This window comes from Lacerta agilis, chromosome 10 (assembly GCF_009819535.1).
Source record: "Lacerta agilis isolate rLacAgi1 chromosome 10, rLacAgi1.pri, whole genome shotgun sequence".
NCBI classification, from domain to species: Eukaryota; Metazoa; Chordata; class Lepidosauria; order Squamata; family Lacertidae; genus Lacerta; species Lacerta agilis.
The window spans coordinates 22,081,548-22,225,726 of record NC_046321.1 but is presented as its reverse complement, the minus strand read 5'-3'; the positions used below and the strand labels follow the sequence as shown (position 1 = coordinate 22,225,726).

Here is a 144,179-nt window from a genome sequence, read left to right as displayed (position 1 = left end):
TGCCTATAAATGCAAACTCAATCAAATTTCTCTCCTTCCCTTGATGGGAGTTGCATCCCAGGAACATTGGGACGGGCACAGATTTACCTGCACCAAGCCACTGACATATGAATGGAACCTATATGCATTCTATCTCTACAGACGGCCATGGTATTCAAACTTTTTACCAGTGTTCAAGCATTAAGCGCCTGGGAACGCTGAGTCATTGCAATCGACATAATAGTTTCTGGACTGAATGTCCAGGAGACTGAAGTTCTCTGTTTGTTCACAGAGCAAGTCTAGCTGCATGGGCTGCGGGCAACGCCAGTGCAAACTTCTACCCACCATTCCACCAATGGGCCTTAACCCTGACACAGAGGGGCAATCTCTAGGGGCAAGATGGCAGTTCATTCTACATGCTGATTTTGTTCTTTAACTTCTCTGCCAACAAAGCCAACAAGTGTACTAATTAATTAGTGCTTATTTTGTTGGTAGGGGTTTGGGGGGTTTTTTGGAGGGGAAAGGGCTGCGACGTTGACATAGGTCCATTGTCCACTAGACGGAATCCTGCAGTTGGGGGTGTATCACCTTATGGCTGCCAGCTATAAAATTAATGTTCCATGTAAGGTCAGGTCCAGTAGTTACTGCTTGGGTGGAAGTTCTCCAAGGAAAACAAGCTGCTCAGGAAATGCTTATTCAGTTGACCTTACTTTGCCATCTGAGTCAGTCCATGCTCAGGGTTAGAGAAAGGCCATCATTTGGCTGACAAAGAGACATCCTAGCCACTGGAGAGAGAGAGAAAAATCCAGTACTGTGGTTTTTCAAGTGTACAAGTAAGGCTACCTTTAGGAAAGCTGAATTTTATATTTTCCCTCTGCATGCCTGACATTGCAAATGGGACACAGTACTCTTTCTTCTGGTTCCTTTATTGTAGCCTTTTCCTCCCCATTTTCTGCCCCATGCCACTTATAAAAACATCCATGGAAATATCACTGATCTGCACTCCCCGCCTCCCCGTCCCATGTCATAAAATTCAGCTCCCAAATATAATTTTTTTGCTAGGGTAGACAGAGATCCTGAAAATGATTGTATCTGGTGTCAAAACGAAGAGAGACGGAATTCTACCTACTAATTAAGCACACGGGACAATCTGCTCCCATTCTACTGATAAAGCTGGTCTTGGCAGGAACCACATTCTGATAACACTGAGAATATGAGATGGCACTAAGCCCTTGAGGATGTGAGGGTTTCAGCACACATTTCTTTTTGCCAGGCATCATAGGTTGTTAATATATAGCTTCTAAATCATTACCCACCCAGAGGTCTTGGGATAAGGTGGGCTAGAAATAAAAATTGATCTTCTGTTAGAGGGCTCTTGCAATCAGATCTCAGGTGGCACCACAGCAAATTTTATGGTGCTCTGTGTTTTCTTTCAAAAAAGTAACATTAATGCATGGAGGTGTTTTTTGTAAAATAATAATACAGTGGTACCTCCAGTTGTGAATGGGATCCGTTCCAGAGGTCCGGCCACATCCCAAGGAATTCACAACTGGAGGACCATTTCTGTGCAAGCGTGCGGTGCGGTTTAGTGCTTCTGCGCATGTGCACACAGCGAAACCCAGAAAAACACTTCCAGATTTGCTGCGTTCGCATCCCGAAGTTTACGTATCCAGAGGGATACGTAAGCAGAGGTAAAGGTAAAGGGACCCCTGACCATTAGGTCCAGTTGCGGACGACTCTGGGGTTGCGGCACTCATCTCGCTTTACTGGCCAAGGGAGCCCGGTGTACAGCTTCTGGGTCATGTGGCCAGCATGACTAAGCCACTTCTGGTGAACCAGAGCAGCACACGGAAATGCCGTTTACCTTCCCACCGGAGCGGTACCTATTTATCTACTTGCACTTTGATGTGCTTTTGAACTGCTAGGTTGGCAGGAGCAGGGACCGAACAAGGGGAGCTCACCCCGTCACAGGGATTTGAACCGCCGACCTGATCGGCAAGCCCTAGGCTCTGTGGTTTAAACCACAGCACCACCCGTGTCCCAAGCAGAGGTACGACTGTAATAATAATAAATCCTTTTTAAAAAAAAACTGGCACTCCCCTCCCCACCCATTTTTAGTGCCCCCTGACAAGGATTGCTGAAAATGGGGGGTTACCTTTTCAGAGATGTAAAAATGTTGATAAAACTCAGTCTCACATATTAACTATATATTCATTGAAGCGCTTTGCAAAGTTTAAAGCTACAACAGAAAATATGGCCTAACAATTAAGGTATGGCTTAGATTTAATACCTGTCAGGTTTTGCCACTGATTTCTTCAGAGACGTTGGACTGGTTCAGATAGGGTTTAGGAGAATACCCTCCCCTTGTGTTTGCTTGCTCCCCCTCCTCCTCCTGCTTCCTCCTGTGGTATGACCTTAAGGAAGAGTTCAAAAGCTTTCCCTTCTGTTTTAGATTAACCATAGATATAGTGACCGAATCCTAGCAAACGGTGGTAAATCTTAACTTTAGTGAGTTGAAATAAGCCAAACCATAGTTTATGAAGCTGTCTTGTTTCAACTAACCATAGTTAATATTAGCAACAGTTAAGGTATCAGATGACACACTAAACTGCAATTCATCTAATAAAACAACTTCTGGTGCCATTCTTATGATTGCAGCAGAGGAAGGGAAAGGAGGGAATAACATCCGAGCCCAAGGCTCGTTGATGTATGTTCTCCTTGTGCCAATCATACAGTTCATTCTATGCTACCTGTAACCTATACAGTGACAATAATGTTACCTAAGTCATGATGTAGCATAACTTCCATGAGAATTCTGACACAAGAAATGTTGTGGAGGTCTTGTGGGCAGCCTCACTTCTGCTATGAAAGGTGGAAAGGCTGTAAAAAGAAAGAAAGAAAGAAAATGTAATTTTGTGCAATATTCTTATTTACATTTGTATACCACCCTTCATCCATAGACCTCAGGGCAGTTCACGACATAAAAAATACAATATAAAAACACGAAATGCATAATAAAAACAAAAACAAACCAATAACCACCACCCCCACAACCTATTTAAAAGGGCATCAGGTGTTAATCAGCCAAAGGCCTAGTTGAAGGACATTTTTGCCTGGCGCCTAAAGGTGTATAACGAAGGTTCCAGCTGAACCTTCCTGTGGACAGCATTCCACAAACAGGGAGCCACTGCATAAAAAGGCCTGTTCTTGTGTTGCCACCCTCTGAATCTGTCGTGGAGGAGGCACATGAAGAACCGCCTCAGATTTTGATCTCAGGGTCCAGGTAGGTTCACATGAAGTTGCATTGAATTGTATTTTCTCAGTTTCATTGTTATACCTATTGCACTCTGTCTGCTAAGGGACTGTTTAAAATATTAAGCAGCATATAAATATATTAAATAAAAAAACAAACCAATTGCTTTGCTGTAACCATGGAAGGGGAGCCTGTGGCTCTCTAGTGTTGTTGTACTCCAGCTACCATCAACCCTGTCCATTGGCCATGCTGGTGCAGGATAATGACAGTTAGCATCCCACAACATCTAGAGGGCAACGGAATTCCAATCTCTGGTGTAAACTCCTTTTAAAAAATCCGAGAAATTCACCTGCTCCCCCAAACCTCCTGAACACTCTCCCTCTTCATTGGGGGGTGAAGCAGAGGCATAGGAAGGGGTGTGTGGTGGGTGCGGTCCACCCCAGGTGTCATGACTGAGGGGGGTGACAAAATGGCAGGCGAGTGAGCAGCCCTCCTCAGCCGTGGCGAGGCACAACTGTCTGACCCAGCTGCGGAGATCAGGAGGAGAGTGAGCAGCAGCTTCCCTGTACCCTGTCGCACCTTGAAATGTGGCTTGTGGGAGGGCACCCTCCGTGCCCCGCGCCCCTCGGGAGCACACCCGCCCTGGGCAGCACGGGCATATGCTCCTCCATTAAAGGGGGAGAAAGATCATCTCAACACTAGATACTTAGCAGTAAAGATTCACAACACCCCAGTAGTAGACTGAACTGTGGACCCTAGGAATTTGGGTGGAGTTAACACCTTTGATTACTTCACTGCATGTTTAGATCCTGAAGGGATGGGTTTTGCTGGACTGCAAATTCTATCCTTTTTGTCCACTGGTCATGCTGGCTAAGGCTGATTGGAGTTGTAGTTCAATACATCCAGAGGGCTCATTGGCTACCTGTGGTGTAGGCAATATAATGATAGATATAATGTCAGGCCAGATCTAAGACAGTTTCTATGTCCCCATATTATTCTCATACTAGAGACTAAGACAGTAGTATCTTGTTTAAGGCTACCTGGTAAGACACAAGAGTTGAAGCAGAGACTACCTATTCCATGGTTCAACCTCTTAGCCTCCATGGCATTGAAAGGCTTGATTTATATGTAAACCTATACACAACTAAAGAGAGATGAATATTACTTACACACACACACACACACACACAGAGAGAGAGAGAGAGAGAGAGAGAGAGAGAGAGAGAGAGAGAGAGAGATGAGAAAATTATCCAAAGATACAACAGGCAGGGTGAACCAAAGAAAGATGTAAAATGCAGAAGGAAAACTTGGCCATGAGCAGCTAGGTGATAAAGGACAAGTCATATTTCACTGAGTAAAGCAATCTCAAACTGGTTGCCAAGTAGCACAAGACGTTTCCAAGTTGTCTCTCTCTTCTCTCTTTGAACAGCATTCCATTTTGCTGCTAAAGCAAGCTGTTTGGTCGCCCAAATTCCATGGCATGGTGAAATTTTGGCTTTCCAAACTCACAATAAGATGCCTGACAACCAGTATAAAGCTTTGTGTCTGAGCCTGTTGGCCCCTGGGGCCCAAACAGCTGGAAAATTACCTGAAATCTTATGTCTTTTTCAGAAGGAACCACAGGTATTCAAGACAGGATTTTGACATTTGTGCTTTTTGTTATTTCCCCTCTAATAATCATGCTACAGATCTATAACTGATGCACTAGATTTGACCCAGCAGGGGTGCATGGCTAGCAAGCATGCAAATAATTAACAAGTCTGGGTTTTAAAAAAAGGAATTAAAAATAAAGCTGGTATATAAAATGGATCCTGGGATCCAAAGTAGGATAAGAGGGAATGCTCAACTAATCTGTTCAGAATAGCAAGCTGTCTCTTGCTCTCCTCTCATTTAACTCAGAAATAGTCATTGAATTAAACTCAGAAATTATCTTCTCTCATAACACAGCTCTCCAACCCTCAGGAGTAACTCAATTTTATGAGCTTGGAAAAATGAACTCCCCATCAGCCTCTCACATACTCTAAAACACACCCTTGCTTTCTCTTCCTTGGTGATCAGTGGGGTAAATAGTGGCACAATTGTGGGACAAGGAGAGGAAGGAGATTTGTCCTCTCTTCTTCTCATGTGATGGTTTGGCAATAGCACAATTTCAGAAGCCTGCAGACATTTGCCATAACAAAGAGGCTGAGCAATAAGGAGCAACCCTTTCTCTCTTCCTGTCCCTATTCTGCTATGAATTGTCATGTATGAGAAACAAGGAGGGCTTTGGGAGACAGTGAAGGGCTGGTGTGGAAGGGAACTTGGGGATTCTTCTCTAACTCAGATTTTGATCCTAGCTGGGGAAGGATCGAAGCAAGAATTAAAAGCTCACCCCGCATTTGAGGCTGACTTTTACAAACTCTGGGTTTTTAACGGAGCCTGGCTCGGGAGAACTTTGCAAGCAACTCTGTAGATTTCACCTGACTGTGACAAATTATAACAGCTGGTTCTCTTTTCCTAGTATTTTGCATGTGATCAAGATAAATAGAACACTTTTAAAATAACCAGTTGTAGGAAGGTGCCTTCACGTGTTTTGCTTTTGTGTTCTGCCTCTTATCTCAAGAACTTAAGCAACATACTCAACTTTTACACTATGTTGTCCTCAGAACAACCATGGGAGGTACATTAGGCAGGGAAATGGTTCAAGGTCACCAGTGAACTTGAAGGCCTGTGCTCAACATTCTCTCCACTCTACCAGGAAACACCAACTTCATCAAGAGGTGTGGGGAGAGATGATCCCAGCCAAGTTATTCACAAACCAGAGCTTCTGCCCTCCCACTGATCACCCAGATGTAGCAGTTTAGCTAGGGAAAATTCATTCCACTAAGAAAGATGCCTGCCAGGTTAGAAACATTGCTTTCTAAAGATGACGTCTTACCATTCCATTTCTAGAAGAAGATAATAATTTTCTCACAAATCTATAAAGGAAATAACACATTTTTTATCATTAATTTGTTTTTTCAAGGTCTTGTTACCATTTCCCCATAAAAATAACATCTCTTGCTCCACCCATGATGAATCCTATTGACCAATCTGGGGAAACGGTGGAAAGTCAGCAACATAATATGTAGTTACTTGTAAGAAAGGGGACAATAGTCCTTTGGAAAGTGGGTCAGAAGCAAATTAATGAATACTTGATTCATTCATTCACCAGACCTAGTGTAAATCTAAAAGCAACCATAGAAGTTTTCATTTTTACAAAATGAAATGCATTTTTCCAGTTACAAAAGTCATCTGTGTGCTTAAAGCAAATCTTCTGAGGCACTGCTGGCTTTAAAAATGAAAATCACAACTTGGAGTTAAAGACTTGGCACTGAGCAGGAAGAATGATCTAACACATGCTTCCTTGAACAGAAAAAGGAATTTCATAAAAGAACTGGGCAGATTTTGGTTTCTCTGATATTCAGCACTCGGCACTGCCTGAATCCATCCATGACGTCATTTGACTGTTGGCTTTCTTGTCAACAAGACCATAAAAATCTCTAACAATTATGACTGACCTCCTCCAAACTTTGATATTTTGATTCTGTATTCAAACCCATTGAAAGTGGCTAATATAATGACCCCAGTTTTTATGTTGCTCAGACGAACACACTTCCTTACTTAACATCCTTGAAACTCCTCATTGGGTTGGTCCCCGTTCCCAGCATCAAGGTACCTCCTCTATACCCATGATGCAATAGACATCAGTATTTGAGGAACAGAAGGATCCATTGTGTCTTGTATGAGATATTTTATTGCCTAAAGCAAAGGACAAGATGGGGCTCACTACCCCATTCAACATACTGAAGCTAACTCTATTGTCAGTTGAATCTTACTTCAGTACTTGTAATGGGATGACATCCTCCACTATACCCTAGGCCAGGCCTGTCCAAAGTCCGTCTCGGGGGGCCTTAATCTGGCCTGCCGGTTGGTTTAATCCGGCCCCCGTGGCAGTTTACTTCCTGGGGTAAAGAAACCTCAGCAACTTCAATCCCAAAAAGAGCTCAACAACTTCAACCCTAAAAAAAGGTCAACAACTTTGGTCGGCCCTTATGGCACTTCACTTCATCAAATGTGGCCCTCTTTGAAAAAAGTTTGAACACCACTGCACTAGGCCATGGGTTAAGGAGGCAATGGCATGTTGTGCAGCATACACAGCTCTGCCCTCTAACAAATGGGAATGGCCAGAGGGCTGCCCCTGCTGCCCTTCATCACCTGCGGAGGTCAGGTGTACATGGAAATATTCATGCTTACAGTTGCTTTCATAGGTACCTGAACCCCTCCTTCGTCTAAAGATTATCCACATGTATGCTGCTTGAAACAATGCAGGGTATGTTTGTTTGTTTGTTTGTTTTGCTTTTGACCATATAAAGTTTCAGAAAAGAAAGAAAAGTGGGTCTTGTTTATGCTGGAACTGATGACCCTTTAAGAATACTGAATCAGTAGGACTCTTGAGTTTGTCAGCATGTCCCAAAGCCTGACTGAGCAAGAATTCCGGTAACAAGAGCCACCATTACACTTTTCCAGTAGTATCCAGGAAGAAGAAAGTTTATATGGAGGAATTTGAACCTTGCAGAGAAGAAAGGGGAAAAAACCCCAGCAAGAGGCAATGTTGTGGTCATATAGGCTTGCATTTATCGCTGCTTTTTCTCAACCATTTCTCAATTATCTTGTTCAAATAATCTTCTTGAGGCAGTGTTGGTGGTCACTTTTCAAATCTGAAAGTAAGGTGGAGTAATAGGTGTAGTAGGGACCTCAGTACAAGTACTTGGAGTGTGTACATGTGTGCATGTCATGGCAGAAATATATGAATTATAATGACAATTTTCTGTGAGGGGTAGCTGCTGAGCGACAAGATTTAAAGACTGTGTGTCGGGTGAAAATAGTTAAAAGGTACGAGAAGGGGACTGAGTTACTTAAGGTTAGAATCCTTAACCATAGTTTGTTGTGCTGAGTGTGTCATCCATGCCTTATTAAGTGTCATGGATCAGTGCTGCCCTTGCAGCTACTTGGAGCTTGAAACAATATCTCATGTTCTCCTACTGTAGACGTTATCAAAGGGTTAGAGAACACATAATGTGTCACCTTCTTAGGAGGCGGTCTTAGAGACTCTTTTGAGTGCCTTCCTTGAGGAATCCAATAAATCTGTTACTGAACAGGTAGCAATGTCTCCAAATGCTGTGGTATTTCTTAGACCTGCTATGATGGTTAGCTCCTAGTTTTGTCGCCCTAAATAATAATGGGTTCCACTGAGGCTGTGATTTTTGTACTGGTTCATATTTTCTACTTTGTTTAATGGTCGGTCAGCCGTAATAAACATTTGATTGATTGATAGTGTCATGTTGGCAAAAGTTACTTAAAGAAGCACTTGGCAAGCTCAGCCCTGGTTCTTGGCATGACTACCCCCCCCCTTCACTTTTTTCACAGGACCTTAAATACCAAGACAGCCTTGACTTGCTTTACTTTCTGGCATATTCTATTATGTAATCAGCCAAAACCTTTGCACATGATCTCCTCTATTTGTCCTGATATTATTAATGGCTTTGCAATATTTGACCAGGGGTAGCAAGAGTCATTCAGACATATCATACAGTCAACCAAGACCACACAGTCTCTTAATTAAAACCTTTTGCTCAACATGTTTAAGTATATAAGGCAACTTACATAGCAACTGCAATCCAGAGCCTGGTTAACATGGGCTTCACGAGCTGTGAAATATATAATGTACAGTAGATTGTGTCCTGCCTCTGGGCCTTTTTCACACCTTACAATTTTTAATATAAATTTATATTACATGCTAAGATGTAATATCATGAACTGTGAACGTTTGAAAATATATGTTTTGTTTGGAGACATCCATTAGAGAGATTATCCAAGGTTCTTTGAATAGTCACATGGTAAGAAATCTGATTTTATTGCCATGTTGTGTGTGAAATGGCCGGCCTGGATACCAGGCTTTACAATACATCTGTGTCTGCTGGTACTTCACTGTGTTAAAAGAGTTGGACAGTGGCTCCTCTGTGAGGGTTTACTGAAGACATATAAAGGAACAGGAATGAAGTGCTTGTGGTATGATTTAGAATTTTCTGCATTTACTTTAAGTAAACTAACAAAGGTCCCATCTGCACTATACTTCTAAATCAGTATCATCACCTCAAACAATCATGACTTCCTCCAATGAATCCTGAAAACTGTAGTTTGTTAAGGGTGCTGAGGAGACCCCTATTTCCTTCACAGAGACACAATTCCCAGAGCTCCCTGGGAATTGGAATTTGTTGTTAAGCCACTCTGGGAATTGTAACTGAAGGAGAACCAGCATGGTTTCTTGCAAGGTCAAGTCCTGTCTCATTAACCTATTAGAGTTCTTTGAGAGTGTCAACAAGCATATTGATAGAGGTGTTCCTGTAGACTTTCAATGATATTTTGACAAAGTGCCTCACCAAAGACTTCTGAGAAAGCTTAGCAGTCATGGAAAAAGAGGTGAGATCCTTTTGTGGATCAGGGACTGGTTAAGTAACAGGAAGCAGAGAGTGGGAATAATTGGATAATTCTCCTGACAGAGGGGTGAAAAAAGTGGAGTCACTTTTTAACTTGTTCAAAAACTATCTTAGGGCTGAGCAGTGATATAGCCAAGTTTGCTGATGATACCAAATTGTTCAGGATGGTTAAAGCAAAATGTGACTGCAAGCAGCTGCAAAAAGATTTCTCCATACTGCGTGAATGGACAGTAAAATGGCAAATATATACAATTCCCTGTAAGCAAGTGTAAAGTGATGCCCATTGGGCCCAAAGCCCTAATTTCACAAATACACTCATGGAGTCTGAACTGACAGTGTCTTGCCAGGAACAAGACCCTATGGCCATGCTGGGTAGCTCAGTTAAGACATTGACTGAGTGCGCGTCAGCTGTGAAAAAAGTGAATTCTATGCTAGAGGTCATTAGGAAAGAAATTGAAAATAAAACTGCCAATATCATAATACCTTGATACAAATCTAGCAATGACAAACCTAGGCAGCATCTTAAAAAGCAAAGACATCACCTTGCCGACAAAGGTCCATATAGTTCAAGCTATGGTTTTCCCAGTAGTGATGTATGGAAGTGAGAGCTGGACCATCAAGAAGACTGATCGCCGAAGAATTGATGCTTTTGAATTATGGTGCTGGAGGAGACTCTTGAGAGTCCCATGGACTGCAAAAAGATCAAACCTATCCATTCTGAAGGAAATCAGCCCTGAATGCTCACTAGAAGGACAGATCCTGAAGTTGAGGCTCCAGTACTTTGACCAGCTCATGAGAAGAGAAGACTCCCTAGAAAAGACTCTGATGTTGGGAAAGATGGAGGGCACAAGGAGAAGGGGATGACAGAGGATGAGATGGTTGGACAGTATTCTCAAAGCTACTAACATGAGTTTGGCCAAACTGCGAGAGGCAGTGAAGGATAGGCGTGCCTGGCGTGCTCTGGTCCATGGGGTCATGAAGAGTCGGACATGACTGAACAACTGAACAACAACAACAAATGGTGCAACTGCACTTGGAATACTGTGTTCATTTTTGGCTACCTCACATCTCCTCAGAAAGGATATTGTACAGTTGGAAAAGGTTCGGAAAAAGGGGCAACCAAATGATCAAGGGGATGGACCGATTCCCCTATGTTGGGAAGGTTACAACCTTTGGAGATTTCTAGTTTAGAATAAAGGCAAGTAAGGAGGGACATGACAGAAGTGCATGGTTAGGAGAAAGTGGACCGATATTTTCCTAACTTTCATGTTAACACGAAAGTTGTGCTCATTCAATGAAGCAGGAGATTCAGGACAGAGAAAAGGAAATACTTCTTCATGCATCAAGCAATTGTTTTATGAAACTCACTGCCACAAGATTTGGTGACGGAGAATATCCTGATGGCTGTAAAATGGGATCGGACAGATAACATGGAGAATAAGGCTGCTAGTGATTACTGGTCACAATGGCTATATGTAGCCTTGAGGTTCATAGACCGTTTGCACCAAAGTATCAGCTGCTGGCAGCCTTGCTTATGGCCTTTCCGGAGGCATTTGGTTGGCCACTGCAGGAATCAGGATGCTGAAGTAGCCATGCTGCAGGTCTGTTTCACAAAGGCTTTTGTTATGTCCTAATTATGTCCCAGAAACTTCCCCTTGCTTTTCTGGCTTTCAGCAGGCCCACAAGCATCTCATACTCAGCAGGGTCCCACCCCTCCCACCCCCACCCTCAGCTGCAAGCTATTTTGTAGAAGCTAACTCACTTCATCCTAACTAAGAAGGCATCGATGTTCCCCTCACCCCTTAGCTCTTTCGTCACATCTCTGCTGGACTGGCTTCAAGCATTATTTTGAGGGCATTTTCCCACATGTGCATCATGCCAGTGAGATTTATTGTTATTCATTATCCTGACATTTATTCTTTTCACATAAAGGCTTCCTTATTTTGTTGTTTGTTGGTTTGTTTGTGTGATTGGGCAACTGTGTCCACTGCTTCGGCCCCTGGAGGTTAATGGAAAGCTAATTGTTGCATCTATTTTATTTTCAGTTTTGCATGGTCAAAATTATTACCCTCTCAAATGCCCTTTAAATCGAGTTATAACATCTCACTTCTGCATCCCTTAAATTGCTGAATTATGATTCAACAGGCTTCATAGAAGAGCCTGATTCCTCACCCCCCTTTACATATTTCAAGTTTTATGTTTCTTTCCATTAAAGTTTCCAACCTTTCTCAGACGTATTTAGTTTGGCAAAAGGAGTAATGGTGAGTCATGGAAAAGATTTGAGAATGAGCTACTGAAAATGTATCTAATTTCTCTTTGTGTAATTTAGGAGCAGGCAATGGATAAGTGGGTAGAATCACAAAGTAACAAGTGATTGTTGGGGTTTTTTTCAGTCTTCAACCCTACTTAAATTTGATGGCCCAAATGTAGCCTTTCAAAACTCTCTAGGCTAGTGCTTCATTTTCTCTCAATTAGATAGCGTGTGTATGTTCTTTAAACACCAAGAGATTAAATTCTCTTGTTTTTGATAGGGGTGATGTTGCCACTGCTTAAGACGAATCTCAAACTCTGCAATTCAGGGTTACATCAGTGCCATTGCTTGGAGTAGGTCCCACTGTGTTCAGAGAGGCTTTCTTCTGAGTATACATGCATAGCATGGGGCTGCACAGTGTCAGTCCTAAGCACACTTTGGAAATCAGTGGGATTCCCTTCTGAGTAAACATAGTAAAGAGGTTTCTATCTCTTGTGATCAGAATGACAGAACCTCTGCAGAATTCCTCAGTCCAATCCAATGTATTTTGGGGTGTCCAGAAATGAAGCTCAACTTTTTTGTAAGCCCAACAATTTTTGGCAGTTCTAGGGTGCAATCACTGTCTAGTCACCTCATTTAAAGAAAAAATGAGGGGAAAGAAGCCCCAGGCTTGTCCGTTGTCTGTTGCTTGTCTGCCAATTAGCCCTAAAGCCTCTCTTCCTACAACACTCATTGGGTTGTCTCACTGCAAGAAGTGAAGTTACAGGGAACCAGGCAGAGGGTCTTCTCGGCAGTGGCACCCTCCCTGTGGAACACCCTCCCATCAGATGTCAAGGAGATAAAGAACAACACAACTTTTAGAAAACATCTGAAGGCAGCCCTGTTTGTTGTTGTTGTTGTTCAGTCATTCAGTCATGTCCAACTCTTTGTGACCCCATGGACCAGAGCACGCCAGGCACCCCTATGCTCCACTGACTCCGGCAGTTTGGCCAAACTCATGCCAGTTGCTTCGAGAACACTGTCCAACCATCTCATCCTCTGTCATCCCCTTCTCCTTGTGCCCTCCATCTTTCCCAACATCAGGGTCTTTTCTAGGGAGTCTTCTCTTCTCATGAGGTGGCCAAAGTACTGGAGCCTCAACTTCAGGATCTGCCCTTCCAGTGAGCACTCAGGGCTGATTTCTTTAAGGATGGATAGGTTTGATCTTCTTGCAGTCCATGGGACTCTCAAGAGTCTCCTCCAGCACCATAATTCAAAAGCATCAATTCTTCGGCGATCAGCCTTCTTTATGGTCCAGCTCTCACTTCCGTACATTACTACTGGGAAAACCATAGTTTTTAAAGTCTGAAAGCAGTTCAGGGTGGCTGGGGAAACCCAGCCAGATGGGTAGGGTATGAATAATAAAATTATTATTATTATTATTATTATTTATTTACTACTACTACTACTACTACTACTACCACTACCACTACTCAGGATTCAGCCGTAAACATGTTTTCTTAGTTCAGTTTTCATCAGTGGATTGATATTTACTTATTTATGCCTATTTCTAAGCTGCCCTTCAAGGAACATTTTTACAATAAATAAATAAAAATTAAAACATCAGAAACATGTTTTGTCATGATTGCTGTCTTTGTCTAATGCAGAGGTGAAAAACCCCATAACGGCCCCATATGTTGTTGGACCCCTGCACCCCATTAGTTTCTACCATCATAGCCAATGATTAGAGAGAATGAGAATCTGGCAACATCTGGAGGTTGCATTTTCCCCTTCCCTGGTCTACAGTAATGTCGTATTGAAAATATTTTATATTGACTTATGCGGCAATCCTATAGACCAAAAGTCATTTTATTGTCATATTATATGGCTCTTCCCCCAACCCCAATGCTCTTCAGGACAACAACCTCTCTACAACACAAAATGGCCACAGCACCTTCACACAACTACAGTTTCTTAAGATTCCTTTGGGAAACCTAAACTTGTTCAAACCTGATTTAGGATAGTAATATAGATATGATCCAAGTAACAATAATAGGCCCTACATCTGGGGTCACCAAACTTACCTGGCCTCGGGCCGGTACCTCCAGCACCAATTGCACGGAGGGCCAGAGGGTGGGGGAGTGCGCTCCCACACACTATTTCCGGCGCACTTTTGGGTCAACGGAGCCCCGGAAATAGCTTGTGCGCATGCGAACAGGCCTCTGCAGACCCGGAAGTGCACCGGAAATGAGACTTGCGCATGCACACAAGCTATTTCCGGCGCTCCACCGACCTGAAGGTGGGCAGCCGCGCTGTGTCGGTAAGGGCGGGTGGCGGTGGGTGGCGGTGCTGTGGGCCGGATAATGGAGTCTCTCGGGCCGCATCCGGCCCGCGGGCCTTAGTTTGGGGAAGCCTGTCCTACATAAAGAGTGCTGTTGTGGTCATGTCCTGCTCAAAGGCTTCCCACAGGCCACTGTGAGAATAGGATTCAGGGCTCTTCTTGAATGAAAGCAAGTGAGTTCATCACTATGTGGAAGACAGACAGCTGACTGAAGTAAACAAAAAGCTGGTTGAGGATAATGTTTCGCTGAAGCTTAAGCCAAGTCAAGAGTGCAAAGTCTGACTGCTGCCTTTCCGTTTTACTTTTTCCTTTGAGGTAATATACAACTGCTCCAAGGATAACCCCACTGCCTGACCTCCTCTGAACTGGAAACTGGAAATGCTAATTGCTGTGGTTGCACTTATTTAGTTCCATCTTGCCATTTTGTAATAGTTATGTTCTTCAAAAATGACAGAAAGGGAGAAAATGAGAGAGATTTGTGTCAGCAATGAGTAAATAAGTACGCAGTCCCTTTACTTTACATACCTTTGCAATTCATAACTCATTGGGGCCATTATGGACCTAGTTTGTTCTTTTATCACTAAAGTATCTTATCACTAAAGTCCTCACTGGTACCCTAGACTTTCAGTTAGAGTAATGAAATCTCATGCCACATGTATTGATATATATTATCTGTGTTCCCTGGCTGGGTCTTATATACCTTTGATGAAGTGCTGTGATTGGACACTGAGTTAATTGTAATCCTATGCTCCATTGTGGTGTAGGGTCAGAGAAGAAGTAAATAGGGGGAGAGGCTGGAGAAACCTTTTGTGAGGAAAGGTTACAAAAGACGGCTGGGGGGGGGGGTAAAGCAGGGCATGATAGAGATACCCAGTGTGGAGAAACTGGATAGAGAATTTTTCTCTGTCTCTCATAATGCTAGACTGTGGAGTCACCCAATGAAGAACAGACAAAAGACTTATTCTCATGGTGCATGGTTAAACTAAAGAATTTGCTGCCACAATATGCAATGATGAGCCACCAACTTAGATGGCTTAAAGGGGGAATTAGAATAAATCACAAAGGATAAAGCTATCAGTAGATACTAGCCATGATGTCTGTATGTTACTGTATATCCAGCACCTAGTTGGCAGCTATGGGGAACAGGAAGCTGAACTAGGTAGGTCTTTGGTCTGATCCAGCAGGCCTCTAATGTTATCTCCTGAGAAACTTCATTTTCCACAGGAGACTTTTAACTTACACCACCTTTGTTACAGGTATAATGTTATACCACCATCAGGGATAGAACCAACTACTAAGCAAACATGAACACCTGTGTTGAGAACAACACCCATTCCACCCCTTCAAATGCACTTAGCTCTGCTAAATTTTTATCCTTTTACTGCAGGACACCCACTGCCGATGTTTCCACAAGTGTTAGCCATCACTGCAAAGGGCTCGCAACACTGGTGCATTTTTCCCCATAGGGAAACAGCTGGTGCAAGGAAGTTTAGGAGCAATTCTATCATAGATGGATATCCTGTGCCAGGTCCTGCTAATTTTGTGTTTTTTTGTACATAACTGTACAAAATAAATGCTCTTTTAGTCTTTAGCTATGCAGTGTGGCATTATTTTACTGTTGTTCTATTATTATTTATTACTCTATATTAAATTTGTAAACTGCTCTATACCCGTAGATCTCAGGGTGGTTTAGAACATATAATATGTTGCAGTAATGTAACTTAAAGGTTACTGGAGCACAGACACCAGTAGTTAGGCTTTCACTGTCCAGAGAAAGGCACAGCTGGGCCACCAGCTGAAGTTGATGGAAGGCACTCCACGCCACTGAGGCCACCTGAGCCCCAAGTGACAGCAAAGTATCAATGAGTGCCCCCAAGCTACGTACCCACTCCTTCAGAGGGAGTGTGACCCCATCAAGAGCAGGCAACCTCCCAGCCATCTGGTCTGGGGAACCACCCACTAACAGTGCCTCGGTCTTATCTGGATTGAGCTTCAGTTTGTTGGCTCTCATCCAGTCCATTATTGAGGCAAGATGATGGTTCAGCACATCCACTGCCTCCCATGCAGGTGTACTGTACAGGAGAAAGAAGCAGAGCTGTGTGTCATCAGCAAATATCTGACAACATACTCCTAACCGCTGGATAACCCCACTCAGCAGTGTCATGTAGATGTTAAACAGCATGGGGGATAAAATCGAACCCTGAGAACCCCACATCAAAAGCTCCATGGGGCTGAAAACACTCCCCAAGCAACAGCCCTGGGGAAAGTCCACCCAAGTAGGACTGGAACCACCGCAAAGCGATGCCACCCACTCAGATTGCAGCTCCAGAAGGATACTATGGTTCATGGTATCAAAAGCTGCTAAGAGGGCGAGGAGAATTAACAGGGATCTCAACAGAGGTCATTATACAGGGTGACCAAAGCAGTTTCTGTGCCAAACGATTGTAAATAACTGGTTCAAATAATATTTTGGTGAAAATCATAGTGCCATTTTTCTGCTGTGTGGTGTGTGGCTTTTTTTATTTATTTCCGAAAGCTCTGATTATTGCTTCCACGAAATGGCTGTACATTTCTCCTGTTACTAAAGTCCTGATGAACAAACAAGGGCAATACCGGAGAGTTTTATGTGTTTGATTCAAATGCATGTCTTCCCAAAGATCATCTATGATTCAAAACAGATGAATCTTAAAGATGTCAGAACAGATTTAAATTTTAAAATAAATCTAATTTGATGGCACTATTAGCAATCAAGTAGTAGACAACAGATTCTTATTTCAAATCATTCTTTTTTTAGATTATGACACAAGCAGAGGCCACCCAGTTTAAATAAAAACAGGGGGTGTAATTCCCAAAAATGCAACTATAGGTCAGATATCTCAAAGATGTTAGAGAGGCAAGGTTACTGGACAACAGAAGATTAGCAAATTAGAAGCAAAAATAAAATAAAAAACCATCTATTCCATACTGTTAGTCTTGTAGAGGTAAATAAACATTTGACAATTTTTTTAAACTAATAGTTGAGCTTCATATTATGCAGGCTACAGTCAAACTTTGAAACTGTATGACTCATTCTATACAGGTAGCAATGGGGGAGAAATTCAATTCAGTTTGCATTTAAAGGCAAAACTACTTAATTCTCACTTTCTGTAACAATATGAAAACCAAAACACAGTCATCCTTTGAACTTTGCACTGCTCTGAATTTTGTGATGCAGTTCTCCAATCAAAGTTCTCCATCCAAAAATATAAATAAAAATGCATAGGTTGGAGAGAATATACATAAAATGCATATAGCATACAAAAATGCACTATATTAGGGAAATTGTTTTCGTGTGTGTGTGTGTGTGTGAAAACTGCATACAAAAAGGTATTTATTAGCAAAAATTCACACTAATATACTGACAAATTTTCATGATTTAATTTTTTTCCCATCCCACAAATTGCTGCAGAAAAATGTGAAGAACCAGATCTTAGATTAGAAAAATGGGAAACTGAGAGGATCAAAGTTGATTCTTGATCCATCCCTATATACAAGTAGAAATTAAAAGTCAGAAACTTGCTGATGGAGAGGAACATAGAGTGGACAGCTCAAAGGTCTGACAATGTTAATGATGAGGGCAAGATCAGATCTACACGAAGTCAGAATCTACACAGCTACCAAATAGGGATCAGTGCAAGGCACATGTGCCATGGTTAAGAGAAAAGAAAATGGGCTGAAAAGGAGGATAACCCATTCGACTGTTCTATACAAAACTTCCAAGGAAACTGAAAGCTTATGAGTGTCACCCTACTGAGCCAATATGATGCCACTGGCCTCGTCCAATAAAAGCTTTCATTGGATGGAACATTAGTTGAAGTGTATATTCTCCAAACATTAGTACAGTCATACTCGGAAGTCGAACAGAATCCGTCCCAAAGTCCGTTCGACTACTGAAACATTTGACTTCCAAAGGGTGACTTCTGCAGCCAATCAGAAGCTGCAGAAGCCTCGTTGGACGTTTGGCTTCCCAAAGAACATTTGAAAACTGAAAAAGTCATTTCCTGTTTTTGATCGTTCAGGAGCTGGAACGTTCGATTCCCAAGACGTTCGGGAGCTGAGGTACGACTGTACCTCAAATGAGCTAGCATAGCTTAGGGCTGCTTTATGATTTGTCTAGAACTGGCAGTTCACTCAGTTGGTCAGATTTTTGAAGACAATTGTAGATTATTATATTATTGTCAAGTTAGTTCACATTTCTGTTTTTCTGCCACCAGAAATTGACGTTCCCCTAGATCTTTTAACACTTTTTGAGGCCCAGAATCCAAATATGTATTGCACCCTTTTGATTACTTCACTGCATGCACCCTTAGCTTTTCAAAATTTGACTGCTCCTCAGTATTATCCAGGCTAGCTGTTTTAAGCAGATACTGTAGCTTTATTGCTAGCTACGGAATCATCAGCAATTGTCCTACTTGAACTTCAAGATACACCAGTCAATTAAAAAAGAGAGAGAGAGAGAAAGGGCTGAACTAAAGATTTGACATCCTGTCACACAGAACATCCTAATACACTTAGAATGAATCTTCTAACAATAATATGAGAGGCATTCAATGAAAACTAATAATTCATGACATGAGTTAAAAATAATGGTGGCTGAAACTGAAGGGAAATATAGTCTGCATTTGCATTTTAAAAATTAACAAAGGTTACTCAGGGTTCCAAGTGCTGGCTTTTCCTAGAAATTTAGATATTCCTCTTTAAAAAAAACACCCACAAATTGGGATACAAAGTACACAAATAACAGGAAACTGTAAGAACAATCAAAACCCATTCAACTACACTTAATGCAAGTCTTCTGGCATAACGCATGTTTTATAAGTTGATTATTATCTTCTTCAATGAACATTAAAAATACCAGGTAAGGAGCTCTGCCATTGTGGTAAATTGTCTTTTGTCCTCATGACTTGGAGAAGCAAGAGTAGGTATACCGGTAATTTGATTGGCTGATGCTAGCAACAGATGCTATTTTAGTGCCAGAGAGCAAAGTTAAATGCAGACATACCATTTTGCAAGCACAAGATCACTCTGATAAGTGATTTGCAGGCTTGTATGCATGGAGAACATAAGAGGAAGTCCAGCATATTTGAGTTGTGTGCATATTCTCAGTTTCCTATGGGGAATAAAAATGCATACTGAATTTCTAGAAGAAAGAAATTTCTTGGACTCGCACTTAGAGACGCTGCCAAAGAAGGATGTGCCATGTGCTGCTACCTGCCCTTTTGACTTTTGGCATGTCCAGAGTGCACCCCTGGAATTGAATACACATGTCTCAGTAATGTAACTTGCTTCTCTTAAGAGCATATACTAAGAACATAAGAACATAGAAACATAAGACAAGCTCAACTGGATCAGACCAAAGGCTTACCTAGTGCAATATCCTGTTCCTCACAGAGGCCAACCAAATGCCTCTAGGAAGACTGTGAAATTGCCCCATGCCTCTCCCACTGTTGTCCCCAGTGGCTGAAATTCAGGGGCTTTAGATTTAACTCTGCAAAAAAAGAAAAGAAAACAGTTTGTGGGGGAGCAAGTTATGCACCTTTTGTTTTAAATGATATTCAGACGCAAGAATCGCTTTTAGAATTTGTCCCAACTGTAAAAGGTAGCCTTTCAATTTGTCCAGAGGGATTAAAAAGATGTAAAATTATATTCCTTACTGGATCAATGGTCTAAGCATATGCCCTTAAGCCAGTGTGTCAGTGGTTTGAAAACTGAAACGATTCCAGTATACAAGAGGCAATTGGGGGGGGGGGAATGTGTGGGTAGAGAGTTGGAGTCACATAATACTAAATCAAGAAAGTAACTACTAACATTCCCACTGAAATTACATTTTTGAACATGGCTTTCCTGCATCATATGAGTACAATGTCAAAAGATGAAACAGTGTCAAATGACAGCTTTGCCAGAAAAAAAATTATCCATTGGTGTACTGTCCAGGCCAGCACTATGTGTAAGGAATATCTTATATGAAACTTATTATACCAGCCTACCTTAGAATTCTGTAATAGAATCTACTGAGGGAGCAGATCATTGCCCAGCTTTCATGTAGACAGTGAGAAATCTACTCAGTGACCCCAGTTCACTGAAATTTCAGGAAAACAACAATGCAGGTTTGGAAGGGCCATGCTTGAGCATAAAAAGAAATATATTGAATGCGTTTAAAGATACAAAATTCCTAGAACTGTTGGAAAGACTCTTGCATGTGAACTCTGCCATCCAAGTTGCTCAATAGTATGACTCCGGTCGAGGAGGCTGACATCAGACTCTTGTGTAACCCATGAGCACAGCAATGCCAGTTTTGCAAACGCATTCCGTAATTTTAAAATCTCACCATGTTATATATAGTTCAAGGTAGTTTTCCGAAGTATGAACTCACTTGTGTGCAGAATTACTTCCTCTTTTGTTTCAAAGGAAATAGGCAATATAAAGAACACAGTCAGGGGCAATAGAGCTTCCACAAAAAGAGTTCCATCTCTTCGCAGAAGACCTGGCAATCCAGTGGAGGCTGATGCTCCTGGAAGGGGAGGAGATTTTTCTCCAATTCCTCCTTCTGCTTCCCATGCCATTCTGGAGAGTCTTCCACTCCCCCAAAGTAAATGATAGCAGGATGCATTGGGAAAGGAAATCAATGGCTATCACTTGCCTCTTTCCACAAGCAAAAGGTTCTGTGAGTTGGAACTCTGCTTCTGGAATCTCAGAAACCATCCCGTTATATTTGTGGCAAGCAGACTCTTTTTTTGCTCAGAGGAATAATTTCATTTCTTTCAGGTGAATCAGTATAGCAGGCAGAGTTCCATAGTAGGATTCCAAGTCTCTTTCCCTGGAGTGCTTCATGGCTAAAAGTTGTTGCTTTCAATTTGATTATACATTGTACTTGTGATAGCATAGTATTTCAGAAATTGGCATGTGTTTTGTATTCTGCTCATTTCTGCCACTTACTTTATTACTTAGATACACTTCATACATAACATGACTGCCCAATTTCTCCCATGGTGAAGGAGTAGGAATATGCCCCTCTCCTCCCATAGTCACTTCCTCACATAGTGTATGACACAATGGCTGCATGTACATCATATTCAACCTCACTTTCCTTGCAACCCCAACATGTTTTAGAAAATCCCCATAAGTCGGGTTCTTCCCTGTGATTCTCTATAACCACTAGGGATGGAGGAGAAATCAATTCACACTTTCTGGAAAAAAAATACACAAACAGAAGCACATCCATCCTTCAAAATCTGCACTTCTCTGAATTTTGCAAAGCAGCTCTCTAGCCAGTAAAACTGCACATATTAGGGTAACTTGTGCATAAAAGTACGTGTGTTAGTGAAAATAACATAGAAAAATGTGTTATATATAAGAATATTGCTTTGCAAAAAAAGTGTATGTTAGGCACAATTGCACACAAGCATATATGTTAGGAAAAATTCACACTAAAATCCTTATGAAATTTTATTTATATATAACTCTAACTACACACACACACACACACACACACACACACACACACACACACACACACATATATATATATATATATATATATATATATATATATATATATATATATATATATATATAACAAAGTGGTTACAAATGTGGAGAACTGAACATAAATCTGGAAAAATTAGAAACAAAAACTGAAAGATTCATCTATCCCTAATTACCACACAAGTGATTTGGGAGAGCTCCCAAAACAATGTTTTTGGGGTCAAACTCAAAGCTGGAGACAATTTTCTAGGGGGTGATGCAAGCAGCAAGATACAAAGACAGATATATTTTTCACTCCTGTTGAAAAATTAAATTTCTGACTTCCAAATTAGAGTGCTTTCTGAATAAAGGCACAGCTCATTACCTCAGCCAAATTTGAGTGGCACAATGATGCCAGGTGGTCCTGAGAGTTTGGCTGAGGCACAGGCCTTAAGTGACTAAGCACGTGATGAACAGAATAGTTCAAAAGTATTGTATAGAGGTGTTTGCTAGTGGTGGTAACTAAGGAAGGGCCTGTGGGGGACTAGAAAGCCAGTGTGGTGCAGTGGATAAGAACGGGAGACTCGTAATCTGGTGAACCGGGTTCGCGTCTCCGCTCCTCCACATGCAGCTGCTGGGTGACCTTGGGCTAGTCACACTTCTCTCAAGTCTCTCAGCCCCACTCACCTCACAGAGTGTTTGTTGTGGGGGAGGAAGGGAAAGGAGAATGTTAGCTGCTTTGAGACTCCTTCGGGTAGTGATAAAGCGGGATATCAGATCCAAATTCTTCTTCTTCTTCTTCTTCTTCTTCAGAAAAATATGGGATGTGCTCCAAATAGATTTTAACATGATGTTGCGACCTCAGTTGCTTCTCCTATATTAGAATGAAAGTGCCATATCACTGCTACTAAATCTTCAGCCAGCACAATGTCTGACATGGAAGCCTACAATCTGAACTCAAAAATTAAGAATGTCTATTCTATTAAATGACTTCTATAATTATTGCCAGCTTCAACACTAAAATGATAGCAATAGGTTTGTATGCCTGAAATGCTGTGTTTTTTTTACAGCAAATCAGTTTGGATGATATTCTAGATCTTTGCCAGATGTGACAAAGGAACACTGAAGCCCAAAGCTTGCTTATCCTTAAATCACCCCTCTCACTCCTTTCCCCCTCACACACACACACACACAAACTCCCCAAAGTGGGGAGAGAGAAAGATTTGAATTCTGATCATTCAAGATAAATATTAATTTTTAAAGCTCTGCTGACCCTTATTACATTAAAATCAGTATGAGTAGATTTTAAAATGCTGGCGCTAAGAACATAAAACCTTTCCTAAGTCCCGATTATCAGCACAAAAGACCTAATGTAGTGACGTCACCTTGGAAAGAAGGCAAGGATAATCTCCTGCTCATTGCCACATTATTGAGGAACTGCGAGTATTTCTGATGAATACACCTCTCGGCTCATACATATGCTTAATTAGGATTGACTTGGAACACTGCACGGTGCACAGATGGAACAAGTTACGGATTGTATAAGCGGCAATGTCTCTGGTTTTCAGCGTGGTTAAGTGTCTTGTCTTCCTACTGTACTGCAACACTTTCCAAGCATTTTTGAATATTTAACAAGTCTCCAGTGGTGATTTCCTCCAGAACCAGATGTCGGCTTTGCAACTTTCTGCAGTATAAAGTTGACGGGAAAGGGTGGGGGGGAGGAAAGGAGGGAAAGAGGCACAGATCTGAGACTGCAATCCTAATCACACTTGCTAACGAGAAGCGCCACTAAATTGCATGGGGAATTACTTCCAAGCAAAAGTGCACAGGTTTACACCACCAGTGCTAAGTAAGAATATGCTGATTCCTAGTGTCACATTATTTATTTGTTGTAATTAAATATACAGGTATACTAATAAGCTGTATTGTGGTTTGTTACACCTGCATATTCAAGGTGCAGATGGGATTCCAGATTGCACTACTCTTCCTGATCGCATGCCAACCACAACATTTTGTTTGCTCCTTATCAGCATTCTTTAGCCAACCTTTAATTGCTGGAAATTCTTTAAAAAGATGAAAAGGTGGTGGGAAAGCCTTCCAAAGATTGCAATTTATTTTTAATGGCCTGCTGTCTGACTGCTAGAGGGATAAACAACATTACACAGAATGCAGCAGCCAACAGCTCCATTTCCAGAAAGTTATTAATAATTGTGAAGAGATCCAGTGAGGTGCAGCAGAAACTAGGCTCAGACAGTTGGCATGGGGGGGGGAGAGGAATAGTGGTGATGGCAAATGCTTAAAACCTTTACTTTGTTTTGGCAAAAGTGCTCATCTCTCTATATCTACTTGCAAGTTGGGAAATGCGGGAAAATATTTGTTTACTTATTCAAGAATTATAGATGCATTAGCCACAATACTGAATCAGGAATGTGCCCTGTGGCTCATAGGGCTGTCATCTGAGCGCAAGGCTCCCTTTCAGCTTCTAGGGGTACCAATGGGAAACCCAGGTCAATGGCACGAGGTGCGAACTGGATAAAGTTTTATTTTATCTGGGTAGCATCAAACTTCTCTAGTCTAGCAGCTCTAGTGTGTTTGTGGAGTTTTCCATGTTTGTGTGTATTAATTTATATCAAGGATGGGCAGGGACATTCTAAGGAGTTGGTTAGGTTGGCCCCCACCAAGGGTGCAGGCCCAGGGAGGCACAAAAATTGTGCCTCTGGCTCAGAGTGGCTAGTAGCCCACTTGTCTGCCCATCTGTATGCTCCCCTGAGCACTCCTACACTGCTCTGGGCAGCCAGATTAAGCATGCAGGCTGCTCTGGGAACCTTGACAGAGGGTTTGGGTCAACGCAGCAGCCCCGCAGGGCCCCCTCCCCAGTTGGCTGGTGGCACTTTTAGAAATGTGAGCACAGTGCTCAGGGAAGAAAAATGAGAGACCGGGCAAGAGTTGCAGGAAGAAGAAGGGAGAGAGGGGGCAGAAAGGAAGGCAGTAAATGGAGGGAGGCAGGCAGGCAGATGGAAGAGGAGGAGGAGGGGCAGAGTGGAGCAGACCCTGATGACCATGGAGGAAGTCACTGGAGGAGCACAAAAGGCGACAAAGAGCAAACTTTTTCCGTTTTTGGTCCATAGTCTATCTGAGCTTTGGAGGGGCCGATACGTCTCCTTGTCAAGAGTACAGGGGAGCCTAGGTACACCTCTGAGAGAAGCGAACATGTAACCCTCCAGATATTGTTGGACTACATCTCCCATCATCCCTTACCATTGGGTCACGCTGGCTTGAGCCAATGGGAGTTGGAGTTCACCAACTTCTGCGGTGCCACAGGTTCTCCACCCCTGATCTTTTCCTTATTCTCTTCCATGAGCCTGGGAATGTTACATGGATGCCAGGGTGGTTCACAATTAAATGAGTGGATTATTCCAGGGCATAATTATCAGGGCAGCCCCTCCATGGAGAAGTTCTAAGAGCACATCAGAGTCCTCCAGGATTTGGATCATGACTTCATTAGAAGTTATAATTTATAATGAGTATGGATGTTGGCCAAACTGCGGGAGGCAGTGAAAGATAGGTGTGCTTGGCGTGCTCTGGTCCATGGGGTCACAAAGAGTCAGACACGACTGAACGACTGAACAATAACAACATGGATGTTACATCTACTTATTCTCATGAGGCCTCTCCTTTGTTTCCGACTTAGCTAAAGCTTCAGAGTCCTGCTGTGTGTCATGCTAAACACAGATGCAATATGTTCAAGGTTCAATCGCTGGCTTTTCCAGGTAGAGTTGAGAAAGACTCCTGACTGAAATCCTGGAAAGTCACTGGCCAGTTTCATCTTTCAGAAAAAGCAGGTACACGAGGCACCAGTCAGGACTGGGGTCACAGGGAGGTTGGCTTAACTGTTTCCTGTACTCAGTTTTACCCACTGAAAATCCCCACCACGTGTTATTTTTTCCAAATGTGCTGTTAGAATAATTTGTAGTTCACCCCCTCAATTTGTATTAGCATCACAAAATGTAATATGGGAAGTGGCCCTGACTGTGACATCTGTCATGGTATCATCCTGAGAGATGCCCAAAAGATAAAATATGTGTTCAGGTGTTCATCTGAACATGTGTGAGCTAAAACTGGGGGTGGGGGACAGGGGTATGCATACAAGCTCCACACCCCAGCATCCTGGTACTCCACTCTCAGTCCCCAGCAACAACTCCCATCAGCCCCAGACAGTATTTCCATACTTTTGCGCAAAATATTTGGGCTGGTGAAGGCTGACAGTTAAGGAAGTGGTGCATTTCTAAATAACCTATTCAACTGTCCCCAAAAACCCTTTTTGTGCTTGTATTTGAAGGATGCCATTGAAACCCCAAACTGTCTTATCTCACAGGAATGGCAGGTGCTCCACACTTCCACAGATCGAATCCTTCCACTTTAAGGATGACAGGGCTACTGGGCAAAAAAAATAAATGACTCCAAACAGTCAAGAACAACACGGCTAGTGACCTCTTCTCTAAACAGTGCAGTGAAAAGCTGTGACAGAATAATGTGGGCACAGCCAGGAAGGTGCCAAGACTGATTACACAATAATCCTATCATTATACATGTATGAACTTTATTCCCTTTCTTCATTCTGCAATACTTGTAGAGCTGTTATCACCATAAACCAGAGGTGGAAAGTCTGTGACCCTCAAGGGCTTGTTGGACTTCCAGCAGCCCACATGGCTCAGCCTACATGGTCAATGTCTCAGGAAGATGGGAGCTGGGATTGATGGGAGTCCAACAACCCCTGGGATAGGCAACGCTTAACGAGATGGCATCTTCCCCATCTTTCACACCTTTCTGCTTTCTGATCCATGGATCCATACTGATCAAATCAGTTACTAGACCAGGGAGCAATAACTGCTCCCTCAGCACACTGTCACAGGTTGTAGCAATATTGCAAGCCATTAAAGGGCATGCTGATATATTACAGTTAGCAAACAATACTGTTACATGATCATACATGTACATCAGGGATGGAGAACCTATGACTCTCCAGGGGTGGTTGGGCAACAGCTCCCATCATCCTCAGCCAGCTGATGGTCACAGGTGATGGGTGTTCGTATGTATGTATGTATTATTATTATTATTATTATTATTATTATTATTATTATTATTATCATCATTAGGGTGCCCTCCACCCTAAGGTCCTACAGTGAGTTACAGCATTAAAACACAATATTAAAACAATTTACAATCATAAAAATGTAGCCCAACACCTGGAGGGCCACAGGTTCCCCACTCCTGATAAACATAATGCACAGTAGTGACATAGGGCATACCAGGAGTAAAATGGGGGCGGAACAAGGCATTGTTCACCTATTCATGTTACAAATTGGTTTTTAACCAATAGGGACATGACTATGTCTGTGCAGACCTACACAATATAGTTGAAATATAACAACTTACAGACAGTACAGTAAGCTGGATGCTCCACTCCATTACTCATTAGTCATGGAACCACAGTGCAAGTCAATCCTTACTGTGTCACTGCTATGCAAATCTTTCAGAGTTAGAAATTATAAGGAGCTGCTGTTTTATTATTGAGGCTCCTTACATATTAACCCACCTATAATGTCATCGGGCGGGTATAGATGCAGCCAGCCCTCTGCTTGGACCATCTACATCTGTTTCGAAATGGACACACTGCAATGAGCTTTTATTGTTGGCATAAATCCAGCTTCCCACCAAGCACTTCCCCAGAGCAAAAAATATGCAATATGTCTAGATTGCAGACTATGTAGAAACAAATAAGAACTCAGTCTCCACTGAGTAAAATGTTATGTGTATACAACCTGAGTCAGACCATTGGTCCTCCATCTTGCCATCTACACTGAGTGGCAGTGCACTTTGGGATTTCAATTGAAGGCCTTCCTGGGGATGCCAAGGATTGAACTTGAGACCTTCTGCATGCAATGCAGATGATCTACCACTGAGTCACAGTCCCTCACCTCAAAGACTGAAAAACTTTGGGGGAAAACATCACACAATCAGATTTCACCCCTGCCCCAGTGGGAACACAAAGTATATTCACTATGTAGGTAAATTCTAAAACAAAGGTTTTGCACTTTCAAATAAATATAGGGATGTTTCAACCAGGCAAAGAAAATTTTGCGTGGAAACATTATTCTTTTCTAGATCTAGCTTCAGCATGATCCAGCTTTTCTATAATTTATGATGTTTGTTTAATCCAGAGTTTGAATCCAATGAAACAAAGGAAAGAACAGTTGCCAATTAAAAAAATAATAAAGTACTGCTGAGAAACATCTTTAAATGTTCTTAGCATTCATGTCAAACTCTCAGAAAACTTGGACTGGAAATAGTGCAAGAAAGGAATTACTATGATTACTTTAGAAGCCTAACTGTAAGGGGAAACTGAATTTATTGAACATTAAAAAGACTAACAACTGAAAGACCAACAAATACAAATGTGGAAAAGTCTCAAGAGTTTTTCCATGTTAGAAGTGGAGGAAGAAGGGGGGAAATTATTTTTCTTTTCCAATTAAAAGTTTATTAACTTATTAGAGAATGTATGAGAATACTGCAGCCAGGATTCAATGTCTTGCACCACTAGTTCCATGCACTCGGTGGGACTTGGGGGCTGTGTTCTTCAAACAACATCCCACTATGCCACATGGTAAATCACTTTGGAAACAGAAAGAACTTTCTAAAAAAAATAATCAAAATTCAACTGAGCATACCCAAACGTTTTGGATTTCTGAGAGAGAGAGAGAGAGAGAGAGAGAGAGAGAGAGAGAGAGAGAGAGAGAGAGTTGTAAGATGTTTCCATCAGTAGAGAAATCAGTGTGGGTTGCCCTGAAATACTACCCAGTCAGCATCTCAATCTTGAGAGTTGATAGCCTGATGTTTTTGCAATGCTACTACACCACTGGTGTCTGGACAGCTATAGCACCAAAAAAAATCGGACAAAAACAACAACCAGAACTTTTGTAACATAAAAAGTTACAGGATTTCAGTAGGAAGTTACAGCGTTTGTACTAGTTGGAAATGAAGTAGTGTCACTTCCCAAAAACTATTGAGGTGCAAACAGTATTGAATGAAGGGTTCGTATGTGACTGTCTTATGAGCATAAATCACAATGAATGCAACAACAGGATGGATTAAATTACGCAATTGATTTTCTCTGGATTGCACAGATTGTCCTCATACAAAAAGCAAACTGAGTTGTCAATGATTTAACTGATGAGCAGCCTATGAGTCTCACACACGCACACAATAAAATGAAATAACGGAAGCATAGATTGATGGCTCTTTTATTGCACTGCACTGTAATATATAAGAAATGGATTTACCCCTTGGGAATTGTAGTCCAAAGTGTGAACCGCCCTTCGATCTGATGATGATGAGCAGTATAGAAATTAATTAATTAATAATAAAGAAAACTGGGCCAGCCCTAACATTAGGCAAGGTGGGGCAGCCTATCTCAGAAAAAATGATTGTCTGGGGCATTGTAACAACAAATGGTCAACACTCCCACAAACTATTTCCTGTTATCCCAAACGAATGTCCATTGCCCTCTTTCCTCCTCCATTTTCAGTAACAGTATATTATGTTCCCAAATAGCTTGAATTAAATTCTTGCTCCATTAACAATGTTCTTCACAACACCTTCATTTTCCCCGACAAACTTTTTTCTAGACTTGCTCCTGTGCCTCACCATTAGGAAGTGGAAGAAAAATATGTTTTTCTTCTTTACCACTCATTTCAAAATGCAACAAAGGTCTGCAGTGCATTTGATAGTATTTCTCTGAAATTACTGCAGTCAGTGGAATTATCGAGGTGTCGGTGACACAAAAATATTTGTCAAGTAACGATTAGAGATGTTCAGAGTGTGCTGAATTCTTTATTGACTGTGGTATTTGGCATAGAATTTAGATACTGGGAAAATATCAGCCTTTGATATTTAAAAAGGCAGGTCTTTATACAGGATGGTGATTAAGGTGTACTGAAAAAATATTCAGGCACTAGCATCAACAAAGGCTTCAGTGTCATTGTTGAGATGGGAAATAAATTTATTTACTGCTAATGTGGATTTATAGCCCACTTAAGGGTTGAACAAAACTTGTTGAATAAAAGCATTGTATGCTGATTTCTGCTGATGTTGAACTTTGATGCATCTCCAGGGGAAGGGAATTCCAAGACTGTTGAGAATAAGTTACAGGTGGGTAGCCGTGTTGGTCTGCCATAGTCAAAACAAAATCGAAAATTCTTTCTAGTAGCACCTTAGAGACCAACTGAGTTTGTTCCTGGTATGAGCTTTCGTGTGCATGCACACTTCTTCAGATACACTGAAACAGAAGTCACCAGATCCTTAAATATAGTGGGGGAGTGGGGAGGGGTATTACTCAGAAGGGTGGTGGGAATGGGTGATAGGCTGATAAGTGTGGAAAACCTGTTGACGACTCTAAACGGCTGCAATTAGTCTTGCAGGGAAAGGCAAGGGGTGAGATGGCTAAAGATGGCTTTGTTATGTATAATGAGATAAGAATCCAATGTCTTTGTTCAAACCAGGTTTCTCCATGGTTTTAAGTTTGGTGATTAGTTGCAATTCAGCCACTTCTCTTTCCAGTCTATTTCTGAAATTTCTTTGTATTAAGACAGCTACTTTGAGATCTTTTATAGAATGTCCTGGGAGATTGAAGTGTTCTCCTACTGGTTTCTCTGTCTTGTGATTCCTGATATCAGATTTATGTCCATTTATCCTTTGGCGTAGGGTTTGGCCTGTTTGTCCAATATAGAGAGCTGAAGGGCACTGTTGGCATTTGATTGCATACACAATGTTGGAAGATGAGCAATTAAATAGTCCTGAGATGGTGTGTTTGATGTTGTTGGGACCAGTAATGGTGTTATCCGGGTTTATGTGGCAGCAAAGTTGGCATCTGGGTTTATTGCAGGCTCTGGTACCAGTGTCCATGTTGAGTCCTGTTTTTGTATTATTGTGGGTGAGGAGCTGTTTGAGATTGGGTGGCTGTTTGTATGCGATGAAGGGTCTTCCTCCCAGAGCTTGAGAAAGAGAACTGTCATTGTCTAGGAGAGGTTGTAGATCTCTGATGATGCGTTGTACTGTTTTAACTTGGGAGCTGTATGTGATGACTAGTGGTGTTCTGTTATTTTCTTTTTTGGGTCTGTCTTGCAGCAAGTTCTCTCTGGGTATCAGTCTGGCTCCTTTTTAGAACTAAAATATCCACCTGATGAAGTTAAACAACAGATCGACAGAGCCAGACTGATACCCAGAGAGAACTTGCTGCAAGACAGACCCAAAAAAGAAAATAACAGAACACCACTAGTCATCACATACAGCTCCCAAGTTAAAACAGTACAACGCATCATCAGAGATCTACAACCTCTCCTAGACAATGACAGTTCTCTTTCTCAAGCTCTGGGAGGAAGACCCTTCATCGCATACAAACAGCCACCCAATCTCAAACAGCTCCTCACCCACAATAATACAAAAACAGGACTCAACATGGACACTGGTACCAGAGCCTGCAATAAACCCAGATGCCAACTTTGCTGCCACATAAACCCGGATAACACCATTACTGGTCCCAACAACATCAAACACACCATCTCAGGACTATTTAATTGCTCATCTTCCAACATTGTGTATGCAATCAAATGCCAACAGTGCCCTTCAGCTCTCTATATTGGACAAACAGGCCAAACCCTACGCCAAAGGATAAATGGACATAAATCTGATATCAGGAATCACAAGACAGAGAAACCAGTAGGAGAACACTTCAATCTCCCAGGACATTCTATAAAAGATCTCAAAGTAGCTGTCTTAATACAAAGAAATTTCAGAAATAGACTGGAAAGAGAAGTGGCTGAATTGCAACTAATCACCAAACTTAAAACCATGGAGAAACCTGGTTTGAACAAAGACATTGGATTCTTATCTCATTATACATAACAAAGCCATCTTTAGCCATCTCACCCCTTGCCTTTCCCTGCAAGACTAATTGCAGCCGTTTAGAGTCGTCAACAGGTTTTCCACACTTATCAGCCTATCACCCATTCCCACCACCCTTCTGAGTAATACCCCTCCCCACTCCCCCACTATATTTAAGGATCTGGTGACTTCTGTTTCAGTGTATCTGAAGAAGTGTGCATGCACACGAAAGCTCATACCAGGAACAAACTCAGTTGGTCTCTAAGGTGCTACTAGAAAGAATTTTCGATTTTGTTGAGAATAAGATATCAAGAATACCCAACAGTTCAATACTATGCAGAATTCTTACTGAATTCAACAGGATGCTTGAGGAATTCGTTTCCTGTGAATTCTGATAGCAGCTGGTCTGATCTTCATATCCCAGAATAATATGTGAATCAGAATGCAATTATCCTTGAAATTTGTGAATTAGTACATTGAAATATACTAAGGCACTCAGCTTTAAAAAATCCATAAGAAATAAAATTCTCAAATGAAAGCCAAACAGGGACAGAACAGACTTAGTAGTTAGCAATTCAGTTCAATTTGCGTATCACTTCAGAGTGTGATTTACAGGGGCAACATACAAATATACAATAAAAATCCATTAAAACAAGACAAATATACTAAAAGTGGCCAGATGCAAAAGTCACACAGACCAGAAATAGATCAGTCTGTCCCTACTCCAAAGTAGAGGTGTATACAGCCTCTGTGTCCTTGCAGTCCTGATTTGGTTTTTGGATGGTTTTAAATGACTCGTTTATATGTATCAGAGCCCTATGGTACTTTGGGTGAGTGCTCACAAAAGGCTCCAGTTGTCAGGAGGCAGACTGAGGAGAGGTGTGAGAGAGTGACAGGAAACAGAAAAGGAAGAATACCGCAAATGCCACAAAATGTTTGGCATTTGTTGTTCCTTACTGTTCATTTCTGAACCAAAAACACGACGACTGGCTTCACCAGCTTCTAATTATCTTATCACAGTCCTTAATAAATCTGGCAATTCCCTTTTTGTGTCCAACGCAGCATTTTTCTTGCCAAAGTACCATATTTGTTTTCTGGCAACCTTCGGCTTTCCAGCCATGGAATCTGACCTAGGCTTGTAAACTCTGATGAGCTGGCAACACACTCGCACTCTAGAGCATTATATTGGTCTAAAGCAATGCATCATATCAGCTCCCACTCTCTTGTTGGCCTTCATCTCCAAAGAATCCTGAACACTATAAAAAAAAATTCCGCCTCAGATCCCAGATCAATACTGCCTATAGGTTCTGCTCTTCACACCAGCGCAGCTGGCTCCAGAAACTACTGTACTGAGGACAGAGGCCATATCCTGCGCTATTTAGACTTAATAGCTTCCCAACAGCAGCAGCCTTAGAAAGAGGGCATAGTGCAGCGCAACTATGTGTGAGAGTAAACACTTTCCAAAGTACAGAGTTTACAGCAAGATTGGGAGAAAGAGAGATGAAAAAAATAAAACAAAGATTAAGCAATTTGGGAAAGGGAAAAAAAAACTGCTACTGGAAGCAGATTCCTCGAAGAGGAAAGTCTATTGCCCTGTTTGATTGTGAGACATGTCTAGCAACCGAATTAAAAATTAACACAACCTGTTGATTTTATAACCTATTCTTCCGTAATGCGTGCAAAGATGTCGGCAAGGCTTTCTGTGAAAGACCAGGGTCATTGAGGTGCTCCAAGTTGGGTACCAGCCTCAAACAAATATTAGAAAAGCCCCCTATATTCATTCATGAGATTTATGCCCTGCTTCCCAGACAAAGCTCCCACACTTCACTGTCAGGATTCTCCCATTACCACAAATCACCAAGAACAGCCATCTCCAACTTGGTGAGCTCCATATGTTATTGGACAACAACTCCCATCAACCCTGACTATTGAGTCTGCTGCCTGGGTGGAAGGGAGTTGTGGTTCAAAGCATCTGGAGGACCCTGGCTTAGGATGGGCCGACTATGGGGATGTGGTGGTCCCAGAGGACCACCAATGAACAATTATTGAGAATTATGCTTGCCACTACCTGGAGCTTGATTCCATGTCCTCCTAGAAATGCTAGGAAACAGGAAACATATGGGCCATAGATAATTTCATTCACATTGTTAATTGTAAGTAGCAGAGGACTTGGTGGTGAAGCTTGATATCCCTTGGCATTCTGAAAGAGAATTAACTATTCAAGGCTGTAATCCAATACTCACTTATTTGGGAGTAACCCCACCAAACTTAATGGGACTTATCTCTGAGTAGTGTATAGGATTGTGCTGTAAACAACTTTAAAATGTGTACCCCACATTTCTTTCTGGGGGTGGAAGGAGTCACAGCTGCTAAATGAGAGGCAACTAAAAACTACCACCACAAAGGTCAAAACTGTGGTGTATGAATAAGCAGCAGGTACAGCAGCAACTGAGAATACAATGCAGCAGTGTCAAGAAAAGAAATCAACAACTAACCAAAGGAGGCAGGGAGTACTACAGACCCCCTGTTTTTCAAAAGCCAAGTCATGGATCCCCTACTTTTGAAAATGTTTATACTGTACCTCTATGGTAGTTTTTATGTGAATGGTGCCATGGATCCCCTGGGTGGGCTACATGGAACCCCTGGGGTACGCGGACCACCAATTGGGAACTCACCAACCTCATTCTGCCTTCATCCAGCCCTCACCTGCCTGCCTTCTTATTACATCTACTCCAGCCGTGGCACTGTTCAGTGTCCTTGCATACATTCAGCAAGGATGAAGATGGGGACAAAACTAGAATGGGGTTTTGCTCTGCTGGTCATTGGCTCTGGCTTCACTTATCATTGGCTCTCTGACTCCACATACTGTTGGTCTTCCTGCCTTCCACCCTTCCAGTCCCAGTGAGCATCAGCCACCACTAAAACCAATACAGTTGTACCTTGGATCCTGAACATCTTGCACTCGGATGTTTTGGCTCCCAAAGGCCGCAAACCCAGAAGTGAGTGTTCCAGTTTGCGAACGTTCTTTGGAACCCGAACATCCAATGTAGCTTCTGTGGCTTCCAGTTGTGTGCAGGTTCAACAACCAATGTACAACTGTTGTAGTAAACCAAAACAGAGCCCTTAGCAGAAAAGGCAGCAATAAGGGAACCTTCAGGTGACTGCTGAAAGCTTGCCCCAAAAGAGTATTTGACAGTGCAAGCCTATACACTTCCATTGAGTTCAGTGGGGCTTACCCCCAGGTCTGTGGGGTAGAGAATTGCAGCCTTAGCATTCTGATAAATACTTTATATTCTCCTTGCAAACTCAGCATACATGCTCTCTTGTGATAACTCTCTTAGGATTTATGAGAACAAAATGTTTCACAATAAGTTTTATTTTTAAAAAAATCAGTGTTTAATGCAAATAGGTTTATTCAACATGTAAACATATGCTACATTTGGCAAAGAGCAACTGTTGCAAACACACTTGTTTTACAACTGTTATTGCTAAAAATTTAAATGCAAGTTGAAAACAAAGCCCTCAGGAGGTAAAATCCAGAGTTGGTTTTTTTTTTTAAAAAAAAAAATAAAATTAAATGAGACAGAAGTGCTTCATCAAGAGTTTGCATCTTTGTTGGTGACATGACAAGTAGGGAATTTTTGTTCAAAGCAAGATATAAAGTAGACAAGCAGATCTTGCAACAAAGCGTTGCTGGGCAAAGCATTCCTCTTTCCAGGATACTACAATCTATGTCCCAGGAAAGAAGGAACTATGTTGCCTGCTGGGCTGAATCCTGAACTCCTCCGCCCCCAGCCAGTTACTTTGGAAGGCACCTGACAACACCATATCATTGGGTGGCCCATTTTTTATTTTATACTGTGGCTGTAAGGGAAGTTCCTAGCTGATCCAAGTGGGCTGAGCGGCAGCAACTTCCAGTTCTGCTTGGTTGAACTCTATTCCAGAGTTCGCAACTGGAAACTCCAGACTGTAGCTGATCCCAGCTGGCCCTACTATTAGACAGAGTGAGTCGCCCACCTCAGGCGGTGGATGCTGGAGGGCAGGAAGGAACAGGAATACCTGAGAGCCACACGGCCCTAGCTTACACCTGCAAAACTAGCCTGTTGCCCTCAGCTGCAGTGGAGAACTCTGCCTCTTTTCAGAGTGTGGTAGTATCCTGTCCTTTACCTTACCCAGCAACATACCTTGGATTGGCCCTGTCTCAGAAGAGATGGTTTAGAAGAAACCACGGTCAAAACTGTCAAACAAAAATACATTATTCTGACACTCTGACAATTCTCTTAAATTCGACTAGTATGCTCCAGCGAACAATTTGAGCATAATGGCTATATTGTTTCAAAGGCAGCTGAATCACACTTACTAATAATTGCCTATGGGTACTCTTTGGGGTTTGCTTCTGAGTAAAACTACGAAGCACGTGTCTGCAAAGATGATGAACATCTTGGTTTACTGATGCTCCATCAGAGATGCAATGCAGGAGTTTCCATTTCTGCTGTTAATGCCTTGAGTTTGATCTATAAATCTGAACAGCAGGAAACGTAGTCTGCAGAAGGAAATGGCCAGGAGGTACAAAAGTCAATACAGCATGTTGCAAACGTTCTCAAAACACTGGCTAGTCAGCATGCTGTAAGACACACAAAGGCAATGGCCAAGCAGTCGTTTGTTGCACCAGCAGTTAGCATGGATACTGGAAAAGCAATGTCCCAGGACCTCTGTAATTCTGCTCTTTGTACTAGCACACATACTGGTTGTAGGTAATGGACCACCACTTCAAGGACTCAGTGTGCTAGAACCACCACCCCTATGTGCATTATTAATACAGTGGCACCTTGGTTTACAGACACTTTAGGTTACAGACGCTTCAGGTTACAGACCCTGCTAACCCAGAAACAGTACCTCGAGTTAAGAACTTTGCTTCAGGATGAGAACAGAAATCGTGCTTTGGCGGTGCGGCAGCAGCGGGAGAGCCCATTAGTTTAAGTGGTACCTCAGGTTAAGAACAGTTTCAGGTTAAGAATGGACTTCCAGAACGAATTAAGTTCTTAACCAGAGGTACCACCGTATCCGCATTAATAATCAGCAAATGTCAGGCTTCTTCTGCCCACTAAGCTGTAAATGCAAATTCTTTGATGAATACTGATGCTCAATTTTAAGTAGTGCAATCAAGGCCAGATTAATTATTATCCTAAGTACAGTTATACCTCGGGTTAAGGCTGCTTCAGGTTGTGCAATTTCAGGTTACGCACTGCGCCGAACCCGGAAGTACTGGAATGGGTTACTTCCGGGTTTCAGCACTCACGCATGCGCAAAAGCACTAAATTGTGCTTTGTGCGTGCGCAGAAGCGCCGAATTGTGACCCGCACACGCGCAAATGTAGCGCTGCAGGTTGCAAACGTGCCTCCTGCATGGATCACATTCGCAACCCGAGCATCCACTGTACCCTGTTTTTCTGTGTATAACAACAACCGCAACAACAACAAAAATGGGGGGGGTTGCCCCCAAAGTTGTTGAGCTTTTTTTGGGGGGGAGATTGCCCAGAGTTGGAGAGCTGGGGGGGGGGCATCACCGCCAGTCACTACACAGCCTACTGCCACCTATCGCCCATCCCACCTCTTCTATCTCTGTATAAGACGACCTGCAATTTTTGCCTATTATTTCTAAGGAAATAATATCGTCTTATACCCGGAAACATACAGTATACTGCAGAACAGGGATCCAGCAGTGTTGGCTGTTTGGTGACTGTATCTATCCTGCTCCCTGCAAATGGCCTGTTTTCCTCTGCCACTATGTCAATTATGTTCTTTAGAAATACAGCTAATTAAATGGAATGATCCATTCAAGATAACGCGTTTTCTGTGGCTTCTGAAAGCAAATTATCGGAATTATTTATTCATTTATTTTTGCAACCTGGCACCGGAGAGTGGTGGTGTGACAATGGCTAGCTCTAAATAGAGAGCCCTGCTGGCTATTACAAGTCCCATGGGCTTTTCATTACTAATTACTTGGACAAAAAAAGAGTGCGAAATGTCACTAACAGCACAAATCCCTGCACGTTTACTTGAAAGTGGTTCCCATTGTGTTCAATGGGCCATACTCCCAAGTAAGTGTGCATAGGTTTGCAGCCAAAGTCTTTTCAAGATGTGATTTGAGCAAGGTTTTTTAAAAGAACACACTGCTCCTATTTATGGCAACTTAATCTAGGGCACAGGCTAATGATGTAATATACTGAGATGTGGTCTTTGTGTTGCAATTTATCATCAAAGCCTGAAAAACACCTGCATGGCACGGGTATCAGATCAGCTTGCATGGTACTCCTGATCCTTCAGACCAGGGGTAGACAACCTAAGGTCCGTGGGCCAGATGCGGCCCAATCGCCTTCTCAATCTGGCCCACGGACGGTCCGGGAATCAGCGTGTTTTTACATGAGTAGAATGTGTCCTTTTATTTAAAATGCATCTCTGGGTTATTTGTGGGGCACAGGAATTCATTCATCCCCCCCCCAAAAAAATATAGTCTGGCCCACCACATGGTCTGAGGGACAGTGGACCAGCCCACGGCTGAAAAAGGTTGCTGGCCCCTGCTTCAGACCATTTGCTCATAGGGCTTTCAGAGCACACTCAGTCAGTTAGAAAAGTATAGGGTGGCCAGTTACTGATTGCCAAAAAAGAGGACAATGATTTTCATAAATTGTGGATGTGCACCTTTAAGGCCCCTGCTCTCCCTTCTTTAAGATTCCACAGCCTTGCCATATACACTGGCTGGGGCTGGATGTATGGGGGTGGGGAGGCAGATTGTCACACAAGCCTGGAACTCATGCAGCGATTGGGCCAAAACTGGGCGTGATGCCATCGCATAATGGCAGTGTGGTCACTCCAGAATGCTCCAGGGAAATAGGATATTCGGGGGGGGGGGACCTAATGAACCTAGGTATCAATAGAATTAATTTTACATTGCTTTTAGTGGAGTTACTTTGTAGTTGTTTTTCTTTCATTAACCATGTTCCCATGTTCTTTTTTTTTTGCACTGCTTGCTTTATTATTACAATTATTTTATTATGATTATAACACAGTGGAAAAAATGATTCCTGAATGAGTGAAACTCAAGCATTTGTGTGTATAAAATCTATATACGTTAAGGCAGCCACTTACACAACACCAAAAATTATGAACCGTGGTGTCAAAAAAGAAGGCTAAAGAGGCAGAAATTTTCATAAAAACAAATATGCTAATTTATATGCATAGATGCAAATTTAGAAATAATGACTACAACTTAAATAGAAATACAACATCTCTCACCATAGTGGTGAACAAGACTGTGCCCAGGCGACCTGTGTGCCCTTTTTAGTCTGCTGTCCAGGTCTTAACTCTTGACAGGCAACTTCAAGACCACTCCTGCTCCCTTTAAGGCTTTTTTGGCTTTAAACTGCACCTGGACAGCACATCAAACAGAGAACTGTAAAGTAGGACACATAACTATTCTAATATACAGTCCTGTTTGCAGACATGCCTTGAACGGCCATATGCCTACTGAACTCCACCAAAGTTTTGGAGTTCAGCCAATATTTTTTAGCTACAGTGGTACCTCTGGTTAAGAACTTAATTCGTTCCAGTGGTCTGTTCTTAACCTGAGACTATTGTTAACCTGAGGTACCACTTTAGCTAATGGGGCCTCATGCTGCTGCTACGCCACCACCGCACGATTTCTGCTCTCATCCTGAAGCAAAGTTCTTAACCCAAGGTACTACTGTACTGAATCCAGTAAAAAATATTAAAGCACTTGCTCTTGTGGGCTCACTCAGCTTTTGTTGTTGTTCAGTCGTTCAGTCATGTCCGACTCTTCGTGACCCCATGGACCAGAGCATGCCAGGCACGCCTATCCTTCACTGCCTCTCGCAATTTGGCCAAACTCATGTTAGTAGCTTCGAGAACACTGTCCAACCATCTCATCCTCTGTCGTCCCCTTCTCCTTGTGCCCTCCATCTTTCCCAACATCAGGGTCTTTTCTAGGGAGTCTTCTCTTCTCATGAGGTGGCCCAAGTACTGGAGCCTCAACTTCAGGATCTGTCCTTCTAGTGAGCACTCAGGGCTGATTTCTTTAAGAATGGATAAGTTTGATCTTTTTGCAGTCCATGGGACTCTCAAGAGTCTCAGCTAATAATACTCTCATGTTAGTAGTGTGTTGAGGCTTTGGCCATCTCAGACCCTCCCAGTGTCCCTATTTTCCAGGGATGTCCCTGATTTAAAGAACCTATGTCAATTTCATCAGGGTGGGGTCAACCTTAGATCTACTGAAGAACTCTCCATTTAGTTCATCCTTTATAAACTGTTTTGAACCTTCTTCACATTCTTCTATTGGCATCAGGATATTGTTCAATGCTTGGACCTTAGCCACTTGTTGAATGGTTCAGTTATTCAGACATTTGAACGCTCACCGAGCATATAATCTATTCCAAGTGTTTGCCAGAACTAGTATTGATCTGCACATGGCATAGTAACATGTTTTTGGTTGTGTGAACGGTCATTAGTTTACCTTTATTCAGCTATTATCCTAGTAAATTCCTTTTTACATTTATTAGCCAGTTTGTGGTGGTTTGTTTTGGTTTACTGCCTGATTTAAGGAAGTCATCCTGGTTTCTGATTTGATCCTGGAATGTCTCACTTTTCCTTAGGATTGTCCCTATTTTCATCAGAGAAATGTTGGAGTGTATGGAGTTACCCAACCCCCTAGCTGTCTGAAGGCAATCCTGTATAGGGAAGTTTTTTTAAAAAAGTTTAATGTTTTATGATGTTTTTATATATGTTGGAAGCCGCCCAGAGCGGCTGGGGAAACACAGTAAGATGTGTGGGGTATAAACAGTAAAATTATCATTATGGAATGGGACGTCCCTATTTTCATCGGAGAAATGTTGGAGGGTATGCAACTCTTCTCTAACAATGACTGGCTTTTGTTATACTTAGGTAAACCTGCAGGGTATGGAGGCAATAGGCGTCCACCTCCCACCCGAGGAATAGTGGATGAATGTTGCTTCCAGAGCTGTGACCTGAGACAGCTGGAGATGTACTGCGCTCCTGTCAAACCACCTAAATCGGCAAGGTCTGTACGTGCTCAGCGCCACACTGATATGCCTAAAACACAAAAGGTAGGCAGATTATGATCAACTGTAACCTCCCAATATGTTGCATTTGAGGATTTCTAGCACTGATGCAGAAGGATGTTCATGCACCATTAGTTCTTCATGCATTCATGCTCCTGGGAACTCACACAGATAACAAAATCCATTTATAATATTATTGAAGATTGTGGGGCATTGTTTTAGGGATTGTTTTAATTGGTGGATCACATGCCAACCAAAGGTAGGTCACAGCAGTGGCAAAACCATAGGTTTTTTTGGTTAACTTTTGTTTGTTTGTTTGTTTGTTTTTAAAAGATGGCCAAGTAGAAAGGAGGATAGGCCTTCTTTTCCTTTTAACTGCTATATAGATGGAATTTCACTAAATGCCGCTTGTCTGCCTCAAGGCTCAGAAGGCCTCAGCATGAGCAGGCCATGTGAAATAACTCAGTTTTACAGCAGAGACACGTGTGTGTATAACTTGTCAGGGGCCTAAACAATGCTTGGCCCAGAATGAGTCAGAACACTTCAAGGCTGGGGACATACAAAATCATTACCAGCAGGTCCTGCTAGCTTGTTGGGGCCTTGACTATCTCAGGCAACACTTGCTCTGTGGACACTATTGCAGAACACATATTAGTGTCATGAGAATACCAGTTAGGCCCTAACATAGACCTGTGTATATTCATAGAGTGCACCAGAGCATACCCAGCAGTTCCTTGTAGCTATGTATGACAAAGGAAGATCAACAGTGGTCGACAACCTGCCTTTCAGATATTATTATTATTATTATTATTATTATTATTATTATTATTATTATTATTTATCATCAATAGCAACAACACTCCTGTGGAACTCACTGCCAATTGAGATTAGATGGTTCCCCCCCTCCCCCGCTTAATGTCAGGTGCTCGTGAAAGACTTTCCTATTTCATCAGGCATTTTAAGGTGGATTTCTGATCATTTGTTTTCATTTAAGAAAATTTGTATAAAGCTTAACTGTAAATAAAACTTTCAAGCAGTTCACCAAGAATATAAGACATGCCATAGAACTGTCAGTAAGTATCAGTGTTAAAAATGAGTGTATAAAAAGTGAAATAAATAAAATCAACAGGTAAATATATACGTTCTAAGCTAAGATTATAGTTTAAAACACACAACAGCTTTACATGTCTGAGTGGGCTTGCCTACGCAGAAAAGTTTTAGATGAGCACTGGAAAAAAATACAGAGAAAACACCTGCCCAGTGTCAATTCTTAATTTTAATTACTCTTTATTCTTTGATTTTTAAAAACATTTTTATGTACCCCTCTTATAAGTTCTTTCTTTTTCTAAAACTACAACCCAATGCACAATTATCCAAGTGAAATCTGTGGGTCTTAAGTTTAAAAAAAAGTAATATTAAGCAAAAGTTTAATGGTGGTTTTTTATATTCTAGCCTTTGCCAAGTCTTAGGAACAAGGTGGCCTAGAATTCCAAATCAGTCAGATAAATACATTGGCTTATTTAAACCATCTTTCCCAGGCTGATCAGGAGCCAGATGTGGACCATAAACCAGTTTGCCTCCTGCAAGAACAGACCACAGCCTGTCAAGAAAACTTAAGATTGATCAAACTGAGACAAATCATCCTATGGGAATGAGACCAAGCTCTCAGAGTGATTTTGTTCCATTGATATCATTGGCTGCATGGAAAAGTCTCATTAAGGCTGGGAGGCTATTCAAACACAAACCAGATGCCTCCATTGATTTTAAATGATCTCAGCTGTTCAAGTTAGTCACAAAAGTTTGTCACTCAGACAAAAGTAGCATTTGTACACTGCACTGTCATTGCAGCCACTCCAGTGATAATCAAAGCACTGGTGCAAAGAAAAGGAATGTTATTTCTAGAGGTTAACACCCCACCATCTCTCATGTTCAGAGATAGGTTTCTAACTATAATATAGCTTTATTACTAGACTCATCCTGAATTATACCAGAGTACATAATTATACCAAAGTATATGATTTCATAAATTAAACTTACAACAAAAGATATATGCCGGGTTCAAGAGGAACATAAGCACAAGTGGACTATAATAATGATTTGTCTGCATATCAATTGTCATTGTCATCATGTTATTTGTATGCCACCATTCCATTGTTAAAACCATGCTCAAGGTAACATGAAAAGGTTTACATAATGACAAACATAACGAACGCAATATTTTGTATAAGGTTTTATATAGTATTTGTGAAATCTGGGCACAAGCCACTCTCCGGCAAATACAGCTGCTCACACAAAAGGAGAGCAGTACAGGTCTTTGTAGAGTCTTCTTCCTTGCACCATGTTCTCAACTAGCCCTCAGCCACATGTGTGTGTGTGCGCGCACACACACATACACACAAACTCATGTTGCCTGTTGCAGCAAGAGGCCATTGCTGTCTGTCACCTCTTTAAGGCATTAGTAATGCACCATTCCATCTCCTGGTTTGATTCCCCTAGGACAATGAACCCTTTCTACAATGTACCATAGATAGCTTGTATCCTGCAGTGGATTGGGGGGGGGCATTTTATAGGCAACCTAATTAATTCATGTAGGGCAGTGACTCAACCTTTTGAGTTTCACTGTAGACCTCTGTGAACTGAGAGTATAGACTAGGGCCAGACCAAGACATTTTGTGACCTAATGTAAAGGTCAAGAGGCACCGTCTCTCATTCTGTGTAGAAAAGCTGACTAGACTAACAGTTGAACCGTTCTTCAACACTGGCTTTCCACTGCACCTAAGGGCAATAGGCTGGCATAGGGACAGGCCAAGTGGCATGCACAGCTGTATGCAATGATAATTTTGATGGTGGTTGTTGTGGTTGTGGTTGTTTTATAACCCACCCATCTGGCTGGGTTGCCTGAGCCACTCTCAACATCCTCCCAACATCCTCCCACCGTCTTGCTACAGCTTTCCACACCCCAAAGTTTGCCACCCGAGGCAGTTGCCTCATTCTGTCTAATGGTACGACTGGTCCTTCCATCACACCTTGCAGCTACACATTGCAAGAGAGGACTGATGGGGTGAGCAAGCTGCCTTTCAAGCAAGTTTTCCCACTTGGATTCCCCAAACCAGTTTGAAGCACATTGACCTAGGGTGTGGTAAACTATCAGAGCAGAATGCACAGGGCTGGTTGCCAAAGCAAAATGGTGTCCCTAATGCTAAAATGTAGTCTTGTGGCTCAACTGCCACAGATACCCACTGAGAGAGGACAGTGAGAGGGTAGCATGGTAAACCTGGCCATAGCTGATTTCGGTCCAAATCCCAACTGATTTGTGGATGCAGTAAATGACACTGGGAAACTTGGGAGAGACATATTCATGAGCAAAAGACATGTTTGCTTAAAGCCCCAGATTCAATCCCTGGCACCTCCAAGTAGGGATGAGAAAGCCACTGAATGAAATCCTGGAGGGCCACTGCTAGTCAGTATGTAGACAACACTAAGTTAGACGGACCAATGGAGAACAGCATCCTATATTTCCCTTCTGTCTGCTCCCCATTTGTAAAAGTGGGAAAAGTAGCAGTCTATTGTGAGGGTGAATAACATTTTTTTTTTAATTGTAAAGTGTGCTGAAAGGTATCTATAAGTAATTGTTTTCTTTCATTTTCAGGAAGTGCATTTGAAGAACACAAGTAGAGGAAACACAGGAAACAGGAACTACAGAATGTAAGAAAATATCATCCATAAAAATGAAGAATGAATGTGCCATCTGCAGGATACTTTGCTGTAAATAAATTGTCAAACATTGGACAAAACACTAAAGTTCAATAAGCTTGATGAAATTTTCACTAATGGGCATTCTCCCAATGAACAATGCAAGTAAACATTCCAATAGAAATCAACTCAGTGCTAAAATGTTTCTGAGACTGGCAGATCGCTGTTATAATTGTTCACCTGCTATAAATGTCCTACACACAAACACACACACACACACACATACACACAGAGAGAGAATGAATCCTGTGCCCCTCAAAAGCCACAAGATGTACAGGCCTTTGATGGATCCAATTGCACTAAATTAACTTATGAAACCCTGCTGTTGGAGTCATTCACCAGCCTTGTCTAAGTGGGTTATGCTTTTTTGTTTTTTTGTTTTAATATTTGCACTTCCATACAAGCAACAGACTCTGTGTCTTGCAGTGTCTGATAACATTGTTTGTTTGCCCCTTTCGTATTTGCACAGTTTGACATTCCCAGTAGCAGTGACAGTAACACATCAATTACACCAGTAGCATTCTGACAACCTATGAGTTGCATGCATTCACCCCAGTTAGGGATCCTTACATGGTTCAATATGCACACAGAGTTCCTGTGTAGAATGGAAGCACCATTTACTTTGATGGATGAAGTGGCTACACACATTACATCCTTTACTTACCTATGAAAACACTCAGTCATTGAAGTGAATGGAGCCGGCTGCATACACTTGAGCTCCACATGTTCATGAGAAACCCTTGTTTGCAACAAATTGCTGGGTCAGGGTAACATATTTTAAGACAAAGGCTCACCACCTAAACACATGAAGATACAAATAGATACAACAAGGACAATTGGGGTGTTGTTTTTTGTTGTTTAGAATCAGTTAAGAACACACAAAAGTCTATCTTAAATCCTCGGTGATTCTTTCAGGTGATGAGTTATTTTGCCACACTATAAATAAAACTTATTTTCCTCCATATAGTGCAGTATGTAAAAATTTAGCATATCAATAACACACATATAATCAACATTATGTAAAACTGTTTCATAGTACAATGGTGCTATTTTGTAGCTTGTTTTATGGAAGGGTCTGGCAAAAACAGTAAGAGGTAAAAGCAAAATAACAGTGGAGTTGGGTGAAAACTAAGCCCAAGGTGAAAAGGAAGGAATTTGTAGGAAACACATGCATAATTTTAAAAAAAGGCTTCCAGATAATAAAAAAAAAATAACTACCAATATCAAGTAATAACATTGCTATCCCAAACTGATGAGATTTTTGTCTGACTCTGTTTATCCAACTGAGTGGCAACATATAAACCAATGCATGATGCCACTCCAAAGAAACTGGCATCTTGTTCTTGGCTAATGGCAATTTGAGAATTAGCTCTGAGTGACATTGAAAAGATACAAATTATGGCTTGGCAACAGCATGGGAACACGTGTACCCAACTGATGCACCAGGTCCTTGGTGATTTCCCTAAGTTCTTCTAGGCTCTGGTTTATAACACTACTTTCTTATCACTGTAAACTAAATATCTGGGACATCATCAAGTAGACCTGAGCAACGCAGCCAGAAGAATCTTGCTGTACTGTACCACTTAGGACTGCAGATGGGAGATTGCAGGTCTGAAATGTTTGCCTGTATATAAAAATGCCTGTATACAGAAAAATAGCAATTAGGAAAAATGATTTTAACCTCATTTTCTCCCTGACACGCTACTTTTTTGTTTGCAGGGTATTCCGTGCCCAGAATATTTCCAAAATGATACTGTCCAGCAAGAACCTCACCATGTGATTCTGCTGATTATGTAACTTGAGTCCCAGGTGGTGCTACCCTCCAACTCCCCCCCCCCCAAAAAAAAGATTGCAATGCCTACCTTGGTGCTCCGTAAGACTTTATTTAAACTGTGACATGAATAGAAACTCTAACTGGAGCCCAGGTGAGAAGCAAGCAACCCACAAATCATTTGACTCAGTCATGTTTTAGGAAGGACTACAGTGAGGAAACAAGCCAATAAATAAAATAACATCATGTAATTTTAGGCTGTCATAAAAACACTTGCATGCAATAAGTATGGTAAAAGGTAAAGGGACCCCTGACCATTAAGTCCAGTCGTGGATGACTCTGGGGTTGCGGCGCTCATCTCACTTTACTGGCCGAGGGAGCTGGCGTTTGTCCACAGACAGCTTCTGGGTCATGTGGCCAGCATGACTAAGCCGCTTCTGGCGAACCAGAGCAGCACACAGAAATGCCGTTTACCTTCCCGCCAGAGCAGTACCTATTTATCTACTTGCACTTTGATGTGCTTTTGAACTGCTAGGCTGGCAGGAGCAGGGACCGAACAACGGGAGCTCACCCCGTCGCAGGGATTCGAACCACCAACCTTCCGATTGGCAAGCCCGTGCAAATAAACCTCATTTGCTTTTTATGCACCCCTTCCTGGGATAATGTCTCATTTAACTCAATGGGGCTCGGTTTGCACTGTAATCCTGACCTGCCCATATCAACAAAGGCATTGAGTTCAATGGGACCTAGAGAGGTTTACTTTCTGCATAGGATCGTGCTGCATGAGCTCGGATTTAATGCAGAACAGGCTCAGGTGTTGCAACAGTCTTGTGTTGGCCCTCTGAAAGGATATCAGTTTTATTCGTACCTAGCAGTAATTTTTACATATCTTTGGATGGTGGCTGGAACCTATGAATGTATATACATATGAAGTCTTCTGCTGTATTCAAGGCTACTCCATTTTTACAAGCAAGGGATATACAAATGAAGGATTGGGGGGAGGAGGGGAGATCTGTAGCAATTTTGCTTTACCTTTTACTGATTTGGTCAGCTATGCCAAAGTGGTGCTATTGTTTTGTTTAAGAAAGTACTTGACTTAAAAAAAAACTATAAAAGAAAGTATATGCATATTTTTAAGAAAAGAAATTGACGAATATATAGATCTTGCTTATTAAAATAGAAACATGCCTAGCCATAATTTTTCAACTTTTTGTCATTAGAAGGGGGGGGGGTTGGGACAGTACTTACATTTTTTTAAAAAATGAGAGAAAAATAAAATTGCCAAAATTAATACTGATGTTAGGTGTCACATTGACAATCAGAACAGAAGTGTAGGGCTTACTAAGTACTGCTGCAGCTTAATTTCCATTTGTTTTGGTGGGTCATATACAGGGATACTGCTCTAACCCCACTGGGATGAATGAATGTTGCAGTACAACAGTGCTTAATGGATTAAATCCGTAAGCCAAACTCAGAAACTCCAGTGTGCCTGTGAGTGTTCTAGGGTACCCTATAAGCTCCCATTGTGTTAAATGGAGGGGACAATACTGAGCTTGTGACAGGATGCCTGCATGGAGCTTTGGGTCATGGCACAGTCCTCCACCCATTAAAAGCATCATGCGTTCTTGCACAAGGGTTACATTGGGATTGTTTGTATACAGTGATTACATTGCCTTGGTGGAAATCACCTTTCACTTGTCAGGGCATTTGATTTTCTTCAGATCCCCTTACCCACTTAAGTCCACCACCTCCTCCAGAGTCCCTATGGAGCAGAACTCAATAGTATGGCACTTCCAACTAAGGCAAAGTCACCATATGGATATAATCCATTCTTATTACACCAAATTACGAAAACCTCTCATCCTGGCCTTGATTAGGACTAGAAGTCCAGATTATCATTCAAAGGGTGAGTTTCCTATGGAGTGACCTTGAGCCTTACTTGAGCCTTCTGCATGCATGCATGAAGTCATAAAACACAGAGTGCCATTTAAAAAAAAAAACTTTTTCTATCCATGATTCCTGAACTACCAAGTAATAAATAATAATAATAATGATAATAATAATAATGATAATAATAATAATAATGATAATAATAATAATAATAATAATAATAATAATAATAATAATAATAATAAATTTATTATTTATACCCTCACCCATGTGGCTGGGTTACACCACATAAAAAAATTGTAAAACATCAGACATTAAAAACTTCCCTAAACAGGGCTGCCTTCAGGTGTCTTCTAAAAGTCAGATAGATGTTTATTTCCCTGACATCTGATCAGAGGGCGTTCCACAGGGCGGGCGCCACTACCGAGAAGGCCCCCTGCTTGGTTCCCTGTAACCTCACTTCTCGCAGTGAGGGAACCGCCAGAAGGCCCTCGGCATTGGACCTCAGTGTCCAGGCTGAACGATGGAGGTAGAGACGCTCCTTCAGGTATACTGGGCTGAGGCTGTTTGGGGCTTTAAAGGTCAGCACCAAAACTTTGAATTTTGCTCAGAAACATACTGGGAGCCAATGTAGGTCTTTCAGGACCATATGTCTCCGCGGCCACTCTCAGTCGCATTCTGGATTAATTGTAGTTTCTGAGTCACCTTCAGAGGTAGCCCACACATACAGCGCATTGCAGTAGTCCAAGCAGGAGATAACCAGAGCGTGTACCACTCTGGCAAGACAGTTCACGGGCAGGTAGTGTCTCAACCTCTGTACCAGATGGAGCTGGGAGACAGCTTCCCAGGACACAGAATTGACCTGCACTTCCATGGACAGCTGTGTGTCCAAAATGGCTCTCAGGTTGCACACCTGGTCCTTCAGGGGCACAGTTACCCCATTCAGAGTCCCCCACACCTGTCCCCCCAAAACAGTACTTCTGTCTTGCCAGTGATCCATGCATAGAAGCCTACTTACATGTATGGATCTCCTTAGCTGGGTTGAGACAAAAGTGTATTGAGTTTATTTTATCTATAACAGATAACTCGAGGGTAGGCCCACCAACATAAAACATATATTTAAAGAGAAATTGGTTTAGGTACAAAGCGTAGCTATTTTAAAAGAAACGCCTTGAATTGAAAAGGAAAAAATATCCATTTCTAATTGGGGGGGTGGAGAAGAAGTGACATATTCTGTAGCTTTTGAGAAAGAGTTGAAAATATATGGCTAGCATTCTGTGAAACTGAAATTGTGTGCATGCATTGAGTCTGTATGTGTGATTTTTTTAAAGAAAAACTTTATATGGTTTTCACAGACATCAAAATGTGCAAAAATGACACCTTTATGGTTCTTTTTAAATCTGATCGGAGATTCTTTGCGTTTAGATAGGGGGAAATTGTTCTGATGAAAGTATACTCAGTCTATTTAATGTGTTTCAAAACTACTTTTAGCCTGGAAACGAATTGTAGTAATTTATTAAAGACACAATATATACCACTGATTCCTCTTTTAAAAATACCATTGCAGTTCAAACAAGTATGCCGTATATTTTATAGTTTATTCAAATAGACTTTCCATTGTTCTGGTTTCAAATGGCCTCTCTAGTTTAAATGCCTGTGCATTTGATGTTTATTTTTAAAGGGGGGATTAGGATTTTTTGCTCTATTTAACAAGTCACAAATCTTCATTGGTGACTTTCCTCACAAGCCATTAACGATATAGAAGCACCATTTGGTAAATCATGTAAATCAAATTCCTGCCTTGAAGGAGAAACAAATCCTAAATACAAACCTATATTCATTTTAATCCTGCAATAGACAATTTTGCTTATCACAATATTACAGTATTCTACAAGGACTATCATTGCTCAAACACAGTATCTTGTGTACAATTTTTTTTCAGTTTGACTTTTACATGAAGGAGGTTATAAGAATATCTGAAACTTGACTACATATAATACAATATAGAGATACCACTCTAACAAAGACAAAACTAGACAATATCCCTTTTCATTTCCCTTGAAAGATTGAGACTAGGTACAGATAGTGGTTCCAGCTGACTTCAAGATAATTGTGACAAGTTAGTCTCATAAACTAGCTGAAGACCTGTTGCTTTAATGTGATTTAGTCACAACTGCTGGATCAGGGCCAATAGTTTTTCACATGCTTGAAGGCAGAATAATTCAATGAACACTGTCCATAGGGCACATCTTTACTTTCTCTGTCTCACGCCACTGGAGACACTAGGGCTAAGCCTAGCCCAGAGATGCTGAGCTGGCCAACCATCCCTCATCAAAGTAGCTCTCCAAGAAAGTGAGTTGCTGGCCAGGTCACTACAGTCTCTAGTCATCTAGTGCTAACAACAACAACAACAACAGACCTGAACTATTTGGAAAAGGCCTTTGGCTGCAGGGACATCCCGTTTCAGACAATAAGGAAAATTTACCTTGTGCTGCTTGTTAGTTGCAGCCCCGTTAGACCTTTTTCAAAACGTCTCCCTGCCAATTTGGTGTGCAGTCACAATTAGATCCCATTAAAATCAATGTGGAATATTCGTCATGATTAACTTTTAAAACAGGACCATAGCATGGCTAACTTTGCCTGGATCCAGCCCACTGTTTATTCTTGTGGTCTCTCTTTTCTGGAATAGTATTGCTCACTACTCTATAGCATTGCCACGATTTCCCAATTTAGATCCTAATACCAGATAATAACACGGGCCCAGATGTTTCACAGGCCTAGTTCTAAGTTACTTATTTGCTGCTACAACTGCACATAATATTGGGGTTGACACCCTACCTCTGTGTTTAAATTCCACAGATATCAATGGGGTAGATCTACCAAACAGATCTACTGATTAATTGGCCACCAATAAGCATAAGTCCAAGGATGCAGACTATCTGATGCATAATCAAAAACATTATAAAGGGGGGGGGGAATTAAAGAAAAACTGACTGAATTGATGTGTAAAATGTTGGTTGATGCACTTCTTGCCGAAAATCATTAAATTTCTTTTCTTTTTCTTTTTCTTTTTTTGGCTGCTCCTGAATAATGTCTTGCTTTGCTAAGAAAACCTGTTCATTTTATAATGGTCACTAAATGGCGTGATTTTGCTGCTAAGTAACCGTGAAAGTAAGGTTGTATGTTATGTACAACTTGCATGCGGAATTTGGCAGCATACGCTTGGCATGAGGAGTCACCCTACTTTCATTATGTGTCGCCTTTCAATATAAAGTAACATTTTCCCACATTAAAGGAAGCAGACTTGGGTTTACTAAAGGGTGTATGGCCAGGGTACATGACAAGGAGCCACAGCCAATCCTGGACCCTTAAGAAGTATAACTATATGGTACCCATGTCTGAAAATATGTTTTTCATTCATTCATTCATTTTTTCATTTTTTATTTGCTTTGTCTCTCTCTCTCTCTCTTTTAATTACATAATCCCTCAAACTAAGCCACAACAGCATTAAACCAGAAAACTTTAGTGTTGGTTGAATTGCCCTGCCTCACTTACATAAATAAATAAATAGGGATTGTTATTGGTACTCAATGGCACTGATGAATTATTTGAATGCCTAATGTGGCAATACACATAGCATGATGACTGTAGATAGAGATGGATGCCCCAGTTTTGAGTACATTTATACATATTTCACTGAAGGTACTGGGCTTACACAACCTGGAGCCTCACATGTGCAGAAATGGCCTCTGTTCTCCTCCATGGCTGCAAATGTTCTGTGCATATCAGTGGGAATCCATACTAAATATGCAGAACATTTCCTAAATTCATGGAGGGGAATAGAGCTGCTGATGGCCAAGATGTAACCTGACACAGGTGTTTAGTGGGATGCTCCCAACATCAGCAGTGGCAAACAAAGCTTTACTTGAGCTTGCAGAACTTCATATGCCCAAAATGGCAATGGTGGTCCCATTTCATTGCCCTGTGGGCCACAGCCTATGTCCAAATCCTGCCTAATGAGACCTTTCTTTTTTACTTGCAAAGGAGAAAATGCAGTACTCCATTGCCCTTAATTTATGAACAGCACTTTGCTATTGCAGAATGAAATTTACGGGGATAGAGCACTTTGAACATGTCTTTGCTAGCCGAGGTTGTGTGCTGGGGAGGGGGGGGGAGGCTCCATGCATGTACATGAATTTTGCACGCCTTAATTGTTGTTGCTACTTTCTTGTAATCGATCCATTAGCTTAAATGCCTGTTGTAAGCAGTCTACCAAAACTGTTTTGTAATTTAGGTTTATTTCCACTTGCAGCCCAATCCCCAAAGCGCTCCGCCGGCACAAGCCCCATTGAGGACTGGAGCCTTAAGCAAGGAACTTGCCTGCATCAAACTTACACAAGGGCAAGCTTCCTTACACTATACAGTAAATGAGAACAACTTTTACTTTGAGGTATGACAGAGTGACTCTGATGCATTTCTAACCAATTCCAATGATGAAAATCAATTGTGACCCAAGGAGAGTAACGAAGCAACTGAAGCAACCAGCTGGTGTGTTACAGCATGTTTTTTTTTCTGAATAGGTTTTGCGAGCCAAAAACAAGATTCCTTAGTGGGAAAGGACATATGCTGCTTTAAAAAACAATCAGAATGTGGTGAAGTGTTTCACATAGTTCTGGGAGACTTTGAAGTACCACATGCTTGTTATAAGTACATCCCTAGAGGCACAGCTAACAACAAAACTAAATGCAAATTTCCAGTATGCCTCCAGCCGATATTTTTCTGTATGTGTCCAGCTTAATCTAATCTATAAAACAACAGGATCAAGGACTGACTGATACCTGGATGAGTGACCCTCTGCAAAGCTAGAATGTCATAATTAGCCATCTAGCTTACATGTATTTTTAGTTACTTAGCTGCCAAAGTGCTAAATGTTGAGATTAATATTCATTTGTTTTCTACAATGCCATCCTTCCAAACAAAAATATGAGCTGGCCCACTTACCTTAAATTAAGAGTATGGTCAACATCAGAACATGAACTGGCCCACTTACATCTTAAGAAAGGGTATGTGCAACCTCAGGGTTTAGATTATACAGTACAAGCATGGTTGTATGTGGGCACTTGAATTCCTAAAAATTCACTACTGAAAGCTCTTGATGCCAAGCATATAAGCAAAAACCATGATGAGGGACATCGTTTGCTTACCCTGTCAGCTCCTCCCACACACAAAAAAGTCCATAATCCTTGAAACACTTTGGCGGCATATGTCTTACTGAGATAGATGGGCAATGCACCAGCACAATGCTTTGTAGATTGGGCTGTAAATGTTTGGATTTGTACAGTTTTTATTTTCCCTGTGCTCATTCAAAATGCAAACTGTCATGACTGAATGACAAGTAAATAATATTTCATACTGTGTATGTAACATCAATGTGTTGCAGAACCCCCCACCCCACCCAAACAACTACTTCAACAATAGAACTCACCCCATTATTCTCCCCATTTAGCACTGGTGAGCTTTCCACAGATACACAGGAATGCCAAGTAATGAAGGTTTTAGTGCTTGCAAAAAGAAAAGAAAAAACTGATCTTGCTATTTCACAGGTCCCTCAGAACCATTTAGCCATGTCCCCCACTCTGTGCAAACTTTCTAACCCAGTAAACATTGATCCATAAACCAATAGTGTATTCATGCTTCTTAAAAGGCTCTTTATATGCATTTATCAAGATAGGTCCAAAAGATCTCAAGAGCTAGTTGTCTGGTTTTCATTGTTTGTTTTTCTAAATCTCCACTGGTGCAGTAAAAAAATAAATAAAAGGGCTTGGTCACACTGTATAATAAAATAAAGACTATGGCAACCTTTGGTTGGTAGAATGTACTGAACTGTTTGCACCCTCTTGAGACCCAGTCAAAAATGTGAAACATTACTGTAAGAGGGTATCTTTCTAATGTATTTGTATGCATAGTTGACACCTCTGTGAGGTCTAATAAAGAATAATGGTTAATAAACATAACTGTGCTAAGCATCTTCCTTGCTCCAGGATAACTCTGACTTCTTTGGCTATAAAGCAATTGCTTTAGACTCAGGCTGTGCACATGTGAGAAAAAACACAGGAAGAGTGTTGGCTGGTGATCTTAAATTAAGATAACCAGTACTCCCTCTCCCTCTCTTAAGTTATCACCACCCACACTCTTTCTTTCTCAAGCCCCCCACACCCTTTAGAAAGAGAGAGAAAGAGTATGGGATGAATGGATGATAGATGAATAGAGGCTGTAGGCTGTGTGGGTGAGAAGGAATGGAGCGCATCCTTGTGTGCCTGTGTAAATAAATCAATGCTGTCTAAGAAAGGGTACGGAGTGGCTCCAGCCCTGCTAACTGTTGGTATGCAGAATCTGACATATTACTCCCAAGAGAATGCAACCTTCAGAGGCAAAAATAAAAATAAAAAAAAAAATCCTTCACCCCTCCTTTAAAGCGAAACAAAAACATGACCAATGTTAACAAAAAATACATATGTTAGGGGAAAGTGTGCATAAAAATGAATATATTAGTGAAAATAACATGCAGTATATTAAGAGCAATTGCTTGCAAAAAGGTGTACATTAGTCAAAACTGCATCTATGGGGGGGATTCACTAACAATACAGTACAGGGTTTTGTTTTTCTTTTCATTAAAACTGCAAACTGCTGCAGAAATGTGGAATATAAGATTGGGAAAATGAGAAACTGAGTGAACTGAATTTGACAGATCTTTCCATTCTTAGTGGAGTGGCCATACTCAGTGCCAGAATGTGGCCACTGGAGGATTGACCAAGGTTGAAAGAGGCCCTCAGGCCGAAAAAGGGTTACCCACCATTGGTCTTCTTCTTTGGCAATCACTTGTAGCCGAGTAAGATTGTCTTCCATGAGCACAGTCTTAATGGTGTGTCCACAGATGACTGTGGAGGCCAATTCTAGATCCACATGTCCTTCCACAGTGGGGACGGACATAGGTTTCCAGGCAGGAGTTGATCATGGTGAGGGTTTGCCAAACATGTCTTCCTCTTAGCCCATTTCTCCCTTTCGTTTTGAGTTTGAGTGTCTTCAAAATCCATGACACTTTTGGTAAAAGCTGTTCTCCAGTTGAAGCGATTGCAGGCCAGTGTTTCTCAATTATTGGTGTTTATACTACATTTTTTAAAAAATTGCCTTGAGAGAGAGTCTTTAAACCTCTTTTATTGACCACCAGCATTATTCTTTCCATTTTTAAGTTTGGAATAGAGTACTAATTGCTTTGGAAGACGATAATCAGGCATCCGCACAACATGACCAATCCAACAAAGTTGATGTTGAAGAATCATTGCTTCGACACTTGTCATTGCTTCATTGCTTCTTACAGTACACTGCCTGTCTTCCCAAGTGATATGTAAAAATTTTCAGGGACACAATTGATGGAATCTTTCAAGGAGTTGGAGATGGTCCATGTTTCACAACTGTACAGTAAGGTTGGTAGTACAATAGCTTTGTAAACAAACATTTTGGTTTCCCTGTGAATGTCCCAGTCCTTAAACACTCTGCACTTCCATCAGGAGAAAGCTGCACTCGCAGAGCTCAGGCGATTTTGGCATCAGTGTTGACCCTTGTGGAAAGATAACTGTCCAGGTAGGAAAAATGAATGGAATTTTCCAACGTTACAGCGTTACACCATGAAGTTGGATTTGTGGCACCTCAAAGGGGTTGTTTTGTGCTTGTTGGTACAGCACTTTGGTTTTTTGGATGTTGAGAATATATTTAGGATGGTTTGGAGGTTATCCTCTGAGTGTGCACACACTACATTGTCATCAGCATATTGAAGCTCTATGACATAAGTTATGGTAACCTTACTCTTTGCTTTCAGTCTGCCCAAGTTAAAGAGCTTTCCATCTGTTCAATATATGGTTTCTATTCTGGTGGGGAGTTTACATTGACAATGTGTAGGATCATGGCAATGAAAATAATAGAGTTGGAGCGATAATACATCCCTGTTTAACACCTGATCCCACTGTGAATGGTTCACTTTGACAGCCATTGTTATCCACAATTGTTGCTGTCATATTATTGCGGAGGAGCCGAAGAATGTTCACAAGTTTATCCAGGCAGCCAATTTTCAGAAGGACAGTCCACAGAGCATTACGATTTACAACGTTGAAGGCCTTATTCAGGTCAATAAATGCCATATACAGGGGTTGATTTTGCTCTCTGCATTTTTCTTGAAGCTGTCGAGTGGTGAAAATCATGTCCACTGTCCCCCTAGAAGGTCAAAAACTATTTTGGGATTCAGGAAGGGTGGCCTTGGATATAGTTGGGAGATGGTTTGCTAAAATCCTTGCAAGAATTTTGCTTGCCACAGCTAATAAAGAGATAGTTTCCACAATCCATTCTATCAACTTTTTAAAAGAGATTGCATTCTCTTCAGTACCAACAATTTGAGACTAGGTGCCAGCTTCTAGCTTCAAACAACTGAAAAATTCATCTCCATGAAATATCTTTGTCTGTCAAAATCCTTACATCTCTTCCCTCTCTGCACTGCAGTCACGATCCTATCTCTCCCCCATCCACCCAAACACACATGCATGACTACTTACATTTTTAATGCAATAATACATTTAACATCACATCGACTTTGGCACAGGGAGCTGCAGTTTTGTAAACACATTTCTTCATATTCTAAAGCTAGATTATCTGTATCCCACTTCATCATTTTTATCTCAGCCAATTATTTGAGGGAGGAAACATGGATAAATACTTAGAGCTGTTCTACCTAAATCCTAAAACCAGGACGTTACATTCTACAGTGCCTTGGTGTTTCTGCAGGGATGGAAAACCTCAGTCCCAGGGCCTAGATGTGGCCCTCCAAGCCTCTCCTTGGGGCCCTCAGACTCTCCCTGGACCATGGCACTGAAGTGCTTTGTGTCTGGAATATGTCTTGATTGCCTGGATGAAGAAGTGTGTACGCAGATAGGGGTGTGTGTGTGTGTGTGTGTGTGTGTGTGTAAATCTTTTAAGTTTTGTGTGACTGGAATGTAGCTTAGTGTAATAAAGATAAGAATCACATTCATTCCTTTTCCGAGCCTAGCATGTGGCCCCAGAAGGTTGTTCACAAGGAAACATGGCTCTCTGATTTAGTGAAAAGTGTTTTCCACTCACAGAACAGTGATTTTCATTCCTCCTCCCCTACCTACAGAAGCCCTTCCCATCCTACACTGTTTTGGAGAGTCCCCCATCCCCACGGCCAGCTTTTGGCTCAACAAATACTGGTTGCCACACCTTGCACAAGGAGGCACACTTTCCACTAGTACAAAGCTACCATTAGTCACAACCCAGCAATGATCAGTGCAATCTTATGCACACCTGTTCAGAAATAGGCCCCATTGACTTCAATGGAACTTATTCCTGGGTATGCGTAGATCACAACCTAAAGAAATTAAAACCCGTGCATAAGCAACCATAAAGCCATCCTTCCATCATTCAGACACCCATTGTGTGTCAAATTGAAGCTTCTGGACAAGCACAAAGGACAGTCCTCTGACAATGCGTGGCAGCTGCTACCCCCACACAACAAAACTAGATTGTGAGGGCAGTTTCAGGGGTGAGAAGGTCCAGCACTTAAGCAGCCTTGATCACCCTCTGCAGAAGCTGCCGTCTTGTTTTCCCAGCACCTTGAGTCTTAGAAATGCACTGGTGTCTAACTTGAATTCAGTTCAAAGAAATTCTCTCCTGACATTCTCATTTTGCAGGAAAGCTGAATTCCATGGGCAGAAGTTTCAAGCCAAGCTGTCCTCGAAATGACTTTGATGCTGATTCGTAGAGTGGGGGAAACAACCAGCTGTCATTCCACAGATGCAGAATGAGCCAGAAACAATTGGTACTGATTGTAATGATAGCGTTTGCAGGCTATGTGGAAGTCAAAAGCTTTTTGGACTAGGGAGCCTTTCTATTCGGAAGGAGGCCCAAGTGCTTTACTCTTCCTGTTGTTCCCTTCCAGCATGACAGTTACAGTGCTAATATCTTAGCATGGTGCCTGATCTTCTGACTATAATCATAAAGGCAGACGGCTACGGAAGAACAATAGACTTTCTGTATTGGAGTAGGTGACATCATGCCTCAATCTCCTGGCAGAAGAAGCAAGTGAGACAGGCAGCAAAATGATGCCATATGGAGTGTTCCTTGTTCAGGGTTTCAGTTACCCTGCCCCAACCCGTTTTCTATTTTATCCCCACCCCACTGTCAACATCAGCAGAGGTCACTGAGCATGCTCAATCTTCATTAGGCTATTGGAGAGGTCTCCCCTTAGGGTTTCTTTCCTTACTTCCGTAAAGCTTGGGGTTCCTCTAAGCCTGGTGACACCTCTGTCATCTGTGTGGGCGGTGCCATTTTAGCTATACAAAGACTAGCATCCAGAATATTAAGACTGCTGTTGGTGTACACAAGTGGGATCTACAACAAAATGCTGCAGAGCTGAGTGCTTCTGTTTCAGCCAGCCATGCCCTCCTACACAGTGCTCCATTTCACAACCACTACCTGGGCCCAAGTCAGTCAACTATCCAGGGTCATCAAGCATGCTCAGGTCTCATTAGGCTCAGAGGGGCAAAAAATTTACTTTTGCCAAATGTTGGTGTTCCCAAAAGCCTACTGGTACCTCTCTGTTTAGCATCGGTGGCACTGTTTTGGCTTCTTACATAACAGCACTTACAGCCTGCATACTGGATATACAGAATAAATGTAAAACAGTAACTATTCAGTCTGTAAGAGGAGATTTCTATAAAATGTAGGATTATTTTTAGCAACCTTGCTTCCCGCCACCCCTCCATTTCTGTCATTTGGGTGGGGTTTATAAGAAGTTGTTGCTGTAATAAGTATGCTTTTAGCAGTCTGGTCTGTAGCCCAAGTCAAACTGACCTGGCTATAAGCTCTGGGGAGTTGTTCTCACACAGCTCTGAGACCATATATTATTTTCTGTGACTGCAGCCAATTTGGGCCACTTCCAGGTTAACTAGGGAGGTTTACACAGTTGTTGTCAGCATAATCATGGCATGGCCACAAGCACTGATGTTCTTAAGCATCCGGGACAAGCTTCCTCCCATGGTATTAGGGAATTATAATTAAGCAAAATGAAATTGGATTGGATTCTAGCATGCTTTGAAAGTTTATATCTCAATGCCAGGTGTTACTTGTTTCAGGGCCTGGCCTAGAGGATTACCTTGGGATATTCTTCCTCATTGCATCACCAGGGAAGCCTAGTGCAGGAACCACAGTGATAAAATCTCAGTCCTATCCACAGTAGTGTGTCTGCTGTGTTCACAAACAAGCTGAGCCATGCTCAGCTTGTTGACTCCCCTGCTCATTGGTCTCCTGAAAAATCACAGTTCATGTGCATGTCTCCTTGTAGGTCCTCATGCTAGCTACTGCCCTGGACCATCCATCCAGCTATTCCACCTTCACCTGAGCAATACTCAGTTTACGGGATGAAGGCAGCACATGACTCAGTCACTGCACTTCATGACCACTCTCCAGACCAAGGAAAACTCCCAGGCAGAGCAGTTTTGCAGCCAAACTGGGCAGGAAATGCATGCAAGGTTACTGTCTGTCCTGCCCTCTCCCTATACCTGGATATTTGTCCAGATTGCAACTGGGGAGGGAAAGATTAAACCTCTCCCAAGTGCTGTGGTTTTGATAAAAATCATAGGTTGCTGGCACCTGCTGTTATTATTATTATTATTATTATTATTATTAAAATATTAAGATGCTTCCTAATGACCTATTTAGCATCATATCTGGTTTGGCCCTCAGCAGTCTAGGACTGATATATGGAGGCAGAATAGGACTATGCCTGCTGGCCTATATCAACAACATTGTGTGCCCCACCAGCCTCAGCCCCCAACACCTGCACATTGTGTGTGCAATGAACCTCTGCAAAAGTGTGGCCATGTAATAGGTCACAATTGTGTTCAAGGGGACAACATGTAGTTAATACAAACTACATTCATACAGCAGTTTATTCCATTTCTTGACATCTCCCTGTTAATTTTGGCATTGTATTTCAGCTTTCATGTGTCGTAAAAGCCACTTCCAGAAAACTAATGGATTCTAGCATGTGTTTAGCACTCATTTCCATGTTATCTGATTCCAGGGAAAGAAAGAAAAAACCTTTGCAGCCACCTTAACCCAGAAATTCATAGGAGTAAAATAATGAGGAAACTACTAACATGAGTTTGGCCAAACTGCGAGAGGCAGTGAAGGACAGGCGTGCCTGGCGTGCTCTGGTCCATGGGGTCACGAAGAGTCGGACACGACTGAACGACTGAACAACAACAACAAAATAATGAGATTTGGGGCAGTATATTGGCATACACTTCTTTCCTGCAATTTCCATGGAGGAATTGTGGGGGAACAAAAACATCCATGTGCAGAAAGTGTTGGGGAGCAGCAATATTGTACTATGACATTTGTTGTGGTGTCGTACCATGCCCACTGCTGTGAATGAAATTTAGCTCAACATACCACTATATTAATCAAGAAGGCACAGCTCCATACAAAGGCGCCGTCTTGCACCCAACATCGGGGGGAGGGTGTTGCATGTGCATGATGTCATGTGCACACTGCCCCCCCAACTTGGCCTACCACCCCCACCCCCCACCCAACCACCGTCCAACGCCATACCTCTAGTTACAGGTAGGTAGCCGTGTTGGTCTGCCATAGTCAAAATAAAATAAAATAAAATAAAATCCTTCCAGTAGCACCTTAGAGACCAACTAAGTTTGTTCTTGGTATGAGCTTTCGTGTGCATGCACACTTCTTCAGACGCCATACCTGTTTTTGTTGTTGCTGCCACGAGGCTGAGGCTGCCTCAGCAGGGCCACCTGAGGCGCTTTGATACATTCCTTTGGTGCATTACAGGGAGCACACCAGTGCACCTTCCTGGGCCCCCTGCCCACAAATATTGAGGGGGCCGAAGATGCTCCAACCCCTGGAGTTGGCGTGCCAGTTCCATAACACAACAGGTACTGCCGTCTGAAAGGAAAATTGGAAAATTGGACAGAAGCACTAGCATTATAATCAGGAAAATTGACACAATATTCTCCATGTCTGAATGCATACTTACTGCGCCTAAAGACAATATACTCAGTAGTCACTGGTACCTTAAAAAATGAGTGTATGTCAAACACATATTTTTCACATTAATATATAAAGCAGGGGTGTGGAGGTTTATTATTTCCATTAAAAAAAACCCATGGGGAGGAGGGCAAACCCAGGGAAGGGAAGCAGGCAAGAAGAAAACTGCTCAAAGCCAGGGATCCCTTTTCTGCGTAGGTTTGAGACCTCGTTGCTTTTACCTCTTTTAAAAGTAAATGGGGGAAAACATGTATTTAGCATGTATGGTTTTCCCTCCATGTCTGGTTTGCATTGCTGAAAAAGACAGTAAACAGCTTTCTCCTTGCCCCATGTGTCCTGCTGCTTGTATGGTTGGACTTCTGCCTTCTCTTGCATTCGGATACATAGATTGATAGATATTCTTTATGATTTTCTGCTTTTACACACTCCCTGACCCATTCCCTCTGACTCTCTCTGGACATAATGAAAACAGCAGAGCTTCAATAATGGTTTCAGATTGTGATTTGTTTGTTTTTAATTCCTCGAGGGAAAAGAGCCAGACAGCAATCCCCGATGTATACTAAGTTTTCAAATTTTCCTTCCTCTCTAATTTGCTCATTTTTCTTTTGGTCCTCAACTTCTTTCATTCCTTAAACTTCCTTCAGCTCACACTTTAGTAAACCTCCATTGCCTTTCCACTCAGTTTCTCTGTCAGCATTCCCCCAATTGCAGTGACCGATTCCCTCTTGGGGAATTTAACATGGTTGGCCAACCACTGTAGCACAGAGCTGAGGACTGGCTCGGTTCCCTTAATAAGTATCACCGCCACCAGGTAATATGCTTGTAGGGAAAAGAGGGCTGAGGCAACTGAAAGATAATTTCCCCCATTTGAACTACAAAATTGTGATTTTCTTGAGTAAAAATAAAGTTGTTTGTAGTGTGTGCGGAAATGAGCAACCACCTTGATTTTACTTTGAGTGGGATGTGATTTCAAATTGGCCTGGAGATGTCGTAACTTTCTTCTAGACTGCTTGCATTCTTGGTCGAAGCAGGTAGCAGAGTCAAAATGAGAGTACCCCTAAACATTTCTTTAAGTATGTAACAATGGCACCCATAAACCTTAGGAAGCATGTTTTTTCCTCACCAATGAGCAACTCTTGGTCAGAAGCTGCCTGTTAGAGTGGGGGGCTTGTCAATCCCAGCACATCTCAGGGGAAGGTTTATCTGAAAGGATGGCAGTTGGGGGGAGGGGAATATTTGAATGCACCAATGAAAACAGGATCTCTCACCTCACTGGCATGCCCGGGTAGTACCTCCAACACTTCAGAAGTGAGCAGCCATCTTCTTGTTATTATAGTTCTTCCCCACCTGCTGTATTTTTCTGCTTTGAATCTGTCTGCAATTTCGGTCAATGACAGCCTAATTTGACAGCTATTTGAGCAGCTATTTTTTCTGCAGGTGAAGATGATACAGATGTTTTTTTCATGAATACACATTGAAAATGATGAATTGAAGCTTGTGCAGTATACAAAAGCATCCTATGAAGAGGGGCTGAAACTTGTTCAGCTGTTTATACTGGACCAAGCTGACTTCTAAGATTAAACAGATTTGGGGCTTTTAGAGTTGCAAATTGCTGTTTCAAATACCAAGATGTATTTGGGTTGTTCCTCCCCTCCCCAATCCACTGGCTCTGTTGATTGGAAGGTCAATATAAGAAAAAATTGTACTCTTACTAGCAAAATTTTAATAAGATATCCCCAATGTTTGCCCTAAACAGGGTCACAATAAGGGCGCTTAAAAACAACAAGCCATAAACCACAAGTTAAAGTATATAGTCTGTGTCTCTTCCTTTGGGTTTCCAAACAGTATTTTAAACTAAGCAGAGATATAAAGCTGCAACATTATTAGCTCCTAAACTAGCTTTAGAAATATTGTTCTTACAATTATTCAATCAAGGATTTGGTTGTGTTTTTATCTTTGTGTGAATAAGCAGTATATAAATAAATAAAATAGTAATAAAAACCTATTAAACAATCTAAAATAGTCATTTAAAAGTACCAATAAAAGCAAACATTAAAACAGGTTACATAAAAGCTTTAAAATATAAACTAAAATCAGTAATTTAAAAACAATTATTAGTATTATTAATAACAATAATAATATCACATGCTAAAACCGCATGCTAAAATTAAGTTAAATAGCTTTAAGACTTTCTCTTTTAGTACAAAGTGATATATAAGTTTAATAAGTCAAATACAAAATAAAAAAGAATGGTTTGGTCTGGAGAATGTAGGATAGACACACACTTTTTTTCCTCTTACAAGATTAGAACCTGGGGAGATTCAGGGCAGAAAAAGAGGACTTCTTTATGCAGCGCTTAATTCAACTTACAGAATTTGCTTCCATGTGATCTGGTGATGGCCACCAACTGAGACAACTTTAAAAGGGGATTAAAATCATGGCGGGTAGGCTGGGATAGGTCAGTTGGTAGAGCAGGAGACTCTTAATCTCAGGGTCGTGGGTTTGAGTCCCACACTGGGCAAAAGATTCCTTCCATTGCAGGGGATTGAACTAGATGGCCCTTGGGGTTCCTTCCAACTACAATTCTAGGATTCTACAAATGGCTACTAGTCATAATGGCTACACCACCCCCAGGAAAATACAACATACATCTGAATATTGCTTGCTGCTGGGCAAAGCAAGCAGGAAAGGACTATTGCGCTCACGCCTTGCTTACAGGCAAGACATCTGGCTGCCCACTGCAGAAGAATGGATTCTGGACTAAACAGCCCTTTGGTCTGATTCAGAGAGGATGCATAATTTCTTAACTATGGCTAGAAGATTGGGGACAGTTACATCTACACTAAGGAAAACCTAAATTTCATCGTGTTTTGCACACCTATGTACTTTACTATCAATAAAAATGAAAATATTTCTGAAATAATTTTTAATGCAATTGTGCAAAAAGAGTTTGAAATTTAGGTTTTAAAAGATTATTTTAAAGCTTGCCATAACATTTGTGTTCTCTGATTATTACATTGGACCTCTTCACCACAACACTAACTCCAGACAGGAAACATTTTGGCTCCTCGTCATTTGGATGGTTGTCTGAGGATGTTTATGGAACTTCTGGAAACCACTTCAGTCCTGGACAGACTATGGTAATGATGCACTGAAATATTGTTTTCAAAGCTGATATAGCTCTTCAAAAAGTCATTAGCAGTTTGCACTTATAATGCGTCTTGTATATTGTAGATTAGATTCACAAAAACAGTACGTTATGGTCTCTTTTTGAGGCCTCTTGGGGGAGATGGTTTGAAATTGTCATTGCTGCTAGGAAACTGCTGGCTGAGAACTCTGCTATAGTTATCGTTTGTATTCACGAAACATGAAGATGATTGGAGCCATTTTACCATCATGGTCCTGCCAACAGTTTGGGCCCCATCTGTACTGTACATGTAAAAACAGTATTACTTTGTGGCTTCCCCAAAGCATGCTGGGAAGTCTCGTTTGTTAAAGAGAGTTGTTAGGCGGCCCTTGTTCCCCTCACAGAGCTGCAATTCCCACAGCTCTCTGGGAAGTGGAACTAAACCCCACCCAACAGATGACACCACATCCATCAGAATGATGTCAGCTGATTTGATAGGTGGGCATGGTTTCAAAAAGTGGTCTTAAGGGTCAAATTGTAACCCCAGTTGGACCCAGATTGGCCTGTGGGTTAAACCCTTTTAAGCATGTTCAGCTTGACTTTTGGGGAGGGCAGGGGATAATCAGGGAACATGGAATGGAATGGCTGGAAACCTGAACAGGAGCACTCCACATGTCGGAATACGTTTCACGGATCCGCCATGGATTCATATTTATTTGGTTATTTTATAAGTTTTTCGAGGTCTACTTTTGGTATAATTGCGCGTAAAAGCGAAAGTGAAAGCATGAATGAATAGTGTGGTTCACTTATGAGATTAATCCGCCTTTATTTTGTAGATCCGGTCATGTTCAAAGTTGTTAATGAGCGTTAAACTTGCTTCCCGCCTTTTTGGAGGGCAGCAACAGTGATTTTATTGGTTAAAGTACTAATGATGATGTCACGTTTGTTCCCTAATAAAAGGCAGAGGCACCCCGCTTAGGTAGGATAAGTTCGTTTATGTCTTTTAGTTGGGTTTTAGTTGAAGTCAAGTTTAGTTTAAGGGGCTAGGAGCGGGCTGGACGGGTTGGATGGGTTTTTCTTTAGTTAGAGTTAGATCGCGGAAGATTATTCGGTTTTAGTTTTAGTTAGGTTCTTTTAGGTTAGCCTAGGGTTAGGCCCGCGGAAGATATTTCGGTTTTAGTTTATTTAGTTAGCCTCGCGGAAGATCGGGCGCGCAGGGTCTTTAAGCTTAGGAGAACTTAGCTTAGGGGACGAGCCTACGCGGGTTCTGCCGAAGCCACTAAAGATACAACCGGTGTCTGTCTTCCTTTGGGGTTAAAGGGGGGAGTAAAGTAAAAAAATTTAATTTCTTTAATTGGGTCCGCCTATTCAGAGTCAGGGTATATATTTCATTTCACGAGGCAACTTTTCTTTAAAGAAGGCAACTAGGAACTCACACACCATCAGAGTCTTCAATTGGCTTACTCATCATCCTTCAGACTGTGAGGCTTGGCCGGCGACCGTGCTCAAAAGCACGCGGAACGCTGGCCGCTTTCCCCGCAACTGGTACCTCGTGCATAACTGCTGCCGCTTGCTGTGAGTGTTTGGAAGGCCGCTCCCTTCTCCTGCCAATTCCAACTGGTTTGGGGGGCGCGGCCTGCACTCACTGCTGCACTTTTAATTTGTTTTAATGGTGGCTTTTATATTATTTTATTATTTTTTGTTTGGGGTGGGGCAAATGTTTAGTTTAATTTTAGCGTTGTTCTCTGTTTCCTATTTGTATTATTTTGTTAATTTAGTGTATGGTCTTTATTTGTTTTTTAAGGGGATAGGGGTAGGGCTGCCTGGGATTGGGCCTCAGCCAACAGGATGGCCGGGGCAAGTTCCACAGGGGGGGTTGTCTTGGAAAGACACCCGATCTCAGTGATCATGGGCAGGAGGAGGAGTCACGCTAAGACCAGACCATGTCATTACCGAGGAGGCAGGTTTAGTCGTTGTCTGAAGACTATCCCTGCCTCCAGGTCTGGTCCTGACCAGATGGATACTGGAATCAGCAGGGGATACCCACATGACCTGAAAGTGTTGCTGTGTAATGCCAGGTCAATGATTAACAAAACCACTGCCATCCACGACTTGATTGTGGATGGAGGATTTGACCTGGCATGTGTAACAGAGACTTGGTTGGATGAAGCAGATGGGCCTGTCCTTGCCGCTGCTTGTCCACCAGGTTTCTCTTACGCACAGCAACCCAGGCCATCTGGGCGGGGAGGGGGGGTTGCAGTGATTTTTAGGAAGTCATTAGTTTGCACCAGGCGTCCTATTGGGAAGACCCAGTTTTCTGAGTGCATGTTCTGGAAGTTGGGCAATAGGGGCAGTACAGGATTCCTTTTGGTGTACCGACCTCCCCGCTGCACCAAGGATTCCCTGCCCGAGCTGCTTCAGGTCGTGGCGGAGATGCTCCTGGAGACACCTAGTCTGGTTGTCTTAGGGGATTTTAACATCCATGCCGACACAACCTTACAAGGGGCCGCTCGGGACTTCGTGGAAAGCATGGCCTCCATGGGGCTGTCCCTGAATAAGTCTGGTCCAACTCATAGCCGCGGACATGCCTTAGACCTGGTGTTTACCTCTATGGATGTTGGTGATCTGACACTAAGTAAAAGTGAAACAAAAGAAGTGCCATGGTCAGATCACTTCCTGGTGCAACTGGACTTCTCTGCGACCCTTCCCCTCTGCAGGGAGGTGGGACCGATTCAGATGGTCCGCCCCCGCTACTTAATGGATCCAATTGGTTTCCAGAGAGTGGTAGGGGATGCATTATCCCATGTTGATGGCCTTTCAGTTGATTCCCTGGTGGCCCGCTGGAATGCGGAGTTAACCAGGGCTATTGACTGTCTGGCTCCGAAGCGTCCTCTCCGATTGCATGGAGCCCGGACAGCTCCGTGGTTTTCCCCGGAGCTGAGGGCGATGAAACAGTCGCTGAGACGGCTAGAGCGCCGGTGGCGGAAAACTCATTCTGAATCAGACCGGACACGGGCTAGAGCTCAACTTCGAGCCTACCAAGTGGCAATGGCGACAGCGAAGAGGACCTTCTTCGCTGTTTCTATTGCATCTGCAGAAAACAGCAGCAGGAGACTCTTCCAGGTGGTTCGCAACCTAGCAGAACCACCTTTGTCACCGGGGTCTGGTAGGGACCCCAAGATCTCCTGCAATGCTTTTGCAAAGTTTTTTGCAGATAAAGTCGCTCAGATTCAGAAGGAGGTAGACTCCACCGTGGGAGCAGGGCCGGGGCGGGAGAGTGCTAGAGCCCTGTCTAGTCATGTTTCATGGGATCAATTCCAATCTGTTACCTCCGAGGATGTGGACAGGCTGCTTGGACGAGTGAAACCGACCACCTGTCTCCTAGATCCTTGCCCATCCTGGCTTATAAAAGCTAGCCGGGAAGGGCTGGGCGATGGCCTCTGCGCGGTGGTGAATGCTTCCCTCTGCGAGGGAATCTTTCCAGACCCGCTGAAAGAGGCGGTCATTAAACCGCTTCTTAAAAAAACATCTCTAGACCCGGCCTGGAGCCTTATTTGCCCCTACGGGTTCCCATTGTTGCGCCCGGTGAGAGAACATGGAAGTAAAAAAAACCTGAGGCTTCTGGCTTCAGAGAGAGAGAAAGATTTAATTTCTGCATGCAGAGGTACCTGGGTGTTTAGATAGCCAAGCAAGTACAAAAGTTAGTCAGTTTACCAGCAGTTCTTATACAGTTTTCCAACTCATTCCCCCCACCTTCGGAAAACTTCCTCTTGTCCATATAAGGAACATTTCCTGTTGTACATATAAGGCAAATGACATTTAGCCAGAGTTGGTTCATGCGCACTCCAGCAAGGCCATCCTATCTCTTGACCTAGACAACAGTTCCTCTCAATGAAGGACAGCTACAGTACTCTCTGCGTAAGGTCTACTGTTCTTATCTCCAGACACTTAGTAAGGCAAAGCTTGCCAGAGAGAAGTACAATGCAGATCAAAGTTCACAGCTTTACAGAGCAATTTCATACAGAAAAGCTTAACAGGGGCACTTTTATACTTAATACATTCACTGGACTAACAATACATTCAGGTAAATATATAGGTTAGCTAATTAACCCCTTCCATTCCCTCCTCTTCTTCGGACCGCTGGAATTCTTTCTCCAGCGCGTCCCTGGGAAATGACTGATATTCTCTAGCAAGGGCAATGAGCTAAAGAATCCATGACACAACTTTATAAATCACCATATGCATGCATTGCTTTAAACAGAAAATACAAAGGCATAGTAGCAAAATAACAATGGGGGATACAATACCAACAGATACAACAAATACAACTAAGGATCTTTTACTTCGAATATTCCTAACACTAATTACAGAAACTGTTCAACTGGTCACATTATCTGGTAACTGGTCAAAACAAATTAAGGCAATATGATCACTCAGTCCTCCCATTCAGTGTTCTTTTCCTTCCTTTTCTTCCATAGGCGTGCACAGGGCCAATGGCCCCTCCCCTGTGCATCAGCAGCAGGCTTGTTGCTTCTTGGCCTTTGTTGCTTCCCTGGATCTTCAGCTTCAAGGGATGTTTCAGCACATTGTGGCAGGTCCTGTCTCTACATGAGGAGGCGGACACCAGCCACTTCCACCACTGGCAGTGTTGTCATAAAGACTGTAGGATCTATGCCACTTAGGTTTCAGAGTCTCTGCATAGGGATAAAACTAGCATAGCAAAGCTACATGGCATTAGGGCACCTGCTAAAAGAATAGGAGATAGTTACAGAGATTATATCTGCCCTTGGAGGGTGGTGTCTTGGGCCCCTCCAGCCTTTCTTTTGCCTCACAGATTAACCTCACAGGTATCGATATTGATCACACCTCAGTCCTCCTCCCTGTTGGAGGCAAGCTAGAATAACCCAATCAAATAAGGACAGCCTCCCATACACTCACAAGATATTACTGACCATGCCGAATCACTATCTCCTCGAAATACAATATTCTTCCGCAATAATTATCCCATAGCTCTTTGGTCTACTTCTTTGGCCCAGAATAATAATTTAGTTCATTTTTCCAATCCATGCAAACACTCTAAACTTAGAATACACACAAATATAAACAAATACACAATACAATCATACACAATATAAGCATTAGCATCCCCACAATTTCAGACCAATTTAACATAAAACTCTGCTAATGTCAGGGAACAGAAAGATACAATTTTTCCCCAAATAAGATCCACTTCTTCAACATCACCTTCCAGACACACTACTAGAGCCATTGCAATTCTCACTATCTTGACATCCTTCAGAACATTCTCCTTTTTTTAAAAAAACAAAACTTTTACATAGCAACTAATCTTTTCCAATATAACATTGTACAAGTGATCTAGGGTGTTTGGGTATAGCTATTTTCTCCTTACTGTCTTCTCTTTCCTAATATTCCATTTCTCCATCCCAATTATATTACCAGTTCCAACAGCCATATCAAAAACTAACTTTCCCTCCTCTTCTGTTTCCTGCAAACAAGCACCAGCCATTGATCCTTAGTACCTAATTTTCTACTTACCACCTCACCAAGCCTATCAGGACCTAGTGTCCAAGAATTAACTCACCACCAACCTATTTTTGACCTTCAGGAGGACTTAGGGTGGAATAGGGCAATAGGGAACAAATTCTGACAGAGTTGGGTTGTCAGAAAGAATAGAACTTGGCCTATTTATCTCATTTCAGAGCCATCGGTTGGTCACTCTCATCATCTCACACATGGCGGCCAGCTTAGCAAAATTGCTAACTCCTCACAACGGTGTTTCATTAGGACAATGGAGTTGAACCCTTGATGTGCTCATTCAAATAGTGACAATTTTCAGGCTTCTTTTAGGTAACAACGAATTATGGACAGGGCAATAGGAAAAACTCCTATCTTTTTAAAACAATCTTTGAAGGGCTTACTATATATCTACCACCTCTGAAGCAGAGCCATCTTCAGGCCTCTCTCATTGTCTCACGCTTCCATGGCAACAACCTGGCGGTCCTCTCCATGGTTTGGACAATGGATTCACCCCCCTAGATGTGCTCTGCAACCTTGGCATGGAGGGTGGTGTATTGCCTTCAATATTGTTTCCTGCTGGGCAGGGGGTTGGACTAGATGACCCTTGGGGTCCCTTCCAACTCTATGATTCTATGATTCTGTATACCTTCACTTTATCATCAATTTTCCTTCCAATCATTCCAAAAATTTCTGCCCCCTTTTCCTCCTGAGGTTCAAACTTACTCCAAATCCTAACTTACACTGTCAGGGCTACACTGTCAGTTGCTAACCATGAGCCCCTTCCCATTCTACTTCAACATTCTCTTCTCCTTCATTACACATTCCACAAACCTACATCTACATTCCAAAATACATTCTGCTAAGAAGCCATTTCTTCTGTTTCAAAACCTTCCCTGAAAAACTTAAAACCTGGGATATAAAATAAAACTTTTTCTCTCTAATCAACTTCTGCTGGAAACAATCAAACTGCTCAGAAGACATAATCTTCTTTTTTCTAAAGACATAATCACCTTTCCCCCCCTTTGTGGGAGGCAAATTTCCTTCCTTTGCAAGATTCACTGCTGCAAAGAGAAAAATCCTTGCTGTTTAAACTAAGGCTTCTCTCCATTTCTGTCCCTCTCCCCACTCTCATTGCTTCACCAAAGGTCAATTAAGAAACAAAATAAGACTGTACCAACTTTAAAAACAAACTAACAAACATTCCTGATTGCAAGAGCAGCCCTCCTTTCAATGCTTCAGACACACTTTTACATTCACCTTAACATTGCAGAGAAATACTTTTACAGCCCATTGAAGGCACATGCCTTGGCACACAAACAATTTCCAAAACACACTCACCTAACCCTGGGGTTCAAACAGATTCCTTGAAGGGACAACAAAACAAAACAACAAATACAAATTGTGCAGCCACATATACAAGGGTAAAAACAGACTTCCCAGACTTCATTGGCAATGCAGCAAAAAATGAAACCACAATTTTGGGAACACAGAGTTTGGGAACACACAGATTAGGGCTGCTTTCTGCCCCACCTTTCCAGAATGAATGCAAGCCTCAAACAGGGACCAACACACACACACACACACAGGCACTACAGATACAGACAAACTCACAAAAATCACACTGCACAATCACTGCAAACACAGATCTCATACAACACACACATAGTGAAGGAAAAATCATAAAATTATTACAAGTCATAAATTTTTACACAGCAACAAAAATTCCAATTCCCCATCTCAGCAAGCTCAGGTTCAACCTGGGACACTCCTTCCACCTAACCAGACTTTTTTCATGCACACACTCTCCGCTTCGCTAGGGACACTGAGTTCCTGCGTCTCATTCACTCAATACATCCACTGGAGCGTCCCCATACACCATTCACCATACACAGAGTAAAATCACAGAAAAATTCTTAACCCCCTTCTCTCTCTGAAAAATTCTTAACCCCCTTCTCTCTCCTCAGAGAGGGCACCCCCCTTCTTTTCCCCACAGCCAACGGCACTCTTTTGCTCTCTGCTGGCTCCTTCCTGGCGGCCCTCTATGGCTCACGGCCAGGCTCCTGGCGGCAACTCTATTGCACACTGCCAGGCTCCGGTGGCAACTCTATTGCACACTACCGGATTTTAGCGGCGGTCCTCTACGACGCACTGCCGCTGCAGGATCGATCGCATCCTGCGCTTCCCCTTCCCTGGGAAGCTGCTCCCCCTGTGGAGCTTACCTGTCCTCTGCAGATCTTACTTCCCTTCCCCCCTGCGGCCGCTTGTCTCTTTCTCCCGTCGCCACGGTGCAGTTTGGCTCTCCCCCTGGGGTAAGCCAGTCCCTTCCCACAAACAGGCAGGAAGCGCGCTTGGGGCCAGCAAACGCCAGATCAGGAGAGCCTTTTCTGCTGTGCAGCGACGCCTCGGACTCCCTGTTTTCTCAATCCCGGGGAACAGCGAAGGGTTCCCGGCCAACGCACCACGTTATGGAGCCTTATTTGCCCCTACGGGTTCCCATTGTTGCGCCCGGTGAGAGAACATGGAAGTAAAAAAAACCTGAGGCTTCTGGCTTCAGAGAGAGAGAAAGATTTAATTTCTGCATGCAGAGGTACCTGGGTGTTTAGATAGCCAAGCAAGTACAAAAGTTAGTCAGTTTACCAGCAGTTCTTATACAGTTTTCCAACTCATTCCCCCCACCTTCGGAAAACTTCCTCTTGTCCATATAAGGAACATTTCCTGTTGTACATATAAGGCAAATGACATTTAGCCAGAGTTGGTTCATGCGCACTCCAGCAAGGCCATCCTATCTCTTGACCTAGACAACAGTTCCTCTCAATGAAGGACAGCTACAGTACTCTCTGCGTAAGGTCTACTGTTCTTATCTCCAGACACTTAGTAAGGCAAAGCTTGCCAGAGAGAAGTACAATGCAGATCAAAGTTCACAGCTTTACAGAGCAATTTCATACAGAAAAGCTTAACAGGGGCACTTTTATACTTAATACATTCACTGGACTAACAATACATTCAGGTAAATATATAGGTTAGCTAATTAACCCCTTCCAGGCCAATATGGCCAACTATCGCCCAGTCTCAAATTTACCATTCTTGGGCAAGGTGATTGAGCGGGTGGTTGCTGAACAACTCCAAGCACGCCTGGAAGATGCGGACCATTTGGATCCCTTCCAATCAGGATTCAGGCCTCATCATGGGACTGAAACTGCCTTGGTCGCGCTGGTTGATGATCTCCGGCGGGCTAGGGACAAAGGTGAGAGCTGTTTCCTGGTTCTGCTGGATCTCTCAGCGGCCTTTGACACCATCGATCATAACATCCTTCTGGACCGGCTAGAGGGGTTGGGAGCTGGGGGCACTGTTATACAGTGGTTCCGCTCTTTCCTCCTGGGCCGTGTTCAGAAAGTGGTGGTGGGGGATGAGTGTTCAGACCCCTGGGCTCTCACTTGTGGGGTGCCTCAGGGTTCTGTCCTCTCCCCCATGCTTTTTAATATCTATATGAAGCCGCTGGGAGAGATCATCAGGGGGTTTGGGTTGGGTGTTCATCAATATGCAGATGACACCCAGCTCTACCTCTCTTTTAAATCAGAACCAGTGAAGGCGGTGAAGGTCCTGTGTGAGTGCCTGGAGGCTGTTGGAGGATGGATGGCGGCTAACAGATTGAGGTTGAATCCTGACAAGACAGAAGTACTGTTTTTGGGGGACAGGAGGCGGGCGGGTGTGAGGGACTCCCTGGTCCTGAATGGGGTAACTGTGCCCCTGAAGGACCAGGTGCGCAGCCTGGGAGTCATTTTGGACTCACAGCTGTCCATGGAAGCGCAGGTTAATTCTGTGTCCAGGGCGGCTGTCTACCAGCTCCATCTGGTACGCAGGCTGAGACCCTACCTGCCCGCAGACTGTCTTGTCAGAGTGGTGCATGCTCTGGTTATCTCCCGCTTGGACTACTGCAATGCGCTCTACGTGGGGCTACCTTTGAAGGTGACCCGGAAACTGCAATTAATCCAGAATGCGGCAGCTAGACTGGTGACTGGGAGTGGCCGCCGGGACCACATAACACCGGTCCTGAGAGATCTGCATTGGCTCCCAGTACGTTTCCGAGCACAATTCAAAGTGTTGGTGTTGACCTTTAAAGCCCTAAACGGCCTCGGTCCCGTATACCTGAAGGAGCGTCTCCACCCCCATCATTCAGCCCGGACACTGAGATCCAGCGCCGAGGGCCTTCTGGCGGTTCCCTCACTGCGAGAAGCAAAACTACAGGGAACCAGGCAGAGGGCCTTCTCGGTAGTGGCGCCCGCCCTGTGGAACGCCCTCCCGTCAGAAGTCAAGGGAATAAACAACTACCTGACATTCAGAAAACACCTAAAGGCAGCCCTTTTTAGGGAAGTTTTTAATTTGTGACTCTGTATTGTATTTTGATATTTGTTGGAGGCCGCCCAGAGTGGCTGGGGAGACCCGGCCAGATGGGCGGGGTATAAATAATAAATTATTATTATTATTATTATATAACCAGTCCAAGGCCGTGCACGAGGAGCTCCAGCACCCATACCCCGACAAGCACACGAAAATATGTTGTAGCCAAACCTACTTTGTTGATCCCATGTGCAGTTGTTGTGCAAGAAAGGTCTGTTGGCTGCCTTCAGTCTTTTTGATTTTTCATAGCCTGCCCTAATACTTTGTTATTTGTTCATGAAATTTCTATACCGCTTAAATAAAACTATATAAGATGGAACAGGGCAGTGTACAAAACAGAGAAGGGGAAAATGAAGAGCTTGGTTTAACACGTATGCTTTTAAGAGGCATTTAAAGGTCATTACCATCACCTCAGATTACCCGGGGAAGGGAATTCCAGAGGGTGAATGCTATCACCTGGAAGGTCCACTTCTCCCTTGTCACCAAAAGATAATCCACACTGGATGTGACCAGCAGGATCTATATGGAATATCTTCAAGATTAACTTGGTATTTACTCATGGTAGGGTCCCAACAAAACTCAAAACGTGGCTCAGTAGCTACTAGGCAGCAAGTGCAGCTGTTCTATTTTTCTCTCTGCGCCTCTTATCATGGCACCTGATCTCTGCTTTATACACAATGTCTCAGCCAGACAGAAGCAATGGTCTCTTCAGCCACCCCCTCCTCATCACTGTGTGAAGAGCAACAAAGACAAGTAAACAGGCTTCTACCTCTGTCTTTGTTCACATGGTAGAAAGTCACTGAGTGAAGTTACCATCTCTTATAGAATCCAAACATGATGCAAGTCAATATTACAGGCTTTTGAACCCTGGATCAGTACCAAATATGGCCCTGAGTTGTGAAAATAGCAGAAATTATCTGGCGTGTGTTAGCCTTTTTACTTTGTCTGTTTAAAAATGGCCAGGAAAATACAGTGCAAAATAAAATGGACTGAGGTCTTTTGCATCTAGCTTGATTGTTGGCAAGCTGGAGCACGTGCAAAGGAGGGTGATCACGATGATCAAGGTCTGGAAACCACGCCTTATGAGAGAGCTGGGTATGTTTAGCCAGGGAAAGAGGAGACTGAGAGGAGTTATGATAGCCATCTTCAAAAGGCTGTCACATGGAGCAAGCTTTGTTTTCTCTTGCTCTGGAGGTGTTGGACCTGAACCAATGTCTTCAGGTTACAAGAAAGGAGATTCCTACTAGGTATTAGAACTTTCTGATGGTTAAGAGTGTCGCGAGCCCTTCCGCCCTGTACAGCCACCCCCAGACGTTTCACGGTCTATGAGTGCTGCACCAACGACAAACGGTCCCCAGCTGCAACCCACCAGACTGCTAGCTGGAACCTGCTTGCTTCATTTACCACAGACAAGGATACTGTGAACAAAGAAGTAGTTTATTGAGTACAAAAGCTTGTGGTTGCTGATAAATAAAAGGATGTTCAATAAGCTTATAACGGTGGTCCTATACCGGCCTATTACCTCTAACAGTTAACTAAATACCAATAACAACACGTTTCACAATCTGTTTATCCTCTCTGCTATCTTCCACCAATGCTACACCTCAGACTCTTAAACCTCCAGCTCTCACTCCTGACTCACGCTCCTCAACTAACTCAACTCTCCTTCTAACTCTCCACACTTCTAACTCCCTTACTGACCACAGGGAGGGGTGTTCTATACCCAGGCTGAGCCCGCCCCTAAGGGTTCTAACTGTCACAAAATTTAACCCCTACCTGGCGTTGGGCTAGTTCTCCACAAAGAGCTGTTCAACAGTGGAACGGACTCCCTTGGAAGGCAATGGAGGCTTTTAAGCAGAGGTTGGATGGTCATCTATCATGGATGCTTTAGTTGAGATTCCTGCATTGCAGGGTGTTGGACTAGCAGGGTCCTTTCCAACTTTTTAGTTCTATGGTTCTGTGTAACAACAGCCTACTGCCTAAAAGCAGAGTGTATCTTACTGAATCCAAGTGCTGCAAAATTACAACACTATTTGAACTCAGCAGTATCACTGGAATGCTTGAAACTGCTGAAAAATGCTGGAAGGCGCAACAGTCTTAGGAAATAGTTACCATCCAAAGATCTGCATAGTCACCTCTGCGAGGCAGGCCAGTCACATTGTCTTGAGTGTGATGATACAGGTAGAAGGTGATTAAGACATGGAAGAAACGATTCTCTATTGGCATATCAAAATCTAACCCTTATGGTGCTAGCTAATTGTATTTGTAGAACCTCAAAACTGTCCTGGATTTTATAATATTAAAGACAACTCTGTCTTCAGTGCACAAAATCTCTCTCAGTATTGTTGCAGTGTGGGTTTTTCAAATAAATTGTGTTTGAAAGCTGGACTATTCACCTACTCCCAGCTGCCCTTCGCTGTTTTCAATGGACAACACAGTTTCAAATCATCTGCAAAAAATCAACTGTAGTCTTAGAGTTTTTGGTACAAAAATGAAATATTCCTGCCAGGTCTTTTTCTGGCTGATACACAAGTCTTGACAAGCAGCCAGATTAACATTACCAGACTACCTCTCTTTAACCCCCAACCAAATTACTCTACTTCTAGAGGGGAAAGAATATTTTACTGAAATATCTTACAAAATTCATCCTCTTCCTTTAATCGGAAAAGGGAAGGAATAAGACTGTGAATGAGATAATGAACCTTATTAAGGTAAACATTAAACATCATGGACTTTTAACTTGCTTTTGATAAGCTGAATAAACAAACTTTTGCTTTCATGGCATATCCAGGTGCTACCTAGAAGTTTCTTTTTGCAAGTATCAGAAATGTAATGGCTGCCAAACCATCTAAAAAACCTCAAGGGGTAGGGAATAGATTTTGCAAGTTGCCAGAAAAGTAAGGAGAATAACACTTTCCTGTTAGCTTTTTTAAAACTTTCATCCAGTTACTGGGGTCTAGAAACTTACTGCTAGAGCACTTTTCATTGTGCAATTTAAACATAACTAGACCTACAGGGTAGTCTTTACAGGACGTTGTCACAAACTGTCACCCATACAACATTCCCTAAATTTCAGCCAATTGCCACCTACCAGTTTCTGGAAACAAAACAAAAAAAAACCACCCAGAAATGCAATGAATTTTGCCATTCGGATGTCTTTATTAACCCAGCCAAAGTTTGCGGAATGGGATAGTAAAGCAGCCCCTAGTTTTCAATAGACAAGTAGCCAGGGAAAGGTCAAGAGTGTGTCAGTAGGTTGGCACAAATCATATAATGTTGTTTGTTCTTGTGAGTTTCTTATTGAAGTTAGAAATACATCCCCAAAAAGTTTGTTAGTTTTCAGTAGAAAACAGATTTTTTTTGACAGTTTACAATACTTTCATAATATTTTTACTTTAAAAAATAGTTTTGGTTGTTTGTAATTAAAAATAAAAACCATAGCTTATTAAAGATTCAGAAATTGATTCTGAATTAAAGATTCATTAACTAAACAGACAGATTTTACCTTCTCTGAATTAGTGTTTCCTGGCTCTGAGTGTTCGGGTATTGTCAAGCACACTTAATTTGATGCCACAGAAACAAATATTACCTGGAGTATACATTCTAACCCCCCACCCCGCAAATCTCATTGGGGTATGCAATACACCCCCAAAATTATTACTGTGATTCCCACCAACCCACCCCCCAAGATTGAATGAAGGCTAAGGGAATGGTCCGATTTTGAGCTAGGTTCTGCCCTTGGATCTGCCAAAAGTTACTGAGCTCCACCCCATGGATGCACCAAACATGGACCCACAAATGCAGTAGCCCTGGCTTGCCAAATTTTTTAGGTAAATGAAGTAATGCATAACTAAGGGGGTGGGGCTGTATGACCATTAAGTTCAGAGTTTAAAGTCACCTCAATGTAACACTATGCAAAGGATTTCTGCAGATATTCTAACTAACATATATAGGTTGGAAAACCATTTTCCCCCTATAGAAATGAAAGCATTTAAAAAGTGGACGTAGGCCGACATTCAGATACCTTGCTGCAGAAATCCACCATCTTAACAAACTGTAAATAATCCTCAAGGTCTCATTTATAGCATTGCTTTGACACCTTCCTTGTCATCATCAGTTGTCTCTCACTTTCAAAACTATCAGGTCAAACATACAAACAAGCAAAACAAAGTCTCAGCAAAAAATATAGCCCTTTCCCCTATGTGAGAGGCTCCTGACCTACTTAAAGTTAAATCATTTAGGCCTTTTTAATCAACTTAATGAACCACAGTTCTGGGGTGGAAAAATAAGTATAGTGTACTGCAAACCTGGTTTATTGAGGGCTCTTCCACAATTCCGCTTGTCCTGTGATCTCTAGGCATGAGTCTGAGAGGTTTTTCTTTTGTCCCACTGCTTTCTCTGGGATAACCTGCTGTTTACTGCTGAATCGGAACAAACATCTATCAGGTTTTCTGTGGATTGATGTTTGTTCTGATTCAGTGATACACAGGTTTTCCCAGAGAAGGCAGCAGGACAAAAAAAAAAACACCCCCCAAAAACCCTCTCAGACCCGTGCCTAGAAACCACAGGACAAACAGGAATATTAGCTTCCATTATTCAGAGGAAGGGAAGGTTATTGCCCTCATACCCTGGTTTCATCTAGCTAGACACTGTGGGAAGCAGGATCCTGGATGTTTAATATGAATCAGCAGGGTTCTTCATATGAGTAGCAACACACACATACTGTACACACTAAAATCAAAATGTAACCATCATGTTTTGGGTAGGCTTAACCAGGAGTTTTGGGAGCAGGGATTTGGTTGAGTTAGGATTTTAATACAAACCTAACAAGCACTTTCCAAAACAATATGCAAACCAAAACTTAGCTATCCTTCAAAATGTTCACTTCTCTGAATTTTGCATATCACATAGAATCCACCAATGTTAATGTTAGACTGTACATCTGTAGACCTATTCATTAGCTAGTTAATGTGTATTATATAATTCCTGATTTCTTGAAAGATGAAGTTTGTGTGCTTTCATTATAAACCATTCACTCAAGTGCCTAGACAAGTCTGTTAAGAAATATTGACAATTATTAAAAGTACTTTCGGCCCAAAGTAGTAAAAGTCTAGGGAGATGAAGAAACAATAAAGTACCCAGTATAAGCTTTAAGTAGTTGCTGTCAATATTAAATCAAATATATTTCTTCGTTAATCTAAGCAGCCAAAGGGGAAACACTTCCAAAAAGCATTAGGAAAAATATAGGTAGAAAACCTGCTATAAAGCTTTAAAATCTCGACTCACCTCTGTATCCTGCAGGGTATATACAAAACTCTGTCTCCTGCATATAGATTTTCTTCTGCTGGCAGCAGTTAGGATAGATAGATAGATATACATACATACATATATACACACACCAGCTATAATCAGTTTACAAAGTGCAGGCAGGGTTTTGAAGACTGTCTTTGAATGACAAGAGAGATCATGACAGTAATTTATAGATTGTAAAAGAAAACTCCACCCATTTTGGTTAGCTGTGTGTATTTAGTTCATAATTTGAAAGAAATATCACTACTCACCTTGAATAAACCTCAAACCTTATTTGAAAAATAATACATTCTAATTGCAGTTGGTATATTCAAATATGCCACTGGAGGCAACCATTTTTACAGTGACATAATTCTGTGTCATTAACAATCTGGAAACTGTCTTCAGACAGACTACATGAATAGGTTTCTAGCGTGACATAATGACTCATTACCTTAGCAGGCTAACATTTCTTTAAATTGTTTTGTTGTTGAATTCTAATATTTAATTTCATAATTCTGTCTGACATTCAAAGTCAAAACATTTGAAATCTGACACATCTGTTACATTCTGCCAAACACAGTTATTCTGCAAATATTATATTCAGGTATTACTGCTGAGAAGAGATGCTCCATACTGAATAAAAATATCTTCAAGAAATTTGTCATGCTTGAGAGAGAACAGGCCTCCAGTTTTGGAAAAAAGGCCATATTATAGATTCATAAATGTTTTCACTTAATCCCCAAAACTTTTTATATATGTACGAATAGAATTTTATATAAATGTAGGATGTAATCCTCTGGAGCAGTCAAGTACATCATTTCCTGTTTGCCTAGAGTGAACATGCATGGGGAATGTTGGTCCAGCCAGTTGAACTTCCTGTTACACCTGGCTGGAGCATCCTTCCTTTTGCATGTGACTAGTAGGTGGGCATGACTTTTCCAAATCTGATCATAGGCCAAGTCCCGTAGCTACCTCCCCCCCCCCCTTTTTTTTGTCCTGCCTGCTTCCTGATTCAACTGGACTGCACTACTGGCTGTCACCCAGCAGTCCCTAGGTTATCTCCCATATGGGGTAAACCTGTTTGTACATATTTGTAACTTTAAGCCTAAAGCCTGCCTTCAGAATTCACGCTGTGCTCTGCCTGATCACGAGTAAAACTTCTTTTTGTTACTTATGAATTAGACTGTTGTGTCTTTATTCTTTTAGGAGGGATCAAAGGGGTCTTACCAGGAATAATAGAACATATCTCAATCTGGGCAAACCAGATTGAATTGCTTATTATCTTAAGACAGTCACATGAGTCTGCAACCAGCTTCCTGCTATGTAAAAGGGGGAATGCACTCTGCTGTTTAAAGAAACTTACTAGCGCGAGTTAGAAAGGATGAATTAATCAATATATTCTCTCCTGTTACCCACAACATTCCCACAATAAAAAAGATTATTGATGCATAATAGCTTTGAAAAGGGTTCAGGAAAGTTGGTACAGAAATACAGCATGTAGGCTGCTGGTAGGAACTTAATTGTTTGCTCATATAACAATATTATACAAACTTCATTAGTTTGCAAATTGTTTCCAGGCCCACTTCAAAGTGCTGGTTATCACCATTATATTCCTAAATAGGTTGGGATGTAGATAGCTAAATGCCTGCCTCTTCTTATATGCATTTACCTACATAAATGCTTTAGTCCTCAGGGGTAGGCTTTTCAACTACTGTCTGAGATGAGGCTGCTTGTGCAAAGAACAGGTCCTTCTTAGTGGTGGTATCACCCAAGCTTTGGACTTTTCTGCTCCAGAAGACTTGCCAGATTCCCCTTCTAACTGCTTTCAGCCAGCATATAAATACAACACTATATAAATACAAGTTTTATTAGGGCTTTCTACAATACAGTATATCAATATCTCTTTGCTGTTTATTGCTTCTGCTACCATTTGATCAATCTTTTTATGCTGTATTGAAATTGTTTCTATAATATTTGTTAACAGCCTTGATGGTCTGTCAACAAAAAAACGAGGGAACTTTTTTTTTTAAAAAAGAAAAGAAATATTTTAACCCACTCTTCATTGTGGAGCAAACCTAGTAGTTTCTCAATTAAAGCAAAAAAATCTCAACAAACACATATATGTATATTTAAGCAAAACAAAAATACCACAAAAAATGCAAGTGGTGAAATATTTCAAAGATAAACATATTTGGTACTGTGTTACGCAATCTGAAAACTATGATAAGGAGCAAACAGTAGCTTTCCCACTCAACATCTCTAACCACATATCCAGACAAGCATCCAAACACAAAAAAATGGCAGAAAGTCTTACCACTTGGTAAAGCCCCTATTGTTTCCCACACTTTCGAATATGTCACAAGGGAAAATGAATGCATATTTGCATGAGTATAAGAGACCAAGTCATCATGTGGTAGAAAAATGAAGCACATGATAAGCAGGACATCACATTTCAGCTTGTTACAATCACTTTTACATTAAGGAAGTTTGCTAAGCAAAACCAGCTCCCAGTTTGAAATGAGCCCAGACAAAATGCCCTCCATGTGGGCACTCTCCTTCCCTGGTGACCTTACCTGCTGATGGCAGTGCTGCAGTCTGTGCCAGTGTGCCATGCTGCCACCCACCATTTAATTTTTTTGTAATGCTCTCAGTGCAACATTGCTCTGGGGTAGAGAGTCCCCACCCATTTTGGTGATTGTTGCAGATCCAGGTTCAAACACTCAGATCTGTAGATATCATCATTAGAAACATGTTTACTGGCTGGTGCTGGTTTTTTTTAACCTTATTTGTTTTATATATCACCTTCTTCCCAGTGTAGAACCCAAGGTGATTCACAACATACCTTGAAAACAGATACAGCTTTTTTAAAAGTACCAGTTAGTTATAAATATTAAAAACAATTAAACAAGTTACCATATTAAAAAACAATACTGAGTTAAAACAACTTAAAACCTTTAAGAATGCAATAAGAGAAGAAAATATCCACCATTAAGAAACCCTGCCACAAAAGCCAGTTGGTGGCCAAAGGCCTCTAGTAATTTTGGTGGCTGAGCGCTGCTTCTTTTATTTGCAAAAATATCCAAGTTCACAAGTAAATAATAGTTCTAAGCCCATCACACATACACACAGCAATTATTACCTATTTGACATTGTGGAAATATATATTAGAAATCTGAATACAATGAAATCTGTCTTTCCAACTTTACAGTATTAAAACAATATTTCATCCTCTCCCCCTTACCACATACCTTTCACTGTGCTTGGCAGCACAGCCATTTACGAACAGCCCTGCATCTGCAAATACTATTAGTTTAGAATTTTTTTCCTGCACTATGTTGTTATAAAACTCATTTTTGGCCTCATTTATTGGTATTTTTTTCATGTTACAGAACATTTCCCCCCATTTTCTTTTCCCTGCATAATGACAGTTTTAAATTCAGCTATTTTGGCCATATATATAAGTAGTTTTCCTGAGGCCAAATAAAATGTCAGCCTAAAGCAGGTCTTGAACTACAACCATGAGCTTCTGTAGTTAATTATACTGTTAAGTGGAGCTGCTGAGGCAGACGGTGATGTGTTAATTGAAAGCCCTGTTGCTTCATTGAACTAAGCTGTTTGACTAACCTCACCCACAGCTCTGGTGATCAGGCAGTGGCCACTTGGCTTGTGATAAAAACCATCAAAACTAAACCTGTCCGAACAGGACAGCTAGCCCAATCCCCAGACATTCTGGATAACCCTGCAGTTTCCCAGATCCCCAGCTGGGGGCTGGGAAGGATAAATGCCCAATGCCTGAGCCAAGGTCTCCCTTACATCTGAATCTTAATATTAGGTTGTGGCCAGTTTTTATCCCATAGCACATTGTCTTGTGTCATTATTCCACTCAGGGGTCGCCTGGGGTTTGGGGGACTCCGCCTGTCCACGCAAAAAATCCATTATAGCTGCTGCCTTCCGCCTGATATTTCCATTTTCTTAATCTACTCCAGCTGGCTTCTAGGGTGCTTATCTTCCTCCACCACCTCTTCAGCCCTTTCAATCAAGTCCTAGTCAGAGAATCGTAGAACTGTAGAGTTAGTCCAAGCCCCTGCAATGCAGGAATCACAGCTAAAGAATCCCTGAGAGATGGCCTTCCAACGAAGAAGAGTCCACCACCTTCCGAGGTAGTCTGCTTGACTGTTGAACCACTGTTACCACCAGTCATTGGGCCTAGCTGTCCCTTTGCCTTGCCCTATTAAGTGATTGATCTGATAGTCAGGCTCATAAATGGCAGTCACTTGGCATTCCCCAATAGTGCTGCTGCAGATCCTTTTGGTTGGAAGGGTCCTACAATACACAAACTGTGGCCAGAATGAAGGCATGTGCGATCAGAGTTCTCTTTAGGCACTTATAGGCAAACTACCCATTATCCCACGTAAGTGGAAGGGGGCGAGGGCATCTGTAGGAGAGAATCAGTACCTAGTGGTGAAATGAAGTTCTAGGCCTGATAAAATAAAGCATTCTCAAAAAATTCAAATGTTCATTACTTTAGACTTCCCTTATTGAGATTCCCCTCTCTCCATTCTCAAGGAAAGTACTCTCCCCCCTGCAACACACACATTTCTTCCACATATGTGCAAATTATAGTTCTTTTAAAAAATGGCTATTTAGAAAAAGGAAGTGATATAGTGTCCTGTGATGTTTGATATATGATAATCCAAAGTATTTCAAGATAATATTACGAAATAAATTCATCACCTATGGTGTAAAATAAAAGAAATGTAATAGTATACAAAAGGTCACCCTCTTAACTAGTGGCCATCTGAAGAACACATAAGCCATTGAAGTGGTTGCTATTCACTCGGTAGGCTATATAAAGACAGCTTTGTCTGTGACCAACACTATTTTCAAAGTAGTCTCTTTCAAATAATATTTGAACTTGATTCTCTTCCATGCAAACATTAAAGCACAAGAGAATGTGTATCTCATCCTATGCATTAATTCTAATTTTCTCTCTCTTTTCTCAAGGTTTCTTTCTTTCTGTCTCAAAGTCTATGCGAAAAGCAGAAGATGATATGCTGCTCAGTACATTCACGCTTGGAAAAGTAATACAGAATGGAGGCAAAGCTGAAAAGGCACGCCCCGCATCTTCTCTTGAGCATTATAAAATGGAGGACAACAGTTTTCTGGATGAAGAGGAAGATGGAGTCCCCAAGTTCTCTGTGAGTTTCATCTTTTGAGCTAGTGTGGTGTAGTGGTTAAGAGCGGTAGACTCATAATATGGGGAACCGGGTTCACGTCTCCGCTCCTCCACATGCAGCTGCTGGGTGACCTTGGGCTAGTCACACTTCTCTGAAGTCTCTCAGCCCTACTCACCTCACAGAGTGTTTGTTGTGGGGGAGGAAGGGAAAGGAGAATGTTAGCCGCTTTGAGTCTAAACTCTTCTCTAATATGGTTTTTTAAATTCATTATTATAAATTATATGAACAATATAATCATTCTACTTACAAACACTTATGAATTCCTGAATAGTTAAAAACTGATAAATATAATCAATCCTTAATCAGTTACAGCTCTATTAGTTTAATCCAATTAGATTAACTAGATAGCTTTGAATAGATTTTTTAAAAAGCAAAATAATTCACTGGAAGTATTCTTCTGGGCTTTTCTCTGCTTGTAACCCAGTACTGTATTTAACTTTGCCAATTTAATCATTTCCCAACAATTTCTCAATTCTGTATTGCTGATGCTTCTTCCTTTATTTAGTTTTGAGCAATGAGAACTTTAGCATCACCAACAAAGAATAAATGAGTTATCTGACTTCATTTACTTTTACAGAACCTAGTAAAATTACAATACAATCTGCTTAAATCTTTACTTGAGTTTAAATCTTTACTTGAGTTGTAGCCTCAATTTTCCTTAATATTAACTCACAAAATTTCTGTATTACTGGGCAGCCCCAACATCTGCTTTATGCTATTTAAAATTCCAGCATTCAGCTTTCTTCTCAGCCTCATTCTCTTTATTTATTTATTTAAAAATAATTATAAACTGCTCACCCACTTGAAAAAAATGGCATCCTCCAAAGAGGCTTTGGAGCTTTAAGGAGCTGCATTCCACTTCATGTTCTGGAAATGGCTCATCAGATCGACTGAGATCTCTTCACTTTGCATTCTGGCCATTTCCCCCCCTCTTTAACATCTAAATTACTTTTTTAAAATACAGAATATAAATCCTAAACACCATGCCATAAGTCATGGCCAACTCATGAACCTGGATATTAAGCAACTTCCTTATTTTGCACTGGAGGGACCTATGACTTTTCCATCTGATGATGAAGTTCAAAATATTCAATCTGTACAACAAAGGAGAGAGACTGAAGATGATGAGAACTCAGCTAAATTACCTATTGGAAGAAGAGATTTTGACAGTAAGTATAACTTTCAGGTTATTTCAAGCAAGTAAAACAGCTGGATTATTGCAGCATATTAAGGTATCAACTACTCAGACAAACACTTGGACTGGAGTCATTTCCTTTAAATTTTTTATTAAATAAATTGATTCAAAGATTTTAAGATTATTAGCTTAGTGAAGCTATGTAAGATGAAGATGTTCTTAAACCCAATTTAAATAAATGTTATGTCTGTTAACTATCTACACAAAAATATCAATATTTATTGGATGTTTTATGCAGTGCTCAGGTGCATGCTGGGAAGAGTCTACCGACCTTGTTGGCAAGTCTAACAACTGCTGAAGTACGTTATTTGGAAGAGACAAAACCATATTCTTGACAATTCAGTAAAGAAGTAGTTGTGGTTTAAGTATTGTTTTGTGTTTGTATTGATCCTAAATATTTGTACATCAAAATACCACATGATTATACAAATGTAAAAGATTACAGTGCATTATTAAAACTGGGAATTCCGCAAAGCTTGTTGATCTGTTTGTCCAAATATTGCATAATATCAACATTTATAATCACAAGGAAGATGGTATTACTGTAGCGTATTGTATGCATTTTTTCTTTCAAACCTCAAAACGATTAAACAATTGTTTGCATAAGTAAGAGCATTTATAATCTAAAGAAATGAGTTAGCTTTGCTTGACCAACAATCAGTTTATTTTTGGCTATAATCTTGTTGCATTTTCCAGCCCTCTTTCTTTTGCTGTCCAAACTATTCTGGCATTTCACTGCAGTTTTTGGTCTCTTACTGTGTATGTGTTGAAGTGATTCGTTTTCATTACTGCATATGACATTTTCACTAGTCGTGTCCACCTGCTTCCTCTTTGAGCTCTTGTTTCTTGGCTGGCAACTTAGTTTTCCTATTTCTTTACTTTTACTTCCATTCTGATGAACATTTCCAGAACTAGTTCCAAGTGCAGCACTTTCAAATTGTGAATGTAGGCATTCTTCTGGTTAAGAGAACACAACATTTTTATAAGAAAAAAAAAGCAAGATAATATTATTTGAGTATTTTTTTCTGATGTACTAGTCACTTACATCCACATCATTATTTTTACACAGATTACTTTCTTATAAAAAGAATTAGCACAACCCAAATTAGTAGTTAGTCCACTACAAGCCAAACATGATATAGGATTGTAGCAATGATTTAGGAAAAAAACATTTCAGCAATTGCTATAGGAAATGGACACACAGAGGACAGAAAACAGGAGGAAAGTTCATCTTTAAAAAGTAAAACATATACACCAAAATGCAACTATTTGTTCATGTAAGAGAATTACATTAACAGTTTGCCCTATTTAAACACCTTTGTCTTCATCTATTTACCATGGCAATACACAGGTTATAAAAAGTATGTGAAATTTAAATAACTTTTCAAGAATATTTAGAGTATCACTTTTGACAGACGTCACACAAGGTACTTTTTACACATCAGAAATCCCTGTACTCAGTTATGCACCTGGGTGGACAAAGATAAAAGGCGCATCTGGTGACCACAGATATAGTAGCAGCAATTTATAAGATCACATTGCACTTATTCTAGCTGTTGCAGCAACAGGATTTGCTGCAAACTATATCCATGATTGCATTATATGGCCCTTGCAGATATATACCCAGTGATATTCCAATTACTTGCTTGTAGAAGCAAGCATAGAAGAAATACAGTACTAAGGCAATGAAAAACAACACTCAAAAGCAATGCTGTTTTCAACACCAGTGCTCTGAAGGCATAAATGTTCATGGCCAACATTTATATAAAGGGGTTTTGTATTAAATAATTACAGGAGAAAGCAAGCAGTGGTGTCTCCTGTGGATCTGCACTGAGATCAGTACTATTCAACTAATTCATAAATGATCATATTAGAATGATCAGTGAAGTGGCCAAGTTTGTGGAATACACCAATTTATCCAGAACAGTGAAACTCCCAAGTGAACCATGAAGAGATTGAAAAGGCATATCTGTGAACTGTGTAAATGGGTAATAAAATGGCAAATGATATTTGAATTATGTGCTCACTTTTACACATAAAGTTATGCACCTTGGGGCAAAACATCCTATCTTCACATATACACTTCATATATACTGCTGGGGTCTGAACTGATAATGATGAACCAGGAAAGTGATTGTGGGGTCATTGTGGAAAACTTGATGAGAACTCAGGTTGCGTGGTGCAAAAGAAAAAGGCAAATTCCATGCCAAGGATTAATAAATATTGGACAGGCATAGTCTATTCCCACATCAACTCTGTAAAGTAGGTGAGATTCAGAATAAGGTATACAGGAAGCGCATGATTAAAAGAACAAAATGTACATAATAAAACAAGTTAACACACTGGCTAAATAGAATCTGGATACTAGTTGCAGATACCAGAGCCAGGGGCGTAGCTAGCTGCTCTGGCACCCGGAGCGGTGGGGGCAGGATGAGCCGCCCATGAGGGTGCCGCGGCGAGCTGCCCAGTCCACCTGGCGGACGCAAGCTCCAGCGCGGGACCCCAAGCCACCGCATCACTCCCAGGAGAGACGGGTGGCTCAGGCACGCTGCAGGCCATTTTGTCACCCCCATCAAGGATGACACCCAGGGTGGACCGCACCCCCCTTCCTACACCCCTGACCAGAACCAGCTGCTGGAAATCAGAACCTGGAGACAGAGAGCAGTAGCAGGCATGACTGCCTTCATACCCTGTTCGTGGACTTCCCAGGCACCCCTGAGAGGCCAATGTTGGAAACAGATGAGCTATATGAGTCTTTGGTGTGATTCAATAGAACTCTGATTTTCTTATACAAAACAATTTTAGATGTGATTAGAATGGCTAATTTGAATTTGGCCACATACAAATCCATCTGGCTTATCAGAAAGATGCAACTATATAGTCACTGAAAAAGGAAAAGGGAAAGCAAAGAGATCTTGAGCAGTTTTATTGCTGATTCATTTACCTGCAGTTGATTCCTCTTTAGAGTCTGGAACAGCTTTTTCTTTCAGTGCTGGATGTTCACAGGTTGGGGCCTGGATTGCCTGGAAATGCTGACCCTTTGCCTCAGTCATTTGGTCATCTTTGTAGGTGCAAGAAAACTGGGACCTAATTAAAGGTTGCTTCAACTAAATTGAAAGAAGTGAAATTATGAAATGCAGGTAGTTGCTATGAACATGGTTTCCAATATGGAAATCAGATGTGGAAATACTTCCAGAAATTTAGATAACAGTATATTTTACATTGGGGCGCGGGTGGCACTGTGGGTTAAACCACAGAGCCTAGGGCTTGTCAATCAGAAGGTCGGCAGTTTGAATCCCCGCAATGGGGTGAGCTCCTGTTGCTCAGTCCCTGCTCCTGCCAACCTAGCAGTTCGAAAGCACGAAGTGCAAGTAGATAAATAGTTACCGCTCTGATGGGAAGGTAAACAGCGTTTCCGTGCGTTGCTCTGGTTCACCAGAAGTGGCTTTGTCATGCTGGCCACATGACCAGGAAGCTCCCTCAGCTGGTAAAGCAAGATGAGCACCGCAACCCCAGAGTCGTCCACGACTGGACCTAGTGGTCAGGGGTCCCTTTACCTTTATATTTTACATTACATACCGTATTGGCCCGAATATAAGCCACACTTTCCCCCCAAATTCTAACCATGAAAAGTTAAAGTTCAGCTTATATTCGCGACCTTACAAAAATTGGCTTGGAGCGGGCATGTCCCCAAATGTTGCCTGATTTCGGCTGGGCCAGCTCCCAAGATGGTGGCGTGGCGAGGGGTTCCCTGAGAGGGAGCCAGAAGGTGGCAAGGAGGAGGAAGAGAGGAGCGTGGACGAGAGACTGAGAGAGCAAGAAGGTATGCTAGGAGGAGGAACAGGAGATGCAGCCGGTGTGCTGGGACTGGTGCTAGCCCAAGGTGCTGCCTGGCTTTAGCCCGCTGAGGGGCGCATGAGTCCTGCCAGCCGCTGCCTCTCTCCGCCCATCCTGTTGGGGGGCCATGGTGGTGCTGACCCTCTGGAAGTGCTACAGCCCACCACTGCTGCCGCCAGAGTGAAGGCGCTGCCTCCTTGGCCCCCCTCGGTCCCCGTTCCTCCTCGGTATTGTCATTCCCCCCCCCCTTTAATTTCAAAGGTGCGGCTTATATTCAGGTGCGCCTTATATTTGGGCCAATACGGTATATGAATATCATCTGAAGTCTTCTCTTGTTCAGACCATTTCAGTGTAGCATAACAGCATGGTACGATACTATATTTGGTGATGTTTAATATATGTACTGTAGCTCCAACCTATCACATTGCATTATCACAATACCAGAGGTTGTGAGATTAGAATGAAACACAGAGTACCATTACAATTGGTGCTTTACTGATATAAAGGCCCACAGGATTAGATCTAAGACGTTAAGCTTTGCTTAAAACAGTTTAAATCCAAATTAACTTTAAAAAAAACCTTGATACATATTTTTTTTCAAAGGACTCTAAGTATGCTTATTCCACCGCAGGAGGCAAACTAATCATTTACAGCAATAGCTTCTGGAGACTGAAGAATGTCCAGATCCACCTCTGCTGTTAAGCTACTTTCTACAGACAAATAAGCAGAAGTGATCAGTTCACAGGACAAACTGAAATGCTCTGTTTTACAGCTTTTTCCATCTTTAGAAAACTTTCAGTACACTGAAGCCAGGATGGGGTGAGCACCTCAGCCGAACACATCTTCCTACTCTCCACCCCATGCACTAGCTTCAGTGCTTCATCCCTGGCTTGTATTAAGTGAGAGTTCTCCAGACTGGGTTTATTATCATGCTTAGGAAAGGAAGTGTAGGAGCTGGTGCATGAGGGTAGACAGTGTTTACCCCAGTGCTTGTTCATGGTAGTTTTGTTGTTTTTTAAGGGATGGTGGGGAGAAAGAAGAGTGAAATAAAAGCATCATTTCACCTGAAATTGCAAACCAGGCCTCAGAACCAGACAATATAAATACGTAATCAATTAGATTAATAATAGTTCTCCTCAAGGCAAGGATTTTGCAGTTATCATACCTTAATTTTTTCTCCAACTACTGTCCGAATTCTCTGTCTCAAAACTTTTGGAGAAGATCCACTAGATTGTGCTGGAGATCTAAATTAATATAACAGTGACTGTAAGCAATAGTGACCAGATCAATATATGAGAACATATTACGGTGAATTTTCATTACATGCATATATAGATTTGGCGTCTGTTTTTTAAAATACCAAAATAAATGACTTTTTACCATATGACCAAAAAGGAAACCCAGTAACAAAACAAATCCTACTGCAGCTGCTCTGACTGGAGAGATGTGACATGTATTTTGATCTGCAAAGACCTTTGGCTGTGTGGGTGTTTAATTCATTTTAAAGAAGGGAGCCAATTCATATGTACACAAGAAATGCTTGTGTAAATAGGTTCCCACCGTGAAACAAATGCTTTTTTAGGTCATAAATATGCACACATACAAAGGAGCTCTGTACCTATTGATGACAGCTTGATTGGAAAAGCTATTAGAAAAAAGACAACTTATTAATTATCATTGTACATACTTTTAGTTTTTTACCCTTTTTCTATTGTTTTTATTTTATCACCGTAGCTGTAATGACCATTTTTGGTAAAGTCGTAAGTTTACTAAAGATTCTGCTGAAAATGAATTTTCATTAAGGAAATATGGGTAGCAATAATGCTTCTCAGTTGCCATATTTTATCTATTTCCAAGCAACATAAAATTGGCTCCTTTAGAAATTATCTTTAACAGTACTTAAGTCTTGGTATGCTTCTTCTCAAGAGTTTCACTCCATTTTTTACTATGCAATTGTTTCCCCTTTGTTAATGACATTATTTTTGTTATGCAGAATTCCATGACTGATATTTTATTGACACAATATTGTCATCCTTTTTCACCCAAGAATAATTCCAGCCAAGGACAGTTGAACGCATCAACTTCCTGAGCCATTGTCTTGTTTGAAACACACATTCCATACTTCCCAAGTTACAGTATGCTTGTTGTTCTTTACATAGTCTTTGTATAGGAGATAACTGCATATGAGGTAGCCCCAAGTCATCAGCTTCATGGGAATAAGTATTCTTGCTCTCACCTCTTCTGTGAGGCTTTGAAAGTCTTCAGCACCTAGCACTTACCTGAACAACATAAATGTACAAGGGAATCCAAATTCATCACCAAACAACATTTGGGCTTTGTTTTGGGGTGGAGGATCGGTAGCTGCTTCATCCAAAAGTGCTAATAAGGCCTTCACAGTATCTTTGCCACAATAAGCAGTTCCATGGTTTATAGCATGTAGCTTGGGCTGAAATTAAATATTGATTATTATTAGCTTTACAGGAGGGGTTTGCATCAGTTGACTCACCTGATCAAAGCTGCTTGGCTCCAGTTTTAGGTTGGACAATTTAGGACAGAAAACCACTCTGATAAAGCTTAAAACCTGAACATAAATGTTTGTGCTTGTGTATCATTGGATTAAAAGTGACTAGTTACAGATTGGGATTATCAGATACATGGGTGGAGGTTGTATCACATAGTACATCTACTTATCTTAGACCATACTGTGCACCAACTTAAGACAGCAAGAAGCAACAAGGTGCACCACTGAAGGTGTTCATGCAGAAAGATAATGCCAAAGGATTGAAGCAAGGGAGGGCTAAGCAAAAAGACCTCCCAGAATTAATAGCCAATCCAGCCAAGGAGAAACCCAGCATATAAACATTAGTAACTTAACGGTAAGGGTAATCACAATGTCAACCATTACTAAGAATGAAAGGAAAATCATATTTTTTTCAAAATCTAAAAAGGTAGAAGTTTATAATGTTTGGGTAAAATTGTTGTTGGTAGCAATGTCTTGAGACACTAGACAAAATCTAGAATATCTCACTATGATGTTAAGTTATCAGTATTAAATTATTAGAAAAACTCTTCTTTCGGAATTCTTTAGAAGTATTGGCCAAGTAAGACTGTGTGTGTGTGTGTGTGTTTGCGCGCACACACACACACACACACACACACACACACACACACACACACACACGATACCTCAGTACAAATACTTTATTTCAACTAGTTAAACCCATATTACAGGAAACCTAGATTGCATAGATAGTTCTTACATTGTATTACATATACTACCTATTATTGTATTAAACTTGTATTACTGAGTTAGTTTCCACATTCAAATCGTTACGAAAAATGTCCTTTCTTTTATATCAAACAATTTAGAAGAACAAAAGGAGGCCCCTTACCCGGGCTGGACTAATTCCAGTGGTGCTAGCTGTCACAGACTCATGCTGAAAGTTGATAATATTTTTAATCCTCAAATCCAAACCTTGTACAACTTCCTCTGCTGCTTGACAGAAGGCATCCCTGCTGTTTCTTCCTTTTATCAACTGCATCTTGATTGTTGATAGAATTTGCCCACCTGCAAGTCTAAAAACAGACCTAGGGTCATCTCCATATTCATCTTGGCGCTATTTTAATATACTTAATAGTTCTGAAAACAGAGCATCTTCACAGTTAATCAAAACTGTTCAGCCAACAGCTTTGATCTATTCAGTTGCACAGCATCATGCAATAAGATCTTGCCCTTTAATGCAATCTTTCACTTTTAAGAATTGGGAGATTACAAGATTCAAGGAGCAGGGACAGTAGACCTCTCTAGTTTACAATTTTAAATAGAAAAGGAAATAATTAAAACTTGCTATGCCATCAGGCTATCATTTGTTCACTCACATTATCTAGTTCTGCTCATTAGCCACAAGTGGATTAAAGTTTGAAAAGAAGTGAAAATCTGTCTGTTGTTATAAAACATTTCCATTTCCCAACTTTTATAAGCTCATAAGCCAACAAAAGTGTTTTGAGTACTGTATAATAATAATAATTAAATAGCTAGCATGAACAGGACATTTACAAACATATTTTTAATAAACGTGTTTGACGTATGCTTCCAGCAGCAGAGGGAAAGACAAGATTTCTGTATTTTTAATACAGTGCATAGTTTATACAAGTCAGTTCTCAACATTCCATGATGCATACTAGTGTGCAACCAAGAAAATTTAGTGAGGACTATGGAAATAGAATAAGCTCAATTCTTAATCACTAGAATCACTAAGTATAGTGAGCAGGTTTAATCACTACCCCACGGCGATTCTTACAAGATTATTGGGTGTTTGTTGGTATATATGTAGGAGTAAAGAATGGAAACTTTCCATCCTTCTCTGACCCCCACCATTCAAACTTGATAGGCCTTTAGCTAGCTTAATAAGAATGAAGCTTCTGCTCTGTTAGCTCAATTACATAGTCAGGAAAATCCTCCTTTTCAAGTCTGATTCTAGTGTGTGAATGGGTAAAGAAACTCCAGTAGCCAAGCATTTTGTCCCAAATATGGCCTCTTATAAAGTGAAATTTCATGTTATGGGTTTTGAGCATTAGATGTAAAATAATTCCATCTTTAGCATATACAGTGGTACCTCGGGTTAATAACATAATTGGTTCTGGAGGTCCATTCTTAACCTGAAACTGTTCTTAACCTGAGATACCACTTTAGCTAAGGGGGCCTCCCACTGCCGCCACCGCGCGATTTCTGTTCTCATCCTGGAGCAAAGTTCTTAATCCAAGGTACTATTTCTGGGTTAGCGGAGTCTCTAACCTGAAGCATCTGTAACCCGAGGTACCACTGTATTAGTAATTCATTGAGGCTACTTATATATCACCATTTCTGTTCTCAGCTGTGTGGAAGCATCTTCCCTATTTTAAAGTGTACTTTATTTCCTCTATTTCAAGGAAGTGACTAATATTTTTAATAGCAATCTAGGAGTCTTCAGCTATTGTGTTCCACATTCTGCTTTCTAGGTCATGTGATACTTCAGAAGATCTCATTCTCTCACACTCTAAGCTATATGTAGTGTGGAGATGTATAGGATAGTGTAGTCACAAGACTCTAGTAAGCCACTACTATGTTTCTATCTAGTATGGATTTTTGCCTGCATAATTTCAGATCAAAGAGCTCTTAAGTGTAAAATCTGAGTAGTAAAACCTATGGCACCTTAATGCAGAGAACTCCCCATACAAAAACACTCAGTGCTTTTTTTCCTTAAAAAAATGTTTAGGGGTACTCTCATTTTCCTACTCATATTGAAATACTGCCCCTTAATGAGGCCACTTAGATTCACAAAATGTTTAGGGGTATGTGCACCCCTGCATCCCCCCCCCCCGCTACCTACCTTCCAATAATGGACCATCATAATTAAAACTTCTGTTCATCATAGGTATAGAAAGGACTCTTTCCAGGCCAGGCAACCTACAACAGTCTTTTGATTAAGATGCTTACAAACCAATCTCCCATTAAAAGTAGTGTGGCAATTGTGTATGAGGATCACACCTATTCTGATTGGATAGTTCTACAAAGAGGGCTATTTAGCTATTATTCTTGTTCGGGCAGCACAACATTCAGGAAAACTAAGATCAATGTGTTTGTTTCTACCTAATATTGCTGCTCCAACAGCTAATATCCCAATGCTCATTTTTCTTTCCACATTCTTCATTTCCAGGAAAAATGTTCCCATTCCCCATCAGATATACACAACTCTAGCTGGAGCAATGAAAGGAAAACTTCATTCATTTTTCATATGAGGAGGCCAAGACAAAGTACTGATCTACTGTGTATGGGAATTAAAGACATTATGCCATGGTCTTTTTCATTTTGCATTAAGGTACAGTATAAACAGATTAGTCTTCCAATCCGATTCTACCCTTGTTTACTCAAAAGCAAATCTCACCGAATTAAACAGGATTTGCTCCTAAATAACTATGCAAGGGGTTGTACCTGAGGCTGATTTTATTAAGTTGCCCAAAGTATTAAATCTGTTCCCAATACATTTCATGAATGGTTTTAAGCTGTACAAAAAAAAAAACCCAAGCAGTTAAGATTTGGTCTACTTCACTTCCTGCTACATTACCTGTGCTACATTAAATTAATTTAAACTGATTTCTGTCCCACCTCTGACCTGCAATATTAACAACTAGAAAGTTACACTTCTGGTCAGCAGAGAGTGGAGCATAAAGTAAAGGGATAGCTCATCTTCAGAAGGCAGGGTAAGAAACAATTCTAAAAATGTTTGCAGTAGCGAGCTGGAAGAGGAAAGAACTACCCTCCTACCCTCTTACTTGGCCTTGATGATAGCATTGTGGCCGTAGACCAAAAAAAAATAAAAAATACAATGGGGAATGAAACCTTAACAGAATAGTATAAGGAAATAGCTAGAAAAATATGGAGAAGGGGTGTATTTAGAATCCCGCCTGGCTTACCAGAGGGAACTGCACAAATGTGATGTACATAGACCCTTGTATCCCACCACACTGATTTGACGCAAAAGGCAGAGTTGTATGCACTATTGTCGTCTGCTAACTAGAAAAAAAATCTCTGCTTTACAGTAAATCCAACTTTTCATTCTTCATTAGTGGATTATACAGGAAAGGGATTTACAAATGCAGTACCCTCATGGACTAGGTGGAAGGAGAATTAGTAATCACAGCACTTGTTGTAGGATCCTCCTCCCAAAGGCTGCTTCTGTCAAAACATATTTGTCTAGTTTGTAGTGCCTGGTGAATGTAGAGGGGTGAGCCCATGTGAATGCCCTGCATATGTCCTCCATTGAAGTTCAGGTATGCAGAGCTGCTGAATAGGCTAAAAAAACTGGTTGATGAGTGTCCCAAGTACTAGGTATGTGTCCCATGTAGGGAATCTATGAATAAATGCAGGGGGGTGGCCACAGGAGAGCAGAACCACGTAAGAACTGCTTGGTGTGGCTATGGGACCTTCCCCTGATCCAGTAACATTCAGTCCAGGACCACCAAGTGCTTTCAAATCAAAACAAGCTTGCACAAACTCAAGGATCTCTCAGACTCCTGAAGCTGTGGCCTGGACACAAAGGCATTTCCACCAGCAATGGAAAGCTTTCCTGGCCATTTCATAGATTAGATTGGTGGACAAACATCTGGAAGCTAGGATTTTCTGGGCCACTTTATTGGGAAAACCCTTTGTCTGAAGCCACTCATGGTCTAAACACAGAGCTGCTACCAACATGGGGGCTTATGGGCTAGAAAATCCATTGCATTGGGATATGCCAGAGTTTTTAACAGCCCATTAGGTCCAAGAACCACACACTCTGGAGCCAGTGGCAAGTCACTAGCTGGACTCTGTCTCAGAGTGTTCTAACCTTCTGTAAAAGTTTGGATAGGAAGAGAAACCGTCAGAGTATTGACAGGGAGGTGGCACTGGTACCAGGTGGCCTATCTGTCTCAAAACTGGGTTCCTGGATGGGGAAAAGCCTTGTAGGTGCACCATGCCCACTAGATGGAGCTGCATTTAGGTTATGAACTTCCTTGTTTTGTCCAGAAGCTTGTCTTCTTGCTCCTGGGACACAAATATTGTGAGCTGGGTTGTGTCACCTCCTCACTCCCAGGTGTTGGATCCTCTCAGTTGTGATGAGAAAGCTCATGAAGCCATGTTCCTCCAGTACTAAAGTGGTGGTCAGGATGCCCCTGCATGCTCTGGCCTTGGATACTCACAAGTCTGATCCTATAGTAAACAAGTTGCTGGTGGCATAAAAATACTACTACTCAATATGATTTTATAGTATGCACTGTTTCTGGGAACTACGGTACATGACGGAGAGAGCAATACACTGTCAGTAATATGAACAGCATTCAAAAACCTGATAAGACATAAAGCAGCTTCCCCAACATCTATTCCAGGAACAGGGAAGCATATATTAAAATCCTATTACAGAGGTATCAGCATTTTTATTTCCCCCCCCCCCTGTCATGGCAGTTACAAAAAATACACATTGCAATTTATAACAAATATAATGTATGATATTATGTTGTTATACAATAGAAAGACAGCTCATGATAGATTGTGGGCATCAATCAGCATGAGAACTTACGTTATTTTACCAATTACTTATTTTAGAATGCATATTTTTATAGAATAGGTCTTTGAAATGCTAGCTCAGGTATTTTGACGCCAACTCTCTAGAATTTCCCCTCGCCACATTCAGAGCCTTGCATTATCCCTCATAGTTTTCACAAACCTCTTTTTACTCCAGGGTCAAAGACTTCGGAAAATTCCTCAGCTGGCCAATCAAGCTTTTTTAAAAAAAACCAAAACAAAATAAAAATACAGTGACTAGTCTGGTAAACTCCATCCTCACTAGGTACTGTTCCCCTATGGGTGCCTCTTCAAGGGGTCAATGGTTTTTATACTTGAACTTCTCATGTAATGACTGGTATGATGTGATGGGCATCCAGATTTATATCTATCTCAGTTTAGAAGCATCTTCCATTATTTAAGGATGCCAGAAATATTTGCCCAGATAATGGTTTAACATGTAGCTGGGCTGTTTGTCTTCTCTCTGCTAAAAAAGCATGGCCAACTAAAGGACATCCCATACAGCTGTTCAAAGAGTGCACAAAAAGGTTTCAGTTACAGGTAGGTAGCCGTGTTGGTCTGCCATAGTCAAAACAAAATAAAAAATAAAAAAAATCCTCCCAATAGCACCTTAGAGACCAACTAAGAACAAACTTAGTTGGTCTATAAGGTGCTACTGGAAGGATTTTTTATTTATTATTATTATTGAAAAAAGGTTGTTATATATCCTCAGCCCACAAACTGCTGTAGGATACAGGAAATTTTTCTGGCCATGTGATACTGAAATATATTTTCCTAAGGAACCCTCCATTATCATGTCACCTCTCCTCCCACACTGGCTCTCTGAGAAGCTTTGTAACTATAGCAGGGAAGGTCAGAAATTAAGGGAGCTGGAGTTGTACAATGTTTGGAGGGTCACAGGTTTCCTATCGTTAATTTATAAACTCATTTTCACTTGAATCCCATCAGCAACCCCCCCCCCTTCTCTCTCCCTTGCAGATCCTTCCTCTGTCTGCAAAGTTGACTTCCTGTTATACAGCTCACAGTTATCAAGTTCATGTATCAGGTCCTCATCCTTCAATGAACTCTTCTTAAATTAAGTGTTTCCAGAACTTTTGCCTAAACTGACTGCTTCTTCCCCCGCATTTCTCCTTGTCAATCCCATTCGTCCTTCACCCACCCAGATTTGCCCAGATACTGTGAACTACAAAGTTCTTTGAACATAGATGTCACTTATGTGGTTGTGCACAGGATGTAGTACTAGGCAAGTTTGCAGTAACAGCACTAGCCTCTGTTACTACTACTGATATTCTTTGGTAACACAAGAAAGCAAGAAAAATTAGAGAAAGAAAAAAATGGAACAGAAGCAAGAAAGATTCACATATCACAATAAAGCACAGTGCAATGTTTATGAGCTAGAATTAGTCCAAACAAGTCCCAGTTTCGTGCACTCCTCCCCTCTGGAATTTGGAAGTTTTAACCTCCACTTTTAGTTAAGCTCATCTTGCTATGCCATCTGGACCCAGAGTTATAATAAACTTTATCCATCAGCTTCAGAAACCAGTTTGAAGTTGGCTTCTTTTAAAATTAACCATAGTTTTAACCACAGTTCGTTTTTCCAGATAACACAACAAACTGGGCCAAACTCAAAGCATAAGCAAAAGCTTCTGAACTCACCCACCCAGCCACATTGGAGGAAAGAGGAATATAGGGTGTGAACTTCTGGCTTTTCCCCATTTATGCATGTCATGAAAAACTAGGAGTGAGGAACCTATGGCCCAGAGGCCTAATCAGGCTGTCAGGAATCCACCTACTTGTCAGTCACACCTACCTGCCAGTACCATGACATCATGGCAGGGCTTCAGAAGCACTATACACCCAGCTTCTGAAGTACAACCATCAGCTGATCACTGGTACTCCAACATGCTACATCATCCAATGTCATTGTTACATCAGGTGATTGACAGGTGAGTGGCCCTGCAGAGCTCAAGTTTGGCCAGCGGGGGTTGGGGAAAAGAGAAATATAAGGCTCTGGTCTGCTAGACTGATCCAGTTGCCTCTGTGCTAAACAACATATAGTGTGATGTACAAACCAACTCAAGAGTGCAGAAAGCAAGGAGAGAGAGAGACCAAGGCTGCAATTCTATGCCTACTTTCCTGACAGAAGGCATCTTTTAACTCAATGGAACTTATTTATGAATAGACATGTATAGGATTTCTGTGTCTACTCAGAAGTAATCTCCAGTGCATTTGATGGGGCTTACTCTAAGTCAAACTATTTTAAATATTTTTTTCAAATAACCTCTCTTGCCCTGTCTGTACTGCAGTTGTTATTAAGGAAAGGCTGAATAGATTCAATCTTCATATTGATAGGCTTACAAGGTTACCTCTATCTAAAATAGCTAAGAATGAGTGCATTCATAATAGTTGCTGGCTTTGTTTTAATGAAGGAATATACATTTTAAACAGTGCAGCATGTACACATACATAGAAAAATTATTACCTTGGATCCTGGACTTCACCAATAATTTCTTCCAGTTTATCAATGAAGTGAACCAAGTGTGAAAGTCCCTTCATATGGGTTCTTAAAGGATCAGCTGGGGAAGGGGCATAACCTTTTCCTCCAAGTTCTATGGTTCGGATAAAAGACGTCGCCATCTAACAAGACATATAATTTAGCTAAGTAAAGTATTAGTGCAAACATAGCAAACCAATACACCACACGTAAACAACAAATATTCCCACAAATATCAGGATGATTGATGGCATCAAAGAAAAGTCCAAATTATTCCTTAAAATTAAAGTAAACATAATGGCTTTCTACGCATTGTAAAACAAAGACAAATCTGTTCCAAATATGATAAATGTGTGCTGTTGTGAAGCAAAACTACAAATCTTTGGAAAGCCATTAAGTATATTGATTTCTCAACCCATTCTACTGTTTCAAGACAGAAGGATTGTGCCTGCATAGTAAGACAAATTTGATCTTCCCATTAGCCACCTTACATTTAAATGTTTTGGGCAGAATTCAATTAAAATTGTGTCTATCAAAGCAGGTACTAGCATCAGGTGACTTCTGGGTGAAAATTCTGACCCCATAGCTGCCAACTCAGAGGTGGCCTATATGGAAGGCACATGAGTCTGCCTCAACAGGACTTGGGATATTCATTGACCCTCAACCACATCATAAAGCAATCCTTTGGCAAAAACATACACAAACCCAGTTAGTCACTGCAGCAGCATCTGGTGGGTGTACAAGTGTGTTCTTTTTATCTACATATTGTATAATTAAAATAAAGGTGGGGGTTAGATTTTTAGAGAACCCCCAACCTTGTAGAATAATTCTGCCCGTGCTCATGGATACACTGCAGATTGTGTGTGCTTCATAGGATCTTGACTACTTAATGGAAAATACTTCGTCATTCTTCTTCTTTAGAATAAAGCTGCCAAAAGAAAACCATGTTTTTATACAAAGAAGTTTTCTTTCTTTGGTAACCATAAAAGAGTGGCTGATGAACATAGTCCAAGTCCATAATTCATAAAACACCAAATAATAAAACTTTAGGAATTGAACTGATTAATCTTATTTTCCATACTTATTCTATTATAACACCCCAAAAACTTGACTTATGCTACATCAAACATGTTCCCAAGTCATGTTTTGGAAAGAATTAACATTTAAAACCCAAATTATGAATACATGGTACAGTGCTCTGGCCTGAGTGATTTCCTATGGCTCTGTCACTGATAATGGCCAGAGATCTTTGAGTAATGCCCATTTGACAGAGAATTTAGGAACACTTTTTTCACAACTACTACTTCATGAAGTAACTTTAGTGCTCTGAAGCCCTTCAGTTTTGATTTGCTCCCCTCTGGCTCCACCAAAACTATACTGATACAGATGAGCTGTCCTGAGAAGCTAGAATATTACAATGATTTCAGTCAACTTTTTCAGTATTTGGTGTACTAACACAGTGTACCTGACTGCAACCTATGCCTATATTTACTTGTCTAAAATGACAGACTGGAGGATTTGTACAGCCAGCATGGATAACACAGTACAAATGGATGACTTCTGGCTGTTACATGAACAATCCCAATCCAGCTCCTACACAGTTTGCTTTTAAAAAAAGCATCCTATTGCATCTCCTCAATGCCTTCAAATACAAAAAAATGCTTTGATTTGTCATACGTACCAAGAATATGGGCATTTGTCTCTGTTGTGCAGCATGTTTTAGGTCAGTAAAAGCTTCCCTTCCAAGTCCTCTGTCAGGAACGTTTAAAATGTAAGCAAATGCCAAATCATTCTTGGAGTTAACCAATATGCTTAAATATGCATACAAAATTTTCTTCACCACCAATGGTAGCTACATAAAAAGAGAATCCTGTTAGTTTATTCTAAATTGTTTGCTTCATGAAAACACAATTTAGCAAAATATTAGGAAACTCATATGTAGGAAAGCAAAAATACTACACTAGCTTTCAATTTACTAATCTCCATTTTGAAAAATCAGGGAAGCAATCAAAGAAACAAATATGGATTATAATTAATATATAAAAGTACACTGGACAAAATTTAAAATTACTTTTGTTCTTTCCAGTCTGAGATCTAGACTTTCCATACTGACTACCCAGGCAATAGATGCTATTTCATCATAGGATTGTCCTTCATTCCAATCTCATTAATGACTCCAAGTAAATTTTATTGTGTCAGGCATTCTATCTCCAGAGCAAGGTTTGAGTAACTGAAAGGCAGCAGGGGTGTACAGGTAAGAAAACATGGGTAGAGATTATGATGGGATTCTGAATCTTGGAATCTTTTACCATGCTTATCTACATGTTCCAAAATGTCTTTCAAGAAAACAGAATACTAGTTTTCTTCTTTCAATGAAAGCAGAGATGCAGCTAAATTTCAATATTAGAGTCCAAGTGTGGTTTCTGTACATAAGCAAATACGTGTTATAATAAACACTAGGATAGTTGGGATATAGGACAATACTCATACATTTTACCTCTTCATGATCCTGGTTCATTCTGCTGGTTGGTGTTGAGGGGGTTGGAAGAACTGAATGATTCTCAATGGCTAAATCTGCTGTTCCAGCAATAAATTCTAACAGTTGTGCCTTTGGGAAACAATAAAATATTTCAGAACTGTAACTACACACTCTCCTACCATTCTTTTCAAGGAACAGGTTGTGGAGGCTGTTTTGATTCTTGAGTACCCAGTACCTTGTTTGCTGCAAAAGTAGATAGCAAAAATCCCAAAGCAGAAAAGTGGTTGAGGAATATGGGTGCTCAAAAAGAAAACTTTACTGGTTAGCTTTAAACTGGTCCTTGTTGAGAATGCAGAATTAACCATTAGTGCCAGAATCTCTCAGAGTGCTCCTTTTCTCTCTGTTCACATTCTCCAAACCACCCATAATCGTATATACGACAGAAGTATCAAAGATTATGCATGTTGTGGAGAAAGTGGATAGGAATTACTTCACACAGTGCATTAACTAGAGGATTAGCTCCCACATGATGTAGGAATACCAACCAGGCTACCAACCTGGGTGGTTTAGACAAACGCATAGAGAATAGGGCTACCATTGGAGGGAGCCAATGTTCTCCCTCCACTGTTAGAAACAGTGTGCCCCTGTATACAAGTTGCCAGGAATCCTAAGTAAGATTCACTCACATCTCGCTTGCGGGTTTTCAGTAGGTGTCTGGTTAACCACTGTGAGAACAGGATGCGGGAATTAACATTTGAACTGATTCAGCAAGGCTTTTATTATAATTTTTAAGGATATAACATGCCATGATCTCATTTATAAAACAGAGACTTGATGGGGAGGACCTAAAAATTGATTACAGAATACTTGTTGGATATTCAAATACAATACAGTCGTACCTTGGAAGTCGAACAGAATCTGTTCCGGAAGTCCGTTCGACTTCCAAAACATTCGAAAACCAAATCATGGCTTCTGATTGGCTTCAGGAAGCTCTTGCAGCCAATCAGAAGCCACGGAATCCCCGTCAGACGTTCAGGTTCCAAAAGAACATTCGCATCCTGGACAATCACTTCCAGATTTGCAGTGTTTGGGAGCCAAAACATCCAAGTTCCAGGGCGTTTGGGATCCAAGGTACGATTGTACAAAGAAATCTCATAACAAAAGTTTATTCTTTATATCCCAGTAGCGGAGTACCTGAACATGGACATATGTAAGGCTGGAATGGGCTTAAATTCCTTTAGATACAAGTTTCTGGTACTGTTGTTTGTTTTTTTAAGGTGATTAAGTGAATCAGGCATTTGATGATAGGGAAATAAAATGACAAAAAATATTCAAGAATCAAAATTACAAAAAAATCAAAAATCAAAACTTCTAAAGCAGGATTTCAACAGGCAACACTTTCCTCATCACATGCTCATAATTTAAAGTACCATAGCAGTTTGTCTTCATAATGTTTCCGATTAAAGTGACTACATCCCTGGAATTCTGAGTTACTCTGACATGAAAGAGCATCCTTTCCATAGAGTTGTGCCAGACACATTAAGAGGGGATTATCTTATTTCATAACCACATAGCTTTTATCCTTACCAAGTTTAGCACAAAAACTGAAGTAGCTTATATGGCTAATATGTGGCTTTGGCATGGATTGCAGGATTACTGTGTAGCTAATTTAGCTACATCTACATCACTTTCTTGGCAACATTTTATTCCATTCTTTTGAATAAGCCCACAAAAGTTACTAGCCCACAAAAAATGCTTACCAATCCACATTTACTTTGTTAGCCATTTTTGTGGCACAGCAACAGTCTGAGATAAAGCAAATTTGAGGTGTTCATTTCCCTGCTTGGTCGCCTTAAAGTCCGGTTTTACTTGTCATAGGCTATGAGTTAAGTGGCTGTTCATCAGCCTATTTTAATTAAATAATTAAATAAATAAAATACTTACACAGGAAACAGATTCATTTTCCAGTGCTAGTGCCCTACATTTTTGATAGACATCTATTAAATCCATCATATTGCAGCGTTTTAAAAAGCTGGCATATGCACTTGTGATGTCAGCATAGTTTTCAGGAGCTTCCATATTTTTCTGCAATATGCCCAGTTTGTCAGGTACCAGGTAATTCCAAGTTAATACCAGTTCACTAAGAGATGCTTCAAAATCTCCACGGTTCTATAAGTTAAGACAGAAGGGGGAAAATCTGCTTACTTATTTGGAACAGGAATTGCAGGCTAATAAAATACAAACCAGTCTTACAAAGTTATATTATGCTGAAAAGCAAAAACTAATCACATAGAGCATTTAACTATTTTTACGAAAGACTTTAGGAAAAATACCCATATCAATTTCCTCCCCAAGCCTTTTAAAAATGCATTGTTGTGTCATGGTTTGATTCTAATGAGACATTATATAGGAGAAAACATGAAGATAATATATCTATGTGGACTGGTCACTGTTTCTAAGGTTTAAAGCTACATATCAAAATCATCATGTGACTTAGAGCCATGAGACATACTTTAGACTCGTCTTTCTATGGCTACTTTTGCCTTTTCTGCTTTCCTCACTCTTCCTTTCCTCAGTTTTCCTTACATTTTTCATATTTATACCAATGCCTTACTTCCTGGAAATATCAGGCTTGTGTGGTGGAGGAGTTAGAGTGTTGGACTAGGACATGGGGGACCAAGGCTCAAATTCTCACTCAACTATGAAACTCACTGTGAGACCTTGGACCAGTCACTGCCTCTCAGACTAATCTATATCACCGGGTTGTTGTGGATATTAAATGAGAGGAAGAACCATGTGTGCCTTTAGCTCCCTGGAGAAAAGGGTGTGTGTGTAACAAATGTAATAAATAAATAAATATCTTAAATTGTTTCTAGAGCCTGGTCTCCCACAGACACTGACCCTTACATATTTATTTTATTTATTAAAGTTCTATTCTGCCCTTCCCCTCAAAGGAGCTCATGGTAGCAAACAACACAGTAATAAAACTGTACATAAAATAAAAACCTATTTTAAACACCTAAGAATGACCAAGACCATCTAAATACATTTAAAAGGCTGCTTACCTTCCCCATGGTGGCAGCATCATATGTCACCAGACCTTTCCCTGGACAAATATGCTTGGTGGAATGGATTTGCTTCAAACTAAAGCTGAACTTGCATCCAATTGAAATGATTTGGACAAGCTAGTCTTTATACTGCATTGGTTTCAATAGGAAGTAAACTTCATCTGTGTCCAGTCCACTCACCATGTTCACATGTCATGCTATGCCAGCGTTTCTCAAAGGGTGTGGTGCATGTCACACTAGTATGTCAGGAGAGGATGGCAAGGGCAGCAAGAAGATTTGAGGACAATCATTCAGTGTAGTATAGTATCATTTTTTTATTATTATTTGCAGAATATGGATAGATGTCTTTTCAAAATGAGAGGAAGAGCACCAAGTGATACTGAGGACACTCCTAGCTGTGATCCCGAATTGCTGTTTGAACAGAGTGCTTGAAAATAGCATTGGCTATTCTTCTACAGTTCTCCACAACATACTGTTGTGAACAGGGATTTTCAACTCAGACAAATATGAAAGATCGCAAAAGAGAAAGGCCTTGATGAAGAGATGAATTTGTCTGCTTCAAATTAGACATAATATAAAAAAGATTACATGACAAAAGCAAGCGCATGTTCAATGAGAGGTGTGAGTTTATATACAAACTTATGGTACATAAGTTTGTACCATAATATGTCTATATGTCTATCATATTTGGGGAATGATTCATTTTCTTATTTAGCTGCATTGTTTTATACTTTCTGGATGCCCCTGATCATATTATAAAGTAGTTGTGTTCTATTTTATACATCAAGTACTGATAGGATTTCTTTCTTATTGTTTTCCAATGTACTGTATTTCTTATCAATAAAATATCAATGTGGTGCAAGCAAATTTTTATTCTGAGTGTAGTCCAGACAAAAAAGTTTGAGACCCACTGTGCTATACTATGGTTTAGTATTACAATATCTGCATGAGAAGAAATGAGCCACAGTAAGACTTCCATCATGCAACCATTTAGAAAAGTTCATAAGTTTTTTACTTTCCTTTGCTTAACTGTGGTTTTGCTGTGACTGACAAATTGTGGCTAAATTAACTATAGTTATTTTCAAATAAACCCAACTCAAATTGTTGTTTCTGAAGTTGGCTTGTTTAAACCATAGGTGGCTTAACCAGTGTGTCACGAGGCCACACCAGGTGGGTTGTGGCAATGCTGCCGCCGCCATGTTGAACTTTAGCTAAGGCTAAATCCCACCTTCCTGTAGCTATCCCTGTATTGAGGTAGCTCTACATGGAACAAAGGTACTCTGTTCACTTTCTGGTCTATATCTATGGCATTCTAGACTTCTCCTGGAATGAAAGTATGCTGGGAACTAGAATGCAGAAGTGTTTTGCTGGGATAGTTTGGCTGCCTGGTAGTTGCCATCATAGCAGCTGGTGAGGGCCCAGGAAGTGATGGCAAGAGTCTGGTGTTTGCAGCTCTTTTTTAAAAAAACACTGTTTTGAAACCAGTTCTTTGAAGTGTAACTACTAGTTAAGCTTCAGAATAATTCAGTCAAAATCTTTTCTCACAAGATGAAGAATTTGCAGAGCTTAACTGTGTTTATACTGGTATTGTAAAAACATTTTAAATCCAAATAAAAATGCTGTCCAGATATCACTTTTCATGATCAGGTGCCCACCGTGACAGCATATTATTCATAGAAAGGATTGTGAGAGTTTGCGGTAGGACTCAGAAAATGTTTTGCTAGGAATAAATGCCAGCTGGCTAATTTATAAAGGAAGTTCACAAAGTTCAACACTTTAATTCTCTGATAGACAACAGGAATATTATATTTCACAAGGGTAAAGTGAAAAAAATCAAACTTTTACCAATCTTAAAGCCCTGCAGTTCTTCCAAATGTTTTTTTGGAATAATCATATACTTTCTGAACATATTACTACAGAGCTTTTTTGTTCTAAATTCCAAATTACTAACAAAATTTCTTTACAGAAATTATTAAATATTTTTTTTAATAATTACACTGAAAATGGAAGTATGTTGCATCATGTTACTATGGAGGAATTACAAAGAAACCATGCTACTTATATGTTAGTGCAATGAAAAAATAGGTATAAAATTCCTGGGTGCCAAGCTTGGGGCAAGTACTCTTTGGTGAGAGAACCCCAGCAGAGATTTAAAATCACTAAATATGCAGCAAACTAAAGCATGGAAATATAGGCTGTTAGATCTATAAAATATGGCCTTGTGAGTTCCAAAGCTTCCTTCTTCCCCTAACATAGAAATTTGGCACCGGAAGTTAAAAATGGTTTACTTACAAACTCTCCAAAGGTCAGTTTCAGGTGCTTTTCCATACAGCATTCAGAAAAGGTTGCACAGAGAGTATTATTATTAGTATTTATTAAATTTTTCTACCACCCTTGATCTATATATTTCAGTAAAACTTGGCTTAGTTGCATAGTGGTGAAAGTTCCTAAGTTATTCGTATAGGAATTCAAGAGAGGAATGTTAGAGCCATGCAACTAAGCTGGAGCAACCAACTTAGCCTCTTTACACACTGCATTCACCAGGTAGATTGTAGCGGCTTGATTAACTAGTCCCTCCTCCAAAGTGAGCTGAACCTGGAAGGACAGTTTAACCCCTTCGTGCATTAACTAGACTAAGCATGTTAGTTATATGAGGCTGGTGATTTATAAGTTTGCTAACTAAAATAAAGTTATAATAAAATGCAAATATAAAGCCTCTGCTGAACCAGCTGCCAGAGAGGTGCAACAGAGGCTCATGCTGGGTACATGTCAATCACATGATTAGCAGCAGGGCAGGCCCAGCCCCACAGAATTGCAGTTGTTTCTGAAAGCAACTTCCACATACTAACCATTTGGGCAAGCACATTGGGGTGATCCCTGCAGAGCCCCCACACCAGCAGAGGGGTTTGGATTGCTCTCTGTCTCTTTTAAGTTATGTTAATTCATCGGACAGAAATAATGCTTATTTTTGGTCTGGTTTGATAACAATGTTTGTTTGCCCTTGCAAACCACCAGATCAGCAGAGGCCAATAAAGGTTCCAACTTTTCACTAAAGATCTTTGTTAAACAAAAATATATCATATGTCAGAAAAGTGTATATATAACTATAAGCATAATGTTACAGATTCAGCTGAAAAAAAAGTTCCTCACTAACCCTCCTCACTTTTTCATCTGCTTATAATTTTATGATGTAAAATCCTTTTGAGCTGAAAATTTCCATGGTCAGTCTCAGCAGAAGAAAGTGAGTTTTCCTGGAAAAGTCTGCTGAGGTACTTCATCCTTCAGCTGCTTGCACTTGGACAGAGAAGAAAAAATGGGTTCCACTGTAACCAAGTTACACAAATGCTAACCTTGCAGTAATTATAACTTGAATTATATGTACTTCAAACTTTATTAGAAATGTAGTCCTCATTAAGATCCTAAGTCATTTAAGTAGTTTTGTTGTTGTTCAGTCGTGTCCGACTCTTCGTGACCCCATGGACCAGAGCACGCCAGGCACCCCTATCCTCCACTGCCTCTCGCAGTTTGGCCAAACTCATGCCAGTCGCTTCGAGAACACTGTCCAACCATCTCATCCTCTGTCGTCCCCTTCTCCTTGTGCCCTCCATCTTTCCCAACATCAGGGTCTTTTCCAGGGAGTCTTCTCATGAGGTGGCCAAAGTATTGGAGCCTCAACTTCAGGATCTGCCCTTCCAGTGAGCACTCAGGGCTGATTTCTTTAAGGATGGGTATGTTTGATCTTCTTGCAGTCCATGGGACTCTCAAGAGTCTCCTCCAGCACCATAATTCAAAAGCATCAATTCTTCGGTGATCAGCCTTCTTTATGTTCCAGCTCTCACTTCCATACATTACTACTGGGAAAACCATAGCTTTAACTATACGGACCTTTATCGGCAAGGTGATGTCTCTGCTTTTCAAGATGCTGTCTAGGTTTCTCATTGCTTTCCTCCCAAGAAGCAGGCGTCTTCTAATTTCGTGACTGCTGTCACCATCTGCAGTAATCATGGAGCCCAAGAAAGTAAAATCTCTCACTGCCTCCATTTCTTCCCCTTCTATTTGCCAGGATGTGATGGGACCAGTGGCCATGATCTTAGTTTTTTTGATGTTGAGCTTCAGACCATATTTTGCGCTCTCCTCTTTCACCCTCATTAAAAGGTTCTTTAATTCCTCCTCACTTTCTGCCATCAAGGTTGTGTCATCAGCATATCTGAGGTTGTTGATATTTCTTCCGGCAATCTTAATTCCGTCTTGGGATTCATCCAGTCCAGCCTTTTGCATGATGAATTCTGCATATAAGTTAAATAAGCAGGGAGACAATATACAGCCTTGTCGTACTCCTTTTCCAATTTTGAACCAATCAGTTGTTCCATATCCAGTTCTAACTGTAGCTTCTTGTCCCACATAAAGATTTCTCAGGAGACAAATGAGGTGATTTGGCACTCCCATTTCTTTAAGAACTTGCCATAGTTTGCTGTGGTCGACACAGTCAAATGCTTTTGCGTAGTCAATGAAGCAGAAGTAGTTTTTCTGGAACTCTCTAGCTTTCTCCATAATCCAGCGAATGTTTGCAATTTGGTCTCTGGTTCCTCTGCCCCTTCGAAATCCAGCTTGCACTTCTGGGAGTTCTCGGTCCACATACTGCTTAAGCCTGCTTTGTAGAATTTTAAGCATAACCTTGCTAGCGTGTGAAATGAGTGCAATTGTGCGGTAGTTGGAGCATTCTTTGGCACTGCCCTTCTTTGGGATTGGGATGTAGACTGATCTTCTCCAGTCCTCTGGCCACTGCTGCGTTTTCCAAACTTGCTGGCATATTTACCGTATATCGCGGCGTATAAGACGACTTTTTAAGCCCGAAAAATCTTCTCTAAAGTCGGGGGTCGTCTTGTACGCCGGCAACATCATTGACGTGATGTGGAGTTCCGCCCCACCACTGGCTGTGTGTGTGCGTGCACCGCCTCAGCCGCCGTGTGCTTGGCTGGCAAGCGCGGAGATCGCCTGTCCAGCGCGGGGAGGCTCTCCCCGCCGCTGCCGCCGCTTCAGCCGCCATGGAGGCCGCTGTGCGCTTGGGCGGCAAGCGCGGAGATCGCCTGTGCAGCGCGGGGGAGGCTCTCCCCGCCGCTGCCGCCGCCTCAGCCGCCATGGAGGCCACTGTGCGCTTGGGCGGCAAGCGCGGAGATCGCCTGTGCAGCGCGGGGGAGGCTCTCCCCGCCGCTCCAGCCGCCGCTGCCGCCGCCTCAGCAGCCATGGAGGCCGCTGTGCGCTTGGGCGGCAAGCGCGGAGATCGCCTGTGCAGTGCGGGGGAGGCTCTCCCCGCCGCTGCCGCCGCCTCAGCCGCCATGCGCTTGGGCGGCAAGCGCGGAGATCGCCTGTGCAGCGCGGGGGAGGCTCTCCCCGCCACTCCAGCCGCCGCTGCCGCCGCCTCAGCAGCCATGGAGGCCGCTGTGCGCTTGGGCGGCAAGCGCGGAGATCGCCTGTGCAGCGCGGGGGAAGCTCTCCCCGCCGCTGCCGCCGCCTCAGCAGCCATGGAGGCCGCTGTGCGCTTGGGCGGCAAGCGCGGAGATCGCCTGTGCAGCGCGGGGGAGGCTCTCCCCGCCGCTCCAGCCGCCGCTGCCGCCGCCTCAGCAGCCATGAAGGCCGCTGTGCGCTTCGGCGGCAAGCACGGAGATCGCCTGTGCGGCGCGGGGGAAGCTCTCCCCGCCGCTTCCGCCGCCTCAGCAGCCATGGAGGCCACTGTGAGATCGCCTGTGCGGCGCGGGGGAAGCTCTCCCCGCCGCTCCAGCCACCGCCGCCACCTCAGCCACCATGGAGCCCGGGCTGGGTGAGTATACCCCAAACTCTTTTTTCACATGAAAAGTCGGGGGGGTCGTCTTATACGCCGAGTCGCCTTATACGCCGTGATATACGGTAAGTAGTTAGGGTGGCATATATTTAAAGACACACACGGATATGCTAAACTGATTCCATTACAAAGAAAATAAATTTAAAACATATGTAATGTTAACAGCCAAAACATTTAGCATCTAACACTTCCCAACATTCTGTTACGCTTGAGTATGACAAAGAAACAGAAGTCAGGAACCTTATTCCTCATCCATTTGAGACAAAAAGGACCAGAAGTAAGTTTATTCCCATAACAGTGTTACCCCTTAACTTTCTCCCGTGAGGATGAATGGTTTCCAGTCAATGGCATGGGGAAGAAAGAAGAGTGTTCAGTGGAACTCATACATATAGCAAAAAAGCTACATTTTCCCCATTGCATCTGAAACACCCCAATGAGAAAGATAAGCAGCATTTTGAAGAGGCTAGCAAGACTCCTCCCTTCTCAAGCATCAGAAGCAATAAAGGCATCCTTCAGCTTTATCTGGGCACCTTGTGAACGCAGTATTCAAGACAGAAACATTTCCCTAACTTTGTTCACTAACCTTTTTATTGACCTCAGCAACCGATAGGTACAAAGCCATCAGCATGCAATCTACACCACACACAGTAGTCCTTTCAGATTCTGAAAATAAGCGCCATTCTTTTCGAAAACACTGAATAATATTCAAGATCCTTTGCTGAAGGGAAACCATCATCCTAAAATTAGAAAGTAAAATAATACTAATTTTACTTAGTTTCAGTGTTAGAAACTCGGGTGTATAAGATAATCACCAAATGGCAGCTTAAACCTAGGTTGAGGTTGCCAAAACTGAATGTCTAGGTGTCTTTTGAGCAAGCAGATTATACACACACACACACACACACACACACACACACATATATATATATAATTTCCATAGCACTTTATGTTTTAAAGAAAAAATCCCAAAGCAGTAGCAACACACTAAAACGCCAAATAAAACAATCCAGAATAAAACTAATTCAAGCTTCAATGAAAATCTTTCAGACCCTTCTCTAAGTGCTTTCCCCATATTTATTTACCTACTTAATTTATATAGCTGCTCTATAGCAGAAGTACTCAGAAGTGTGGTTTAGTGGTTAAAGTGTTGGACCAGGACTTGGGACCAGGACTTGGGAGTGAGGTTCAAATCCTCACTCAGTCATGAAGCTCACTGGGCTACTTTGGGCCAGTCACAGTCCCTCAACCTACCTCACAGGGTCATTGCAGGGAATAATTGAGGAGTAGGGTGAACCATGTACTCCTTGGAATAAAAGGTGGAATATAAACGCAATAAATAGGTTCTTCTGCTTACCTGCTTAAGAAAGCTGGAGAGACCAGCCAGATGGAGATGTCAATTGCCAACTTGGCATCCAGAGATCTCATGGTAGCAATTGGACCCATGCCAGTAGCAAAATGTGCCTGGCATCTGACTAATTTCTAACACTGCTTAGTTTAATAATTTTGAACTACACAGGAGGGGTAAACCTTTAAAAGAACAGGATAAACATAATATTCTCCATGACTAGGGGCATGAGAAGCAAACACATCTAAATGATATTCAATAAGGACAGAACATGGCTCAAGGATAAATGTGACTGGAAACAACAAGGAAATATGAAAGATTATGGTAAAATGAGTTACCAAAGTGACAGTATGACAGAAAAATCCTTTATCATTTGAAGGTACATAAAAATAACCTGGGGGCCAATTCTATATTGGCTTTGTGTGCCAGTTCTCCATATGGAACTGGCACACACAGCAGGATTTAATCTCTTCTCAGCAGATAAACTGGGGGTTAAATTCTACTCAGTTTGGCTACATTAGCCAGTTCTTTACATAGAATTGGTGCATGCAACCAACTCAGTGGTCTGTGAGGCCAATCCTGATAATGATCTGGCCCGTGCAGCCAAAAAGATTCCCCAATCCTATCTTAAGGTAAAAGCCTGAACTGCTACAACTATCCGGAGCACCCTAGAATGTCATTTCATCTTATACTATAGTGAGCACTAAAGCTAGTGAGGTCCAAATTCTGGAACTATTTCACTCTAAAGCAGCAATCAGTTCTAAACCAAATATTTGTATTTTGTGTTTTTCTGTTGTAAACCACCTTGTGATATTTGGATGAATGACAGTATGGACATTTAAATAATGATGATAAAGTAGCAGCAAAACTATAAGGTGATACTCATGAGGGAAATTCCTATTGCCTTTCTCTTCATCCTCTGTATTTGTAGTAATGAGGCATCTCAGAGAAACATATCTTAGGCTACTATCTATCTTGCTCTAGTACTTTTGGGAGGAAAGACCCTGAAAGAGGCTGGCATTTCCCCCTTCTACTGGCATAGTCTTTTTTCAGGTTCTGCTAATTTGGCAACTTCGCCCATTCCTGAAAAAGGAGACACCTGAACACCGATGCATGCCCTTATAATCTCTCATCTAGACAGTTGCTCTTCAACTGGTCACATATATGGCAAGAAACTAAGAAGTGGGCCCTCACATGTAAGTGTGGGTCCTGGGTGTGACCATGGATCAAGACTAATATAATGCTGTACAGAAGACTGTATAAAAATTCTAATTAAACCAAAATGCGGCAACCAGATTAATGCCTGGTGCTTGCAACAGAGAGCATATAACACTTGTACTTCAAATGTACCACTGGTTGCCAATGTGTTCCCAGACTAAATTTGAAGGTTCTAGCACATACTTTTAAAAGTTTGGGCCTATATACCTCCCTCCATATGTTCCTTCCTTTTAGACCTATGAATGAGAACCTTTAGGCACTTATTGTGTCTATTAAGCAAGAAGCCACTGTGATGGCTTCCGAAGCTTTGGGAGCAGCTCCTCAACACATTGTGGCAGACGGATGTTTAAAGCCTAATGGCAATCATCATTTATTGGTTCATTCGTTCTCTCTCTCTCTCTCTCTCACACACACCAGCTGTGATTTTATCTCATCCCTGTTTTATTGTTTAATTGTAATTGTCACTCACTTCAGAAAATCATGATGATTGAAAGGCTGGTTCAAAGTAACCTGAAACGAATTCAATCGTGCGATGTTTAACATATAAAGCTCTGGTGAAACAAGCAATATACCGGTACCTGTATCACTTTTTCCCTGTGCTGGCTGGGTGGGTGGGAGCCGTACCGTTTGGATCCTTGTTGTGAAATAATGAGCACAGAAGACAAATTTTAAAAACTTTTAAAAGCGGGGTGGGAGGAGAAAATGTCTAAAGCACCTGCTAAGAGTTCGAGAAAGCCTTCTTTACACATTCAACGTGCAGTAATAGATTATATGTCCCTAGTGACCGCAGCTGTCCCTTTAATGGCAGCGTAGCACATTCCCTTTTTTGTAAATAATTTTTATTTGACTTTAAGAAGATATAAACCTATAAAAAAGCAATTTAAAAAACATATAAAGATATTACTCTGAATCTCAGGACCCCTCCCCCCATGGGTCCTAATAACAATGCTGACAACTGCTTATCAGTTCGTTGTCCGTTTTTTTTTTTTTAATCCATCTAAACTGTCTATATTTTTGTTACTTTACAAGCGCGATTAAAATCCTGCTACACATTCCCATCCAGCATGGGATGTGCTACTGTTAGGAGCAAGAAGAGACCAGGGCGTTGTTCGCCTCCCCCGGTCAGTTGGCAACCCTAACTTCTAGCAGCGCGGTTATTAACGCCCTCCCCGCCCCACCGCTGTCCCTGTACTCGTCGGACAGAGCTACGACCACCTCCCTACTCACCCTGCAGTCCCGGGACGAAACCACCACCTTTCTAAGAACAGTCCGGTGGGTTGCTAAGCAACCCTCAGCACGCTCCACCAACCGGCTGCTCGCGGCGTTTTAATTTCAAACTCGTCGGCACCAGCCAATCAGCAAGCGCTGCGCTCCGTGACCCGGAAGAGGATTTTCGCGGTTGGGGACAGATACCGGAAGTGCTGAGTTCTGACAAATTCTTCGCGGGAGCGTGCTGCTCAGAGAATGAGGTGCGGAAGTTTGGAATTGGTTTTTTTTAATGGTGGGAGATCTTATGAATATTATGCTGGATCAGGGCATGTGGGGCCTAACGGCTGCTTCCAGTCTCTGAGAGATGGGAGGGTGGAGATCTGCGGAGGTTGCATCGCCTCAGTCTTCAGGGCAGGGGAGAGGGTAGATTTAATTTCTTAACATTGAAGCTCAACGCTGTGCTGTGCGAGGAATACCTCATCTAGACAGAAATATCGTTCTTAGGGCCAGTTGAAGCGTCGAGGAAAATATGTAGCACGTTCCTGCCTGCGCTGTGTGTTGCACCCCTAGGAAGCGCTGGATGGGAACTACGCGTTGCTCAGTATACAGCAGCGGCAGGCTCTCCTTTCTATTTTGTATCAAAGGTTGCTGGCATGTAATGTTTATGCACACTTAGGAAGAACCACTTGATAAGCAACTTTCAAATATTGCAGCCAGCCTTGATTTTTCTGAAAGCCTTGCACTGCCACTTCACTCTGGATAATGTACAGCAGCCTTCCCCAGCCTGGTGCCCTTCAGTTGCTTTGGGCTACAAAGCCCATCAGCCCCAGTCAGTATGGTTAGGAAACGATGGTTCCAGCAGCAACTAAAAGCGCCAGTTTGGGGCTGGGAGAGGCTGTTGTACAGACTGCTTCTAATTCTCTCAAAATTGGCATGAGCAGTCAAACCTGAACAATTATTTTTGCGGTACAGAGGAAAAGTTGTTGTAAAGTAACAGCTATATTGCAACAGGAAAAACTACATGCAAAAAAGACCCACTTCAAATAATGAACAGTAACCTGTTGTGAAAGAATGCTTAGTTTCGATAAGCACTGGATTACTTTTTTTAAAAAAAATTATCATAGATCTTTCCAAATGGAAATGAGAGAAATGTTTTGATTATTTGCAAAGCCCAAGGTAGAATTGTTTCATTTTCTTATATTTATATCCTGCCTTTTTCCTCATCATGGAACTCAGGGTGGTGTACATGTGGTTTTCAGGTGGTCACCCATCTAGGTACTGATCAGATCCCACCCAGCTTAGCTACAGTTCATGTGCCTTTAGAACACCACCACTGTGCTTTATGTCTTAATTCTAAAGGGTGTTTAAGCATTAGGACCATCTATTTCTATGAATATTCCTTCAAAGTAAAACCTTTAGGGGAAAAGATAAGATCTTCATATGCCTGAGGAATAGCATCATTTATATATAACTTGATGGTACAAAACTACATACGTATCTAAACATAGTGACCTAAAAGAAATATTTTCCCATTATGGTGCTGTTCTATTTCCTTTGCAGCACAATAAGATAGGTATTCAGAAGTGAAGCCTAGTCTACACAATCGCTTGTTTTCCTGTTCCTCTCCTTCTCTTTCCCCATCTATATCCATTCTATTAAACTGTAATAGATATATAATAAATATATTCCTTCAGACAAGGAATATATATATATATATATATATATATGGGACGCGGATGGCACTGTGGGTAAAACCACGGAGCCTAGGGCTTGCCAATCAGAAGGTCGGTGGTTCGAATCCCCGTGGCGGGGTGAGCTCCCGTTGCTTAGTCCCTGCTCCTGCCAACCTAGCAGTTCGAAAGCACATCAAAGTGCAAGTAGATAAATAGTTACCACTCCGGTGGGAAGGTAAACAGTGTTTCCATGTGCTGCTCTGGTTCGCCAGAAGCGGCTTTGTCATGCTGGCCACATGACCCGGAAGCTGTACGCCGGCTCCCTAGGCCAATAAAGCAAGATGAGCACCGCAACCCCAGAGTCGTCTGCGACTGGACCTAATGGTCAGGGGTCCCTTTACCTTTACATACATACATACATACATACGTGTGTGTGTGTGTATTGCATAGTACCTAAATAACATTAAGCACTTTATTTTAAAAAAAGATATTGCAGCAAGAATGTATTATTACACTCTGCTTACTATTTCATGTTGTCTGTCGAACTATTGGTATGCTTTATTTAAGTAAAAGTGCCTTAACTAAAAATAGCAGAATGAGGTTTTCTTTTTAGACCTCAGGTGAAGCATGACATTTTTTAAATGCTGCTATGTGCAAAAGACCTCGTGTATGTTTTAAAAACCAAAGCTAGTATATCAAAAAGGAAAGGTTTAAGCCCAGTGCACTCTTTGCTATCCTGGGTTTTTTTCACTTGTGCAAAGACAAAATTAAACTTTACTCATTGTCCAGTCTACTACTTCTGAATTATATTGCATTATATTCCTGTGTGTATAGACCATATCTATCTTCCATTGATTTCAATGCAACTTCCAATCATTTTTTGTTAGGTTGAAGCCTCAAACAGCAATTGCTTACTTAAGCAAAAGTGTTATTGGCACAGTGGAATTTAGCTCTTGAGTAAAAGCAGATAACTGACAGCCCAATTGTATTCATGTGTGCATTTACAATTCAGTTCCTTCTCCAACTGAAGAGCCTACTGTTGACTTGAATCCATTTACTAAAGATGAAGCAGGAGAATTCCCGAAGTCCATCCTATACTGTGGAGTGTGAAGATTACGTGCATGTGGTGGAATTCAACCCATTTGAGAGTGGCACTGCAGAATCACTCATTGCATATGGTGGCAATAATTATGTGGTTGTTGGGACCTGCAGGTTCCAGGTTAGTATGCTTCATAGATTTGAAGCTTATTAAGAAGGCATTGTAACTTGAAAACAAATATGGCTATTAGTTTTGAGAAGCTGAAAATGTGAATGATGCACTGGGGAAGAAAAGAAGTTTTATGTGTAAGTGTGCACAATAATTTTGTAACCATTGGTTGTCATCTTTTTGTCTTTATTGCCAAAGATACCTAAGGTGGCATATCACATTTAAAAGGCACAGGTTTTTCTAAAATAGTATTTTTTTTTAAAAAAAGAAGCATTTATTTGCTTGTTTGGTTGTTTATTTAACAATATATATATATTTGCAATGCAGTTTATATTTGATTAGCGTCGATTTCTTTCTGGGGGAAAGCCCTTCATAAAGCATTCCATAGATAGCACTCACTAGTTTGGAATACTGATGGGAAAAACATGAGGAAGCTGGGGGAACCAGCATGGCTTCTTTAGGATTCCTCACATAAATACATGGGGATAGAATGGTAATGCTGTAACCCATTCCTATGCCTGTCTGCTCAGAGGTGTGTCCCTATGAGTCTGATATACCTTACCCCCAGGTAATTATGTAGAAATGCATGATCTTTCTCATGAGAGGAAGTGCACACAGAATCTGCAATACCATGTAGATAAATAATTCAGGGGCCATGTTTGTCAAGTCTATTATATCACAAAATATTTGAGATGTACTGTGTTTTATTACTTGTTCACAAGTGCATTGCATGTATCTGTAGGATGAGGATACAGAAGTGGAAGGAATTCAGTATAAAACGCTAAGAGTTTTTCATCATGGGATTAGAGTTGATGTCATTGCATGGAGTCCAGAAACTAGACTTGATGGTTTATCTCCCCAAATACGGTAATGTATCTAGCTAAAATGTAAACTTTCTTGGTCCTTTTTATTGTGCTAATAACACATCTACAGTCGTACCTTGGTTTTCGAACAGCTTAGTTCCTTGAACATTTTGGCTCCCGAATGCTGCAAACCTGGAAGTGACTGCTCCAGTTTGCGAATTACTTTTGGAAGCCGAACATCCAACGGGGCTTCCATGACTTCCAATTGGCTGCAGGAGCTTCCTGCAACTAATCAGGAGCCGCACTTTGGTTTCTGAATGTTTTGGAAGTTGAACGGACTTCCTGAATGGATTCCATTCAACTTCCAAGGTACGACTGTACTCGGAAGCAAGTCTCATTGAGTTATATGGAGCTTGCTGCAAGGTAAGTGTGTGTAGAACTGCAGCCTTAGACAACTGATCCTGGAAAGTCAGTTATGAATGTGATGGATAAACCTCTGTGTTTAAAAACGAATGCTACTGTATATATAAAATAAACTCTGTGTTCGACTAACAAAATGTGTGCAGGAACACGGAATGAAACAATGTGGTGATCTGTCATACAAGCAGTACTGGAGTGTCTTTTGTGAAACAATGCCCATTCTCTGAGAGTCTTAAAGAAATCTGTCCAGATAAGTATTAGCATTAATCTGTAGCAACAAGACTGGTGTGGAGTGGGGGAACTCTGCCAAAGTACCTTTTGTTAAACCAAGTTTTAGCAGGTTTTTGAAAGCAGCCTAATTCATCACATGCAATAATTTGCCAGTACAGAGGGACAGAAGCAATTGGTTCCCTTATGCTTTGCTGTGTGCACAGCCAACCCAGAAATACAGAGCCACGTCTGCTATGTGAACGGCACTTTCTCCTGTAGCTATCCAAGGCAGAAGAAAACTGTTCATGTGTTCCATGTGGTGCTGCATTGTGCAGCTGGGTCTGAGATCCCTGGTCGCCAGGGTAAATTGTCGTTTGCTTATTTCCTCTGAGGCAACTCAGACTTTGGTAAGGTGTCATAGCAGTTTTTGCCTTTTCAGTTTATGTCTGTACTATTTTATGTTAAATCTGATTAAGTTACAATATTAAGCTTAAGAAACTTGAGTAACTGAAACTTGAGTAATTGAAAGTGTTGCATGATATTTAATTATTTGACTAGCACTACTAGCATAATAGGCATTGACTCAGATCCCTACTTGGGTTTCGTTCCTGCTATCTTCTTATTTTCATAAATGTTTGGCTATCAGCTACAAGTTACATAAATGCTATTGATTAGCTCCACATATCAATACATATAAGTTGTTCCTAACATACTAACCTACAAAATCAGGAGCGGTATTATTTTCTTTAATTGCAAGTGATTCCTGCCTGGCTCTTGATCTAATGTATATGTTCAGAGAAATATGGCAGCTTAATTATTTTTCATTTTATAATGAATAATGCAAATTTACTTCGAGAAATCCATCTTTAATAACATTGCCAAATTGGTGGCACCCAAACCAATTTATGACATGAGTTAGAGAAGTAACCAAATTGCTGATTCATTATTTGATGTCGTGCAATTATTATCCAATTATATTTTACATAACGAATTAATGATGATAAATCTTGTCAGACTAAAATTTTTAAAATATATTTTAAATTGTATTTCTGATAGATTCTATGTTTTAATATGTGTGCTGGTCGTTGACCGTAGTAAAATGTGATTTGATAACATTGCCAACTATATTTCACTTGTATGGAATGACTGAATGTATTGCTTGTCTAATTACCTTAGATTTTGTACTGCAGCTGCTGATAAGACATTAAGGTTATTCACCTCAGATCTCCAAGAAAATAATGAATATAAGGTGAGAAGGAGAAACAAATTATAATGATAAATGCTATTTTGTGTTCTTTATTTAACATGCCAACTTTTTAAAAGTAAATATTGTTGGAATGGTATTTATGAAGTTACAGAAATGTTGTAAACCTTAAATCATTATTTTAGCACTTTTAAAATAAATGTGTTCTTGCAGAACAAAACCATTGTATACTTCTTAAGGGAAAATTTTAATGAAATGGATAATTTTTTTAAATTGCCGAGTAATTGTTCAGTCTAAAATAGATGCAAATAGGAACTTGAAGGTAGAGCAATATATGGCATGCTAAGGAATAAGAATACCAGAAATAATATGCAGAGTGGTGCCTGCATAATTTATGGAAATAATATGCAGGGAACTGTTTTACAAGAAGAAATTAAAATCTTGTGTCTGATAAATATTCCTATTGAAGCAGCTACTATTTTATAATTAAATATCACTTTAATCCATGATTAAGTATCACTGTATTGAATAATATTTATCCTTCAAAACAGCCTCCCATAAATATCCAAATAATGTTGAGATTCTACCAGTCGTAGTTGTGATAGTTTTAAAACTACACCTTACACTATTGTGATTAAGATAGTTTATTAACACTCCCAGATTCAGCTGATAGTTCAAGCTGCCAGAAAGTCTGTACTGGTGCTAGACTTTATATATTAATACTCTGATTTATAACTAATGCCAGTGGAGCTTCTTTGATGAATGATGTTAATCATGTATCTAAACTGTTTGCAAGATTGTTTTTACCATATAATTGATGTGAGAAATGCTTATTACAGCTTGATCAGACAAGAAATAGATTTCCATAGGTACTTGTATAGTAAAATAAACAGTAGTTTCAATGTCAATTGATTAAACATGTAATTGTTTGAATTGGTAACATGCTGAGACTTGCAAGACTAAATACAAAAATGTATAATGATTATACCGAAAACACTACAAATTATGAGATTATGCTGGTTTTGAATGCCAGTTCTGTAGTATTCCTTCATTTACATTGTTGCCCAGTAGAACTATTTTAGGTGTATGGTTAAAGAAAATGATTGTGTCATCTTATGCTCAATATTAAAACTTTGCTATCCACTTTGTAGACAAAATGGCTAATATGCAGCCGAACATGGCCCAGTTAGTTTAAAAACACCAAGGTAGAAGATGTTCAGTCTTGTCCTGGTTCTTCTCTCCCTGTTTCTGGATCACTGTTAGTCAGCCTCTCCCACCAATGGAGAGGCTACAGTTGCAGCTTGTATGGGTGATCATCTGCAAGTTGTTTCAACATGCTCATGTTAAAAGCCAGCTTGGAGAAGCTGGAACCTTTGTCTGCTGGTAGTGGTAATGGAGGAATAAAGTGCCAATTGGCCATAAAAATATGACTATTTGGCCCTTATTTGAAAGATTATATCTGGATGAATACTTCTCTAACTAGCTATTTCCCTATTCCCAACTTTCCTTCCTAGAAACAACTGGATTTCATTAGTATTCAGACCCTATAAATACAGCATTTAGATAGTATAAATTTGTCATCCATGGCCACAAGGTCAATCTTTGCTTAGAAATCAGCAGGGTCAGTTACACCCTTGTTGTTCTCAATTATTTTTTCTGCAGCCTTGTTGATTATGAAGTACTAATTATACAGCTGTGGGGTCTGCAATGCTTTCTTTGAGCAAATTGTCCAGGAGCATTCTGGCCACTCATAGAACCAGAGCAAGAACCCTCATGGGCACCTTTCCCTGAACCTGAAGAACAGTGTCTCCCACACACTCTCACCAAGGCAACTGTGCAGGGAGTTCAGCAAATGGGAAGCTATGGGACACAAGAGAAGTGCCTCTATGAAGCCCAGAGGGTTGGCATTTGAGTTCTCAAAAAGGGGGTAGAGCCCAGGAGAGGTGGATTGGAGACGGGCTCAAAAACCTCAGCTCCAACCCTTGTTGGAGCAGATTGCTCACTAAGAGCTCTCCTTGGTGTTGCAATAATTGATCTGCCTTCCCCCTTTATCCTTGGGATCATAATGGGACAATGGTCATAATCCTGTCATGCCCTTCTCTGTGGCATCCTATAAAGATCTGCTTTGCTCCAACCCCACTTTTAGTGAGTGTCTGAGGTTGCTAGGTGAGGTTTTGTGCAGGTATGGTGTTAGGTTCCATTGATATGCTCATTTCACAAGGCTGCAATTAATGGCTGTTAGGCTGTCATGTTTTGAACTAGCTATCTCCTAAAACAGATAGGTCTCTGAGAGCATACACTAACTGTAGTCCAGTGTCCATATTGGCTTTATCTGTTTTCCACACACAATTCAAAATAGTTGTTTTATGCCTCAATGCTCTAAATTGCTTGGGTCCAACACAAGCCATTTCTTTTGTCCCCTGTATCCTACCCTGACAGATAATAATTAAGATCTTTACTTTACATTTGCTTGCTTGTACCAGTTGTTCTTTAACTTCCTTTTGTTTATTTTATAACAAAAAAATTCCGCTTTCTACCAACAGACTTTGGAGGGCCACTCAGATTACATTAATGATGTGGTATTTTCACCTAAAGAAGGTCAGGAAATTGCAAGTGTGAGTGATGACCACACTTGCAGGTATGTATTCTTCTAAACACTTGAATTTAACTCTCTCTACATATTTTTAAATAAAACTAGAACATTGATCACTGAAGCAATTCTCTAAGTATGAACTATGTAATTTCTAAAAGGGTTGATATTTCATGCAGTGCAGTTTTTCAGAAGATTGCATATAAAAAATGACTAAACTTATTTTATTCCCTGTGTATTACTTTAAAAAATACGGTGTGTTTGTACTTCCCTGCAAATTACTTTTTTTAAAAAAACTGGCTCACTTTGCTAAATATGGAAAGGAAAAACTTGAAATTGCAGGATTTCAAGCCTTTTTATGAAGGTTTTTTTTATAATAATTCATAGAATACATGCAGATCCTGCTTTTCTGATGCAATGCATTCCCTGGAAATAGTTCATTAGGTGAGTGTTTGCATAAAAAGTCCGCAATTGCAATTGTGTCCTTTGGAAACATTTCTCATAGAAATTTCTCAGGTGGAATTTGTCCACTGTCTTTCCCCCTCTCTCCATGATTTCTTCCTGAAATGGCTGCTGACAACCAGGGAAATAAACAAAAAAAAAAACCCTAAGGAAGTAAGGAAGCTGACTGCTGGAATAAGTGAACATGCAGAGCATATAGGAAAGTTTGAGCATAAATTTTTAAGTGCAGATAAGTGAATTTTCATATAGCAAGCATGTGGAGAGCGAGACTTGCATGTATAATAAAAGATTTGTTGAGAGGAGGGGGACTTGGAAGTTTATACAGTTTTATTAATCAAATAATTTACTACTCACTTGTTCTTGTGTCCATCCAGCATTACTTTAACTCATAGAATGATGTCCAACATTGTACAAGCAAGTTCTGCTTGTGCAATGGGACTTCTTGTCCCTCTCCCCAAATCTGCTCCAGAGTGTCCCCCAATTTGGGACTGCAGGGACTGTGTAAAGAGGGAGGAAAAGCTCCGTTCACTAGTGGAAGTGTGTTCTACAGGCAAGTGGCCACAGTTGATTTTCACTCATCCTGTGAAACTAGATTTTTAAGTACAGTGAAGTTAACAACAATTACTGTAAGGTTTCCATGGTGGCTTCTCGCGAGTAAAGAGTCCTGACTCCGGATCCTCTTATTTACAGGATTTATTGTACAACTATATACATTACAGAGCTCAAAAGTCCGTGACCATCTTAGTCACTCTCAGATCCTGGAAGTGGCGCTTTTCAACAGCGCCCCCAACAAACGAACTTGGGCACCCCAAGTCTCCTCCTCTCATCCCTGCGTTTCACCCCTCTACGCAATTGGGGCAACGGAACTGCCGTTGCCCCCTCCTCCACTGAGCCTCTTGGTCAGTGTTGTGAACCTGGAACATCCCACAGTCCCTTCCCCATGGAGCTCTCTTCCTCCCTGTCGCTCACTGAACCGCTTGGTCGGTGTTGGGAACTTGGAGCCTTGCAGAGCCCTTCCACCACCCCGCTGGGCTCTGACGGTTCCCTGACAATTGCATAGGCTGTAAACCCTCTCCCTCAATGAGGGCCTGCTCTACAAAGACTGAAGCAATGTATTTGGTTAGTACTGCTGTCTAGTAGTTGCTGAGCATGAATACATTCCCCACCACTCATTGTAGCAGTTTCCTCCAAGTCATAATTTTCATGTGGTAGGAAAATGTTGTAGTTATAGTACTTTCCTGCAAGACTGCTGCTTTTAGTTCAGGATTATTATTTTTTTGCCACTCCCCATTTTTCTTTGCTGGCCTATTTGTTATTTGGACAGTTAGGATGGATACATGCTGTAAGAACTGAAAGAAGAGCTATACCCAAGGGTATTCTAGGCCGCTTCCCCCCTTTGCTCCTCTCATCACAGCCTCTGCCAAAACATGTTGTTCTGGGAGTCATCCTGCACATTCAAAAACTGTTTCAGCCCTTTGGCAGTGGTTGTGCAGTGTTTTTTGTCTTTTATTCTCAGCGGTCTTCCCTTCCTCCACCCCCCCTTTACCCCTCATTTTGCAGTACTTCAGCAGTAAGACCAGGCTAAATTATTTTTCAAAATAGCTTGAGAGCTTAAGAAATGTAGCTTGCCTTATCCTAAAATTTGCTCAGGCTATATGAACACATGGAATTTACCAGCTGTTTTGGCAGTGTGATGTTAAGAGGCCAAGATACTGCCCTAGTGTTGATAGGAATGTTAACTTTAGTATTGGAATGCTAGTTTTGTTTGCAAATTTAACATTTTAGTTGTGTGTTTTTAATAGAAAAGTAATTATTTAACTTTTACCTGTGGTAGAAAAATCACTCGGAATATAAAAACGCTTTGTTTTCCAATTGTAAATAAATATTTTCTCTCTCTCTAAAGACACGAACTTACAATGTTCACCAATTTAGCTGTTATGTACTGTAATGCTTTACTAGGGAATATTTGGACTTGGATTAAAGATTGTGACATAAGGAGAATATTTGCTGATCATTGGATTCTAGGGTTTCTGCCCACTTTTTGTTGTATTCAAATGTGTCCTACAGATGTGATCCATTCCCCCCTCCCCCATTTAGCACTTAATCATTAGAAAGAACCAGACAGTATGCAAGTTCATGACTTGCTACAGTATCTAGGCATCTCACAAACAGAGTAACTTTCTGAAACAAAAGTATTACCTGATCCCTTATAACTTAGTTGTTAGCATTAATCATAATATATGCTTACTTTGCATAATTGTTCTACTGTGAAACACTTCGCAACAAATGCCAAGTATTTTCTGCTTGTCATTTTTGATTACTGTGCCTCGGACAGGCCTATCGCTAGAATGTAAATTCTTTAGAAATGAAATCATTAAAAAAAGAAAAGAAAAGAGGTCATAGAAATTTTAAGGTCACTGTAGAGAATCAAGTTCAGGTTGTAAGGATAATCACGCTTGTAGTATGTAGTCACATGTGGCATTTCACTCGCCCCCCCATAGATTACATATTGGTTCTTCACTTTTCTTTAGATGCATGCTGTATGTCGGTTAAAACAATATAGCAGCCTTGCAAAGAAATACAAAAAAAATTACTATCCCGGAAAAAGTTTAACTTGCCCACCTGTGCACAAATTAGCTATGTTAGAGCAGTCATTATAATGTCTAAGCCAGCTCTCCCCAACCTGATACTTTCCAGGTATTCTTGGACTGCAACTCTAAAGTCCCAGTTAGCCAATGCTCAGGGATAATGGGAGTTATAGTCCAACAATATCTGGATGCCAATAGATTGGGAAAGCTTGGTCTAAGGAGTGGGTTTCTTGCATCATTTGTGTCATTAGTGGCCACTGCCAGTGGGAGGAGCTGCAGGCTGTCCAGCTACCTGTGTGAGGAGAATCTCTGTCTCTGGGTCAGAAAACATTTGGCCCTGGTTGCTAAATAACACATTTCCAAGGGATTTATTTCTGTTTCAGACATTTTAAAGAGCAGCAGGCAGCTAAGGACTAGGGAGAAGACATTTTGTACCCCTAGCACTTAATCAACACTCTGGTTTTGGGTTTTTTTATGAAAGTTTTTGTGTGTGTTGATTTTATCTTAGTTGCCATGGAGAACAGATATAATAGCTATTTTGTGGGCTGACAAGCTGAAAAAATTGCCCCTGCTTTTAAAAGCTTCCTTGTCTGGCCATCTGGAGGCCAAGTCTTACTTGCCACAGGGAACCAGGTGAGTGCCTATAAACAAGTCGGTGAGAGAATTGCCAGTTACTTCTTCAGCACTTGAATAGTCAGTGCCTTGTGTTGTGAAGTGTGCAGTTTAAATGCAAACTTGCAGTTCTCCCAGGCAAGACTGACACCCCTTTATAAGGTTCCTTTTGACATGGACAGCCAAGATAAAGAAAAGATACAGTTTATTGTAGCAAAAATGGAATTAGCATTTTCATTGAAGATGTTAAACAGACTCTGTGAATAGCACTCTAGCAATAGGCTACATTTAAAGGAGTTTAAAATTACTACAATAGTTCTAAATAATTAAAATGGTTTAAAAGGCATCACTTTTAAAAGTACAGTGGTACCTCTGGTTACAAATGGGATCCATTCCGGAGCCCCGTTCGTAACCCGTGACGTGCGTAACCTGAAGTGCCGCATCTGTGCATGTGCGCGATGCAATTCGGCGCTTCTGCGCATGCACGTGACATCATTTGCCGCGTTGCGCATGCATGAACGGCCGAACCCGGAAGTAACACGTTCCGTTATTTCCGGGTTTGGCGTGTTCGTAACCCGTGTTGTACGCATCCTGAAGCATTTGTAACAAGAGGTACTACTGTATGCATGAAAATACATACAAAAGCTAGGGTGTAGTAAAATTGATCAGAGAAACCGGATGGGAAAGATGTTGTCTGGAGCAAAGAGAAGAGAGGCTTGTCTGAAGGGAGAGGTGAGATGAATGATGACTAGAACAAATTGCTCCAGAAAGAGAAGAGGAGGTAAAGGAGGAGGTTTGAACTGTGATTTTGTGAGACTTTGGGAAAGGTTTTAGGGCAAAAATAGGAAGAAAGCAAGTGAGAGACTTTGGGGCAATGGCTAAGAGTATAAGTTCCGTTTTTGCAGTGGGTGGGTATGGGCAGCGAGTAATGAAGAATATGAAATTTTGGGGTGAGACACCCAAAACATAGCAAGGGTAGGAAGAGGAGGTTTCCCAAGAAACGGATTTGATAGGGGAAGGGGAGAGAGTGTAAGGGTTTGGGCATATGATAGACTGGCCTGTGAAGCAGGGCGGTGGGGGGGGGAGTAGTGCCTTTCCTTATTTCTGTGTCGCTGGAGTATGGTGGAGGAGATGGTACCTCTTCAGCAACAGAAAGGGGATGGAAAAAAGAGAAATGGGTGGAGGGGTGAACAGGAGACCTATGCAGGAAAATGAGTTCTCTTTAGTATCCAAAGTGATACGGGAGGATAGCAGAGATTTACAGTAAAGGAGACAGCAATCAGTCAATCTAGCAGGTGATACAACTCACCTATCTTGACTGTGCCCTGCCTAAGTTACTCTCCAGACCAGAACAGTACTTCTGTGAAACAAAGCCTGGGATGAAGAGAGGCTCATCTGTGCATGTACATGGACATTTTTCTCTGGCAGCTCTTGTGGTGATATTTTAGAGGACCACCCTCCCCCCCCAGTCTTCAAGGGGTTGCTGTTCAGAGGGCAGCTGCTGTAATTAGGTGGGGGGGACAACATGTTTGTGGAGAACACATTGGGTTGTATCCAACAAAGTTATAATCCGAGTAGTTAACCATGCCCATTTATTTCAATGGGGCTATTCTGAGTAGGGCTAGTGTTGAAAGTAGCCCTTTATGTGGTGCTTTGGCTCCAGGTCAATATAAAATATGATAGGGAAATCCCAAATGTATTTACTTAGAAAAGGAGCCTCTTGAAATCACTGGGAATTACTTCCGTAGATAGGCAATATTAAGCACAGGAAGGACTGACATTCTAAAATCTGTACTTAAGCTTTCTTCCCAGGTTAGTAATAATTTAGCAGTTTTCAAATAGAGCTTTCCAAATATGCATTACATGTGCCTCTGAATCAAGCCATCTCCCAAACGCAGTCAAAATGCCTGCAAAGAAACATCTGTTAAGGATGGTCCATATAATATGAATTATGACTTCTTTTGATTTAACAAGAAGGGAGGAAGGAGGGATTGTCGTCATAATTTGTGGTTGCCTGGAAATCTGAACTAAACACTATTGAGAAAGTATCTTCCAGTTGATAAAAATTCTCCGAAACTAAAACTAGGATGTGCATGAAAATGTTGACTAAATGCCTGAACTTAAATGTTCTATTTGCATAGTTTTATGCTTCCTTTGGTACAAACCTCTGCCCAGTATTTTTTTTATTACTGCTTTGATTTTTCTTAATAATTTGTTTTTTTCTTTTCCCTATGGATTCCACTGCCTTTCAATGATTGAACAATTGTTTTCAGTGTTGCCTGCCTCTTATCAGCCTGCCTTCTATCAAGAGCTCTATGCTTTAGATGGACTGTAGAGGGGGAAACAAAGGAGAGCAAATTATCATTTTTATTGTTTAGCATCTGCAGTCAGTTTGTTGTAGCAACTAATATTGCAGTCCTATTTGCTCCTGATCTGAATTTTACCTGTTTTTTGTGCAGTTAAAATGGAGAAAATGACATTTTGTACGGTTAAAATGGAGAAAATGACAGGATGTTTCATTATTAACAAACATGCCTTATCTCAACTTTGAACTAGCCTAATTTATTCAAAATTAAGTGCTGCTTAAATACATGACAGAAAATCTACATATGAAAGATTTATTTTTAGTTTATTTATTTATAAAATATTTATATACTGCTGTATCATAAAAATGTATCACAGCTGTTGGCAACAATATAAACAGAGAAAACCAGACAATCATATAAAGTTAAAAACAAGAGCAAAAAGAAACAAACATCAATAGACCATTGTGGGAGTGTACTCTTTTTTTTTTTTTTAAGATTTTATTATTTTTCCATGAAACAAACAAAACAACATTAAACCTACATATATAAACACCATAAAAACATAATAGACAATAATAACCAAAAAAAAATACAATAAAACCATATAACGAAACAAACTTATACAAACCTTACTAAATCCTTATCTCTGTTTCTAAACTTGTTTTAACTTCTTAGGGGGACTTCCCCTGGTCCCTCCTCTGTCTTCAAAAACCTATATACTTTTAAGGTAGCTTCCTTTCTTTTGTCATTAACTTAAACTCAACATTCTAATATTTCTTAAAATTATCTAGATAAAAATATTCCTTAACTTAAATTCTACATCTTATCATCTTCTTATACAAATAGGTCTATCCAATCAAATATTATCTTCTTTAACGTTTATAACTCTACTTAGACTTCAAAAGCCGATTCTTTTATATATTTCTGCACAAACATTCAGACATTCATTTTAGCATGATTAACTAAATAGTCTTTAAATTTCTTCCAATCTTGTGACACCTTCTCCTCCCTCTGGTCTCGGACTCTGGCGGTGAGGTCTGCAAGCTCCATGTACTCCATCAATTTCATCTGCCATTCTTCAATAGTCGGTATCTCTTCGCCCTTCCAAGTTCTTGCCAATAGAATTCTAGCAGCTGTTGTGGCATACATAAAAAACACTCTGTCCTGACTGGGTATCTCCTCATTGGTCATGCTCAAGAGAAAAGCCTCTGGTTTCTTGCAAAAGGTAATTTTCATTACCTTCTTAAGCTCATTATAAATCTTATCCCAGAAGGCCTTTACCCCTGAACACGTCCACCAGTGGGAGTGTACTCTTAATTGCTTGCATAGACCTGGTAGAGTAGAAAAGTTTTGAGCAAGGGTTTAAAAGCTGGCACAGAAGGTGCCCGCTGAATATCTATTGACCGGGCCAATGATGCTAAAGGCTCAATTTCTCATTGTTGTCAAATGAGCCTTACCAACTCAGGAAACCACCAAAAATGCTCCTGCAAATTATCTTAGTGATTAAGCTGCAATATAAGGGTTCAGGCAATCCCTGAGGTATCCTGGACCCAAGTTGTTCAGGGCTTTGTTAATCAATAGCAGAACCTTCAACCTGGCTCAATAGCAGATGGGCAGCCAGCACAGGTGTTTTAACAATGGTCTCACATGTTCTTGACCAGATGCTCCCATCAGCAATCTGGCTGCAGCATTCTGTACTAGCTGGAGCTTTCAAACCAGACCCAAGGTAGCCCCACATAGAGCACATTACAGTAATTTAGCCTTGAGGTTACCAATGCATGGACTACAGTGGACAGGTTATCCCTGTCCAGGAACAGTCCAGGTAGTTGACACAACAGACAAAGCTGGTGAAAGGCATTTGGGGCCACAGAGGACACTTGATATCAAACTACACATTTGCTCCTTTAAAGGAAGTGCAGCCCCATCCAGAACAGGTAACGTGCCAGTTTCCTGAACATGGGAACCACCCATCTGAAGAGCCTTTGTCTTCCCGGGATTCAAACATAGTTTATTGTCCCTCATCCACCAGTGCATGCAGACACTGGTCCAAAGCTTTCACAGGCTCTCTTGATTCAGATGTTATGGAGAAGTAGAACTACGTGCCATCAGCATACTGGTGACACCTCACTCCAAAACTCCTAATGACTGCACCCAATGGCTTTCGGTGGTTAATCGGTCTCTTCTAGGAATACCTCAGTTGCTGTGCAACCACCCTCTCCACCACCTTTGCCAAGAAAGGAGTGTTGGGTACTGGTTGGGCTTTTTGAGTAGTGGATGCACCACTTCCTCTTTAAGACCAGTGGGCCCCACTCCATCACACAATGGTGCATTGTATCTAATAAGCCAGGGTGGACAAGGCTCTAGTGAGCAGATTTCGGGCGCATCACTGCAACTATCTTGTCCACATGCTCAGGCCTCATCAACCGGAAATGATCCCACAACACCAGGCTTGATGTTTCATTGAATGCCTCAGTTATACTGTCTCAGTAGCAGGATCTAAGTCACAGCAGAGCCAAGCAACTTTATACTCAATGTGTTTAGCCATCCAGTTACAGCTAGTTACCATGTGTTCCAGAGGTCTGCCCCCCTGATCAGGAGTAACCAACCTCTGGACCACATGGAACAGCTCCACCAGACGGCTCCCCACAGATGCAGTGGAGGCAAGAGAGTAGGATCTTTTTGCCGGCCAATTTCTGGTCCATCCCTCTCCCAGCCTGGCAGGGCTTTGCATCCCCTTTGGATTTGCCCTCTTCCTTTGGGTTGATCTTTGTGAGACCAGCTACCAAGGACTTCGTAGTGGAACTGTGGTTCAATGTGGAACTTCCCAGTTCTTCAGCTCATACTGTGTCAGCTTTCATGTGACTGCGCATGCATCTATTAGGTTTATATGTGCTTTTCTTTTTTTCTGGCATAGAGATCTGGCCATCTACAAAATGTGTAGTATCTGAAGGGGCCCTAGTAGGACTATATTGTAGTTGGGGAGGTAGTAAAGGTTGTTGGGCGCATTTTGCTCTCGGAGGATGTTCTGTTACTGAACATGATCTTTATACGTCCACAAAACATAAAGCAGATACAGGCCTGACACTAAAGCATAAATCAGAAAAATATTGCTGCCTGCACCTCAACTCCTTTGCCTTTGGGAAAGGGACATGATGTTCCCTAGCCAAAATGATTCACCATCTTGAATTGTACTACGGTCCTCTTCCCTGCATAGTAAACACATGCAGAAAGTGTTGATTTGACTTGGAAAGACCTACAAGGCAAAACCTCTGGCAGCAGAAGAAAGGGCTTTGTCTGTAAATTACCTAATCAAGTAGATATTCTTTGTTTTCACAAAATGTGGAGTTTTTAAAAATAAGGATGCTGATCTTTCCAAATTTGGAGGCCCTAGGATTTTTGCAGGGAAAACAAATATTTGATCTGTTGAGGTTTGGCACAGAAAGGCTCGCACTGTTAATTAATTGTATTTATTTTATTTCACATCTATTTTGTCTAGACTTGACTAGACATTTTACTAGAGTGTGTTCCGATGCTAATATAAACTTTTCGCAGCCCTGGTGAGAAGTGAACTCAAAAGATCTCTAAGCAAAACTTAATTTATAAAATATTTTGCTATTTGGTATTTTTTAATGGAAGGTTAAATTGAACATTTTCACTTAAACATTTATGAACAAGAATACTTAACACCATGATAAAGTTACACAATTAAGTCAAGTGTAAATCTATATTTGATATCATTTTTATATATTGAATGTGGGAGGATTATCCAATTGGTCATAGTCCTATTTTTCCTGTAATCCAAGTTATCGTATTAAAAAAATATATGGTTATAGTTAAGGCATACTTTGCAGACACCCCCCCCAGCAGCCTTCCCTAATCAGGAGCATGGTTGTGCTTGCTAGGGCTGATGGGAGTTGTAGTCCAAAAATTTTGGAGGTCACCAGTTTGCAGAAGACAGCCTTCTTTGAACAGCTTCCTGTTGCAAAAATATGTGAACTGAAGAGCCTGCAAATGCGAGGGGGATAAATGGGAAGGCATCTGCCTACAGTGTCTTCTGTTCTACATTGGGGAGCACACACACCCCACCCCCATTTGGGGAAATGAAACAAAGAGGGTAAATAATAAGTTCTTTATACATAGCTGTCAACTTTTGCCTTTTTTTTGCGAGGAATCCTATTCGGAATAAGGGAATTTCCCTTAAAAAGGGGGGAAGTTGACAGCTATGTCTTTATAACCTGCAGGGTTATAAAACACTGCAGAAGAAATAGGAAGGAAATGGGTACATTATGGAGTTATTCAAAGACTGGCCGTGACATATACAGCAGGCCACTTTGCAAAGTGTTACTGAAGCCACTTCCAAGTTTTAACAGAAATCTTACAAGGGAAAATGCTTAGAAAGGAAAAGGACATGTAATCTCCTGCTTCCCCTTCCTCAGTTCCATAGCCTTTATTAACTAGAGTATTTGGTGTGTTGGTTTGGAATTTTCTCTTCTAAAAGATTATCTTGTAGGATTCCTTTTCTGTCCTACAACTCCCACCCTACATCTCAAAATTGCGCATATAAATGAATCTTTTTATAAATGAAGTATGGGTTGTATTTTATTATTATCCCTTTGTTATATAGTGATGTACTTTACTGTAAAGTTCATTTATAGATTTATTGTAGTATTTTTTATTGTTGGATTGTTTTCACATTTGGTTGTCTTGATGCTGTATTTGTTCATGTCTGGTGTGAACCATTTTGAACTTCCTTCTGAGGGCAACAAAAAAGTTACAAATAGGTGGCATGATCTCTGTCTTAGAGCAATAATAAACACCTTCTGTGTAGTTTCCCCCCAAAAAAATCTCTCCTATAGGATATCCACTACCTCTCCATATTTGTTTTCTCCATCTGTCTAATTTAAATGTTAATTGGCTAGCATATCCTGTCTTCTGCCAACTGAATTTAAGGTCAAAAACAGCACAGTTCTTCCCTGTTGTAACAACTTTAATGAGGTGGTTGTTCTAAACTGGGCATGGTATGAAACCTTTTTTTAGAACTCGGCTGTTCTTTGGTTTTTTTAGGGTCTGGGACCTGGAAGGAAACTTGACCACTGACTTTGTTCTACGTTCTCCTGGAGTGAGTGTGGGCTGGCATCCTGAAGATGCATTCAAGGTCAGTATGCTACAGGCAATTTTTCCTTGGTGAATTTAGTTAGTGATAGGTCACAAAACTGAAGCTTGTCTGAATTCGATCGTTTTTTGAACAATCTAAAGTGTCATCTCCAAAGCCAACATGAGATAACTCATTCCTGTCCCCCAGCAACATGAAAGTATTCACGGACTTATGAATCAGCATCTTTTAAACACTGCAGCAGGGTGAGGACTGTGTCATGGCACAACAAAATGAACTGAGTTGTCCTGGTACCTGATCCTACAAAAGAAGTCCAAGCTCTCTTGATAGTTAAATCCACCCATGAGTTCTTCAAAATAATATATTTAAAGTAGGGCAGGGGTTCATAAAGTGTAGATAATCTTTGTATGGAGACATTACTTGTGGTCACCACTGATCCTCCCCCAAGGTGGTCTAGCATACACTGTGGAAGGGCTTATTCCAGACTTTGGGGAAAGTTGGAATGCCTGAAAGCACAGGACAAAATTAGAGATCAACCTGGCCTATCCATCCCCAAGTTCAAGACTGGAGAGAGGGAGCAAGTCTTCATCCTACACTTCAGAGATATCTGGATAGTAACAAGGCATGGAGCAAGCCAAAGATGTGGCCTCTTGTTTTGGAAAAAGGTGGGTCAGTCATTTACTTAAGTTTTACACTTTGGAAATAGAGCCCCCGAAAGGGCAGTGTGAACAAGATGGGGTTTGTAAAATATAAATCCCTTAGCTGATATTGTAATATTTATTACAGGGATTCAGGTTTATTTAGGTTTGGGAAGTAAAAATTTAAGGTTTGCTGTTCAAAAGTTATTGTAACCTCATTTTACTTTTCTTTTAGTTAATGGTTGCAGAGAAGAATGGAACAATACGATTCTATGATCTCGTCACCCATCAAGCTATTTTGTCTCTCACAACTGATCAAACACCACTGATGTCAGCAAACTGGTGTTTGAAAAATACTTTTAAAGTTGGAGCAGTTGCTGGAAATGACTGGTTTATCTGGGACATTACTCGATCTAGGTATTTTTATCAAAAGCTCTGCTCTTTTTCTGTTTGCATAACCTGTTCTTAAACTTTTACATTCATATAAACATAGGGGGTAACTATGTCAAAGATGCATGACCAATTCCTTTTCTGGGGTTTTTATAACTGTCCTATAAACTGAAGTGTGGGTATCACTTAGAAATTGTTCTGCTTTCTTTTACAGTTATCCTTTGGATAAGAGACCTGTCCATGCAGATAGAGCTAGATTATTCAGGTATTTTGTCCTAAACTGATGCTGCATCTGCTGAAGTGGGCTCCACCCTATTAATTTTTTGTTAGGGGTTGTTTGTTTTTCTCCTACATGTAGTATTTACTTTTCAGAAATACTATGCAGCTTCTCTTTTTGTAAGTATACCATGAATTAATTGTTAATATTTGTAATGGTCTATTAGTCTGTTGAAGAATAAGACTGTAACAAGAGAACGAGTAAGTAAAGGAAGAACTGCGACACAACTTAAAAATATTTTTAACAAGACCATTGCCTTCTAAATCATCATTTAAACATTTTGGGGGGGGGGAGAAGAGTCTTTGAGATAATAAGTAATAGTAAAAACCCTAATTGAGAAGCAGCTTATAGCAACCAAGTAAAAATGAGGTGGGGAGGGGGAGAAAATTATTTTTAAACAAGCAATATACTTTTGTTTTTTTCCATATATATCTGATAGTGCTACAGATTGATTTGATTTCTCACTTTGTGAGACAGAAATACATATACTGTAAAGTATTTGCTGCCTGCCTGATTGGTTGCAGGTAATGTTTATACTTATAAATGCAGAAAAAAGATGTTTGCGTATACACATGTAAATACATATATACACATTCTCTCTTACTGGGAATCAGTCAAATTTAAACATTCTCGAGTCTCAAGTGCTTTACTCTCATTGAAATCTATAATGTTAGATCAGTGGGAAAAGCTTTGGAAATCAACAATGAGGTTCACTGCATGTTATAATATTAAAGAAAACATACTTAAAATGCAGTACAGGTGGTACTTAACTCCATCAAGGCTCTCTAAAATGTATAAAAATCTTGCCAATAACTACTGGCGTTGCGGGGAAACCAATGGAAACATGTACCGTGTTTCTCCTAAAATAAGACACCGTCCTATATTTTTTCCGCTCAACAAAACACAGTATGGCTTATTTTCAGGGGATGTCTTATTTTAACCGCGTCGCATCGGTACGCTGCATAGCCACGCCTATCCAGGCTGTTTTAATGGGAGGTACCACGTCACTATGGCTTATTTTCGGGGTATGGCTTATTTTTGGGGAATGGCTTATATTTCGCAAATGCATAGAAATCCTGCTATGGCTTATTTTATGGCTATGTCTTATTTTAGGAGAAACAGGGTACCACATGTGGTGGACCTGTAGAAAGATCAAGGAGTTTTGGAATGTAATATATGACGAACTTAAAAAAAAACTTTTGGGAATAACCTTCCTCAAAAAACCAGAGGCCTTTCTTCTAAGCATTTTGGGGAACGACATCCCAGAGAATGTAAAAGATACCTTTCTATATGGAACTTCCGCTGCACGAACACTGATAGCGTTGAACTGGAAGGGGGAGAATTCTCTGAAGGTAAAAGATTGGCAGAATAAATTCCAGGAGTATGTTGAGATGGCCCAGCTAACCAACAGCCTGAGAGGAAACAACAGACAGGTTTTTGTGCTGAAATGGGAGAGATATAGAGTGTACCCACAAGGCATTAACAATGGTATAAAGTCTGTGGCGGCCTTTCAGTGACCCTGGAAGTAAAACAACTGCATGTTACAAATTGAGACTGTGTTTGGGTTTTTAGAATGTTTTGGAAATAATATAAAGGATAAAAGAAAAATTTCAAGTACTTTCGCAAGCAGAAAAGGAATGCTCATCGGAAAAGATAGGAAGTCTATAATTTATTTATTTATTTATTCCTTTTTGATGAGTAAACTTTTATTTATTTATTATTGTTGTTGTTGTTGTTGTGACAATACTTTAAAAAGTAAATTGGAACTGTGCTGTCTAGATTATCTGTGAGGAGATAAAAGAGAGTGAATTATATGAAGGACGAAAAATGACATGAAGTTTTTGGTTTCAAATATTTTATTAGTTTATGGAATTAAAAGGCACAATATGGAAAATTTGTAAATTATGTAACTGACAGTACATTGATGGATGTCTATAATAATGATAATAAAGGATCTATTTGTAAAAAAGAAAAGAAAAAAAGAAATCTATTAGATTCAAGGGTGCTAACTTTGACTGTATTATAACCTGTGTATTTAGTATACTCTATTTTAATATGTCTTTTAAGTACATTTGTGGTTTGGGCTTCTGTATATAGGTGGTCCCAAGTCAATGAAAACTTGTTTGCTACAACCGGATATCCAGGCAAAATGACCAGCCAGCTTCTAGTCCATCATTTGGGACATCCTCAGGTAAAGTTCATGCAAATATAACATGCAGAATATCATTCTTACCGTCCCCCCCTCCATAACAAAATATGAAATGGGCTCTTTCTAATAATTTAGCACAATTGCAAGGCAGAAAAGACACCGTCCAATGTGGAGGTTTTTGTTCTTTCGTCTTGTGTCTCAAAATGAATATAAGTGGACTCAGTGTACTTTGAAACAACCTTATCAGAACATCTTGAGGAACACTCTCTGCAACTGTAGTGTCCAGAATAAAGGGGATGAAAAGCTCATAGGCTGTGATCCAATGAGCTACTTTAGATGTGATCAAGGGTTTAGGCATGCCCAAGGGATTTTTTTTACTTTCTCCTTTTAAACAGCAAACCCACCTGCCATATTGCAAACTGTGTTTGTTTGTTTTTTAAAATTGCCTCAGTTTCAAAAACAGTGTGCCAGATTGCATGGAGGCCTGCTGTTCAAGAAGCAGGCACATCAAAACGAAATCTGGATTCCATTGGCTTTATAGTGTAATAGGCAGTTAGAAGTTTTGTGACACTGTGATTGACTCTTTTTGAAAAGATACCTCTACTCCTGAGGCTTCATCTAATTTCTGTTGTCTGTACAAGTTAAACTGACTATAAAACTGAACTTTAGAGAAGAATGTCCATTAATATACTGTACTGGAAAAAACTTTTTTAATTGTCTGAATATTTGCACTCAAGCCCCCAACTTTCTGTCTCAGAAAAGAGTGCAAGGATGAAGGGACTCATGTACACATGTGTATTGCACATCATATGTTACATACACGTGGCTGAGCATGCATAAAGGCAGTTCCAATGTCCTGTTTGCAGGACTTCCAGCAGGCAAATTTTGAACCAGTTACTGAAATCAATGAGATGATAGCTTGTGAAGAGCAAAATATGTGCCGAGTTTAACTGAATTTAAGGCAGGTAGTATAGGTTCTTATTTTATTATTTTTAAATGTATATTATTTAAATAACACCTTTGAATTGAATAGTTTACATCATATTCACCCATCAACGGCGCTAAAAGAGCAGCAGGTAAAAGGAGCAGATTCCAGATTAAAAAGCAAAACTTTTAAAACCTGGGGGTATAAAAAAAACCTCTGCATCCAGTACTGAAAAGACAACAAAGGGTGTGCCCAGGCAAGCAACTCCTTTGTTTTCATTTTTTAATCCATGGTTTATTGTGGTTTGCACATTAATACATTATTGGTTCAGGATGCTTCAGAGAGCCACCTTGCACCTGGACAAGCCCAGCTTCTGTCCAAAGCAGCCTGCTTTAACCTGAGATTCTCCTGAATCCCTAACACAGACTATAAATTGGAGAGTGAGTGGGTCTTGGTAGTTCTTGGGTAAGAAATCTGAAATATTTCCACCTACACTTGAACTGACACAACAAACTTTTGTGAAGTGGTAGTAACAGGACCAGACTGAAGCAGTTGCTTCAGATTGCAGGTTCTATAGATGCAGTGCCAGACTTGTAGCAAGAAATTTGAGGGGGGGGGGAGACTCCCAATTTATTTAAAAGAGCTTGGGCCTGGAGACATTTCCAGTGGCTTTTGGCTCTTATAACCCTTTCTTTAAGTCATTCTCATCTGGCTTCTTGCTGCAAGTTTACAAGCAAGTTCCCCTGAGATATATGAAAACAATTTGGAAGGCAAATGCAGGAGGTGATTGCCGGGTCATAGCATTGCAGCTGAAGAGTCCTTTAGAAATGATTTTAAAATTTATGTCTTGTTGTGCTCTAGATGTAAGATATCTAATCTCCCTCTCTCTCTCCCTCTCTCTTTCCAGCCCATTCTTATCGGTTCTGCACCTGTAGGATCTGGCTTAACGTGGCATAGAACACTTCCATTATGTGCAGTGGGTGGAGATCATAAACTTTTTTTCTGGATGACAGAAATGTAACCATTTATATAAAATCTGGGATTTTAACATGAAGATATTCATTAAACATATTTTATATCGCTGTTTACTTGCCAAATGATACAGATATACCAAATGACTGCATACAAGGAACAAAGAATCTTTGCTGTACTTTTTCTTTTTCAAGGCTACAGGTGCAACCAGCTCCATCAAAGCAGGGGGGTTTTTGTTGGGGAGGGAAGTTTGTAATAAAATATTATTGTCTCTCTTGAGCAAGATGTATTGTTTCTTCACCTTGAAGACAGGCTAGCTAAAATATTAAAATTAAAGTTATGCATTTGGTCTTGGTGGGGACGGTATACCTAGAACCTTCCGTGCAAATCTTGTAGAAATACAGGGAAACATTTTCTTGTTCAGTTCTCATTTTTTCTGTAGGGTGCACATGAGAAACATTCCAGATGCATGTGTCTATATTAAGGTACTATTAACTTGGCACACAATATGGTTATAATTCAGATATTTATATTCTCGCTAGAGAACCAGACCAGCATACTAGATAGGGTGCTGTGTTTGAACTGGAAAGGTCCTGCTTCAGATCCGTGCTCAGACATGCACTCAATGCCTGACTTAAGTAATTAAGTATTGTGGGAAGTAGAAGAGAGCAAATAGAATAACCCTCTTGCTCCTTGGGTGTAGAATACATTTGTGATAAATAAGTAAAATTGTATGTAAAGACTAGCTAAAAATAATCTTTTTTTTTCTTTACCTGTTTATCAACTTATTTGCCTCTAGTGCAGGGGTCTGCAACCTTTAAGACACAAAGAGCCACTTGGACCCGTTTCCAAAGGAAAAAACAACAACTGGGAGCCGCAAAACCATTGCGACATTTAAAACAAATATAACGCTGCATATATTGTTTCTTACCTTAATGCAATAATAATAAATAACATATAGGAGCCAATGCAAAGTATAATTAGTAAAAACAACAAGAATAAGTTCTTACTTTTTTGCATTGACTCAGGGGCATACCCAGGATCAAAACTGGGGGGGGGGGGAGCCATGGTCGTTCAGGTTGTGACATTTCAGCACGGAAAGGTGAATGAAACCAAAATTTTAGGGAAATTACCGGTATATATAATTATAGCAGTGCTTTATTACAGTAGTTATTACAATTATTTGCTTGGTTTTTTATTCTAGTTACATGTCTTATACCAGGGGTGGCCAACTCCCAAGAAACTGTGATCTACTTTCAGCAGTGATCTACCCCCGTTTTCAGCTCAAAGGGGGTTCAGCTCAAAGTTGTTTGGGGGGGGGTGGTGGGTGGGAGAGAGGGCTTCCCCCTCTAAGATAGGTTGGCAAGCGAACTAATAAAGAAAGAAAAAGGGGGGGTGGGAATGGAAAAGTGGGGTGGAAAAATATAAATTGGGGGTGGGGTGGGGTGGGGAGGATATCTATTAAAAATATGTAGTAGTTTAAAAAATAAAAATAAAGGGGGGAAATCTTTTTCTTCTTTTTCCTTTTTTTGAAAAAAAAGGGGGAAGAGAAAAGAAAAAGGGGGGATAGAGGGAGAAAAGGGTAATAATAAAAATTCAAATAGAGTGGCTGCAGCAGCTGTGGGGGGTGTTTGTTTGTTTTTCGTTTGTTTGTTTGTTTGTTTTAAAAATGGGATTTCTCCCCTTGGATTAAAAAAGGAGGGGAGGAAGAAAAAGAGAGGGGGGTGGGAGAGCAAGGCAAAAAGCAAAAAAGCAAAAAACAGGTTTTTTTGGGGGGGGAAATTGCGCCAGGCACCGCAGCGCGGCGGCCTCGGGGCTCCGGGCCCCCGAGCCGCCCTTGGGGCCGTCGTTGAGCATGTACACCGCCCGCAGCGAGCGCTGGCGAAGCACCGGTTGGCGGAGGTTTCAGAAGCAGCCCGGACGTTTTCACCGCTACCCCCCCAAAGCAGCTCTACTTCATCCTGTCGCCAACCATCACCGCCCTCCCGTCATGGCGACACCAGGCCCGCCTGCTCCGCCCTCCCGCTTTGAAAAGGATTCCGCCCGACAGGGGCCGCTCCAATCGCCGCTGCCGCCACCTCCCGCCGCCTTTATTATCCCGACTCTTTTCTCTCTCTCTCTCTCTCTCTCTCTCTCTCTCTCTCTCTCTCGATAACTCGCAAAGCCCAGCTCCTTCTTCTCCCCGTCCTAACGCCACCCTCATTGGCACGTTCCCCTCAAACAGGAACAGGCATCCCGGCGGCTCATTGGCCGGACGAAGCATCGCTCTCCCGTGCCCGCCTCCCGCCTTCATCCTCAGTGGCTACCTCGGCGGTAAGGCCCCGGCTCTGAGCCTATGCGCCAAGGCAGGCGATCTGTCCTGCCAATCGGCACGCCGAGGTGGTAAAAGCTCAGCCCTCCCCACACGCTTATTGGTGTGAAGAAGTCGCTTCCTCTCTCTGGGAGTGGTCAAGGTGGACATCAATCTTGGGTCTGTCCTCGGGAACCCCGAGAGGGCTGAGAAAGACCGCCCAGCTGTTCAACGTTGATGCGGATTATTCATGGTTTTTTTGGCCCCCCCTTTTTTTGCCGATAACCATTTAATTATTATTGAAAGGGCATTGAAAGGGGGCATGCTGGAGCCGCGGGAGACCTGTCAGAGAGCCGCATGTGGCTCCGGAGCCGCAGGTTGCTGACCCCCGCTCTAGTGCCTTAGGTATGCTAGATGATGGGTATGATGTGCCTCCCACCCCCCATCAAATTGCCTTTTGCCAGCTCCATGGGTGGAAGCTTGTGACAAAAAGGACTTTTGCTAAAGAACTAGTAACTTCTCTTGAATAGTTAAAGGGGGAGATCTGAGAATTGATAACCATTGGAACATTAAACTACTAATCAGGATTGTGACAGGGATGCCTCCTATCACTAATTGAAAAGCATCTGAGGAGATGGGAGGGCAGATTATCACAGAGGGGACTGACAGAAGGGCAGAGGGGCATAGCTCTTATGTTTTCCATTCTAGAAAAAGAGGGAACCTCCTATTTTACTTAGCACAGAGATGCATGTCCACAATAAAAATGTGTTAGCTGCATCAGTGTGGTGATTAAAAGTTAAACTAGATTGTGTTAACTTTGGAATGGCATTTTCCAAGCTATTTTGTTCCTAAATACTAGATTCCCCACATGGATCATTGGTGGTACTTCCATTTTTAAAACAGCTGCCTTTCTTTATGGGGGGAGGGGGAAGAATTTGTATGAGGCTAATGATGGGAGGAATGAGGGCTCAGTGTGGTGTAGTGGTTAAGAGCGGTAGACTCGTAATCTGGGGAACCGGGTTCGCGTCTCTGCTCCTCCACATGCAGCTGCTGGGTGACCTTGGGCTAGTCACACTTCTTTGAAGTCTCTCAGCCCCACTCACCTCACAGAGTGTTTGTTGTGGGGGAGGAAGGGAAAGGAGAACGTTAGCTGCTTTGAGACTCCTTCGGGGAGTGATAAAGCGGGATATCAAATCCAAACTCTTCTTTATGTATCCCTTTACAACGGTGTAGCAGTAAAACCGCTAGCACATTGGCAAAGCTAAGCAGGGTCCGGTATGGCTTCAAACTGGATGGAGGACCACATTTTGAGATTGCAGGGGTTTGGACTAGATGATCCTCTACAAATCTATGATTTGTCTCTTGAGAAACATACCTGCAAACTCAAATACAAAGACTGAACTCATTGCGGGATCCCCCCAAAAATGTGAAACAGTGTAGTGGGACACTTGGTGTCTTTGGTAGCAAAAAATATTGTCCTAGGTCCAGATAGACGATTAGATTTAACAAAACATTTCCAAGATCTCCCAATAGTTAAATCTACCCATGTGTTTTTTTGAAATTAAGAACTGCAT

At 41.2% G+C, this 144,179-nt stretch overlaps 4 protein-coding genes and 1 long non-coding RNA gene across 14 annotated transcripts in view; 3 read left to right on the top strand and 2 right to left on the bottom strand.

Annotated features, from left to right (window-relative positions):
- LOC117053919 overlaps nt 1-2,833 on the bottom strand; it is a 21,137-nt gene extending 18,304 nt beyond the window's left edge. The window contains exon 1 of the long non-coding RNA XR_004427450.1: nt 2,760-2,833. This is a non-coding gene — a long non-coding RNA (uncharacterized LOC117053919). The remainder of the gene's footprint in view (nt 1-2,759) is intronic.
- The window catches only part of IGF1 (insulin like growth factor 1), a 65,093-nt gene extending 10,794 nt beyond the window's left edge, over nt 1-54,299 (top strand). For 4 of the 5 annotated variants that reach the window (XM_033162262.1, XM_033162259.1, XM_033162261.1 and 1 more), the window contains exons 3-5: nt 40,721-40,902; nt 44,507-44,562; nt 46,330-46,446. In XM_033162262.1, coding sequence (XP_033018153.1) covers nt 40,721-40,902; nt 44,507-44,562; nt 46,330-46,390 — 299 coding nt within the window. In that variant the 3' untranslated portion in view covers nt 46,391-46,446. Of the gene's footprint in view, nt 1-40,720; nt 40,903-44,506; nt 44,563-46,329; nt 46,447-52,583 lie in introns of those variants that run through there. The other variant, XM_033162260.1, reaches the window with a different exon arrangement.
- Nucleotides 54,300-62,678: 8,379 nt separating this feature from the next.
- PMCH (pro-melanin concentrating hormone) lies at nt 62,679-86,520 on the top strand. Of its 4 annotated transcripts, none has more exons than XM_033161956.1 (4): nt 62,679-62,839; nt 84,762-84,955; nt 85,959-86,163; nt 86,428-86,520. In XM_033161956.1, the coding sequence occupies exons 2-4, from the start codon at nt 84,788-84,790 to the stop codon at nt 86,475-86,477; spliced, it is 423 nt and encodes a 140-aa protein (XP_033017847.1). In that variant the 5' UTR covers nt 62,679-62,839; nt 84,762-84,787; the 3' UTR covers nt 86,478-86,520. The 4 variants fall into 4 exon arrangements, with proteins under 4 accessions (XP_033017847.1, XP_033017849.1, XP_033017850.1 ...); XM_033161958.1 differs by lacking the exon at nt 62,679-62,839 and adding an exon at nt 64,414-64,542; XM_033161959.1 differs by lacking the exon at nt 62,679-62,839 and adding an exon at nt 80,664-80,680.
- Nucleotides 86,385-115,163, bottom strand: PARPBP (PARP1 binding protein). 3 transcript variants are annotated; one of them, XM_033161954.1, is made up of 11 exons: nt 115,146-115,163; nt 112,588-112,741; nt 105,042-105,266; nt 103,116-103,226; nt 102,300-102,470; nt 100,607-100,761; nt 93,419-93,602; nt 92,306-92,472; nt 91,192-91,270; nt 89,134-89,296; nt 86,385-87,146 (listed from the first exon to the last, which is right to left on the bottom strand). In XM_033161954.1, the coding sequence occupies exons 2-11, from the start codon at nt 112,738-112,740 to the stop codon at nt 86,806-86,808; spliced, it is 1,749 nt and encodes a 582-aa protein (XP_033017845.1). In that variant the 5' UTR covers nt 112,741; nt 115,146-115,163; the 3' UTR covers nt 86,385-86,805. The 3 variants fall into 3 exon arrangements, with proteins under 3 accessions (XP_033017845.1, XP_033017843.1, XP_033017844.1); XM_033161952.1 differs by lacking the exon at nt 115,146-115,163 and adding an exon at nt 115,037-115,110; XM_033161953.1 differs by lacking the exon at nt 115,146-115,163 and adding an exon at nt 115,037-115,110 and having other exon boundaries at nt 86,385-87,143.
- A 774-nt stretch (nt 115,164-115,937) lies between these two features.
- Nucleotides 115,938-140,594, top strand: NUP37 (nucleoporin 37). The gene is made up of 10 exons (XM_033162095.1): nt 115,938-116,036; nt 118,462-118,668; nt 119,399-119,523; nt 121,266-121,338; nt 123,837-123,931; nt 134,916-135,006; nt 135,838-136,019; nt 136,207-136,257; nt 138,367-138,460; nt 140,251-140,594. Exons 2-10 carry the CDS (start codon nt 118,513-118,515, stop codon nt 140,362-140,364), a joined length of 981 nt encoding a protein of 326 aa, XP_033017986.1. The 5' UTR covers nt 115,938-116,036; nt 118,462-118,512; the 3' UTR covers nt 140,365-140,594.
- Nucleotides 140,595-144,179: the final 3,585 nt, after the last annotated feature.

What these genes read in the sequence shown, in the direction of transcription:
- PMCH (XM_033161955.1), top strand. Translation starts at nt 84,686, where the DNA reads ATGCAAACATTAAAGCACAAGAGAATGTGTATCTCATCCTATGCATTA. An exon ending in ATGGAGTCCCCAAGTTCTCT is followed by an intron (nt 84,956 to 85,958) that starts GTGAGTTTCATC and finishes TTTAAAATACAG; the next exon opens with AATATAAATCCTAAACACCA. An exon ending in TGGAAGAAGAGATTTTGACA is followed by an intron (nt 86,164 to 86,427) that starts GTAAGTATAACT and finishes TGTTTTATGCAG; the next exon opens with TGCTCAGGTGCATGCTGGGA.
- PARPBP (XM_033161952.1), bottom strand. Translation starts at nt 115,110, where the DNA reads ATGTTAAACATCGCACGATTGAATTCGTTTCAGGTTACTTTGAACCAG. An exon ending in GACAAATGCCCATATTCTTG is followed by an intron (nt 100,762 to 102,299) that starts GTACGTATGACA and finishes ATGTCTTGTTAG; the next exon opens with ATGGCGACGTCTTTTATCCG. An exon ending in TGTACATTTATGTTGTTCAG is followed by an intron (nt 91,271 to 92,305) that starts GTAAGTGCTAGG and finishes ATATTAATTTAG; the next exon opens with ATCTCCAGCACAATCTAGTG.
- NUP37 (XM_033162095.1), top strand. Translation starts at nt 118,513, where the DNA reads ATGAAGCAGGAGAATTCCCGAAGTCCATCCTATACTGTGGAGTGTGAA. An exon ending in AAGAAAATAATGAATATAAG is followed by an intron (nt 121,339 to 123,836) that starts GTGAGAAGGAGA and finishes TTCTACCAACAG; the next exon opens with ACTTTGGAGGGCCACTCAGA. An exon ending in AGTGATGACCACACTTGCAG is followed by an intron (nt 123,932 to 134,915) that starts GTATGTATTCTT and finishes TGGTTTTTTTAG; the next exon opens with GGTCTGGGACCTGGAAGGAA.